The sequence below is a fragment of the Ammospiza caudacuta genome, chromosome 22, assembly GCF_027887145.1.
Source record: "Ammospiza caudacuta isolate bAmmCau1 chromosome 22, bAmmCau1.pri, whole genome shotgun sequence".
Classification (NCBI taxonomy): Eukaryota; Metazoa; Chordata; class Aves; order Passeriformes; family Passerellidae; genus Ammospiza; species Ammospiza caudacuta.
This window is the reverse complement of record NC_080614.1, coordinates 10,074,066-10,194,196: the sequence shown is the minus strand read 5'-3', so window position 1 is coordinate 10,194,196 and position 120,131 is coordinate 10,074,066. Positions and strand designations below refer to the sequence as shown.

Below are 120,131 nucleotides of genomic sequence, written 5' to 3'. Positions count from 1 at the left end.
ATTCCCAAAACTGGGAGATCCTCCCTTAAATCAAAATATTCTAAAATCCAGGAATATTGTAAGAACCCCTTTCAATTCCATGCTCGTTTCCTATAGATTTTATTGGGATTTTGATCAGATTTTCCAAATATTCTTTTTTTTTTTTCCAGACCCAGCACTAAGCTTGGGTTTTGAATCCTCACTTTCAGTCCAAAACTGGGAAATCCTCCCTTAAATCCAAATATTCCAAAATCCAAAAATATTGGAAGAACCCTTTTCAATTCCACGCTCATTTTGTATGGATTTTATTGGGATTTTGATCAGATTTTCCCAATATTCCTTTTTTCTTTCAGACCCAGCAGCAAACCCGGATTTGGAATCCTCCCTCTTAGTCGAAAACGGAGAGATCCTCTCTTAAATCCAAATATTCCAAAATCCAGGAATATTGGAATAACTTCCTTCAATTCCATGCTGGTTTCCTATAGATTTTATTGGGATTTTAATGGAATTTCATCAGATTTTCCAATATTCTTTTTCTTTCAAAGCCAGCAGTAAACTCAAATAGTGACTTTGCTCCCAAAACTGGAAATCCTCCCTTAAATCCAAATATTCCAAAATCCAGGAATATTGGAAGAACCTCCTTCAACTCCATGCTCGTTCCTATGGATTTTATTGGGTTTTTTTGGGATTTTGATGGGATTTCCCAGACATTCCCTTTTCTCCCCACCTTTCCGTGACACCTGGCTGCGAGCAGCCTTCCCCCCTCGTCTCCCTCCTTCTCGCAGCCCTGGATCTGCTCGGAGCTGCCCTGACTGGTTGGACTGGTTGTAAAATGAACGTTTGGATTCATGCGCTGCCCTCCCCTCCCCCAGCGCACACAAAACCTGATCTGTCCAACAAAAACCCTCTCGAATCCACCTGGGGGGAGAAGGAGGAAGAGAAAAGAGGGCGGAATCGCGGAGAAAGTGAAGTGGGGAGAGGGAAGATCCATGGAAAAGTAGGAAAAGCCCTCCAAGAAGTTGTTCTTGCGCTCCGTAAATCCCATTTTTTTCCCTTCCCGCTCTGCCTGGATATTTTGGATCTTACCAGGACCAGCACAAAATCCAGGGAAAAGCTTCAGTGCTGGGAGCTTCTCCCACAGCCAGGTTGGCCTCCAGATGGGGAAGGAATTTTGGGAGGATGAGGAGCCAGGAGAGTTTTCCTCTTCCGCGTCCCAGAAAAGGCGACCTTGGATTTCGCGGGGAAATCGGCACCGGAGCGAACGGTGGCAAAGCCACAGCCAGACCTGGAAAAACAACACCTCTACACCTCGTTAGGCTGCTGAAACCGAGCTTAAAAAAACAAAACCCAGCTTAAAAGGGGCAAAAAAGCAAGCCGGGAAGGGCCAGGCCGAGCGCGGCGGCTCGGAGGAGCTGCGTGTTGGAGCTGGAATTGAGGAGGATGGTTGGGGAGCGAGGCCAAGGCTCGTCTTACATGGAGCCCTCACCCCTCCCTGCGCAGGTGCACGCCCGGCCCAGCCAATCCCGCGGCCCCGTGGCCAACAGGTGTGTCCTGGCCTTGGGGAGCGGCCGCGGAGCCGCTGGGGCTGGGCCCGGCCTAACAAAGGCTGGGTTATTCCTGGAGCTCTGGGGGGGTGGTGTGTGCTGGAAGGGACGTTGGAGATCCAGGGTCACACCGGGATGTGGGCAGAGACCTTCCATGATCCCACAAGCTGGACTTGGACGCTTCCAGATTCTCAGGCCGAGGCCTCGCTGCCCTCACAGGAACAATTCTCTCCCAGTTTCCCATTTAGTTCTGCCCTCATTCCACACAAAGCTGAGGATTATCCTCCTGGAAGGGACGTTGGAGATCCAGGGTCATCCCAGGCTATGGGCAGGGACCTTCCATGATCCTGGAGTGCTCCAAGCTGGCCTTGGCCACTTCCAGGAACGGATTCTCAGGCTGAGGCCTCGCTGCCCTCAATTTCCTCCCTATTTCCTACCTAAACCTGCCCTCATTCCACACAAAGCTGTGCCCTGGAAGGGATGTTGAAGATTCAGGGTCACACCAGGCTGTGGGCAGGGACATTCCACCATCCCAGGGTGCCCCAAGCTGGCCTTGGACACTTGCAGGGATGGGGCAGCCATGGTGCCTCAGGCCAAGGCCTCACTGCCCTCAATTTCCTCCCAATTTCCCACCTAAACCTGCCCTCATTCCACACCAAACCATTCCCACTGCCTTATTCCTTATACCAAATCCCTCTCTGGAGCCCCTTTAGGCCCTGAAGGGCTCTGAGCTCTCCCCATTTAAAATAAAAACATTAAAAATAGGAGCATTTAAAAGAAAAACATTTTAAACAAAAGCATTTAAAAGAAAAGAATTGTTAAAAATGAGGAGTATGGCCTTCTAAATATCCTTTAAAAATGGGGAATCATCCCCTTTCAAGGACGGTGTCGGAGAATTCCCCTCGGTGCCCTGAAAATCAAACAAAAACACCAAATGTTTTCTCCTTGTTATGAAGGCAGCAGGCTCGGGTTTCCCAGTGAAGCTGCACTCCTGACTCCAATTACCCCCTTAATTGGCCCCAAATCCCCACGGAGCCAAGTTCTGCTCCCCAGATGCCTTGGGAAGCTCGGGGTGGGTGGGAGGGGTTTGAGCAGCCCCAGCTGAGCTCCTGAGCTGCTCCTTCCCCAGCTCCGCTTCCCAACACAAACCCGGAACGGGTTGGGTGTGTGGGACTGGGGAATGGGGCCTGGAATCTGTGGGGTTGGGTTTGGGCTGGGGCCTGCCTGGGGCCCTTGGGTGCCATGGGCAGGACATTGCCACAGAACGCTCCCATTTGGTGATAATCCTAAATATTGCCTACTCGATAAATCCCAGATAACAACCCCACAGAGCATTCCCATTGGAGGATAATCCTAAATATTCCCTACCCCATCAATCCCAGATAACATTCCCACAGAACATTCCCATTGGAGGATAATCCTAAATATTCCCTACCCCATCAATCCTGGAGAATGTTCCCATTTGTTGATAATCCTAAATATTGTCTATCCCATCAATCCTGAAGAACATCCCCACAGAACATTCCCATTGGACAATAATCCTAAATATTCCCTACCCCATCAACCCTGGAAAACATCCCCACAGAAAGTTCCCACAGAACATTCCCATTGGAGGATAATCCTAAATATTCTCTACCCCATCAACCCTGGAGGACACTGGGAAAAAAAACCACAAAAGCTTTGAAAGAACCTTAAAATCATTTAAAACACAAACCTTAAAATCTTTTAAAGCAACCTCAAAAGTTTTGGAAAAAACCTTAAAATCGTTGGGGAAAATAACCCTCAAAAGCTTGGGGAAAAACCTCAAAATCTTTGAAACAACCCTAAATACTCCATATATTTTCAGTTTCAGCCCTGGTCGCTCACTGCGGGCCCTCAGCTGTGTTTGCACAGGGCACAAGTGAAAGGGGAGATGGATCCCAAACCTGGGGAAGCATGGAGGGCTCCCAGGAGGGAATCAGGGTCCCATTAATCAGCCCCAGGGGATTTGTACCCTGTTCCAACCAAAGCAAACATGGGGAAATCAGAGCCCTTAAGCTGAGCTTAATTCCTGTTCTGAATGAAACCCAGATCAGACAAATAATGATTGCTCAGGGCCTTTTATCCAGCTTTTAAATCAGCTTGGGCTCAGCACAGGATTTGGAGAATCCAGCTTCAAAACCGTCCATAAGACCTCAGACTCAGTTTTAAAACCATTCCTTGAGACCTCAGACTCAGAATTTTGAGAATCCAATTTAAAAACCCTTCCTTGAATTCTTGGGCTCAGAACTTTGAGAAGCCAGCTTAAAAATCCTTGAGATCAACCAACACAGAATTTTGAGAATCCAGTTTAAAAACCTTCCTTGGGACCTTGGCCTCAGAATTTTGAGAATTCAAGGTAAACTCTTGGGCTCAGCGCAGAATTTTGAGATTCCAGTTTAAAAACCCCTCCTTGAGACCTTGGGCTCAGAATTTTGAGAATCAAGCTTAAAACCCCTTGGGATCAAGCACACAGAATTTTGAGAATCTGATTTCAAAACCTTCCTTGGGCTCAGAATTTTGAGAATCCAGTTTAAAAACCCTTGGAATAACAGCACAGAATTTTGATAATCTGGTTTAAACCCTTGGATTCAGCACAGAATTTTGATAAATGGGTTTAGAACTGTCCTCGGCACCCTGGGCTGAGCAGAGAACGGCTGAAAGCTCCCCATCTCCTCCTTCCCAGGAATTCCAGCCGTTCCTGCCCTTTCCTCCTGCCACTCCTCCCTGCCTGATCGCTGATCCCGGCAGGACAAAGGGGACTGAAAAGAAAGAGGGAAAAAGGATGAAAGAAAAAAAATTAAAAGGAACAAAGGCTTTCATCTGCAGAGCAGGAAGATTTCACATCTAAAGCCTGGGGCTGCCAAGAGCCAGGCTGAGCCTAGGGATTGGTTTTCCAGATTGGTTTTCAGCCCATCCCGGGGGTTTTGGGCCATCCTTTCCCTGCTTTTGTTTGTCCTGGAGCAGCTGAGGGGAGCAAAAATCCAAATTTAATCCCAGATTGGTTTTCAGCCCATCCTTTCCCTGCCTTTGTTTCCTTCGGGAGCAATTGAGTGGAGCAAAAAACCCAATTTAATCCCAGATTTGTTTTCAGGCCATCCTGGATTTTCCAGGCCATCCTTTCCCTGCCTTTGTTTCCTCCTGGAGCAGCTGAGTGGAGCAGAAATCCAAATTAAATCTCAGGGCCTCTCATGGTTTCTCTGGGAAATCCATCCCAAGGAAGGATTTTTCCCGAATTTCTGATCCCAGGGAAGAATTTCTCCCAAATTTCTGACCCAAAGAGTCACAAGGGCAGGGACAGCCATGGTTCCTCTGGACTCCCATCCCAGGGCAGGATTTATTCTGAATTTCTGATCCCAGCCATGGTTCCTCTGGACTCCCATCCCAGGGCAGGATTTCTCCTGAATTTCTGATCCCAGCCATGGTTCCTCTGGACTCCCATCCCAGGGCAGGATTTATTCTGAATTTCTGATCCCAGCCATGGTTCCTCTGGACTCCCATCCCAGGGCAGGATTTCTCCCCCAGCCCTGCCCCTGTCCTCGCGTGCCAGATCCCGGGGCCGGGCCGGCGGCGGGCGCGGTGCCCGAGGAGCAGGAAGCGCAGCGGGCACTCAGGTGTGCCAGGTGTGCCAGCTCTGAGTCACCTGCACAGGGAGAGCTCCCGGCACCTGCCCTGCCCCCCCGGCGTGCCCCGACAGCTCCGGCCCTTCCTACCCCTACCCCGCACCCAGCACGGCTGAAACCCCACGGCCCCACAGCCAAAATCCCAAATACCCCCTGGGATACCCCAAATCGGGCAGGAAATGGTTAAAAATTCAATTTCTTGCAGCCCAATTGCACAGGTTCTGGATTAAATAAAAAAGAAAGTATAATTCATACTGAGCATTTTTCTCTCACAAAGGGTGAAAAATCCACAACCCCACAGCCAAAATCCCCAATGTCCCCTGGAAAACCCTGAATCAGGAAGGAAATGGTTAAAAATTCAATTTCTTGCAGGCCAGTGTGGGTGGTTCTGGATTAAGACAATAAAAGGAACATAAAATTCACAGCAAGCACCTTCCCTTCCTCTCCCAAGGGCAAAAAAGCCACGATCCCACAGTGAAATCATCCCAAATCCAACCCCAAACCCTGTGGAAAACCCCAAAAGAGGCTGGAAACGGTTAAAAACTCGACTTTCCCCAGCGATTGCAGCTGGAGTCAATAAAAGGAAGATAAAGGGGCCGGGAGCTCTTTGTTGGGGTCAGGCCTCGCCTTGGGGTCGCTCTTCCCAACGGGAATTCTGCGGGAACGGCCCCAAAGCCCCAACAACGGGGTGGGGCTGCACTCGGCTTGGGTTACAGCAGGTGCAGGGCAGGTGCAGAACGGGGACAAATCCCCAAAAAAAGGGAAAATTGGATTAGTGGGTGGGGACAGGTATGGGTTTAGTCCTTCAATTGGGATTTTAGTCATAAAATCATTGTTTTTAATCCTAAAATCATCATTTTAGACATAAAATCACGTGGTAGTTTTGATCCTAAAATCATCATCATTTTAATCCCAAATCCATCATTTTAATCCTAAAGCTATGGGATGGTGTTAATCCTAAAATCATCCTTTTAAAACCACGGGATGGTTTTGATCCTAAAACTGTAATTTGAATCCTGAAATCGTAATTTTTAGTCATAAACCCATAATTTTAATAATAAAATAATGGGGGAGTTTTGATCCTAATGTCATCATTTTAATCATAAACCCATCATTTTAATCCTAAAGCCAATCACCCTTTAATCCTAAAATCATCCTTCTAATCCCAATTCCTTCCCAGTCCCGGAGGTTTTAAACTGGGAATTCTCAGGGATATTTTTGGGGCAGGAGCGAAAAATTCCCAAGAGTTTTTCCAGGGAGTTTGATCTGAATTTGCCTTTAACAAAACCCCCAAAATCTGGGATGAATTCTCCTTCCTTATCAATCCCTCCCCAGTGGCACAGATCCCATAAATCTGCTGGAACAGGGAATTTTCCTGAGGGATTAAGGTCCTTCCCCTGCATTTCCATCCCTATTTAAATATGGGATTAAAGGGGATCAGAGCCACCTGCCTGGAAACAAATATGGGAATGATCCATGCAAATCCCAAGGGATGGGATTTGGGATTGCAGGGAAAAGAGGGGCCTGGGCCACATCTCACCCCATTAAATTCAGAATTGATGCAAATTCCCAGATTTCCTGGGGGCAGCCAATTCCAGCTGCAGCTCCGAGCTCTGGGTTGGGGTTTTTTGGGATTTTTATCCTGATTTATCCCTGAGTCCTCCTGGATTTGGGTGGGAAAGGCTCAACCCCCAAATTTATCCCTGAATTCTCTCAGATTTGGGGTGGGAAAGGCTCAAACCCCAATTTATCTCTGAATTATCTCAGAATTGGGATGGGAAAGGCTCAAACCCCAATTTACCCCTGAATCCTCTCAGACCCAGGATGGGAAAGGCTGAAACCCCAATTTCCCCCAAAACCTCCTGGATTTGGGGTGGCACAGCCCCATTCCAGGCGGGGCCCTTTGCAGGAGGAAGTATCAGGTGACAATCTGGTGACATTTTGGTGACTCAGCTGTTAAAAAAAACCGCCCAAAAACAACACAAGGGAGGTCACGGCCCCGGAAAACGTCCCCAGAATCCTTTTTGGGGTTAGGGACTGGTGGGCAGGATGTCCCCGCAGCGGTCGGTAACTGAGGGGCCGCGGGCGGTGCTGTCCCCTCCCCGGACAGCGATGTCCCCTCCCGGTGGCGCTGGCACTCCTGAAACCCGGGTTATCGGGGCGGGGCGGGAGTGCCAGGGCGGTGGCACCGGGGTGACACCGGGGTGACACCGGCCAGCAGCCCTGCAGAGAGAGACACGGCTCTGACACTGCTGGGACACCGCGGTGACACTGATGTGACACCGATGTGACACCAGGGTGACACTGACCAGCAGGTCCCCAGGCTGTGACATCACTATGACGCTGATATGACGTCATCGCGACATTGATGTGACATCATTGTGGCACTGCTGTGACACTGTGACATCGTTACGATGTCACTGTGACACCCACCAGAACTCCACAGCACTTTTCATTCCCCTCTTTTTTAAAAATCTCTTTTTCCTTAAACGCCTCAAGGATTTATCCCATTGTTTTCCCTGGATTGCTTGAAAATGCCAAATAAAAATCTGGGAATTTGAAGGATCGGGAAAAAGGAAAAACACAGGGAAAGGAAGGGAAAACTGCCCAGAATTCCAGACGGATTTCCCAATTTCTTCATTCTTTTACCCTTAAAACCCCTCAAGGATTTACCCCATTATTTTCCCTGGATGTTTTGAATATCCCAAATAAATTTCCCTGAGCTCGTTTCACTTGCAAAGGAAATCAGGGAAGCTTTAAATCCCAGCAGGAAGATGGAATTCCAGGCAAAATTATTCAAATCCACATTTTTCCCTGCCAAAATGCTCATCCCTGGCACCTGCCACACTTTCTTTTTGCCACGTGCTGCCCTAATTAATATTTAATTATGCAAAATCTGATGTTAATTAGGAGAGCCGATGATTGCTTCTGCTGCTTCCCAAAGGTGAGTTCAAAAATCCCAGGAAAAGGAAGAAAATGTGGAAATAAAATGGAATTTCTCTGCACTGGGAGTTTTAAGGCAGATGAAATTCATTATTAAATTTCAAATAATGGAATTAGGGTGGGGTTTGGGAATTATTTCTTCTTCCATCCTTTCAAACTCTATCCTGTGCCAGGAATTACCAGGAATTTCCAGGAAGGATTTGGAATGATCAGGAATTACCAGGAATTCTCATCCCAGGCCCCAAAACCACTCCCAAATTTTCTCTTCCATCCTTTTAAATTCCTGTGGCAGGAATTTCCAAGAAGAATCAGGAATTCCCAGGAATGATCAGGAATTCTCACCCCACAGCTCCTGACCTGGCACAAGGCTTTGGGATGGATCCCAAAACCCCCCAACCCTCCAGCCCCATCCCAAAAAAGCATTCCCAGAAAAGCCTGGGAAGCAGGTGCTGCCCAACCCCAGCAGCGTTTAAAAGAAAAAAATTGGGAATTTTCAGCTCCCATCAGTCTGAACAGGGACCCAACCCCAAAAAAAGGGGAAAAGGCCAGGTCCCAAAAACTGGGAGGGATTTTTGGCTCCTTCCCCATCCCGAAATTCCAGAAATTCAGGAGTTAACTCCGTGCCTGCACCTTTTATTTGCCTTGGATTTGCCCCAAGTTTGAGTCACTGAGTTCAAACAAAGGAAAAAAAAAAACCAACAAAAAACCCCAACCCTTTGTGTTTCATATCCCAAATATCCCTGGGAAAGGAGAATTTGGGGAATAATGAGGGCACATCTTTGTTTTATCCCAAAAAACCCCCTCAGGACGTGTTCAGAGCATTAAATAATCCAAATTTTCAGGGGCTGGAATTAATAAATGATGACAAAATTCTGGATTTTCAGCAGCTCCATGGAAGTGCTGGAGGTGGGAGCCGGTTTTTTATAGGATCAGGCTCCCAAAGGAACGTCAGGAATGTGGGGTGGAAACAGTGCAGAAAAATAGAGAAAAATCTGGATTTTTTTTTTCCTCTGAAAAAGAGCAGAAAAATACGGATTTTTTTTTTTCTTTTCCCCATGAAATAGAGCAGAAAACCAGAGAAAAATCTGGATTTTTTTTGCTCTTCTCCCCCTAAAACAGGGCAGAAAAATAGAGAAAAACTTGGATTTTCCCCCTGGAAGCAAGCAGAAAAATAGAAAAAAATCGGATTTCCCCCCCTTTTTTCCTCTGAAAGAGACCGGAAAACCAGAGAAAAATGCGGATTTTTTTTTTTTTTTCTCTTTCCCTCCTAAAACAGAGTAGAGAATCGAGAAAAATCTGGATTTTCCCCCCTACAACAGAGCAGAAAAATAGAGAAAAGCCCGTATTTTCCTTCCTGAAAGAGAGCGGAAAAACAGAGAAAAACACGGATTTTTTTTTTTCTCTCTTTTCCTCTTGAAAAAGAGCAGAAAATAAGGACTTTTCCCTCTGAAACAGTGCAGAAAACCAGAGAAAAATCCGGATTTTTTTGCCCTTTCCCCCCTGAAACAGCAGGAAAGCGATAAAAGCGCGGGCTTCCCCTTCCCCTCAGGGATCCCATGGAAACCGGGCCCGGCTCCGGAGCCCGCGGCCTTTTCCGGCTCCCTCAGGAGCTCCGGGAGCGGCCCCGGCGCTTGGGCTTGGGCTGAGGGGAAAAAAAACCCCAAAGAGCCTTGAAACCTGCAGGGTTTTATCTTTATTTATCCTGCAGAGCCCAAAGAAACCCGGCTGGCCTGGGGAATAACCGGGACAGCCTTGGGGCTGCACCCCGGCTGCGAATTCAGGGGTCCAGGGGGATCTGAGGGATTTTTGAAAGGATTTGAGGGAACCTCTGGATTACCTGAGGGACTTTTTTAGGATTTTAAGAATTTTTGGAGGATTTAAGGGAGCCTCTGGATGATTTGAGGAATTTTAGGGAATATCTGGATGATTTCAGGGATTTTTAAAAAGTATTTTAGGGATCTTTGGAGGATTTTAGTGATTTTTGGAGGATTGTAGGGATTTTTAGATGACTTTAAGGATTTTTAAAATTATTTTAAGGATTTTTAGAGGATTTTAGTAATCTTTGGATGATTTTAGGGACCTCTGGATTGCTTTAGGAACCTCTGGAGGATTTTAAGGAACCTCTGGATAATTTTAGGAACCTTTGGATGAATTTAGGGATATTCAATGGTGCCAGACCTTACAATAATAATTATTATTATTTTTCATCCCTGGGCTTTCAGCCCTTTCAGCAAATCCCCAAAATCCAAAATTTCAATAAAATTCCCTCTCTCCAGCCACATTTTAAGAAAGATTCCCACTTTTTTTTGGCTCTACAGGAAGAGCAGGGGTTTGAGATTGTTCCAGGTTCCCACCAAGGTGGAAATCCCTGATTTTCCACCAGCTCCGGGATCCCTCAGAGTACTAAAATCCAGGAATATTCCAACATTCCAAGTTCCCTACAAACCACCCAAGATGTGATCCCAGACAACACCAACCACAACACATCCCCGGGATTCCAGAAAATTGGGAAATAAATGATATATCCTTATATTTTCCAATGGGAATTTCCTCTCAAACAGCTGCATCCATGGCTGGGAATTTCTAGGAATCACCAGAAAACTGGGAAATACATCTTTTAACCATTTTGTCCCTCAAGAAGTTTCCCTGTTACAATTCACCCCAAGCACCTCAAAATCCAGGATTTTTCACCCATTTTGCTCCTGAATGCCCTAAAAAAAAAATCCCGATCCAAGAATCCCTCAGGAAAAAAAAATAAAAATATCCTTCCTTAGGAGAGGATAAAGTCCAACACTTACTTGTGGCGCCCAGATTTCTTTGTCCTTGAAACTCCAACAAAACCCAGGAGAAGCGGCCAAATCCTGATCCCAAAAGGGAAAAAAGGAGGGAAAACGAGGTGGGAATGGGAGCTGCCGATGGAATTTGGGATTTCTTCCTGCTCTGTTATCTCCAGGGAACGCTGGTGGAAATCTTTGCCTGGTACAGTCGGAGCCTCTGCTTCACAGGCCAGGAATTTTTACTTTGAATAATTTTTAACTTCGGCTCCCAGCAAGGAAAATGCTCCAAGGCTCTGCTTGGTTGGGTTTGTTATTTATTTCATGGGAGAGGATTTTTTATTGAGCGGGAAAATGGGGGAAGTTCTCCTTTTTTCCCCATCGTTTCCCAGCTTCCAGGGGTGGAAGGGATGAGGGGAAAGGATTGGAACAATTTTCCTGGAAAAATGAGGAGATAACAGAGCTGGGAGAGAGGATCTTCAGGCACTTTAATCCTCTGAGCTCTGTTTGTTTTCTGCTTTGTTTTAAAATATAAATCATTTTCCTGGCCTGTGGCTGAAGCAGCGCAATCTCCTCAGAGGTGCTGAAGCAAAAGTAATTCACAGTTGTGATACTGAAATTGGTAAAAACACCGATTTATTGTTATTTTTATTCTTTTTACCTTTTTGAGGGTTGAAATTCAGACACGTTCCCCTCACAAACTGGGAGAAATCACCTTAAAACACAAAGGAAATAGAAAAAAATCAGGCCAACGAAAACACCCAAATCTCCTCAGAAGGGCTGAGACAAAACTCATTAATAAATGTGATAATTGAAATTGGTAAAAACAACAACTTACTGTTATTTTTAGCTCTCTGAGGGTTGAAATTCAGACATATTCCCCTCACAAACTGGGAGAACTCACCTTAAAACAAAAAGGAAGTTCTAAAAACTCAAGACCAAGAAAAAGGGCCAAAATCGCCTCAGAGGTGCTGAAATGAAACTAATCAACAATTCCGATCACTGAAATTGTTAAAAGCTACAATTTATTGCTATTTCCACTATTTTTATCTCTTTGAGGGTTGAAATTCAGGCACATTCCCCACATAAACTGGGAGAATTCACCTTAAAACACAAATGAAAAAAGCCAAATCGCCTCAGAAGCGCTGAAAGGAAACGAATTAAACAATTATGATCACTGAAATTGGTAAAAACACGAATTTATTGTTATTTTTGTACTTTTTACCTCTTTGAGGGTTGAAATTCAGGCACATTCCCCTCACAAATGGGGAGAATAAAACACAAAGGAAATTTTAAAAACTCCAGGTCAAGGAAATGGCCCAAATTCCCTCAAAAGGGCTGAAACAAAACTAATTAACAAATATGACCATTGAAATTGGAAAAAAAAAATTACTGTTATTTTTAATATTTTTACCTCTCTGAGGTTTGAAATTCAGGCACATTCCCCTCACAAATTGGGAGAATTCACTTTAAAGCACAAAGGAAATTTAAAAAATTCCAGGCCAAGGAAAAAGGCCCAAATCCCCTCAGCTCCCTGAGGAAGTCAAAAAGAAGTTGAAAAATTTGTATTGGCCCAAAACTGTACCCAGACACCTCAAAAAAAACAACTTTTAAACCAACAGAAGTGGAAATAACTCAGTGTAAAAGGAATTTTTCCAGTATTTTCCCGCATGGCAACAGGAAAATGAGGAAGGACCTGGAACAAAGCTCAGCAGGAAAATTGAACTGGGTGATTTTTGTGGGGATTTTCCAGGATTCTGTGAGGAATTCCATGAAAAAATTGGATTTCTAAGGGATGTTTTCCTCCAGGGTGAGGAACTCTCAGCAAATCCCCCCAAAAATTAAAATATCCCATCCAAAACTTGAAGAATTTGTGCCCCATCCCCGTTTTTTACCCTCACGCTCTCTCCCAGATAAGAAATTGATTTATTTTGTTTATTCCTACCCAAATCCCAGTAGAAAAACTCCTTTTTTTTTTTTTTTTGCTGGCAGTGCCAGCTGAGCCCCACCACAAATATCCTGGTGTTTTTATGGTGTTTGTCCTTGTTAAAGTCAAATTTAGCCCTTTTTTTTTTCCTCTCAGCACCTGCCCTTTTCCACTCTGGGAGCTGCTGAGCACCTGCACAATTAAAGCTTCATTAAACCCAACTTTTTTAATTGCCTCTGGGTCGTTGGAGCAGGAAAAACAGCTGGAAAAAAGCCTTGGACATGGTGAGGAAGCAGCAAAAATTCCTTGTTTTCCTGTCAGTTTTACTGTTTTGTTATTTTTATTTTACATACTCGCCATGGTGAATGTGGAATTCACCAAATTGGAAGTGTCCATCCTCAATAGTGAACTGGAAATAGAGAATAAGTAAGGCTATTCCAGAAAAAAAGGGAAGACTAATAATGATAAATAAGGATTAATAATAAATAAATAAAATTCAATAACAATAGTAGTAATAATAATAGTAATAATAATCATCATCGTCATCATCATCAGGATATTCCAGAGAAAAAGGGAAGAATACTACTAATAAATAAGGAATAAAAATAAATAAAATGTAATAATAATAATAATGGGATAATAAATAAAATTTAATAATAATAGGATATTTCAGAGAAAAATGGAATATTGATAATGGAGTAATAAAAGTTTAATAATAACAGAAATAATAATCAGGATATTCCGAGAAAAAGGGAACTGTTCCCTCAAAATACAAATTATCACTGCTCTTAACATTTACTCAGAGTTTTGTGATAAATGAAAGATATTTTTAAAGGTTTTTCTAAGCCTTGGAGAAACTTTTTTCTTCTGCCAGGAATTTTTTTGGAGCTGGATTTGTCCTGGCCGAGCAAACAGCCCCAGCAGAGCGCAGCTTTTCATCAGGACCCATAAAACTGAATATTTTTTATTGGATTTCTGGCAACGCCCGGGAACGTTTGGTGCTTATCAGGCCCAGATAAGATAGCAGAGCTTGGGCTCGGCTCATTAAAGCCCGGCCTGGCAGCCACAATTAACGAACTGGTTTTTTCCAGGGATGAGCAGATCCAGAGAATTCCCGGGAAAAGCGCGGGAAAAGCTCCATGCCCTGGGCCAAAATCCCGGGATTTACTGAGCCAGAGGCAATTAGTGACCTGTTTTTTCCCACGGATTCAGGAGGATTCACCTGTTCCTGGGAATTACTGGAAAATTGAGCTCCCTGTTCAACTCCTCTGGACTCTCTTTGCCTTCTACTCCCCCCAGTGGCCACAGCTCCAGGGATTTCCAGGGATGGAATGAAAAGAAATCGATGAAATTAACAAGAAATCCATGACATAAAATTTTAAAAAATACATGGAATGAAAGGAAATCTATGGAATTAAAAAGAAATCCAAAAGAAATCCATGGAATCGAAAGGAAATCTGTAGAATGAAAAAGAAATCAGTGAAACTAAAAAGAAATACATGAAATTAAAAGGAAATCCATGGAATTAAAGGAAATGTGTGAAATTCAAGGACATCCAAAAGAAATCCATGAAATTGAAAAGAAATTCCAAAGAAATCCATGAATTCAAAGGAAATCCAAAAGAAATCCATAGAATTCAAAGGAAATCCCTGGAATTCAAAGAAATCAGCCAAAAATCAACAGTGGGAATGACATCACCGGGAAGGGGAGTTGGGAATTGCAGTGGGAATTTCCCCAATCCCAACCCCAAAACCCTGAATCCAGTCCCAGTGGGGAATTGGGAGGGAAAAAGGGAATTAAAGCCCAGCTTTACCTGCTCGATGTAAACATCTTAATTAAGCCCGTGCTAATTGCTCACTCCTAATTAAAGCTCTCCCAATTCCAGAGCCTCTGGAATTGCAGCTCCTGGAATTTTGGGATTTAAGGAGATTTCCCTGCTCAGCTTTCCCTGAGAGCCAGCACAGGCTTGGAATTTGATTTTCCCAACATTTTTTCCCTGTTTGATTTTCTAATCAACTCCCAAAAAAGCTGAAAAGCCAAAAAATAAAAGTTTAAATCTCTTTATTTTGGCACTGTTTACAAAGGTACAAATGCAGGAAATATTGGGGGGTTAAAACCGAGTTTTAAAGCACAATTTTATTGTTTTCAACCCAAAGCAGCACTTTGGAAAAGGAATTTGATGGTGGAAAGGAAGGAGAAACCCAGAAAACTCAAAATGAAACCCACAGAACCAAAGCTGAAACCCAAACCCAAACTAACCCCACAAAGCTCAACCCCAAACTAAACCCATAAAGCCAAACTAAACCCACAAAATTGAACCACAAAGCCCCAAATTAAACCCAAACCTTAACCTCAAACCCAAATCTAAACCCACCAAACTCAAGCACAAACCCAAACCCACAAAACCCAAACCCCACAAAATTCAACCCCCAACCAAACCTAAACTCAAAAAATCAAACCACAATACCCAAAATTAAACCCACAAAACCCAAACTTAAACCCAAAGCTCAACCCCAAACCCAGACTAAACCCAAAACCCAACCCCAAAACCCCACAAACTCAACCAGGAGTTCACAGCAATGACAAAGCTGAACCACACCCCAAAAATGAGTAAAAATTTGGGGATTTCAACATTTTCTGGGTAAAAATTTCAGGATTTTGGGTAAAAATCACTGAGAAAAACTTGATTTTAATCACACACAGAATTAGATTTTTAGATGTTTACACAAATCCCACTTTTAATGTCACAAATCCCATTATTAGACAACAATTAAAGCAAATCCCACACGAGAAGAGACAGAAAAAGGAGCTGATCCTTCAATAAATTAAAATTCAGAAATTAAGCAGGACAGGAATTAACACACAGGAATTCCCAGCTCCAGAGGTGCAATTCCTTGGAATTATTTGCATAGTTCCTCCTTTTTTTTCCCCCTTTGGAATCCAGAAAATCCTCAGGAATTTGGAAAATCCTCAGGAATTCTGAATTCCAGGATAAAACCTTCCTACTTGGGAAGGGAAAAAAATCTCAGCAGCACAAAAAAAAATGGAAATTATCAAAATTCCAAGTTGGAATTTCCCAAATACTCAAAAAAAAAAGGGAATTTCAACTGGAATTCCTTGGCCAGGAGGAAAAGAATTTTATTTCTCATAATAAAGAGGAAAAATTTGGAATTTTTTGGCACAGGAGCCTCTCCATGATTTGGGTTTTATCCCTAAAAATTCCACCAAAACCTCATTGTTTTTTAAGGAGATAAAAGCAAATCCAGCTGCCCCAAAATTCCCAGAAAAAATGGGATTATTCCATGGGATAAATGGATTTCTTCCCATCCCAAATTCTCCTCTTGGAAGGCTGGAACCCCAGGGAAATGTGGATTCTCCAGGTGGGCGGCAGATGCAAGAGTTCTGGTCTCATTCTCCCATTAAAAAATTTGGGAAAAAAGGGGAGAAGCAAAGTTCCCATTCCCATGCCTGGCAGGGAATGCTGAGGAGCCAAGGGATTTCTGTGGGAATGCTCAGAGCTGCAATCCAGGGATTTGGGATGGGTTTGGGATGGATCCCAGAACCAGGAGGAAAAGAGTTGTAATTCAGGGGTGACAGAGAAATTCCAGATATTTGGGATAGATTTGGGATGGATCCCAGAACCAGCCCAGCCAGGGGGAAAATAGTTGGAATTCCAGGGGGTGACAGTGAAATTCTATGGATTTAGGACGGATTTAGGACTTCTCCATGGATTTAGGACCCTCAGGCCTGGATGGAAAAGCTGCAGGAGAGAGACCCAGCCAGGAGAAAAAAATCCTTTTCCAGCTCTTTGAGCTTCCCAAAATTCCTCAGGCAGGAATGAGATCCATGGGAGAAGCTGAGGCTGCCTGGAATTGGGGAATGCCTCTGGAGCTCAAATTCCAGGCATTTCCCACACCAAAATCCCATTTTTCCACTGGCAGGAGTTGTCCCAACCCCTGTGGCTCATCCCAAAAATCCCTGAGTGCCCCAAAAGCAGGAATTCCCAATTCCAGGAATGGATTATCCCTTGGAGAACATTTAATCCAAGGACTGAGCTGGAAAAATTCCCCAAAAAATCCCAAGATTTGGGGTCAGGCCTGGATTGAGCACCAGGAGAGCTCCCAGTGGGATCTGGGATTTGCTTCCAAAGGATTCTGCATCTTAATTATTGTCATAATTAGTTAGCATAATTAATTAGCATAATTAATTGCTGTCCCAGGTTAAAGCAGTGGCACTTGAGAGGATCCCTTTGCCAAGTGTCCAGCCCAGGATGGATCCACATCCCAAATCCCAGCTCCAGTTTTGGGGTCACATCCCAAGGAAAATTCCCCAAATTCCTGAAGGATTCTCTCCACAAGTCCCCAAATCCCTCAGGAATTCTCTCCCAACAGGAAAAACACCCTAAATTCCTTAAGGATTTGTTCCAAATAGTGAAACCCCCCAAATTCCTTAAGGATTCTCTCCACAGGTCCCCAAATCCCTCAGGAATTCTCCCCAAGCAGGAAAACTCCCCCAAATTCCTGAAGGATTCTCTCCAAACACCAAAAATCCCCCAAATCCCTCAGGAATTCTCTCCAAACAGGAAAATACCCTAAATTCCTTAAGGATTCTCTCTACAAGTCCCCAAATCCCTCAGGAATTCCCCCATCCTAGGACAGGAACCCCCGGAGCAGCACCAGGACTCTCCAAAGCCCCCAAATGTCCCTGGGCCAGCGCTGCTGAGAGTGAGAGCTGGGGGTGAGATGTGGCACAAACCCTCTGGGGTTCCTGTGGGATCAGCAGCTCCCAGGGCTTCAGCACAAACCCTCTGGGGTTCCTGTGGGATCAGCAGCTCCCTGGGGACGCTCCGGGCTCGGGCTCACACGTTGCTGACCCGGCTGTCGGCGGCGCCGGGCGGGACCAGGGCGCGCTCGCGGCGGACGTAGCGCGGCTTCCGCACTGCCGGGACAAAACAGCCCAAAAACACCCCTGGGAAGGGGGTCCCACGGGGAATTCCCAAAGGGGGACAGGGTGGGATGTGGGGATTGAGGCACAGCAGGGTTAGGGATTGGGTTCTGGTTTGGGATTTGGGTTGGGGTTTGTAGGTTTGCGTTTTAGCGCGGCTTCTGCACTGCCGGGACAAAACAGCCCAAAAACACCCCTGGGAATGGGGTCCCACGGGGAATTCCCAAAGGGGGACAGGGTGGGATGTGGGGATTGAGGCACAGGAAGGGTTGGGGTTGGGTTTTGGGCGTTTAGGGTTGGGATTTGGGATGGCGGCTGGGTTTCGGGTTTGAGCGCAGCTTCCACGCTGCCGGAGACAAAATATCCCAAAAAAATCCCCGGGAATGGGATTGGGGAGGGAAATCCCAAAGGGAGGAGGGGGTGGGATGTGGGGATTGAGTTGCAGGAGGGTTTGGGGTTGTGTTTTGTGGTTTTTAACCCCACAAAACCCAACCACAAAACCAAGCCTAAATCCCCAAAACCCAATCTCCAAACTAAGCCCACAAAACTCAACTCCAAACCCAAAGCTAAACCCACAAAACCCAATCCCAACCCCACAAAACCCAACCAGAACCCCAAAAATTCCCCACCAGAAATCCCATCAATATTTTGCCCTGCATGAATTAAAGCAACAAATCCCATTAAAAAAATCAAATCCCACTGATTTCTGTTCCTTATCCCGGGAATTTCTGGGATTTTCCCTTTATTTTTAGCACATTCCAGGGGAAACTTCCTCACCTGAAGAAGCTGGAGGAGAGATCATGGATGCCTGTGGAACAGAAGGACAGTGTCAAAAACCCCCACATTTTAACAGTTCTTCTTTAAAAAAATATAGGCATTTTTTAGGATTCCAATAATTTTCACTGTGTACAGAGTTTTTTCTTGGAAAAATAACTATGGTTTTCCATTTTTGTCCCAGTTTGGATCCAAAGAACGCCAAAATATCTTTAATTTTATTTCAGCCTCATTCATCAATTAAGGAGTTGCTTAATAAAGTCCCAATTTAGGTAATTAAAATGGAAATTATCATTTGTTTAATGTTCTTATAAAAGCAGAATTCACTCACTGTTTCACTGGGCTGGAGAACAGATGCTAAAAAAAAAGGAAAAAAAAGATTAATTAACATTATTTTAATTAATGTGAAGGCTGGAATTGTTCATTTTCCAAAAATACAGCCATGAAGGGAATAATTTCATGTTAAAAAAAGGAATTTTGTCTCAAAATCCAACCAAAATATTCAAAAATCCCATTTGGAGAATTTATTTGGTATAGGACTCTCAAGACTGGAGAATTTATTGGCACAAAATGGGGATTTTCTCCACAGAATGGGGAATTTTCAAGGAAAAATCTCCATTTCGGTCAATTAACAGAGCGAAATTCATTAATTAATGGACAATTAAAGAGATTTTTTTTACCTTTGTTCCTTCTGTAGAAAATCTTTGGGAGTTTGTTGGCTCGTTTGAGGTAGAAGAAAGAAGCCACAGAAAGGATCAGGAACAAACTGAGGAAAAACGTCCCCAGAATCAGAGAGGCAGCGACTTCGGGGCCCCCTGGAAATAAAGAATTATCAAAAAAGAGAGAAAATCTGGTTTTAAACAAAAATCTCTTTTTATCAAAGTATTAAATCCAAATAAAGAGCAAATCCTGACTTTTTGGGGGCTGCTGGATCATCCCAGTGCCTGAAATTGAGTTTCAGTTTCAATGGCAGTTGCCAGGGATTCAATCAGTTTGAACAAATTTTAATCAATTAAATCAGTTTTGACATTAAATCACTTTTAAAACTAATTTTAACAAATTCAAACACTTTTAACTCATAAAATCCCTTTAGAAACTCATTTTAACAAATTTAGTCCTTTTTAATTCATTAAATCCCTTTTTAAACTCAATAAATTACTTTTTAAAATAATTTTAAGAAATCCAATTGCTTTTAGACTCATTAAATTCCCTTTTAAACTCCTTAAATCCCCTTTTAAACTAATGTTAACATATTTAACTCATCAAATCCCTTCTTTCGGACCCCAAATCCTCCCAAAATTCCAGGTTCTCACCAAAGTTCTGGATGAAAGGAGAGCTCATGTTCACGTGGGAGTTCATCCCTCTGCTCCCAGCTGGGGAAAAAAACCAGAAAATTTACACCAAAAATTAAAATAAATTAAATTAAATTCAAATTAATTCCAGGATGTGGAATAAAAATCTCCTTTTTGTGCTGCCTTTTGCTAGAATTTTTGCAGTAATCGATAGCAATTGATTGAGAAAAATTATTACAATTAATTAAAATTAATTGAATTTAAATTAATTAATAAAAATGGGTTAAAAACTCACAGCTCCTGCACTCGCTGAGGTTGTGCCCAGAGGGGCTGGGCAGGGTCTCGTTCCTGCATTTGATGCAGCTGCTGCTCCCATCCTCATTCCACCTCCTGTAGCATCCTGCCAAAAACCACGGAAAATGGATAAACCAACAAAATTCCCATCTTCTGGCAATTCCCAGGGTTTAGAGGGGAAAAAAAGCAGAAATTCCCTTTTTTGGGCCTTACAAACAGCACCTGATTCCCCTTTTCCCACAATAAAGAGGTTTTATCCTCAAATTTTATTCCCAGTTTTTATCCCAGGAAAAACAAAAATCTCCCAAAGGGAAAAAGGAGAAGGAGTTATGAGGAAATAATACTACTTAATTAATGAATTAATTAGCACTCCCCAGCTGCTGGATTTTGGTGTTCAAGTCCAGAAAAATCTGAAAATTTTTATCCCTGCAATTCTCCAATGCGCCAGTGATTATCCCAGAAAAATAAAATTTCCAAGGGGAAAAAAGGAGCAAAATGAAAAGGGAATAACAAAAGTCTGGGAAATTTTGATCCCTGGAATTCTCCCAGTGTTTACCCCAGAAAAATAAAATTTCCAAGGGGATAAAAGGAGGAGGAATTAGAAGGGAACAATATTAATTAATGAATGAATTTTCACTCCCCAGCTGCTGGATTTTGGTATTAAAGTGCAGAAAATCGGGGAATTTTTGTTCCCTGGAGCTCCCCAAGGCCAGCTGGGTCTCTGCCCATGGGATAAATGATCTTTGAGGGCTTTTCCAACCCAAATTCCTTGGACTGATCCCAAATAATTCCTACCTGGGCTGCACTGGTGGGTGACTGGGCAGGAGCTGTTGGAATCCAACATTTCCACACAACATTCTGGGTCTGGCACCTGAGGAGAGAAACTCCCAAGGAATTCCCACTTTTCCATCGAGGAAATGATAATAAATATTAAAAAAAATTTAAAATCTCCACAGAAATTAAGGGATAATACACTTAAAACCCACTGGAATTTTTTTTTTTCCAGCAAGAAGGAGAAAACTTGGTTTATTTTTAATTTTTTTATTTTATGAATCCATTTTATTTTTCTAAATCCATTTTATTTTTATTTTAGACAAATTTTATTTTTAAAAATCTATTTTATTTTGCTGTTAGAGACCAATTTTATTTTTCTTTTCTAAATCCATTTGATTTTTAGTTTCTAAATAAAAATATAGAAAATTTGGGATAAAAAAATAAAACAAAATAAAATAAAATAAAATAATTTAATAATTATATTAAATTCCTGGAGCACCCACTGAGTTTTCTGTGGATTTTCCTGCAACTTCTGCCACAAGCCTGGTCAGGAGCAGTACGAAGGGCACCTCCATTCCCAGGGAAAACACAGATCTGGAGAAAATTTGGGAAAAAATTCAAATTATTTATTAATGACACTGGAAGTCTGCTTCCCTTTAAAGACGTTTAGGGAAAAAAGGGGAGAAAAAAAGGGGGTGGGAAGAGTAAAAAAACACAGGTGAAAAAAGGATTGTTTATTATAAAATATAATGAAATTAAACTATTTAGATTTTTGTCAATATCTGAATATTCAAAGAATAAGAAAACACAGATGAAAAAGGATTATTGATTACAAAACCATAATAAAATTAAATTATTATTTAGATTTTTGTCAATACCTGCTTATTCAAAGAGTAAGAAAATACAGTTGACGAAGGACTATTCATTTTAAAAACCATACTAAAATGAAGTTATTATTTAAAAATCGATTGTTCTTACCTAGAAGAACACCCTTGAGGAACAGGTCATAATAAAGGGGAAGTTTGGGTGGAAAAGCCACTTGGAAGTGCTGGATCCTCGTGCTGAAGGCCGCAGCTCCCTCAGCTCAGTCCTGCCTGGATTCCCATCCCTGGAACACACCAGGACACCGAGGACTTCCGACCCCAGCCCTGCAGCCATCCCAGACTCTGATTGATAATTTTTATTTCCATCAGCCAATAATTTTTATTTCCATCAGCCAGAGAGAATTTGGAAACATTTGATGGATCTGGAGCTGCCGGGCTTTTTTATTGAACAGGTTTGGAAGGAAAGCTGAGCTCAAAATCTGCTTTAGAGCTTCTAAACACTTAAAATATTTGGTATTTTTAACCTGATTTTCACTTAATTTTAAAAATGACTTTATTCCTACTTAATTCCTTCCAAGCCATCCCAAAATTGACAAATTTCCTCAGGATCAAACACCCACAGCAAAATAAATTTGCCCAAAAACCTGTTCCATGTTTGGCAGCATTTTCTATGTGGATTTGGAAAAAAAATAAATTATATATATATATAAGTATAAATATGAAGCCTGTGCCTGAATTAGAAGATCTTTTTCCCTCAGGACTTCCCTGCCAGCTCAGTTTGGGGCAGGCAGATTTCAGGATTCCAACACGGATTTCACAGCCCGGGTGTGAGGTCTGGAACAAATCCCAAATCTCTGCCAGCTCGGATCCATGGGAATGAATCCCACAGGGAATTCTGCCTCTTGCTGTGCCTCAAAAGCAACACAAACAACTCAGGAACACCGAGGGCCTCCCTCCCACTCCTGCAAGCAAAATGTTTGCATTATCTCCACACTTTCCATTTTTTCTGCTGCATTATCAGCATTTTTCTTGCTGGAGCAGCTGGGAAAGGATGGAAGTGCAGAGAACGTGTGCCTGAAATCCAGGTGGTTTCACAATTCCCTGGGGTTGAAACCACATCACACCCAAAAGCTGCTTAATTCTGAAGGGATAATAAAGCTAGAGCAAGACCAGAGAGGGCTGGAAAAGCTGAAATGGTAAAACTGAGGAGAAAAGCTGAAATTATAAAACTGAGAGAAGAATTAATGGGTTTTAAACGCTGAAATTATAAAACTGAGAAGAATGAAAGGTTTTAAAAGCTAAAATGACAAAACTGAGAACAAAACCAGAGAGGTTTTAAAAGTTGAAATTATAAAGCTGAGAGAGGAACTAGGGTTGGAAAAGCAGGTTTTAAACACTGAAATTATAAAACTGAGAGAAAAAGAAAAGGGTTTTAGGCATTGAAATTGTAAAATTGAGGGAAGAATGGAAGAGTTTTAAAAGTTGAAAGTAAAAAACTGAGGAGAAAAGTTGGCCATGATAAAATGCCAATGAAATTATAAAACTGAGAGAAGAACGGAAGGGTTTTAAATATTGAAATGATAAACCAGAGAAGAACGGAAGGGTTATAAACATTGAAATGATAAACCAGAAAGGAATGGAAGAGTTTTAAAAGATGAAATTATAAAACTGAGGGAAGAATGGAAGGGTTTTAAACACTGAAATGATAAACCAGAGAAGAACGGAAGGGCTATAAACATTGAAATGACAAACCAGAGAAGCATGGAAGGGCTATAAACATTGAAATGATGAACAGAAGGGAATGGAAGGTTTCAAGAGCTGCAAGTGCCACTCACCTGCAGGCTCCCGGGAGCCCCGTGCACCTTGCCCAGCTGCCAGCAAAGCCCCGAGGCTGCTGCCGTGCTGCTCATCGCACCACGAGCCTGCAGAGGTTTCACAAAACCATCTTTTATCAATCCCAGCTGGAGCAGGACTCGTTTTTCCAGCTCGGGGCTGAGCTCAGTCCTGCCCTTTCCACGGCTGCGGTTTTGTAACAGCGCTCGGCAATTAAAGGCTGGGTTTAATCAGAGCCACCTTAAGCCAGGCCTTGCTGCAAAAGCTGCTCCACGCCTGCCTTGAGCAAACATTAATTCATATTCACTGCCGGGACACCTTCTGCTCTTACAGCACTCGCTGCAGCACGAAAAATCAGGAGGAGAGATGAATATTCCACGGGGAAAAGCGAATATTCCACAGGAAAAAGGGGTTTGGGGAAGGAGAAATTCATATTCCACAGGAAAAAGGGGTTTTGGGAAGGAAAAATTCATATTCCACAGGGAAAAGTAGTTTGGGAAGGAGAAATTAATACTCTGCAGGGGAAAGTGGTTTTGGGAAGGAGAAATTCATATTCCACAGGGAAAAGTGAATATTATACAGGGAAAAGTGGCTTGGGAAGGAGAAGTGAATATTATACAAGGAAAAGTGGTTTGGGAAGAAGAAGTGAAAATTCCACAGGGAAAAGTGAATATTCCACAGGGAAAAGTGGCTTGGGAAGGAGAAATTCATATTATACAAGGAAAAGTGGTTTGGGAAGGAGAAATTAATATTCCACAGAGAAAAGTGGCTTGGGAAGATGTGAAAACTCCACAGGGAAAAGTGTTTTAGGAATGGGATAAGGGAATGGGCTGGGAGGGATTTAAAGGGCTTTCAGTGTCACCTTGCTGTGCCCCGGTGGCTCCAAGCCCTGTCCAGCCTGGCTTGGGGCATCCCAGGGATGGGATATCCTTGGGATAACCAGTGCCAGGGTCCCAGCAGCCTCTCAGGGAGGGAATTCTGCCCCAAACCCAACCTAAACCCGCTCCTTGTCCCTTGGAATTAATCCCCCTTTGTCCTGTTACTCCATCCCTTGGACATTCCCCTTCCTGCAGCTCGGGAAGGTCACAGCGAGGTCGCCCCAAAGCTTCCCCTCTCCAGGCTCAGCAATCCCAATGTTTCTATGATAAATTTGGGGTTTTTCATCCCTAAACGGTGCACCAACACCCGTATTATTGGGATGTGCATTTCGGGAAGCTCAGCCAGGCAAAACACACCAAAATAATATCACCAAACACCCATCACCCCAACAAGCTCAGACCGGCAAAAAATCCTCTTCAACCGAGTTAAATTATTAGGAAATAAAAGTTTCGGGGGGAAGATAAGTAGAGAATTCCTTTCCAAACGCAGCTGGCCCCAAAAGCGCTAGACAAGGAGCAGGAACAAGGGGCGACTTTTAATCCCAAAGCCTTTTAATCCTAAAGCTTTTTAATCCCAAAGCCAAACCCCTCCGACCCGCTGGTGCCGATCTCCCTGCAGAACTCGGTGACTCCATGAGGAACCGCTGCCCACCGCGAACAATGGGGCCCCACCCAGGGCTCGCCGCTTACCCCGGCGCTCGCCGCCCATTCTCTCTCCCGCTTCCTCCTCCTCCTCCTCCTCACCTGCGGGCTCCCCCGAGCATCCCCCCGCCACCGCCGAGGTTCCCGTTCGTACCCCCCGCCCTCCACCGGCGCCCAGCCCGCTGCGCCCCGCGCCACCCTGGGAGCTGTAGTCCCGCGGCCACGCCCGCCTCGCGGCTTCGCCTAGCGGCCGCTCCGCCAAAAACTACAAATCCCAACAGCACCCGCGGCGCGCCCCACCTGTACCCCACTCCCCGCAGGTAAATACGCTCTCTCAGCTTTTTCCCGCGGCGCCGCGGTGCCTGCTGGGAAAGCGAGTCCCTCCTGGTCGGCGGGGCGCGGGGGCGGTGAGATATCCGCACTACAACTCCCGGCGTGCCCCGCGCGCCCCCCGCCATTTTAGGTGTTGCCTGGCAACGCTGACGCGGCGGGAGGGAGGAGGCGGCGGGGTTGAGGCCTGCGCGCCCCAAAATCCCGGGAATTCGGGAAAATCGGGAAAATCGGGAAAAACAGCTGTGCCGGATGTGGCTGCCCCATCCCTGGCAGTGCCCGAGCCCAGCCCGGAGCAACCTGGACAGGGGGAGGTGTCCCTTCCCAGGGAAAGGGGTGGGACTGGATGGGATTTAATATCCCACCCAAACCATTCCATAATTCCATAAAGGAAACCGTGGGGTTTATTCTCCCTAAAAATTGCCTTCTTCTGTGGTTCATTTCCCCTAAAAATCTCCTTCTTCTGTGGTTTATTTCCCCCTACAAATCTCCTTTAATGTGATTTATTTCCCCTAAAAATCTCTTTTTAATGTGGTTTATTTCCCCTAAAAATCACCTTTCATGTGGTTTATTTCCCCTTTTAACCCCTTGTTATTTTGCATACGGATGAGGAGCAGCTCCTTCCGCAATCCCAGAATTTTCCTCATTCCTTGGAGCACAAATCCATTTAAATTTGGCATTTCCAAGCCAGCTCCTGAATTCCCTCGGGGTTTTTTTCTGACAAAAGCGTAAATAAACGTCAAAGGCCTCATTTAGACAAATTTGGAGCTGCTCCTCACCTTCATTTTGAGGAAAATATGGTTTTCTGCTTAAATTATCATGGAAAACATTCCTGGGGTTTTAGATGTCTTCACTAAACTTTTTTAGTACCGGAAGTTGCAAATTATACACAAAATATGGATTGGTTTTATTGGATTTTTCTTTATTTTAAATCAAGACTGCCTCAAAATGCAAATATTTGTAAAGGTAGGAGGTGAAAGTGTCATGAATATTCATAAAATATTATAATTATCCCAATTACAGCTAACGAGGTAATATTGCTTCATTTCCATGGCTTTGTAAATATTATTTTTTAAAATAAAAGGGAAGGAGGGAGAAAAGGAGATGGGGAATCACCCCTGAAGCTCCAAAATTAAATCTAAAAAAAAATTATAAATATAAAAATAAAAAATCCATGGAGGATTTTCCGACTTACTTCCCTGAATAAAGGGAGAAAAAATCCCTGGAAGTGGGATCTCCTGGATCCAGGCTGGAAAAGCAGGAACGGGAATCCTTTTGCCATGAGGATCCCCTGGATCCAGGCTGGAAAATCAGGAATTCTGCCGGCAGAGGGCCGGAGGTTTGGCTGGGGCAGGAAAAGCGGGAGGGGAGCAGCGGGAGGGCCCTGCAGGCTGTGCCGGCACATTCCCCATCCCGGAGTCACCCCCGAGCCATTCCCGGCGGAGGGAAGTGACTCAGGGCCGCCGCACCGCACCGGGACAGGCACGGGACAGGCGCGGGACAGCGAGAGGGCTCCCAGCCCCTGCTGGGAAAAGCGGGAGACGCAGGAGTTGGGAGGAGTTAAAGCATCATCCATACGTCCTGTTAATAAACAACAGTGTCGTAAATACTTTGCACTAATTCTATAGTTAATGTTTCTGATTGATTTCTGATTGATTCCTGATTTGTTTCAGATTTATTTCTGATTTTCCTGCATCCGCGCTCCCCGGCTCCTGGAATCCAGGGAGACCACACAGGAAATGTCCAGGGAAAACACACGGGAAATGTCCAGGAAAAACACACGGGAAATATCCAGGGAGACCACGCAGGAAATGTCCAGGGAAAACACACGGGAAATATCCAGGGAGACCACGCAGGAAATATCCAGGGAGACCACGCAGGAAATATCCAGGGAAAACACACGGGAAATGTCCAGGAAAAACACACGGGAAATATCCAGGGAGACCACGCAGGAAATGTCCAGGGAAAACACACGGGAAATGTCCAGGAAAAACACACGGGAAATGTCCAGGGAGACCACGCAGGAAATGTCCAGGGAAAACACACGGGAAATGTCCAGGAAAAACACACGGGAAATATCCAGGGAGACCACGCAGGAAATGTCCAGGGAAAACACGCAGGAAATGTCCAGGGAGAACACACGGGAAATGTCCAGGGAAAACACACGGGAAATGTCCAGGGAAAACACTCTGAGCTCTCCTCCTCCCTCGTGGCAGCTTTTCCTGAAAAAATTCCCAGCTCTGTCCCTGCAGCATTCCCAGGAATCCAAGGCCGGGAATTCCCACTCCAGAAGCGGTTCCCAGACTTTTCTCCTCCTGCTCCCAGATCAACAATTCCCAGCTCTTTGTCCCTGCAGCATTCCCGGGATTCCCGGTGCCCCAGCAGGGAACGGTTCCCAGGCTTTCCCTCCTGGCTGGGGTTGGCTCTGCAGTTCCCAGGATGACAAATTCCAGTGGGAATTCCAGAGGCTGTGCTGGCTCCTGGCAGGAAGGAGCTGGTGAGTCACAGAGCAACCTGGAGCTGACCCTGGCATGGATTTTATTGTTTTATTTTATTTTATTTTATTTTATTTTATTTTATTTTATTTTATTTTATTTTTCTATTTTATTCTATTTTAATGCTATATTTTATTTTATTCTATTTTAATCTTATATTTTATTTTATTTTTACATTTACTTAAAAATTTATATTATTTTCTATTTTACTTTATTTTAGATTTTATATTATATTCTATATATTTTTAAATTGTATTGTTTATTATATTGTATATTGTATTGTATTGTATATTTTATTTTATTTTCCCCTGCTCTGTTCCTGCCAGACAATCTCAAGAGGGATCAATGATGGAAATTGATGGAAAACAACTGAAAATTTGGAACACTCCTGGAAACTAGAATAACCCAGCATTGGACACTTCCAGGGACCCTAGAAAAAAAAGGGATAAATTATGGAAAATTTTTAAAAAACCTCAAAAATCGAATTTCCTAGGCTGGAAAAGAGGGACCACAGACGGAATGGATGGAGAAGGAAAGGAAATGTTGCGAACATCTCAAAACTCGGATTTCCCGGCGCAGCCAGGGCTCGCTGGGTGTTTTCCCCGCGGCCCCGAGCATTCCAGGCCGGCCGGGGGTGACTCCGGGCGCGATCCCAGCAGCGATCCCGGCCGTGATTCAGCGGATGGGGCCGGGCAGGCGGAGCAGGAAAAGTCACCTGGGCAGGAAGGGATAAAGCTCACCTGGGCAGGAAGGGATAAAGCTCACCGGGGCTGGCAGCGCTGCGGTTTCCTGCTCGGGAAACCCAGGCACAGCACAGCCCGGCTCGGCGTTGGGAGCCCAGGAGCTCCCGGGGCTCCTGCCGGATTCCTGGAGGATTCCCGGGGAGCGGGAGATGCTTTGGTTCCTCTAACAGCACCTGGACAGGTATTCGTGGGCTGGGGGCGAAATGCCACTGAGCCGTCTCTGGGACTGGGGACCTGGAACTGGGATCGGTGGGACGGGGATCAGCGGAACCGGGGAACTGGAATTGGGGTTTTTAGAACCGGGGTCAGTGGGACAGGGGTTGTTGGGACTGGGATCACTGGAACTGAGACCACTGGGATCAGCGGCTCTGGGGAACTGGGACTGGAGAACTGGCATAGGGATTGTTGGAACTGGGATCAGTGGGACGGGGATTTTTGGAGCTGGGATCTCTGGGATGGGGATTGTTGGAGCTGGGGAACTGGAATAAGGATTGTTGGAACTGTACTGGGATCACTGGGACAGGGATTGTTGGAGCTGGGATCACTGGGACTGTTGGACTGGGATCGGTGGAACTGGGATTGTTGGATCTGGAATCACTAGAACGGGGATTGTTGGAACTGGAATTGTAGGAGTGGGATCAGTGGAACAGGGATCACTGGTACAGGAATTGTTGGAAGTGAACTGGGATTGTTGGAATTGGGATCAGTGGGACTGGGATCACTGGGACAGGACAAATCCTACTCCTAAATCCCAAACCCCATCCTAAACGTGACCCCTCTCTCTCTGCTTTTATGGTGCAAAAAGATTCCTAGAATTTACAAAAATCATGGAATTCCTCCCTTTGTGTCCCTCTCCTGGATGGTTTCTTTATTTCCTGAAGCTTCTGGAAAATCCCAGTAAATACTTGGCAAAAGGAGAGGCTCTGAATTGAAAAAAAATCAGAAAATCAAATAGTTCTGTTAAAAAGGTGTAGGAGGGGAAAGTTAAGGAATTTAAAATGTCTCATCCTGAGCTTGATCCAAATCTCTGCATTCCAACTCATCCACAAACCCCAAAAATCAAAATATCAAACAAAATATAAGCAGAATAAAAGGATAAAAATAATTTCAATTTCTATAATAAAAATTTCAATTTAATCAAACCAAGAAACTTCTGTAATGCCACAATTGTATTTAGCAAATGGGAAAGTTTAAATTTTTATTTAAAAGCAAATTTTGGGGTAAATTTGAGTTTAATTCAGGATTTTTGCTGTGCTGGAGCTGATGTAGGCCAGACCAATAAAAAGCTCCTGAGAGCAGCTGAAATTTCCTAATTCATCATTAATAATTAATAATTTCATAATTCATAATTGTGCAATAAGAACTTGGGCAAGCCAAGGCTTCTCCCTTTCTCAGCTGCTCAGAATTCCTGAAAATCTCTGAAAAACACCCGGGAACTGCAAAAATCTGCATTTAGGGGATGGGAAAAAAGGGAATATTTAGCAAAAAAATAAAGATTGAAAGGAAAAAACTGCCTCAGGTTTTCCTCATCTTCGGGCCAGTTTGGGCTTGGATATGTGATTTATCTGTAAGCAGGAAAAAATTTAAAAAATACATTAAAACCCATTAAAATTAGTTGGAAATGCACAAAATTTAACCTCAGGAGAAGCTGCACCCTAAAAAAAATAAATTCATATTTAAATGAAGAGAAGCACAAAAAAAGAGAAGTTCTGAAGGGTAGTTATGAGCGGAATTACGTAATAAATAAATATATATGTTTATTATTATAAATATATAAATACTTAGGTATTTAAATATATGAATCCATAAATAAATATATAAATAGAAATATCTTTAATATAAATATATAAATAAATAAATATATGCACACTATATAAAGATATAAATAATTTAGATAAATAGATATTGAGATAAAAATAGAAATAATGAGAAAATAATATAATTATTATAAATTAAAAATTATAAATTGTAATAATTATAAATAATACACCATAAATAATGGAGATTTTTTTGTTTTTTCCTTGTGGAATGTCAGGAATATTTGGTGTTTCCTAATTTAAATTCAGATTTAATTGCTGGGGCGAGCTGTAATTACAGGAACCAGCTGAGCATTGCAAATCTCGGTGACACATCCCAGAGAAATGTTCTGGGAAATCCAGCCCGGAGCTGTCACCAGGAATTTCCTGCAGCTTTCGGGGACAGGAGATGGAATTCGGGGCTGAGTGCAGGTGGGCCCTAAAATAATCTGAATTTTGGGGGATTTCAGGAAGGATGATGCTCAAAATTTGGGTATGGATGCAGGTGGAGCTAAAACAATCCACATTTTGGGGGATTCCAGGAAGGATGAAGTGACAGGAGATGGAATTTGGGTCTGGGTGCAGGTGATCCCTAAAATATCCCAAATGTTGGGGGGTTCCAGGAAAGATGAAGGGACAGGAGCTGAAATGTTGCGTCTGGGTGCAGGTGGAGCTAAAATAATCTGAATTTTGGGGGATTCTGAGAAGGATAAAGGAACAGGAGCTGAAATTTGGCTCTGGATGCTGATGTTGCCTAAACTACCCCAAATTTTGGGGAATTTTGAGGGGGATGAAGGGACAGGAGCCGTTTCCTCCTCGCTGTCACAGCTGCAGCTCCAGGCTGAGAATTCCACACTTTTAACAGGAAAATCCTGGATTTCCTCCCTTCCCTCGTTTTTTCCCCAAATTCCAGCTCCCAGGAGCCAGGATCATGGCCCAAATCTCCCAAAAAACCTTTTTTCCCCATTATCTCCCCACTGAAAATGTTGTCTGTCTCTTAGGCCGGGCTCAGCTCCATAAGCCCAGGATTTAGAGATTCCCCCATGGAATCCTCTGCTCTCCTCCCAGCTCCCAGCGCCCGGGGTAGGTCCAGTTCTGGTTTTTCTGCCCCAAAAGGAGGAATTTGGTGGGAATTTGGCTCCTGTCCCTGCAATTCCAGCGGATTTCCTGCTGGGAAAGGTCTGGGGGGATCTCTGAGGGCTGCTGGCTTTTCTTAATGGGTTTTTTGGGGCTACACAAGGGTAAGGCCAGACAAAACTAGGAGAATAAGAGAAAAAAAAAAAAGTAAATTAAAATAAATTAAAAGTGGGTGATTCTGAATAAATAATAAAATAAAATAACGTAAAATAAATAAAATAGTAAGTGGGTGATGCTGAATAAATAAGGGAATAAAATAAAATAATATAGAATAAATAAAATAAAAAGTGGGTGATTCTGAATAGATAAATAGAATAGAATAAAATAGAATAAAATAAATAAAAGGAAATAAAAAGTGGGTGATTCTGAATAGATAAATAGAATAAAAGAAAGAGAATGAAATAAATGAAACAAAATTAAAAGTGGATTATTCTGAGTAAATAAATAGATAAATTAAATAAAAAGGAGGTGATTCTGAATAAATAAATAAAATTAATTTTAATAAAATAAAAATAAATAAAATGAAATAAAAAGTGGGTGATTCTGAATAAATAAATAGAATAGAAGAATAAAATAAATAATAAAATAATGTAAAATAAAATAATAAAATAAATACAAATAAAATAGAATAAAATAAAATAAAATAAAATAATGAGATAAAATTTAAAAAAATGAAATGAAATGAAATGAAATGAAATTAAATGAGTCCCGTGCTGTTGTTCTCTCGCAGAGTCTCCCCGGACTCAGTTCCCCTCGGGGGGCTCCATCATGTCCTGCTTCCCGCAGCTGTGGCACTCGAGCACGCCGGAGTCCCCGTCCAGCCCGGTGCCCGCCTCGCCGGGCTCGGTGCCGGTGCCGCTGAGCCCCATCGTGCTGCCGTCGCCGGGCGATGCCCGCAGGAAGGGCCGCTCGCCCGCGGGCTCCCCGAGCTGCGCCAGCCCCGGCTCGCCCAAGCCGGCCTCGCCCGTCGAGTGCTCCATCTGCTTCAACACCTACGACAACACCTTCAAGACGCCCAAGCTGCTGCAGTGCTCGCACGTGTTCTGCCTGGAGTGCGTGGCGCGGCTGAGCGCGGCGCTGGGCGCGGGCCAGGAGCTGCTGCCGTGCCCCTTCTGCCGCCAGCCCACCAACCTGCCCAGCCAGGGCGCGCCCGGCCTGCGCACCAGCAAGGAGCTGCTGGCCACGCTGCCGCCCGAGCTGCAGCGCGAGCGCGAGCTCTGGATGGACGGCACCAAGCTCTGCTGCCGCCGCGCCTCCGACGGCGACCCCGAGGACCCCGAGTCGTGCGTGTCCATCGACGTGGCCCTGAGCAAGGCCGAGAGCGCCGAGGCGGCCCCGGGAGGGCTGGCGGGGCGGCTGTCGCGCTGCGAGCTGTGCGACGACTGGAAGCGCATCGTGCTGCTCTCGGCGCTGCTCATCATCCTCTTCTGCATCATCCTGTGGCCCGTGCAGTGCGCGCTCAAGACGGGAAACCTGCGCTGCTTCACGCGGACTGCGGCCGTCAGCCGGCCCGAGCTGCTGCCCCCCAAAGCCACCGCGGCTGCTGCGGCCGTGACACGGCCACCGTTCCACTAGGGACAGGGCCTGCTGTCCTGGCCACTGCGGTGACACGGCCACCGTTCCACTAGGGACATTCTGTCCTGACAACTGCGGTGACACGGCCACCGTTCCAATAGGGACAGGACATTCTGTACTGACCATTGCGGTGACACGGCCACCGTTCCAATAGGGACAGGGCTCTGGGGCTGCTCAGGGATGGGACATTCTGTCCTGACCACTGCGGTGACACGGCCACCGTTCCAATAGGGACAGGGCCCTGGGACTGCTCAGGGATGGGGACAAGAATGGGACCTGATGTCCTGAAAGAATTTGGGACCAAATCCCCATTCCAGTAGTGCCAGAGCCTCTGGATCTGCTCAGGGATGAGGAACAGGAACAGAACCTGTTGTCCTCACAGAATCTGGGGCAAAATCCCCATTCCAGTACAATCAGAGCTTCTGGATCTGCTCAGCTCCATGGGGACAAGGGACAGGACAAAGCCTTTCCTGGTTCTGCTCAGGGAAAAGGGACAGGACAAAGCCTTTCCTGGTTCTGCTCAGGGACAAGGGACAGGACAAAGCCTTTCCTGGATCTCGGCTCCATCCGGTGCCAAGCAGGACCTGCTGCATTCCTGGGATTGTGGCAGATCCCACATCCCGCTCACCGCACTCCATGCCTCTGGAATGTCCTTCCCGTGCCTCTGGAATGTCCCCGTGCATCCATCCTGCTGCCGGGCTCTCCATGGACTCCAGGGCTGGGAATGCACCCAGAGCTCCCCAGGCTCCCCCTTCCTCCAGCTCCTGAGGGAATAAAGGGATTTTTTTTTTTTCTGGAGTAGCTCCGTGATTATTTCTGTGAGGAGCTGGGATGGGGAGGGCTGGATGAACAGATGGGAAACACCAGAATTCCAGAGGCTGGGAAGGGTAAACACCAGAATTCCAGAGGCTGGGAGGGTTCTCTGGTGCTGAGGGGGATAAAAGAGACAAAGAAGGAAAAGTGCCCCCACGAGCTGAAACCACAGAGGGGAAGGAAAGACACAAAAATCCTGCAAACCCCTGGGATTGGGGTTGGAATTCCTGGAACAACTGAATTGAGGAGACGCAGGAGCTTCCCCTTCCTCTGCCCAGCAAACAGCACCGAGAAAAGCAGGATTCTCCTTTATCCTAGGAAAAAAAAGAAGCAGCAGGCCCCTTAAAAACCTCTTTAATTGTTTCCAAACTTTATTTCTGGGTGATTTGACAAAAGACACGAGTTAGTAATGGTTACATCATGCTGCTCCTCTACTGCGCATCGCCCGCCACAGCTCAGCCAGCAGCTCCCCAGGTCAGGAATTCACCCTCTCCATGGACACCTCAGGGGTTTAAATAAAAAAAAAGCCAAAAAAATATCAAATCCAGAAAAAAAAGCCCAACCTCGATGTTCTTTTTTTTTTTTGTTGGTTTTTTTTTGGCACGTTCTGTGGTAGAAATGTTGTTAAAAATAAAGCCCAGGTGAATGCGCTGCTGGAAATTCCCAATGCTCACCCATGAGGACACAAATCCTGGTTTAAGGCATTTCCAAGCCCCAGCGAAAGCAGAATGAGATTTTATATTTATTTTTGTTCAATTCTTGGGGCTTTTTTTTTGCTCTTTGACTTTATCCTGAAAATCAGCAGCTTCCCCATCCCTCTGGATTTAGCTGGAACACCAGCCCAGCTGGGAATGCCATTCCAAATTCCCAAATTTGGGACTGGGGAATCTCCCATACACCTCCCTCCCAGCCCAGCCCAGCCCAGCATTTCCCACCAGGAATCCCAATTTGGACCCAGCAGCCCCCAAAAATGGGAATTTTGGCACTCACAGAACCCCCAGGCACAGCAGAGCCCCCATCCCACACAGGGCACAGCCCCCATGGAATGTTCAACCCTGCATTTTCCACAGGAATCTCACAGGTTGGAAATATTTATTTTTTAAAAAAAATCAAATAAACAAAATCAAAGCAGATCCAAGTGGTTTTTCCATTGGTTTTCCCTCTTGGTTCCACCTTTGTTCAGAGCTCACCCTGAGAGAAGAAATTTGACCTTTCCTGGCTCAAAAGTTGGTGCCAAAACTCCCATTTCAAAGGGTGCCCTGCAAGGTGGGGTAGAAATTTAGGGGAAAAAAAGCCAAATTCTGGCACCTTGGGCAGGAACTCCCACCCAGGACCTGGTGGGATCCTGCAGATGAATCCCCAAAGTTGTTTTTCCACAGAGAATTCCAGCTGAGGGTGGGAAAGGGACACAGAGGCCACAAACAGCAGGAAATCCTTCCATGGAGAAGGAATCCCAATGGAAGACGGGATTTCTTCCAGGGCTGGGATCCCTCTGTTCTTCTCCACATCCAGAGGACCCTGAGCTGCAGCCAGAGGTGCAGCCACACCCCAGAAACTTCACAACTGGCCCCAAAACTTTCCTTTCCTGGAAGAAAATGCTTCAAATTCCCCCCAAATACTCCCCAGCCCCGCTCCTGCTCCCGTTGGAGCCGTTTCTGCAGGGCTGGCAGCATCCAGAGGATGTGGAAGACCCAAAAACTCCAAGTCCAAGGTGAAAAATTCCCAATTTTCTTGGTGGGAGAGGCTCCAGTGGCAGCTCTGCGTTGCCAGGCTGGGAGCCAGAGGATGGAGAAGGCTGTGGGGCGTGGAAGGACACGTCCAGGAGATCTCTGAGGAGGAGCAGGGAATCTCCTGGTCCTCTTGGGAGAGGGAGAGAATTCCCAGCTCTTGGAGAGGAGCTCCAAGTGATCCCCAGCACGAGGGAGGCCAAGGCTCAGTGGCCGGGGAGGGGTCAGGACACGTCTGGATGAACACAAAATGTGGCAATGAGGTTTCACAGCTGCTCCTGCACGTGTCCGAGAGGAGGAGGAGAACCGCTGGAAAAATCCACATTTTTGCCTCCCCAGCACCTCTGAGTCCAGCAAAGAGTCCCGAGGAGAGCGCAGAGCGAAGCTTGGGCCCAGCTCTCTCCCTTCCAGTGCGTGGCATCCCTGATTTGAGCAGAGCTCGGAGGAGAAAAGCACTTGAGATCCTTACACACATAAATTACAGTGAGAGGAACGGGGGCAGCAGGAATCAGGTGAACACGGGGCCAGAGAAGGTTTGGAAGAGCCAGAGCCCAGAGCAGGGCGGGAATTCCCACCCCGCCAATCCGTGAAGGCCTCGCCAGCACCAGCAGCGTTTCCCCCATGGGAAAACAGGGTTGTTTTTGGGAACAAACCCCCCAAAAACAGCAGGAAAAAAGGGGGAAAACAACCCCAAAACAAAAGAAGCTTCAAGTATGAAGAAGATCGACGCTGCAGTGGGAGAGTTCTGGTGTCACTTCTCGAGCTTTGCTCCGCTGCTCGGGCCCAGAGCCCGAAAGCAAAAAGGGTTTCCTGCCCTCCCTGTCCCCCCCAAAAATATAAAAAGCAATAAGTTTACAAAAATAGAAAATAATTACAGCAATAGGCAGGAGGGAGGGAGGCGGGAGGGAGGTCCCTGGGCTCTATTTGGCCGAGCAGTGCAATATCCGCGGCTGGTTCAGGGCGTCCTCCAGCAGGTGCAGCTCCCGCCGGTCCACGAGCACGTCCCGCATGCAGCCCACGAAACCCGTGCTGAAGGCCTTGGGCAGGCGCTGGGGCACGCTCAGCTTGTCCAGCCCACCTGGGAACAGAGCAGGGGTCAGCTGGGACAGGGACAGAGCAGGGGACAGCACAAGGGACAGCACCCCTGGGAATGGCACAGGGTCAGCTGGGACTGAGGACAAATCAGGGGACTGCACAGGGCACAAGAGACAGAGCAGGGGATGGCACAGGGGACAGGACAAAACCTCGTTCCAGCTGACCCTCTGGAACGGAACAGGGTCAGCTGGGACTGGGGACAGCACAGGGGACAGCCCCCCTGAAATGGCACAGCATCAGCTGTGGAACAGGGCAGGGGACAGGGGACAGACAGACGTGACACAGGGGGACAGGGGACAGGGCATTTTTCAGCCACCTGAGGGTGTTGAAGGGAGGAAGGGAGGGACACCCCCAACATCCCCAGCCCGCTGCAGCCCTGAGCCCCCTCAGGGGACACGGGGATGTCCCTCCCCAGACTCACCCAGCCACAGCGCCCCGTCCGTGTCCAGCTGGGTGGCCCCGAGGGGAGAGGAGCCGGCGATGGGGGCCTCGTTCCCAACCTGCAGGGAGCCTTCCCTCTGCACCCTGCTCCCGAGGGGAACAACAGGAGTTCAGCAACAGCAGGAGTTCAGGAGCAGCCCCAGAGCCAGCCCAGAGCTGCTCCCTGCAAGTCCTGACCCTGGGAACCACTGGGGGCAGGTTTTGGGATAATCCCCACCCCATTCCTGGGATATCCCCACCAGTGCTTTTCCAGCTACAGGGCTGTAGTTACTTTATTTTTTCTATATCTTAAACTCTAAAACTTTCCTTTACTTAACGTGTCTCTGCTTTAAACTCTAAATCCACATCCTCACTTCTGGCACCTAAGTCTGGAAGCCTTTTCCAAGATCTCAGATCAAATCCTGGGTTTAATTCCATGCTTTGGCTTCCAGACCCAAAGCTCTGAGAGTTCTTTTCCAAAGAGAGTTCCTTGGGGATCACGGGGCTCAGCTGCCTCATTCCCAGCTTTTCCAACCTGATCCCAATCCAGATCCAGATCCCGATCCCAATCCCCATCCAGATCCCAATCCAGAGCAAGATCCCAATCCTGATCCAGAGCCTGATCCCAATCCCAATGCAGATCCCAATCTCGATCTCAATCTAGATCTCGATCCAAATCCTCATCCTGACCCCAATCCAGATCCCAATCCCAATTCTGATCGTGACCCCAGTCCAGATCCAAGATCCAGACCCTGATCCCGATCCTCAGTCCCGCCGTGTCTGACCTGGAGGCCCTGATGTGCACCCACTGGTTGGTGTTGACGGGCACGCTGGAGCGCAGGGTGACGGCCTTGGAGCCCAGGTCGTAGCTGAGCTGCACGCGCCCGTCCACGATGGCCAGGGCGATGTAGTCCGAGCGCTCCAGCCCCTTCCCGCTCCACAGCAGCAGCCCCTGCGTCGCCTCCGTCTTGATGCTCAGCTCAAAGTGGTTGGACTGCACGGCCTTCTCACTGTGGGGAAACGCCACGGGCAGCTCCTCATCCTCCTCCTCCTCCCCCGGGGATGAACTCCCCGCCTGTCCCCACCTGCTGGCCTGGAGGGTCATGGGGTTTGGGATAATCTACACCCTACTGAGCAGCTCAGAGCTGGGACAGCCTCCATCCCACTCCTGGGATATACAGGAAAGGTCTGTGCCCACCTGCTGCCCTAAAGGTGGCAGATTTTGGGATAATCTCCATCCCACCAAACAGCTCGGAGCTGGGACAGCCTCCATCCCACTCCTGGGATACACAGGAAGGGTCTGTGCCCACCTGCTGCCCTAAAGGTGGCAGCTTTTGGGACAATCTCCATCCCACAAACCAGCTGGGATAGCCTCCGTCCCACTCCTAGGTTGGGATACATAGGAAGGAGATTCTTTGGAGATCCCTTGCTTTTCTCCTCATGGGACAAAAGGATCAATCCCTGCCAGCTGTAACACAGCAGCAGTGGCACCCTGGGGACGGTCACAGGAAGGGCATGGAGGCAACAAAAAGATGGGATTTTGCCCAGGTTGAAATCCTGATTTTTGCCTCTGGAACAGGCACGAGGCTCCTGGCAACAGCTGGAGTGGGACACAGAGAGACACCACAGAGAGCCTTTTATTCCTGAGGGATACTGCATCCAGAGGGTGGGACACAGCCCAGCTGTCCCTGCAGAGTCCCTCAGCTTGGTGGCACTTTGCCGTCCCCCCTGTGCAGAGCTCATCCCTCATGGATAAAAAGCCAGGACAGGGACACAGAGGACACACACAGGGACACAGGGACATGCTGGGGCACGGGCAGAGCAGGGGACAGGCACACCTGGGCACTCACCTGGGCTCCGAGGGGAAATCCAGCGCCTCGGGACTCGGATGGGAGAAAAGGGGAGCGAGCCATAAGCGAGGGACAGCGAGGAGACCCTGCCTGCCTTTCTTTCCTCTTTTTCTTTTCCTTTTCCTTTCCTATCCCCTAGAGCTTCCCTGGAGGAGGAAAGCTCCACTTTTATGGGCATTCAAACCCAGCAGGGGATGTGGGAGAAGCACAGTCCAAACTGGCTGGGGAAAGGCTGGGAATGGTGACATTCCCTCTGCAGGGACACAAGGCAGCAAGGATGTGGCTCGGGGAGGGGACACAGGGACAATTCTGAGCTCACACTGCTGGAGGGCACTGCCCAGCCTAGGAGGATGCTCAGGATAATCCTGAAATTCCTAAAAATCCCTTTGCAGCCCCTCCCAACAGTGTGGACATGCAGGTGGCGGCTCTGCAGCCCCCCATGCACAGGCACAGCTCAGCCCCCACACAATGAGGTGGGATGGGATGGGATGGGGTGGGATGGGACAGGCAGGGATCCCCCCAAATCCCCCCCTTCCCACAGCAGGGAACGCTCCCGCACAGAGCAGAGAATTTTAGGAACCCTTTTAGGGCTTCCCTTCCATGCAGGACAGACCCACAGCAAACCTCAGCTGTCCAGGGATTGGGATTTGTCCCCATCCTCCTGCCCTGACCCTTTTTCTGACCCCTCATCCACACTGGAGATGTTCTGAGGGGTTCCACATCCACACTGGAAAAATCAAGGATCAGCACCCCCAGTTTCCATCTCCAACACCTCAGGCTGCTGCTGGAGCAGGAAGCCACAGGAATTTTCCTTCCCTGTGCTCATCCTTATTAAAATCATGCTTAAAAATTCCCTTGAGGCATGCTGGGGGGTGGCAGGGCGGGGACAACACCTGGATGTGACACAGGTGAGGCAGCTCCTGCTCAGCCCCACGAGCTGCTGGCAGCACCTGGGCCCTCCTCTCCCTGGAATGGGGGGGTTTTCCACCAAAACCCTGGGAGAGGCCCCAGATTCCTCCCCCCAGCCCTGCCCTGAGCTGCCCGGGGTTTGGGGTGACAATGGGGACATGGGGTGAGGGTGGCAGGGCCGTACTTACGCTGGGATCTCATTGCTCAGGTGGCTTGGAAACAGAGAAACAGTGACATTGAGAGGGGACAGAGACAGAGAGGGACAGACAGACACCCAGAGAGGGACAGACAGCAGCTCCACATGGACACACCCCCCAGCAGGGCTGGGACACTGGGACTGGGACAGGCAGAAGGACACGGGAGTCTCCTGAAGGAGGAATTTCCAGCCTGGAGGAGCCCAAATGGAGCTCTGCTCATTCCCAGAGGGAATTCCAGAATTCCAGAGAGAATTCCCAAGGATGAGGAGGAATTTCCAGCCTGGAGCAGCTCTGCTCATTCCCAGAGAGAATTCCCAAGGAGCAGCACATCCGTGGACACCCCAGGGTCCTCGCCAGCATGGGGTTGGGACAATCCCACGTGTTCCATCCCCGAGGGACAGTCAGGATCCACCTCCACCCCATTGCCAGCCCCCACAGCCAGGCCTGGAGCTGGGAATTTGGGGGAAACCAAGAGGGGAGTGCCAGGAATATCCAGCCCTGTTTGGAGCTCCTGGATCCCAGCTTTTCCTCCCTGGTGGGGCAGGTACCTCTTGGTGATGCTGTTGTGGTACTCCAGGTATGTGCGGCCATCGAAGGCCACGGCCTCGGCGTCCCCTGCTGCCTTCTCAATGATCACTGGGGAGAAACAGGGAAAAGAATGGCCAGGAAAGGCAGGGGATTCCTGGGAAAAGAATGGCAGGAAAGCCAGGGAATTCCTGGGAAAGGAACGGTCAGGAAACCCCTGCAGGGTGTGCTGAACTTCTGGTGGAGGTTTTCCATCCAGCCTCCCATGGCCACCTCCAAGCCCCTGGGCCATCTCCACCTTTCCATGGCCACTCCCAGCCCCTTGTGACCACCTCCACATTCCCTGTGCCATCCCCAGCTCCCCACGGCCACCCCCAGCCCCCTGGCACCCACCTTTCTCGCAGTGTGCCCCCGAGAAGCCCCTGTGGCAGGAGCACTGGTAGCTGCCCAGGCTGGGGCTGCAGATGCCCCCGTGCTGGCACGGGTTGGGTTTCTGGGTGCAGGGGTGCCCCTGGAACGGGGACACCTCCCTGGCACTGCGGATGTTCTCCTCCTTCAGCACGGACACGCCACCCACGGAGATCTGCAGGGGCAGGAAGGGTCAGCCAGGAGCTGCTCAGGGCCAAAAACCCAAAAACGCGGAATTCCCATCCCTGGCAGCGTTCCAGGCTGGGCTGGATGGGGCTGGGATGGTGGAAGGTGTCCCTGCCCATGGCACACGGGAAGATTGAAGGTTCCTCCAACCCAAACCAGGCTGGGATCTTCTGAAGGTCCATGTCCACCCACCTCTGGTGATCTAGGGACACCAGGCAGTGTCCGTGGGGACAAGAGATGGGAACCCATCCCAAGGGTAGGAACCCATCCCTAAGATTATGAGAATCCATCCCTAAGATGATGGGAACCCATCCAAGTGTTCCCAAACTCCCCTTCTGTTCCCCACTGGTGCCACTTTTCCACCACCAGGACAGCTCCCAGGTCCATCCCAGGACAGGTGGGACACTGGAATGACCAGCTGGACACTGGGCTGTCCCAGCAGGACAGGGGGCTGTCCCAGAGTACACCAGGCTGTCCCAGCAGGACCTGACCTTCTGCACAGCTCCCTCGAAGCCGCTGGAGATGGCAGCTGCTCGAGCCAGCTTGGAGAAGTCGGGGGCTCCCCCCACGTAGAAGGGCTCCTTCAGGTTCAGCACCATGTGAGGCACCTGGGGGGAACAGGGACAGCAAGGACAAGGGGTCAGCTCATCCCTGGTGTCCCAAGCAGGGCCAGGAGCTGGCCTTGATGGTCCCCGTGGGCTCTCTCCGTTTGGGAGACTGGATGGTAATTGATTGATGATATTTTATTTATGATTCCATGGATGGAGCCTCCAGGAAACCTCCTCATGCCAAGGACTGCAGGTCCCACCCCAGCAGGCACCTGGGAAAGGCTTCCCCTGGATTGAGTTTTTTGGGCAGGGGGCTCTGCTTTGGTGTGCCCCCCAAATCGGGGTCCCCAGACATCACTCAGAGCCCTGCAGGGCTGCTGCTCAATCCCAGCCCCTTCCAGAGGGATCCAGCCTGGCCGCCCCAAGGTTTGGGGAGCAGCTTCAGGTTTTCTCCTGCACCCCATGGCTTGAGGAGGTTCTCCTGCAGCCCACGTGGTGGTTCTGGAGGAGAAAATCCCCTCCTTGCTGTCACCAGCCCCAGATTGCTGGGAATTCTCTGGGATGGGCTACGGCCACAGCAAGGACAGGGTGACATGGAGCACTAACTAATGCTGTGTGGGATTAACGACAAAATAAATGACCAGATTAATTGATTGAAATGGTCCCAACAACAAAAGGCGACAACTGGCTGGGATGAAAGAACTAAACTACAGGGATCCTAAACCAGATGGGGAAGATGAAAAACACAAAAAATAGGAAGGAAGGAAGGAAGGAAGGAAGGAAGGAAGGAAGGAAGGAAGGAAGGAAGAAGGAAGGAAGGAAGGAAGGAAGGAAGGAAGGAAGGAAGGAAGGAAGGAAGGAAGGGAAGGAAGGAAGGAAGGAAAGGAAGGAAGGAAGAAGGAAGGAAGGAAGGAAGGAAGGAAGGAAGGAAGGAAGGAAGGAAGGAAAGGAAGAAGGAAGGAAGGAAGGAAGGAAGGAAGGAAGGAAGGAAGGAAGGAAGGAAGAAGGAAGGAAGGAAGGGAAGGAAGAAGGAAGGAAGGAAGGAAGGAAGGAAGGAGAAGGAAGGAAGGAAGAAGGAAGGAAGGAAGGAAGGAAGGAAGGAAGGAAGGAAGGAAGGAAGGAAGGAGAAGGAAGGAAGGAAGGAAGGAAGGAAGGAAGGAAGGAAGGAAGGAAGGAAGGAAGGAAGGAAGGAAGGAAGGAAGGAAGGAAGGAAGAAGGAAGGAAGGAAGGAAGGAAGGAAGGAAGGAAGGAAGGAAGGAAGGAGAAGGAAGGAAGAAGGAAGGAAGGAAGGAAGGAAGGAGGAAGGAAGGAAGGAGGAAGGAAGGAAGGAAGGAAGGAAGGAAGGAAGGAAGGAGGTGCCAATGGCAGATGAGATGGAGGCGCGGGGGGTCATACTTATCTGTACCTTACGGGATTTCTGGGATCCAGACAGCAGGGGAGGGGAGAATACAAAGGAAAATCAAAGGGAGAGAGAAGAAAAAAACAAAAAAGAGAGAAAAGGGCCATCAGTGGGGTACCATTGCAACGGGCAGGGCTGCCACAGCCCCACTGCCACTAGCGCTGGGTGGCTCTGGGGGCGGCAGGAGGGTCACTGCCACCCAGGGCCCTGCTCTGCTCAGAGGAGCTTGGAGAGAGGAGAGGGAGGGCAGGGAAATGCCAGGCTGGGCTCTGTGGGGTTGGGGATGAGCTCAGCAGCCAGCAGGGATTTTCCTGCCTTCTCCTGGAGAGGGAGGGAAGGGACCCCAGGAATGCAGGCACAGCACAGGGACCCCAGGGATGCAGGAAAGGGACCCCAGGAATGCAGGGAAGGGAGAGACCCCAGGGATGAAGGAAGGGAGAGACCCCAGGAACGCAGGCACAGCACAGGGAGGGACAGGGAGAGGCTGGAACTGCAGAATTCCCAGCTGGGAGGAGAGCAGAGCAAGCACCAAGGGATGCAGCAGCAGCAGCAGGGCCTGGGCTTTCCTGCCCCCTGAGCTCCTCTCACTGCTGGGGGGCTCTTAATTAACCCTTAATTACTGACCCAGGGGTGCCTCATGGAGCTGTTCCAACAGGGGACAGGGGAGGACCTGGAATAAGGGATGGGGCTCCAGGAGAGGCTGGGGGGCTCATCCAAGGCATCCCTGAAACCTGGCTGAGATCCTGGGCAGGGACAGGGGGGGACAGGTGCTTCTCCACCCTCAAATCAATGATCTAAAGCCCAGAACCAGAGAAATTCCACTTTTCCACCTTCATTCCAGTTTTCCACCTTCAAATTCATGGTTTAAAGCCAGGAGCCTGAGAATTCCACTCTTCCACCCTCAAATCCAGAATTTAAAACCCAAGACCTGAGAAATTCCACTTCGCCACCTTCAAATCCACAAATTAAAGCTCAGGAACCCGAGCCATGATTTAAAGCCCAAGAGCCTGAGAAATTCCACTCAAATCCAGAATTTTAAAGCCCAGGAACCTGAGAAATCCCACTTCCCCACCCTCAAACTCACGATTTAAAGCCCAGGAGCCTGAGGAATTCCACTCAAATCCACAATGTAAAGCCCAGGAGCCTCAGAAACTCCTCCCCAGGTGAGCAGGGCAGGGCTGGGGTCCCCCCACTCACCGGGGACTCCCCTGTGACCCTCTGGCCGTTGTTGACCCTCAGGACGCCCTTGCGGCCACTCCTCTCCAGCAGGACACTGACCCACGTGTCCAGGGGCACGGGCTCCTTGCTCCTGGGGAAAAAAGGGAAAAAAAGCTTAAAAAACTTCTAAAATCAGGCCTTGCTCAGCTGAATGTGTGAACATGTGAAGTTCCATGAGAAAGAATCGCAAGAATGAAAATCAGTTTGCAGAACAATCTGTTCTGGTAAGAAAAGCAGGCTTGCAACTGTGGCAAATTAAAAAGTCTGTGAGAATCTGTGAAGAAAATATTAAAAACATAGAAAAATAGTATTAAAAATATAAAAATAATATGAAAATAATATAAAAATATAATATATCTCTGTGTAAAGAAGTCTCAGCACATACACAAACAAGCACCTCCTAAATAATGAACGGAGCAGCAAGCAAGTTGAAATTAGAAAAAACACAATAACTGAAATTAGAAATTAAACATAAGAACTTGGAAAACTGGATACAAACAGGCTGTAACAACAAAGTGAGGCTTTTGCTGCTGAAACTTTGAATTATGTCATTATTTGCTGCCAAAGTTATAAACTCTGCCCTCAGAACCTACAAAACCAGCCTAGAAAGGTGCCCTGAGCAGGTGATGCTCAGGTTTTGGCTTTTCTATTTTTCACGTGCTGTGCTGCTTTAGTGTGGTGAGTCTGGGTTCACATCATGGATGGTGAGCTCTGTGCACAGAGCAGGGAGACAAAACAATTCCTGCTCCAGCTGGGCACCAAGGACAAATGATCCAAATCTCAGCCCAGGAGCACAAACACCGTGGGCTGGAGAGAGAAAAACAAGGATGGGACTGCATGGGCTAAAGCAGGAATTGGACGACTAATTGCAATAAGCAAACGGAGGACAACTGATCAAAGTGAGAGACCCCGTGCCCGGCTGTGCATTTTGGGACCATTTTGGTTCATCTTGGTGCAGCCCTGGCTGGGCTCCTGTGCTGCCCGAGGTGGATTCCTTGAGGAGAAACTTGTCATAAATCCCTGCTTTATTCTTTAGCTCTGCTCTAAGGCAGCCTCTCAAGGCATCAGCCAGGGCTCACCTGGGCAGGGCACAGTGCCCCCAGTGCCCTCACCTGAGCAGGGCTGGCCCTTTGCCCAGGTCGTATCTGTACTCCAGGTGGCCCTCGTGCAGTGCCAGGGACACAAAGTCCCCCTTGCCATCGGTCTTCTGGCCGTTGTAGAAGATCATCCCACTGGGCTTCTTGGCCAGGAACACCACCTCCATGGACATCTTGTCCCTGGAGAGCGGGGGGGGGGGGGGTTTATTGATTATTGATTGTGGGTTATTGATTGTGGGTTAGGGATTGTGGACTGTGGGTTTTGGATTGTGGGTTATGGATTATTGATTATGGTTTATGGATAATTGATTATGGATTTTGGATTGTGGGTTATGGATTATGGATTGTAGACTGTGGGTTATGGATTATTGATTATGGGTTATAGATTATGGACTGTGGGTTATGGACTATAGGTTATTGATTAAGGATTATGGGTTATGGATTACATATAGTAGATTATGGATTCCCTCCCATCCAGCTGCTCAGGATAACCCCAAGGCTGTGGCAGCCATGCCAGCCCTGCCTGCTGTGGGGCAGGGGTTTGTCCCTCCCTGTCCCTGCACTCACTGCAGGTCGGGCACGAAGCTCTGCAGCCCGTTGAGCTCCAGGTAGGAGAAGCCGTTGAACTCAGGCAGGAAGGGCACGGACTGGTCCTGCTCTGTCACTGGGCACAAAGCGGGCAGTGTGAGGGACAGGGGCACGGCAGGTGTCCCAGGGGTCACACCGGGCTGGGGACAGCCCTGCCGTCCCACCTCGCTCGCACAGGTCCCCCTCACGGCCCATGGGACAGGCACACAGGGCCCCCCCGGCGGGCAGCACCAGGCAGGTGGCAGAGGCGTGGCACGGAGAGGGCTCGCACGGGTTCCTCTCGACGGCACACGTGGGGCCTGCGGGACAGGGACACTGTCACCAACCTCTGACACATGGCCCCAGTGTCCCCCATGTCCCCATTGTCCCCACAGTCTCTTGAAGGCACACGTGGGGCCTGCGGGACAGGGACATTGTCACCAATCCCCAGTGCCCCAGTGTCCCACATATCCCCAATATCCAAAGTCCCCAGTGTCCCTCATGTCCTCAATGTCCCTCATGGGCATGCAGACATCAAGGCACTGGCACAACAGCCCCAAAGACTCCCTCAGAACCCCCAGAAATGGTGAAAACCACAATACCCATCCCTGTACCCTAAAAACTCCCTCAGACCCTGCAGAGGAGTGAAAACCCCGCAATGCCCATCCCTGTACCCCCAAAACCCCCTCAGCACTCCCCTCAGTGCCCACTCCACACACAAACCCCCCTCAGACCCCACAATCCCCACACCCCAAACCCCCTCGGTGCCCACGCCGTACCCGTGTAGGCCTCGGGGCACTGGCAGTGGAACATGTCGGCCTCCCTGGTGTGGCAGGTGCCGCCGTGGTGGCAGGGGCTGGGCTGGCAGGGGTCGGTGCCACACTGGCCCACGGCCGTGGCGTACAGCACGTCGGCAGAGCCCGGGTGCAGCTCGTGCCCGCGGTTGTTGATGGCCAGGGCCCGCACGCAGCCCCGCAGGCCGCTGGTGACGCCCGTACGCTCCGCCACCCTGAGGGGACACGGTGACACAGGGTTTGTACCCAGGGGTGGCACAGGGGGTGGCAGGGGGTTCTAGAACAGCCCCCCTGCGCTCCACCACCCTGAGGGGACATGGGCACAGGGTTTGTAGCCAGGGGGTGGCAGGGCCCCACTCGGGGGCAGCGGCACATTCACAGGGCAGTGCCAGCCTTGCAGGCCCAATGCCACACTCACAGTGCCACCTGCCAGGCCCAGTGCCCCCCTCATGGGGCAGTGCCATCCTCCCAGCCCCAGTGTCACCCTCATAGTAGCAGTGCCACCCTTGCAGGCCCAGTGCCACCCTCCCTGTCCCCGTGCCACACTCACAGTGTCATGTGCTCGTGGGGCACTCCCCCGATGAAGAGCTCGGTGTCCAGGTTGAGCCCGTCGGTGCCCGGGGGGCTGTGCCCGCTCACCGGGGGCTCCCCGTCCACGGCCAGTGTGCCTGTGCGCCGGTTCCGCGTCACCAGCAGCCGGTGCCAGCGCCCTGGCTCCACTGGCACGCGGCTGGTGACCGTGCCCGTGCCAGAGCCCGTGTCAAACCTGACAAAACATGGCTTGGGGTTCTTCAAGGTGCCAGCTGGGCTGTGCCAGGCGCGACTGGCACTGGGAGCTCTTGGGGACCCTTCCCTTCCCTTCCCTTCCCTTCCCTTCCCTTCCCTTCCCTTCCCTTCCCTTCCCTTCCCTTCCCTTCCCTTCCCTTCCCTTCCCTTCCCTTCCCTTCCCTTCCCTTCCCTTCCCTTCCCTTCCCTTCCCTTCCCTTCCCTTCCCTTCCCTTCCCTGTTAGATTCTGGAATACAAAAAAAGCCACTCTGGCTCTTTCCTCCCTTCCCTTTTTTCCCCCCCTCTCCACATTTCTCATCCCAGTTAAAAAAAACTCTACCAAAAAAAGATCTCTCAAAAAAACCCAACCTGCCAAAAAAACCCCAAACCTGCCAAAAAACCAACCTGCCAAAAAACCCAACCTCCCACACTGCAGAGCTTTCTGAACTCACTCAAAGTTAGTTCACTTCACTGAAAAGAGGGAATGAGCTCCCTCAGTATTCCAGCCACACACACCCCAAAAAATCCGGATTTTTGTCCACTTAGAGGCCTTTTAGGATGCCAATTCCCCCGCTGGGATACAGATTCCCCCTTTGAGGACACCATCCCCATCCCAGGCTGACCTGAGCTCCACGAAGCCGCCGAGCAGCGCCAGGGAGATGAAGTCCTTGCCGTGGCGCTGGGCGTTGAAGAGCAGCAGCCCGCGGGGCTCGAGCGCGCGGAACTCCATGGAGATCCTGACGGTGTGGTACGCGCGCATGGTCCGGAACGCCAGCACCGAGCTGCCCCCGAAACTGGGGATGGACCCGCTCGGGGCTAGGGGGAAAACAGGGGGAAAGGGGGGGGAAAAATGGGGGAGAACGGGGGGAAAAGGGGAAAACAGGAGGGGGAAAAGGGGGGGAAGAATGGGGGAAATGGGGGGGGGGAAAAGAGGGCAAAGAATGGGGAGAAAGAACAGGGAGAAAATGGGGGAAGAACAGGAGGGGAAAGGGGGAAGGGGGGGGGGAAATGGGGGGAAAATGGAGGGAAAAGGGGAAAGAGGGGGGGAAATGGGGGGGGAAAGGGGGGGAAGGGGGGGGAAGGGTGAAGAACAGGAGAAGAAATGGGGGAAGAAAGAAAGGGAGAAGAAAGAAAGGAAGAAGAAAGAAAGTGGGGGAAAAAAGGGAGGGGAAAGCAGGGTAAAAAGGGGGAAAAAGGCAACTTTTACTGAGCTTGGGTTCATAAAAAGGGCAACTTGTTTGTGCCTCCCTTGAGGAGATCTGGGACTCCAAATCCCATAAAACCAACAGGGCTGGACACCCACTGTCATTTTCCATGGGATTTAGGAGGTCAAATCCCATTAAACCAGCAGGGCTGGACACCCACAACTTGGAGAGCTCCAGGTGAGTGGATTTTCAGCTGTTTTCCCATCTCTGGAAATGCCCAAATCCAGCCTGGCACAACCTGGCACAGGACGGGTGGCATCCTACCCACATCACAGGGTGAGAAGTGACTTTTAAGCCCCCAAATTTATGATTTCTCACATCACCACCTACCTTTCTCACAGAGATCCCCTCCTGTGCCCGCAGGGCAGCTGCAGGTGAAGCGGTGCCCGTCGTCCTGGCAGGTGCCACCGTGCAGGCAGGGCTGGGACTCACAGGGCCGTGCCAGGGGGGTGCCAGGGGGCAGCTGGGTGGGCTTCCCCCTCCTGCTGCTGCTGCCAGGGCTGCGGGTGGTGCCCGTGGGGTCGCGGGTGGTGCCCACGGGGCCGGGGCTGCCCGCGGGCTCCCCGTGCTGCCCCAGGGCCGCGGTGGCCGCGGGCACCCTGCGCGTGGTGCCAGGGGCCATGGTGGTGGCCGTGGTGGTGGTGACCGTGGTGGTGAAGAGCCGAGGGATCCAGTCTGGAACACAGCAGGGATGGGGTCAGCTGGGCTTGACTGGGGGCAGCTGAGGGTTGCTTTTAGGGTCAGATGTGGGTTTGGGTTGGGGTCAGGTATTGGTTAGTTTTAGGGTCAGGTGTGGGTTTGGAAGTGTCCAAGCACTCTCTGAAAGATCCCTGCCCATGCCCAGACCCCTCTAAGGTCCCTCCCCAAACCCAAACATTCTGGGGAAGCTTTTGAGGGGTTGGCAAGACCAGCAGAGCCCCCCAGGCATTCTGAAACCCCAAAGCAAGCGAGGGGCACTCACCAAAATCCATGAATTTGATGTGCTCCTGCTGGGGCCTCTTCACCAGGATGGTTTTCCTCTTGGCAGCCCGGAGCTGCTTCAGCAGGGCCCCCTGCACATCGGCGGCCGTGTAGGACGTGGCTGAGCCCAGCCAGGAGGGCAAAGGAGGGAGGCAACAGTGAGCATTCCAATGGGAATTTCCTTCCCTTGACTCCCCCAAATCCCTCCTTTCCCATGGAAATAACCCTCCTTTCCCAAGGAAATAATCCTCTTTTCCAAGGAAAATAATTCTCCTTCCCAAGGAAAATAATTCTTTCCCAATGAAACTAATTCTCCTTTCCCAAGGAAAATAATCCTCCATCCCAAAGAAAATAACCCTCCTTTCCAAAGAAAATAAACCTCTATTCTCAAGGAAAATAATCCTTCTTTCCAAGGAAAATAACCCTCCTTTCCCAAGGAAAATAATCTTCCTTTTCCAAGGAAAATAAACCCCCATTTTTAAGAAAAATAAACCACCTTTCCCAAGGAAAATAACTCTCCTTCCCAAGGAAAACAATCCTCCTTTCCACGGAAAATAATCCTCCATCCCAAAGAAAATAATCTCTCAATTCCCAAGGAAAATATCCCTCCTTTCCCATGGAAATAATCTTCCTTTTCCAAGGAAAATAATCCCTCCATTCCCAAGGAAAATAACCCTTCCTTCCCAAGGAAAGCCCTTCCAGTTTCCTTAGTGTGCATCTCCTCCCATCTCTGCTCACACAGAAATTTTGCAGGATAGAAGACCCAACCCCAGTGAATTTTAGGATGGTTATTTCCTTCTCCTCCCCATGCAGATTTCCCAGCCAGAATTCCCTCAGGGAATGGCCCCACCTGGGTCAAAGTGGGCCTCCACGATGACCCTGACGGCGCTGCTCTGGCCCAGGTCCCGCACTCGGATGCTCCTGAAATCCTTCCTGACATCAGAACCCCGGAACAGCTCGTCCAGCTGGGGAAGGAAAGGGTTAACGGGGAGATCCTGGCACGGGGATCCTGCCAGGGAAAGATCCAGGCTTGGATTTGCTTCCCAGCCTTTGCAAGGCAGCCCGGTGACACGGGGGGGACAGGGGACAATTCTTGCTGCTCTCTAGAGCCAAGGCAAGAACAGGATCCACAAAATGGAACAGGGATGTTTCGTGACAATTCCAGCCGTTCTTTATGGCCAAGGGAACAACAGGATCCATAAACAATTCCAGCTGTTCTTTAGAGACAAGAGATCCATAAATCCCATAAATCTTTAGAGACTTGATCCATAAATCAAGTGGGACAGGGAACCATTGTGGATTTTGTGACCATTTTGGGTTCATCTTGGGTGTGGGCCCAAGGGTATCCATTGAGGAGATCCTTTTAACAAACCCCTGCTTGTCTCTGTAACTCTGCTCTGGGGCAGCCTCTCGGGGCACCACAGGGTGTCCCTCCCCTCGGTGCCAGGTGCCAGCTGTGCCCCCACGAGGGGCACGGCGCTCACCGCGCTCTCGATGCTGCGCGCCGTCTCCCCGAAGAGCTCGGATTTGGGGTCGGCCATCTCCGGGGTGTAGAACAGCTCCTGGCCCTCCACCTCCTCCAGGATCAGCACTCCCTGGAACACCTTGGTGGCTGGGGGAGGAGGGAACACAAGACAAAGCCTTGAGCTGGGCAGGGGCGGCGAGGGAGGGTCCCTGGCAGGGGGGGATGGCAGTGTGAGGGTAGTGCCAGTGCCGGGTTAGTCGGGATGGGACGGGCACAGCCATGGAGGATTAGTGCTGGAGCAGATGGCAAGGACCAGGCTGGAGATGGCAGCTTTTACCAGACGGGTTCCTGCGAGCTCCGGCCCGGAGAGCAGCCCCCCTGCACCGCTGGGTGACAAGAGAGACACGTTAGAGGACAGAGGACACGCCAGGGCCCAGGGGCACCCACGGGGCACAGCGGGGCCACCCGGGGCTGGGGGCCAGGGGGACACCTGGCACAGGGCAGCCACAGCCCTGCCAAACCAGCCTGGAGCTGCAGCAGAGTGCCAGGGCTGCATCCTGCCCTGGGGATGCAGACGATGGAGAGATCCTGCTGTGGGAACCACTCAGGAGGTTCCTTTTCCTTTCCATTTTCCCTTTACCTTTTTCCTCTCCCTTTGCCTTTTCCTTTTCCCCTTCTCTCTCCCTTTCCATTTTCCCTTTCCCTTTCTCCTCTCCCTTTCCCTTTTCCCTTTCTCTCTCCCTTTCCATTTTCACTTTCCCTCTTCCTTTTCCCTCTCCCTTTCCCTTCACAGGACTTTTAACCCTTTATGGGTTAAAAGAGAAAGTGTTGTGTTTTTTTTTCCAGAGGCAAAGGGGATGTTCCACTGGAAACCCCAAGGAACAAGGAAGAACTTGAGTGAGGAAAAATCTGTGATGTGGCCCCTGATTCCTGACCCCAGAGTGATCCCAAACCTTTCCTTCAGCCCCAAATCCAGCTGGGCACTTCTGTGTCCTCCCACCCTGAGAGATCCCAAACTCCTGACCCCAAAGGGACCCCAAGGGACCCCACAGGAACCCCAATCCCCCATTCCCAGTCTCACCGGGGCAGTTGGTGCCCTCGGCGTCGGCGGCTGCGGTTTTGCCGTCGGAGCAGCAGCCCAGGGCACTGTTGTAGCACGTGGCCCTCTCGATGGCAGGCGTGGCTGTCACCTGGCCCTCGTCAGGCTCCTCCTCACCTGGGGGACACACAGGGGACACCCAGCAGTGACACCTCTGCATGGCACCCGCCCCGCTCATGGTGACACCCAAGGGGCAGCTGAAACTACCAGAGGACACTCAGTGGCATTACTCTGGGGACACCCAGTGCCCAGGGGACAGTCAGAGCCCCCCCAGAGCCCCGGGGGTGGCACTCACCAGCAGATCCCGCCCCGCTGGCCTCCTGGTCCCCGCTGGCGCCCATGTCCTGGTCCCCGCTGCCCTCGGCGCTGCCGGACTCGCCGTAGCCGGGCTGGCTGGTGGCCGCCACCACGGGCACGGTGGCCAGCGGGCGGACGGTGGCCTTGTGCACGCCGTGGGTGACCCAGGCCGTGGTGGTGGCCGGCCTGGCCGTTGTCACACGCCTGGTGGTGGGGTGGCCTCGCTCCGTGGGCCTGGCTGGCGGCGGTGACGGGCTGGTGGCCGCCCCGGTGGGCAGGGGGGAGCGCGGGGTGGCCCGAGGGGGCGCGGGCAGCTCCGGGGGCACCGTGGGCAGCGGCGTGGGGGACACCGGGGAGATCGTGTGCGTGATGGACTCTGCAGGGAAAAAGACACGGAAGTGAGGGGGTGGCACTGGGGAGGGGGGGGACAAAGCTTGGGAAGGGCAACTGCTGTGCCAGGGGATGTCCCATGGGGTGGCAGGGCCAGCCTGAGGACACAGGGCTGACACTGCCATGGGGACACTGAGTGTGGCACTGCCCAGGGGACACTCACCGTGGCACTGCCCCACGTGCTTGACCGTGATGTGCTGGCCCTGCCTGCAGGCGATGGTCCGTAGCTGGCACTGGTCCCCGTAGGTGACACCATCAGAGCCACACACCTGGGGACACAGGGGACACGGGAGCTGCACCTCTGCGCCCCTCCCAGTGACACCAACAGGTCACTGGGAACACTGGCAGCGTTTCTGGGGGCCTCCTTTGGGGCACAGAGGGACCCAGGGCAGCTCAGGGGTGCCAGGGGACATCTGTGACCCGTGTGTCCCCCTTGCCCAGCAGGGAACAGCTCCTGCAGGACTCTGAGTGCCACCCCAAAGCCCCCCAGAGGGGTGTCCCCAAACCTTGGTGGTGTTGGCCTCGGGGCACAGCGGGGACGGGCACTCGCAGTGGGCGAAGCCGTTGAGCTCCACGCACGAGGCCCCGAAGTCACAGCTCAGCTCCTCGCACGACCTGGGGGCTGAGGGATCTGGGCAGGGCGAGAGGGGAGCGGGGAAACATCCCAGTTAGTCAGGAGCCAAAATCCCAGATAGACAGGTGCCAAAATCCCAAATAGACGGGTGCCAAAATCCCAAATTGACAGAAGTGTAAATCCCAGTTATGCCGGACCCAAAACCCCAAATAAACAGGATCCCAAATTCCAGATAAACAGGACCCAAACCCCTAAATAAACAGGACAGAAACCCTCAGTGCTGCAGGACCCAAATCCCCAAATAACCAATACCCAAAACCCCAAATAAGCAGGACCCAAACCCCAAACCCTGAAGCCCCTCACCCTTGTGGCAGCCGGCGCTGCCCAGGGTGCTGCCGTCGGGGCACTGGGTGCACTTCATGCCCGTGATGCCCGTCCTGCAGGAGCACAGCCCCGACATCTGCTCGCAGTCATCTCGCACCGAGCCCACGGGGTCACAGTGGCACGCTGCAGCGGGGACAGGGCACGGCGTGGGACGGGGAGAACAGGTATGGGGTGGGAAAAACACAGGTATGGGGTGAGAAAGAGGAAAATGCAGTTATAGGGTGGGAAAGGGGGGCCTGGCAGCCATAGGGGAAGTGGGACAGTGATGTGACATCTCTGTCACTCAGGGAACTGTCCCACCCCTGTCAGGGCATTGTCCCACCCCTGTCCCACCCCCGTCCCACCCCTGGGCAGTGTCCCCTCACTGTCACTCAGGGGGTAACACCCTTGTCCCAGTCATGGGGTGCCTCATCCCTGTCACTCAGGGGTGTCTCCTCACTGTCACTCCCAGGTGCCACCCTGTCCCCCTTGGGCACTGTCCCTGTCCCGGTCACTCACGGGTGCCACCCTGTCCCCCAGCAGTGTCCCCTCGCTGTCCCTGTCCCTCACAGGTGCCACCCTGTCCCGGTCACTCCCAGGTGCCACCCTGACCCCCTTGGGCAGTGTCCCCTCGCTGTCCCTGTCCCGTCACTCACGGGTGCAGCCGCTGCGGCCGTCGGTGACGATGCCGCGGAAGTTCCAGAAGCCGGGCTCGCAGCGGTCGCACTTGAGGCCGCCCACGCCGGGCTTGCAGGAGCACTGCCCCGTGCCCGGGTCACAGGAGCCGCCGTAGGAGCCGTAGGGGTTGCACTGGCACGTGCCTGAGGGCAGGGACACAGGGACACCCGTGTCACCGCCCTGTGCCACCCTGTGCCACCAGCTGCTCTCGCCATCCATCGGCCCCCAGGCTGCCACCAGGAGCTCGATGCCATCAAGAGCTCGTCTCTCATTAACATCAAAGGGGAAGGAAGCTATTAGAGGGTGATTATTAATTCATTAACGAGCAGCTTGATGGAGGGGAGGCAGCCAAAGATAGACAGTCAGGCGCTGTCCTTGTCCCAGCGGGAAGGGGACAGAAAGGGACATTATCCAGCTGTGTTTTCCCCCCATCATCCAGCTGATTTTCCCCCATTATCCAGCTGTGTTTTCCCCCATCATCCAGCTGATTTTCCCCCATTATCCAGCTGTGTTTTCCCCCCATCATCCAGCTGATTTTCCCCCATTATCCAGCTGTGTTTTCCCCCTCATTTTCCAGCTGCTTTCCCCCCATTCTCCAGCTGGTTTTCCCCCCATTATCCAGCTGTTTTCCCCCATTTTTCAGCTGCCTTTCCCCCATTATCCAGCTGTGTTTTCCCCCCATTATCCAGCTGTTTCTCCCGCATTATCCAGCTCTGCCTGCTCAGCATTACCCCACCCTGGAGCTGTGTCTCCGGGTTGATGTTTCCCCCATCAGGCAGCCACAGCCTCAGCTGTTCAGAGCCTTTAAAACGCTCCTGCTGGCTCGGATAATTAGTGAATAAATATTAATGAGCCCCTGGCCAGCTCAGCTTCCTGCTCAGGGGGTAACCCAGCTGTCACTGGGCCTCTGGAAGGTCCCAGGTGACACGTTCCCCTCCATGGAATATTCTGTCACCCTGGCAGGTGGAAATGCCTGAGCCCAGTGGAAACAAGGCCCTGGAGGCACCTCTGGGGACACCCAAAGTGTCCCCTCCAGCATTCCCAAGGGATTGAGGCCTGGGAGGAGGCTCAGGATTGTTGGAGGATCACCAGCAGTGGCAGGTTGTGGGGCAGGAGGGGTCAGTCCCTTCTCTCAGGGACAAGGGACAGGACCAGAGGAAAAACTGCACCAGGGGAGGTTCAGGTTGGATATTTGGGAAGATTTGTTCACTGGAAGAGTGGTCAGGGTTAGGAATGGGCTGTTCAGGGAAGCACTGGAATCACCACCCCTGGAAATGCTCAAAACCCTGAGCATGTGGCTCAGGGGTGGCATGTGACACTTGGGGACAGGATTTTGTGGTGACCACAGCGGTGCTGCAGCTCATAAGGGCTTTTCCAACCTGAATACCCCACAATCCCACATCTGGGGAGGGTCCAGGCTCATCTCCTGGGGACACACCCCAGACCCTCCCTGCAGCCCCCCGAGGGTCCCCGGGGGTGGCACTCACTGGGACATCCAGCAGCTCCCACGCCCAGCGCCAGGGTGACGTTGTCGGGGCAGCAGCCGTAGACGCTCTGGCTGCAGTGCACGACCAGCAGGGGTGGCGGGGTGGTGGCCAGGGCTGCAGGGGGGGACAGGGACACAAGGGTCACCTCAGCATTCCCATAAATGCTCCTGGAGATGCTGGGAACTGTAGGGGAGGCCGAGACAGGGGACAGCAGAGCACGGGGACAGGGGATGGCCCCTGACAGCAATTCCTGCTTATGCACAGGGAAAGGACAGCAGGGACACAGGTGGGGACAGAGTTGGGGACAGAGCCAGCAGGGAGGGGTGCCTGCCTTGGAAGGACACACCCAGGGACACACCCAGTCAGGAGGGCATGGCTTCTCTCAAGGGACACACCAGGGGACACACCTGGGGACACACCCAGTCAGGAGGGCATGGCTTCTCTCAAGGGACACACCAGGGGACACACCTGGGGACACACCCAGTCAGGAGGGCATGGCTTCTCTCAAGGGACACACCAGGGGACACACCTGGGGACACACCCAGTCAGGAGAGCGTGGCTTCTCTCAAGGGACACACCAGGGGACACACCCAGAGGCAGGAGCGGCGTCCCCAGGGGAGGCACCCAGGAGCAGGAGGGGACTCACCCCGGCAGGCTCCCTGGCTGGTGACAAAGAGCTCCTGGCGCTTCTCACACCGCGTCTTCTTCAGCTCGCACTCGTTTGCGTAGGTGACGCCGTCAGAGCCACACACCTGCCAGCAGCAGGGCCAGGGCACGGCTCAGGGCAGCGCCTGGCAGGGCTGTGCCCCCCGGGGAGGGGACAAGAGGAGGGCAGGGCTCACCGGGCTGCGGGGCACGGCCACGCAGGTGAAGTCACAGACGCAGGGCTCGTCCTCGGCGTCCTCGTCCCACCAGCCCCCGAAGTGGCGGCAGCGCTCCTGCTCACACTCACTGCCATCCCCCGAGCCCGAGCCCCCTGAGCCACACTCTGGGTGCACACAGGGAGGGAAGGGTTAATCACTGCCATCCCCCGAGCCCGAGCCCCCTGAGCCACACTCTGGGTGCACACAGGGAGGGAAGGGTTAATCACTGCCATCCCCCGAGCCCGAGCCCCCCGAGCCACACTCTGGGTGCACACAGGGAGGGAAGGGTTAATCACTGCCATCCCTGAGCCCGAGCCCCCTGAGCCACACTCTGGGAACAGGGAGGGAAGGGTTAATCACTGCCATCCCTGAGCCCGAGCCCCCTGAGCCACACTCTGGGAACAGGGAGGGAAGGGTTAATCCCTGAGATTGGATCCTGCTCACAGTCACTGCCATCCCCTCGGCCACACTCTGGGAACACACAGAAGGAAAGGTTAATCCCTGAGCTTGGTTTATTGAGATTTAAGGTGAATTTGTTACACTGGAGACAGTACTGCTGCTTGGGATGCTGTAGAATTATTGGAGGTTGTGTTGGAAATGGGAAAAGGTTTAATAAAAGGTAAAGTAACAAAAATTTTACAGAGAAAAACGTGAGTTAGGGGGAAGAGGTTCTTCCTCTTGCTAAAACACTCTACAAAAGTAATTATTTCTTTTGTTCTACTCCATGCCTTGATCCAGGAACCTAAATCCCAACTGTGCAGGACCCAAAATCCCAGATAAACGGGAACTAAAACACCAAACAGACAGGAACCAAAATCCCAGTTATACAGGTACCTAAATCCCAGTTATTCAGAAACCTAAATCGCAAATAAACACCCCAAAGTGTGCACAGGGAGATTGTGGGTGACGTGGAGCTGGGGAAGGGCTGGGATTTGGGGCTGGGATTTGGGGTGGGAGGGGACTGAAGCCCCTGCAGCTCTGCAGGATGAGCAGCAGCAGCAGCAGAGATGTGGCTGATTTCAAAGGCTGCTGGAAGGGGAAAAGGGATGGGGGAAGGGGAACCTGGCCCTTTTTCTGGCGTGATCAAAGGCTGGGCTTTGGCATTACACACAGAATTATTCAGGCTCTGCCTGAGGAGGGACAGCAACCTGAAATCCCCCGAGCAGGGCTGTGATCAAACGCCCTGCTCTGACGTCCTCCCCACGTGTGCCAGGCACCCTCAGCTGCCTCCTGTGCCAGCAGAGCCCACAGCATCCCCTGAGTGGGAAAACTCGGCACATTTTTATTTTTAGGCTCACCAAGCCAACCCCAAAACCTTCCCTGGAGCTCTGCTGAGGCAACAGAGCTGTGGGATGGGATGGGATGGGATGGGATGGGATGGGATGGGATGGGATGGGATGGGATGGGATGGGATGGGATGGGATGGGATGGGATGGGATGGGATGGGAGCTTAAAAACCATCCAGGACCAAACCCCTGCCAGGGGCCAGGGATGGCACTGGAGAGGGAAAATTTACACAGGACAAGGGGGAATGGATTCCAACTGAAAACCCTGATGTTTGGGGGGGAAATAGGGAAAAAAGAGGGAAAATTCATATGAGATGCAGAGACAGGGCAGGGGAGAATGGCTTCAAACTGAAAACTGGGAAATTTAGCTGGGATATGAGGGGAAAAAAGAGGGAAAATTTACATGGGATGCAGAGACAGGACAAGGGGGAATGGATTCCAACTGAAAATTGGGAAATTTAGGTGGGAAATAGGGAAAAGATTCCTCCTTGTAGTTTGGCTAGAATTGGAAAAAACTGGGATAGTGGAATGGGGGTTGGAATTAAAAGGGGGCTGGCACAGGACTGGGGGTGCTGGGGGTCCTTTGGGCAGTGAGGGAAGCATGGCTGGCACAGGACCTGCTGCTCTGAGGGGTTTGGGGTCTCACAGTGCGCAGCAAGTGAAGCTCCCCTCCCTCCTCCCTCCCCTGCAGACCCAGCACCAACGTACCGTCCTCGCAGGGTCCCATCCTGGCCACCTCGATGCTCCTCTGCAGCTGGCACGAGGCCTCCTGCAGCTGGCAGGGGCTGCCGTAGGTGACGCCGTCGGTGCCGCAGACGGGCGCCGGGGGCTGGCGCTGGCAGCGCGGGCACAGGCACTGCCCGGCCACGCAGCGGCTGCCGAAGGAGCACACCGAGCTGCCACACGACTCTGGGGCACAGGGAGGGACACCCTCAGCCACCCCAAGCAGCTCCCGCGGCCACTGGGGCGTTGGCACAGAGCTGGCACCATTATCGTTATTAGCTTGTTATTAATTCATTATTAATTTAATTTGTTATTCCTAATTTAATCCCTGCAAACTGGGCGCCCACCCTGAGTATTTTGGATTCCCAGCAGCTCTTTCTGGAGGGAAATAAATCTCATTTCATCATTTACTCTGCCACCCTCAGCCGTCCTCCCCCGAATTGTTGGGGAATCTCAGCCCAGCTGAGGACAGGTTTGTGCGAGGCTGAAATCGTCATCGCAGCTTTTGTGATAACGAAGGAGCTGAGCAGGGCTTTTAATTCATTAAGAAATTAGCCCAGACAGCTCCCCGGGCTGGGGAGTGGGGAGGAAAGCAGCAACAAAGAGGAATTGACCCCAGGGGATGGAGGGGAGGGAGGCGATCAAACACAGCTCTGCTCTCACTTCTGCTGCTGGCTGTTAACACATTTTTATCCTAATTCCTACCCTGGCCCCACGGACATTAATCCAATTTCTCTGCTTGGCTGAGACAAATAACACGGAGGGCACTTCCAGTGATGGGGGGAAACCAAACCAAAGCTGCTGGAGAGCCTGGAAATATCAAATTATCCCCCAGGTAAAAGGGAAAATCATGCAGGCAAGGCGTGAGAGCGACCAAATCCGCACAGGGCCGAGCATCGGTGACACGGGGGACAAAGAGGGGACAAAGGGGACATGGCGACACTCACTGCAGGGGCCCTGGGCAGCCACCACGATGTCCTTCTGCTGGGTGCAGGCCCTGACGTGCAGCTCGCACTCGCTGCTGTAGGTGTTGCCGTCGGTGCCGCACACGGGCTGCGCCGAGGGCACGCACTCGGTGGGGCACACGCAGCGCCCCGTCTCCGCCTCGCAGATGGCACCAAACTGGCACTTCCCGCAGGGCTCTGGGCACGGCAGGGCAAAAACACAGTTAGAGCAGCTCCGGAGGCCGGGCTGGTCATTGTGGGGTGGAGGTAAAGCTCATTTTGAGTGCGATTCAACCCAGATGCTCCCAGGGATAAGGCAGGAATAGGGTCTCTGGCAACCTCCCCACAATCTGTTACTAAATACCTATTATTAGGAAATATTATTATATATTATTAGGAAATATTATTATATTTTTATATATTTATCTATTGTCTGGGCTGGAGATAAAGCTCATTTTTCAGTGCACTTCAACGTGGATGCTCCCAGGGATGAGGCAGGCACAGATTCTCTGGCAACGTCCCCACTTATCTGTTATTAAATACCTATCATTAGCTAGTATTAGGAAATATTGTATTTTTATATATTAATATTTATATAAAATTATTATATTTTTCCTATTTCTAGGAAATTTTTATAATAGAGACTCAACAAGGTAAAGGCCTTGTCGAGGTTCTAAAGCAGGGAAATGATGCCTCAGGTTTTGGCTTTTCTATTTTTCCGATTCTGCACAGATGCCTCAGGTTTCAGCTTTTCTAATTTTCAGATTCCGTGCTGCTTTTGTGTGTAGTTCTGAGCTTCACATTAAGGTTCACATTTGTTTTTTTTCTGGGGGCACAAAAAACCTTGATTTTGTATCAAAAAGAAAAACCCTCTCTGAGCAGCTCTCCCTCCTTGCAGGAGACAGCAGCAAGCACATCCCCTGACTCCTGGGGATTCACTGATTCATCCTCCCCTCCCAACACCTCCCTCCCTCCCTGCCAGTCATTTCACCAGGAATTTGGCTCCAAGGTGCTTTTCCTGCCTTTCTCCTGCACACAGCAGCTGCTGCCTTGGCATGGGGGAGGAGGAGGCACCAGCCCCCTGCTCAGCTCCTGCTGTTGGCCTGGAGGCTTTTATTCTGGTCTGGAGGTTTTTATTCTGGTTTTTATCCTGGAATGGGATTTTTTGTCCTGGTTTTTATCCTAGCCTGGTGGTTTTTATCCTGGCCTGGAGGTTTTTGTTCTGGTTTTTATCCTGGACTGGTGTTTTTTATCCCGGTCTAGAGGTTTTTATTCTGGCCTGAAGGTTTTTATCCCAACCAGGAGGTTTTCATCTTGGCCTGGACATTTTCATCCCAGCCTGGATATTTTCATCCTGGCCTGGAGGGTTTTATCCCGCCCTAGAGGCTTTTCTTTTAACAACCACAAAATAATCCCCCTGCCCAAATCTCATCACATCCTTTGTCCTTCACCCTGGTGTTCCTTTTGACGACACACACAGGCCAACAACAACAACAACACAACAATCCCAGCCCAAATCTCACCACAGGGACCCCTGTAACGGATGCTGATGTCCCTTTTGAGGGCACAGCCACCCCAATCCCAGCCCTGGCCGTGTCTCACCGCAGGGCCCCTTGTGCCTGACACCAATGTCCCCCCAGTCCCACCCGGCCGTGTCTCACCGCAGGGCCCCTTGTGCCTGACGCCGATGTCCCTCTGCAGCAGGCAGGCCATGGCCTGCAGCTCGCAGGCGCTGCCGTAGCTGCGCTGGTCGGTGCCGCACACGGGGTCGTAGCGGCCCTGGCACTGCTGCTGGCACTCGCACACGGCCTCCTGGTTCTTCACCACGCACGTGGCCCCGAAGGAGCACTCCACGCTCAAGCAGGGGCTGGGAGCGCCCAGGTCTGCAGGGAACAGGGATGGCACGGCTGGCACGGGCGGGATGTCACAGTGCCCCATGGGGCACCTGCCCACCCTAAGGCGTGGTGGGTGTCAGGGCTGCTGGGCTCTGTGCCCTCCTGCCACCCTGCCATGCCCGGCTCAGCACGGCCCCCGTGCCTGGCACAGGTGAGGTATGGGCACAGGGACAGGGACAGGGTGGGCACCGCGTCCCCTTGCCAGAAATGATAGCAGCAGCAGCACTGGCAGAACCTTCCAGAGAGCTCCCACAGGGAGGGCTCACTGCCGGGATCCACTGCTGCCTGAAAATCAGCTCCCTTCCCTGGGATCCGCTGCCCCCTGAAAAGCTCCCTTCCCTGAAAAGCTCCCATCCCCGGGATCCCACTGCTCCCAGCAAAGAGGAGCTGGCTGGGGAGGACACACCTGGTTCCACCCTGCTGCTCATCCCCACCCCATCCTCTTCCCAGGGAGCTCCTGTGGGGAAGGATGGGGACACCCTGTATCTTTCCCCCAGCCCAGATTCCCCCTGGATGCACAGCCCCAGCCCAGCAGTGCCACCTCCCCAGGGGATGCCCAGCAGTGACAAAGTGCCAGCAGAGGCCGTGTCCCGCTCCCTGCAGGCAGGACAGCCCAGGGGCTCACCCCAGCTCCCAGCCAGGAATCCCCCCAGCACCCAGAGCTGAGGAAGGGGTGGCCGTGCTGCTGGGGACAGAGCCAGCACTGCCCTGTGACCCTCTGGGACAAGGGAAGGACACCACGGGGTTCACCTGGGCTGGACAGTGACAAGGACACAGGACAAGGACACAGGTGGGGGCAGACAATGCAGCCTGGAGGAGATGGAGCGACAGCAGACACAGCACAGCCCTGGCAGCAGGCAGAGAGCTGGGCAAGGTCCCTCTGCATGCCCTGGGCACCTCCCCTGCACCAGCACGGCGGTGGCACCTCTGTGGCACCCTGTGCCAGGCAGCCAGGAAGGGCCTGGAGCAGGATCTGCCCACCTAACCCAGCCTAGGGCCAGGGTCTGCAAAGGAACAGGGACAGGGGACAGCTCAGGCACAGGGACACAGCTCAGTCCTCAAATTCAGGCACAAGGACACAGCTCTGTCCCCAAACTCAGCTCAGGCACAAGGACACAGCTCTGTCCGCAAATTCGGCTCAGGCACAAGGACACAGCTCCAGTTCTGTCCCCAAATTCAGCTCAGGCACAAGGACACATCTCTGTCCCCAACTGCAGGCACAAGGACACAGCTCTGTCCCCAACTGCAGCTCAGGCACAAGGACACATCTCTGTCCCCAACTGCAGCTCAGGCACAAGGACACAGCTCTGTGCCCAAATTCAGGCACAAGGACACAGCTCCAGCTCTGGCGCAAGGACACAGCTCCAGCTCTGTCCCCAACTTCCCTGCAGCTCTGAGCTCTTCCCAAGCACCAGGAATTGCTCCCTGGGCTGCTGCCCCCACGTTTGTGTCCCTTTTTTGTCCCCTAACCATGTCCCCCATACAGAGCTGCCAATTCCACAGGGAACATTCCTAGGGAGGAGCCAATTCCGAGCAGAACCAGCTCCTGTGAGCCTGGCAGAGGGAGCTGGGAGGGAGCCCTGGGCTGGGACAGGGGACAAGCAGGACACACGGGCGGCACAGCTGGGGCAGCACAGCTCCAGGCAGGAGGATCTGGGGAAGCCATGGGGTCATTTGGGAGCAGAAGGAGAGGGAAGATCAACCAGGAGCATCCAGGGTGATGCAGCAGCCCTGGGAGGGCTGGCTGAGGAGTGGGGGGCTCCCAGCACCCACCTCTGCTCCCACTCTCCTTTGCCTGGAGGGCACAGCGGGCATCGGGCAAGAGCAATTTCCACTCCAGCAGGGTTTGGGGCCAGGGGTGGGACAGAGCCCAGGGCAAGCTCTCCATCCTGGGGGCTCTCAGGCCCAGCTAGGGCCAGGTGGGAGCAGTGAGAGGGGCCACGGAGCAGGGGCAGCTCCCAGCTGAGGTGTCCGGGCAGGGAGCAGGAGGGTGGTGCCAGGACAGAACTCCTTCCTCCACACAGGCAACACTGTAAAACACAAGACACAGACAAAAGAGGAAAGAGAGAGAGAGAAAGAGAGGACAGCAGAGAGAGGAAAAGACAGATGCAGCTACAGACACTTTTCTTCCTTCTTTCCTTCACGCCTGGCCACACCAGCCTCACCCCATCCCTTCTTTCTGAGCTGCAGCACCCAGAGGGGTTCAAACCAATAAATTTGATGATGGATACTTATCAACAATTATTATTTTACCAATTGAAATTGCAATACTTGTTTTTGAATGAAGACCGGAGCTGAAAACAAACAAACAAGCGAGCTCTTAACAGCTAGCTACAAAATAGAAATTCCTGTGAAATGTGTTTTTCAATTGTTCTCCCAATCACTTTCCTCCCTTTTAATGGCTTGGATGGTTTTGTTTGGCTTTGCCTCCCTGGCCTGGCTGCTGGAAAAGGCGGGAGAGCTCAGGGTTTGTCAGGCAGGTGCTCGTTAAAGAGGGGTTAAAGTGCTGCCAAGCCCTTGCCCAGCTCTGCTTTCCCACAGCTCCCGGGCACGATGAGCTCCCCAGCCCTGAGCTCTGAGCTTCTCCTGTTCCTTTCCAGAGCTGACAGGGCTAAAAAAATCCGCCCACACCTCCTGGGGCTGGGCTCCAGGGCTGCCTGGGGCCGTCACAGGCACGCTGCAGCCCCAGCATGGCAGACAGAGCCCCGGGTTTGATCCATTCCCCCATTTTCTGCTCCTGCCCCACCAGGATGCAGCTCCTGGAAGCAGATGTGTGCTGGGCAGCAGGGAGGGGAGCTGAAATCAAGGAGAGGGAGGAATGGCAGGTGCATCAGGAGCTCACCCTGCCGCTCCTGGCCCTTTTCCACGGAACACGGTGGAAATGATGCGTGGCTGATGCTCAGAGCAGCATGAATTCCCTGCTCGTCCCAGAAATTTGGGAATTTTCAGCCTCTCAAGGAGGCACAGGGGAGGGGGAGGCTTCAGTGGAATATTTTTTAATATTTTCCAGGTTCTATATATTTGATTCATATAATATATTATATAATATAATTAATATATTGTATAACATGTATTTATATATTCTTATATTTATGTATTATAATACTATTATATTTTTCTATATATGTTATACATTATATAAAATGCATAATTTATAATAATATAATCTATATTAATGTATCTTTTCTATTGATATATTAAATAATCTATTAAAAAGAACATATTAATGTTCCAGATGTTAATATTAACATATTAATATTCTAGCCTCTAGAATACAACCCTCTAGCCAGGGCTGCAAAAAATCCCCCCTGATGGGGTCACAGCCCTTCCCACAGGGAAAACCTGGGGGATTGACTCCCAGCCATTCCCCCACCAGGAACACAGAGAAATGGAGGCTTAAAAATAACAGCTGTGATTATTCTGAGTGGGTTTTTGGGAGCCTGACAAATTCTTTTCCAGCAGCTGGGTCTGGCAGCCTCGAAATCCTCCAGCAGGAGCACAAAGCCAACAAAACACATCCCCAGCGTGGGATCCTGATTGCCAAGCACTTCAGGAGGCTCAGCCCAGCTGATACCTGATCAAACATCAGCTTAAAAGAACAGGACGCAGTTCCAGAGGTGGGAGAAACCCAAACTGAGCCGGAATGAACAACCTGTAACTCATCCAAACGAGTGCAGGGGCTGCTTCAACCTCCTGCACTTCCTGGGGGAGAACCTCACACCTGGACACTCCTAAGGATCCCATCCTATCCCATCCTGCTGAGAAAGGTCCATGGGGAGCTTCTCCTAGAGACGAGACAAAGACACGGTGAGAGCTGCACAGAGGGCACAGAGGGAAGAGCTCCTGGTGGAGAGAGGCAGGCAGGCATGGAAGGGAGAGCGTGGATGGAGTTTGGAGACTGGCACTACCCCGGGAGGAGCAATGGATGGCATGGATTGAGGGGAACAGAAACCAGCAGGAGGTCACAGACACGTGGCTCAGACACGGAGGGCTGTCGCCAGTGTCACACAGCACACAGAGACAGGAGACGTGCACACAGCAGGGCTGCTGGAAGGACAGAAACACGGGGCAGGGACGGGCCAGGCTGAGCCCAGGGACCGCTCAGTGGGCACCCACTGCAGCCCTGAGCGTGCCACCCTGCCTGGAGAGGGCTGGAAGGGCCAGGGGTGGGGGAGATCAGCATTCCCACAGGAGAGGGGGACCAGCATCCCCATGGGACAGCATCCCCATTGGACAATTTGGGGTCTGACACCCTACAGGACAACTTGGAGACCACCATCCCCACGGGACAACATGGGGCCCACCACCCCTACAGGACAATCTGGGGACCATCATGCCCACATGACATCACCCCTAGTGGACAACTTGGGGCCCACGATCCCTGTGGGACAACTTGGGGACCATCATCCCTGCAAGACAACTGGGGGCCCACCACGCCTACATGACATTACCCCTGTGGGACAACTCAGGGCCCGCATGAGCCCACGACCATGGGCCAGCTTGGTGCCCACCCTCCCCACTGCCCCCAGCCGCCGTGCCCGGTGCTCACCGCAGGGCCCGCTGTGCCGCGTGGGGATGTGCTGCTGCTGCAGGCACTCGGCGCGGCGCCGCTGGCAGTCGCTGCCGTAGGTGCGGCCGTCGCGCGCGCACAGGGGCCGGAAGGCGCCGTCGCAGGCGATGCGCTCGCAGGAGCAGCGCGCGGCCCCGCGCCGGTTCAGGCACACCGCGCCCAGCCGGCACGGCTCCGGGCACTGGTCTGCGCGACACGGCACAGCAGGAGTTAGTGGGGGTTTTAAAAATACTTTTCAGGTTCACTACTGATTTTTTTAATATATTTTTCAGGTTCCATACTGATGCTTTAGTTTTGTTTCTTCAATACTTTTAAAGTTCTGTACTGATGCTTTAAGTTTAAACTTTTATGTTTTTCTTATATTAATATAAAAGCCTTAAGTTTAGGCTTTTAGATTAATATACAGTGTGTTATGATAAATTATACTAATTATACATAATATATGTAACTGCATAATAATTATACATTATACAATTATGCATTATATTAAATATATGTAATATATATAATATATTTATTATGTGTATCTATATAATGTATTATATAATATATAATGTACCATATATCTTTTATTTCTATATTTTAATATTATATTATTATTTCTATATATATTTCTATATATTTGATTATTATATTATATTATATTATATTATATTATTAATATATTGTATAATGTGTATTTATATATTCTTATATTTATATATTATAACACAATTGTGCTTTTCTATATTTAATATTATATTTTATATAAAGTACATAATCTACAATAATATAATCTATATTAATATATATATTTATATTGATAAATTAAAGAATATATTAATACATTTAGCAAAGAACTATTACTATTTTAAACAGAACACAGCCTCTAGCCTCTGTTCTAGGCAGCCTCTTTGGGCACCCAGGGATGCTCCGAGCGAGGAGGATGAGGAGGATGAGGAGGGCGGGCACTCACCCTGTGGCTGGCACTGCCCCGAGCGCACCTTCTGGATGTCCATGCCGCGGATGGCGCCCGAGCGGGCCATGGCGCACTCGCTCTCGTAGGTGACGCCGTCGTCGCCGCACACGGGGTCCCTGCCCGGGGGACAGCCCTCGGGCCGGGGCAGCAGCTCCGCCCGCCGCGTCCGCGGGTTCACCCGGCACACGCGGCCCGGCTCGCTCGGCACGGCCTGGCACGGGTCTGGCACGGGCGGGAGGGGAGGGTCACTGCCTGCCCTCTGGCACCTTCACTCCCTGCCCAAACCCTGCCCAAACCGCGCTTCCCAGGCTCTGCTCCTTCCCCAGGAGCCCCCAAATCTTCCTTTGGGCCCCAAAGTCACTCCCTGCCCTCTGTCACCTTCACTCCCTGCCCAAACCGGGGCTTCTCAGGCTCTGCTGCATCCCTTCATTAACCTAAGAGCCCCCAAAATCTTCCTTTGTGCTGCTAAGGACTCAGTCCTTACTGAGCCCATTTCCAAAGGGAACAGCACTGGGATAAACTCCGACTTTTCCCCCATCCTGAGCTGCTTTTGGGGTGCTGCAACTCCAGGATGCTCTAATTCCAGAAGTTGTTCAGGATGCTTTAATTCCAGGATATTTTAGCTCCAGGAGCTGTTTGGGATGCTCCAATTCCAGGGTATTTTGATTCCAGGAGCTGTTTGGGATGTTTTGGCTCCAGGATCTCTTTGGGAAGCCGGGCAGCAGCAGCAGCAGCATTTCCCTGCCCAAAGCTGGGCCAGGGCAGCAGCAGGAGGAGCTGACCCCGGTGCTGGAGTCAGCCGGGCTGGAGCACAAACACCCGAGGGAAGGAAGCACTGCCTGGTTCTTGGCTCAGCAGCTGTCACCACAGTGACCTTTCACTGCCCACAGTGACCTTCTCCTGTCCAAACTGACCTTTCACTGTCCAGAGTGACCTTTCCCTGCCCAAACCACCCCTTTTTCTACCCAAACCACCCTTTTCTGCCCTTTCCCTGCCCAAACCACCCCTTTCCTACCCCCTGACCCTCCACCCCCCTCCTCCTCCACTCTCCCACCTCTCCTTCCCCCCACACCCTCACCCCAGAAGGGCATAATTTTTAACCCCCTCGTCCCCGAGACACTGGAGCCCCTGCTCACCACAGGGGCCATCGAACTTCTTGAAGACGTTCTCCTGCTTGTCGCAGGCGTGCTTGTTGAGGTGGCACTGGCTGCGGTAGTCGCGGCCGTCGCTGCCGCACACGGGGCTCTCGGGGACGCCGCTGCACGACGAGGGGCACACGCACTTGGCGCCCTGGCCGTCAGGGGAGGGGACACACGTGCTGCCAAAGCTGCACGTCACCTCGGCACAGGGGTCTTTGGAGCCTGGGGGACACGGGAAGGGACACGGGTGAGGGCATGGAACGGGTGAGAGCGCAGCACAGGATGTCCTGTTCTTCTTATGGAATAACCCCAATATATCCCAATATCCCCAAAATCCATCCCTCTAAATGTCGCCATCTAACAGTAATGGATAATTTTCCACAGCTTCAGTAGATCCTTGGAGCCTGAGGGACACAGGAGGGGACACGGTGAGGGCATGGAACGGGTGAGAGCACGGCACTGGTGAGAACGCAGCACAGGGGCATTTCTCTCATGGAATAACTCAAACATATCCCAATATCCCCAAAATCCATCCCTTCAAATGCCCTGATTCAGCAGCAATGGATAATTTCCCATCATTTTTCTATCACTTTTCCCCCTGATCACAGTCTGCTGACCTCCAAAGCAGAGCTGGTGATTCCTCAGCTTCCCTTCCCAGCCTTTGGCATCCCTGGCCCAGCCCATGGCCATCATTTCTCCATCATTTTCCCACCCTTTCTCCATCATTTCCCCACCATTTCTCCTCCTTACCACACTCTCCTGACACCCAAAGCGGCTCTGATGCCCCCAGCCCTGTGCCCACCCCGAAGTGTCCCTGCCCGCCCTGGGGACAGCCAGGGTCCCTCACTCACCGCAGGGTCCCTTGCTGACCACCTTGATCCTCCTCTGCTGGTTGCACTGGGCCCTGTCCAGCTCGCACTCGTTGCTGTAGGTGGAGTGGTCGGAGCCGCACACCGGGGCCACCACGGGGGCACAGGGACCCTTCCTGCACACGCACGAGGCCTGGCCCGGCTCTGAGGGGCTGCGCTCGCACACGGCCCCGAACCCGCACAGCATCCCCCGGCACCCTGAGGGCACAGGGACATCCCATGGGTACGGGGACACACACACAGGGCACACAGGGACACACAGAGCATCCCCTGGCACCCTGAGGGCACAGGGACATCCCATGGGCATGGGGACACATGAGGGGCACAGGGATACACACACACAGGGGACCCCAAACCTTTCCCTAAAATCCAATTTCCCCCTTCCCTGGGACAGCTCCGTGTTGGGAGAGCAGCTAAGAATGGGAAAAGTTCAAGGCCGTGGCTAATTCCAAGTCTTGCACCTGCAAGGACACTGTCCTTGAGCATAGCTGTGTTACCATAACAAAGTGCTGTGGTTGAGAGACTAGAGACATGAGAAAAGAGAGATGTAACTCTTAAGGAATGGGGAAGAGCTGATGTTGTGGTGTGGCCAATGGATGGTGTAAATTACAGAATATTCATGAGCTTATTACTTGCTGTATAAGTGTCTGATGGTCTCTTCAATAAACAGAGCTTGCTGATCTCATATTGAGAGTCCCAAGTCTTCCCTGCACCCAACAAATGGCTCATCTCTGACAAACAGCTCATTCTGCAACAGCTCCATCCATTCCTGGAGGTGTTCCCTGCCCCAGTGCCCCCCAGTTGCCCCAGTGCCCCCTCCCAGGGTACCCCAGTGCCCCCCAGACGTCAGAACCAGAGCCTGACCTACATAAAAGGGAAAGGAGGAATCCTAAAATCAAACTCCTCATTTACACTTCAATTCCCAGGCGTCTGCCTTTGACTGCCTGGAGATTCTGGAGCTGCAAATCCAGAGATAAATCCCAGGAAATCAAAAGGAAAAGGATTCTCCTCCTCTCCTGCCCCAGCACAAGATAAATCCCATAAATCCCGGGAAATCAAAAGGAAAAGGATTCTCCTCCTCTCCCAGTGGTATCTAAAGGGATTCATCATTTTCTGAAGAGTCTGAGTCTCTCCTGCACTTCCCAGAGCTGCTCTTTCCCTCGCTTTGGGGTTTTTAAAATGCAGATGAGATGTAAAAATTCCAGGGGATGGGAACTGTGGGATTCATCCCAAGGGAAGGGAATGGGGTGTGGGAATGGAGCTGGGGCTGGCTTGGCCATGGCCATGGCCATGCCCTGAGACACAGAGTTAATTCTTAATTTAAAGTAAAAATCTATTTCAGATTTAAATGGAGAATGGGATTATTCCCATTCATCTGAATGAATGGTTTAAATTATTTAGTTTGCAGTTTACTCACACAGATGAACTATGTTGTTTTAACCTGGTTGATCTGTTAAATTTACTGTGCTCAAAAAACCCCTTATATTGGCAAAAAAACCCTTGTGCCCAAAAGGGGCAGTGGGAATGGAAGGGCTGGGCATTAATTAATTTGGGCTGGGCATTAATTTGGGGTGAGCATTAATAATTCGGACTGGGCATTAATTAATTAATTTGGGGTGAGCATTAATTAATTTGGGCTGGGTGAGGTGCCCGTTGCCATGGAGAGCAGCTGGGCTGGTGCTCCTGTCCCCCACCCAGCCCTGCTCATCAATATTCAAATATTCAGCCCTGCCCAATCAATATTCAAATATTCAGCCCCGCCCCATTGAAATTCAAATATTCATCGCATCACCCAGGGTGGGGAGCGAGGAGGAGCCCCTTCCTTCACCCCAAACCTGAGCCCTGGCTTTGTTAGGCTGGACAGTGACCCTGCCCAGCTTTGGGAGGGGAAGGGACCTCCCCAAACCCCCAGGTTCATCCAACCCTTGATCCCCCAGCTCCTGAGCAAACCTCATCCAAATCCCAGCCTTCTCCCAGCCCAAACCTTGTCCCAAACCGCACCAAGCCCACCCCAGGCACACAACCAGCACAAACCCATCCCCTCCCTGTGTCCCCTGCACCCCCCAAACCCCTCCTACACCCTGGACCCCCCAGAACGGGCCCTTCTCCATCTCCTGTGGGATCTTCTGGAGGTCTGGCATCTGCCTGGGCCGGGCTGCTCATGTTTTGGAGCCCTGAGCAAGGAGTTCCACCCACGTGGGGGTTTATTTTTCGCTCGAGATGCCTTTCCCCGGGCCAATTATAGACTAATCACATTTTATCTCACATCCTTTTTTCCCCCACCCCCAGCAGGGGAGGCAAAAATGAGGGAAAAAATATAAAATAATAATTTTTAAAAGGCAACAAGCAGGTTATTAATTGGCTGCTGTTTTCTGTTTGCTGGGCTCTTATCTGCGCACGTGGAGGTGGGGGAAGAGCTGCCAGCAAAGGCAGGGGGTTTAAGCCTGGTTTTAAAAAGGGAACAAAGCTCCTGTGATGGTTTTATCTCAGCCTGGGCTTGCCTGCCCTGCATCCAGCAGCTCCTGAAGCTGATAAGAACCTCACAAAGAAAAAAATAAAAAAAAAACCAAAAAACCAAACCCAAAGTTCTCTGTGAAACCAGAGGAAAGGTGGGAGAAAATGCAAGGCTGCAGAAATTCACCTTTTGCAGCCCTTCCCTGCTTCCAGCCAGGAAAATATCTGGGAAAAGGGAGCACTAAGGGGCTCCTGCATCCCCTGCTCACCAAAATCCTGAATTCCCAGGAAAGCTCCTGGAAAAAGGGGGCAATGAGAGGCACCTGCTTTCCTTCCTCACACAAATCCTGCATCCCAAAAAATTCCCTGGAAAATGGGAGCACTGAGAGGTTTGGGGACACTCTGCGCTCAGCCCCAGGGCTTTGGGGACACTCAGCCCCAGGGCTTTGGGGACACTCAGCCCCAGGGGTTTCAGGGCTTTGGGGACACTGGGGACACTGCACTCACCATCCCGCGGCGGCGTCGGCGTCTGCGTGAAGTAACTGTTGGGTTTGTCTGCAAGGAAACAAAAACCAGGGAGCTGTCACGGGTTCCTCGGGCACAACCCTGCCCCAGCCCTTTTTGGGATGGAGTTTCACCCCTCCTTGAGGAGATTTGGCTCCCAGGAGCTCCTGGAAGCAGGAGGGAATGGCAGGAAGGGGAGGCAGGATCACCCAAACCCAGTTTGGGACAGCCCCAGGTACTGATGGAGCTGTCATGGGTTCCTCAGGCACAACCCTGCTCCCAGCCCTTTTTGGGATGGTGTTTACCCCTCCTTGAGCAGGTCTGGCTCCCAGGAGGTCCCAGGAGGTCCCAGGATCCCCCCAAAGCCAGTTTGGGGCAGCCCCAGGTCCCAATGGAGCTGTCATGGGTTCCTTGGGATGCTGCTTCACCCCTCCATGAGCAGATCTGGCTCCCAGGAGGTCCCAGGATCCCCCCAAAGCCAGTTTGGGGCAGCCCCAGGTACCAGGGGAGCCTCTCTGGGAGCAGCCCCCAGTCCTGGCAGGGCTGGACCTGCCCCAGCCTGCCCTGCCCCATCTCCTGGGGGCTCTGGGGCCAATCCTGCTGTGGATCACACCCCACACACACCTGGGCACGCAGCCAGCAGCTCAGCCCAGAGCAGGAATGCTGCAGCCCCCTGCATCACTCCTGCCCTTCCAAATCCTCACATCCCACAGTCATCATTTGCACCAGCCCTTCCAGATCCTCACATCTCCCAATCATCTCCAGCCCTTCCCAAATCCTCACATTCCCCAGATCATCACCAGCCCTTTCCAAATACTCACATCCCACAATCATCACCTGCACCAGCCCTTCCAAATCCTCAGATCCCCTGGATCATCACCAGCCCTTTTATAAACCCTGCCCTCCCCTGGATCATCTCCTGCCCTTTCCAAATCCTCACATCCCACAATCAACACTTGCACCAGCCTTTCCAAATCCTCACATCCCCCCAGTCATCTCTAGCCCTTCCCAAATTCTCACAACCCCCATATCATCATTTGCACCAGCCCTTCCAGATCCTCACATCTCCCAGTCATCACCAGCCCTTCCCAAACCCTCACATCCCCCAAATCATCACCTGCACCAGCCCTTCCCAAATCCTCACATCCCCTGGATCGTCACCAGCCCTTCCCAAATCCCCCATTCCCGGATCCCCACCCAGATTAGGGATGGAGCTGCCAGCAGCAGCAGCAGCAGCAGCAGCAGCAGGTGGGAGCTGTCCTGGCCCACGCAGAGCCACCCTCACAGCTCTGCTCCCTCTTCCCTGCCAGGGAAAAGTGGGACAGGGAGCTGCCAATCCGGGATTGTCCCCAAGGCAGCCCCAATGCTGGAATTGTCCCCAAGGCTGCCCCAATGCTGGGATTGTCCCCAGGGCACCCCCAATCCCAGGACTGTCCCCAGGGCAGCCAGGAGCTCCGGGAGGAGCCCAGCCTGGTGACCCTGGGATCCATCCTGCCCACTCAGGGACACCTACAGTTATTGAGGAAGAGCAGCACGGCGAATCCCAGCGTGGAGGTGGCCAGCAGGATGAGGCAGATGTTGCAGGGGATCATGAAATACCTCACCACCAGGGACACCTTGTGCTGGTAGAGCCGGTCCCGCTCCAGGGCCCCCGGCGCCATGGGGTACTGGCACGCTGTCATGCTGGGCACCCCCAGGCTCGCAGGGATCCCTGTCCTTGCCCCCGCGTGCTTTTGGCAGTTTAGGTTTTCCCAGAGGTTCCCATCTCGGCTGGCAGCAGGGTGGGGGCACCTTCAGGACTCTGTGCCCGGCGGTGCCATGGCAGAGGCGTGGCCTTGGGGACAGCTTGGGGACAGCTCCGGAGGCACAGGGACACTCAGCCAGCCCCGAGGTGTCAATCCATGGGTGCTCGCAGACAGCAAGCCAAAATGCCCAGAAAGGAAACCAAAATGCCCGGAAAGCAAACCAAAATCCTGGCGCCGAGGGCTCCAAATCCGTGGCTGAGCCCAGCAGGACAAGGACACGCCGGGCTGGGAACGGTGGGAATGTGACAGCAGGAGCAGAGCTGGGACAGGGACTGTGCCAGCACAGGAGTGCTCCCAGGCTTGGGAATATTGCTGTTCTCTGGGATAACGGCTGAGATCCTCCAGGATAACCTCTCAGATCCTCTGGGCTATCTTCTGGGATAACTGCTGAGATCCTCTGGGATATCTTCTAGGATCCTCAAGGATAACTGCTGAGATCCTCCACGATGTCCTCTCAGGTCCCCCAGGATCACCTCTTAGATTCTCTGGGATATCCTCTCAGATCCTTCAGGATAATCTCTGGGATCCCCCAGGATCACCTCTCAGATCCTCGCCAGTCTCACTCGGGGCACACGGAGCTCCCTCCGCTGTCCAGCGGCTCCTCCAGGACACGTCCGGCAGCCTCTGACCCTCTGCAGGTCCTCACAGCTGGGAGTGGCCAAAATTCCGGGAGAAACCCAAAATTCTGGGAGTGGCCAAATTTCCAGGAGCAGCCCAAAGGATTCCCAGAGAAAACCCAAAATTCCAGGAGCAGCCAAGATTCGAGAGCAGCCCAAGGATTCCAGGAGCATCACAAGGATTCTCAGAGAAGCCCAAAATTCCAGGAGCAGCCCAAGGATTGCAGGAACAGCCCAAGGATTCCGGGAGAATCTCAAAATTCCAGGATCAGTCCAAGGATTCTGGGAGCAGCCAAGATTCCGGGAGCAGCGCAAGGATTCGGGAGCAGCCTGAGAATTCCAGGATCAGCCCGAGGATTCCAGGATCAGCCCGAGGATTCCAGGATCAGCCCGAGGATTCCAGGAGCAGCCCAAGGATTCCAGGAGCAGCCCAAGGATTCGGGAGCAGCCCGAGCATTCAGGGCTGCGGCTCAGCCGCGCCGCGCTCAGCCCAAGGCAGACACTCCCTCTCTCCCTCCGAGGCTCCTCTCAGCTCCATCCCCGCTGCCTCCCCAGGCCAGCCCGGCTCTCCAGGACCCAGCCGAGGCTCGGCCCGGCGGGCGGGGGCCCGGCTCGGTTCGGCCCGGCTCAGTGCCCGCCTGGCGCCGCTCGGACATGCCGGTGCCTCCCGGGCGGAGCGCGGCTCGGCGGCATGGAGCGGCTGGGATGGATGAGATGGGATGGGTGGGTGGGATGGATGGGTGGGAGGTGGATCCTATTCCCGGTGGTCTCCGTGCGCCCCCCGCGCGGGGAAGGGGCCGCGCAGCATCAGACAAGGGAGCGGCAGCGCGGAGCGAGCCCGGAGCTGCCCCCGCCCCGCATCCCTCCCTCCTTCCCTCCCCACCCTCCTCTCCCTCCCTCCTCCCGACCCCGGCGAGCCAACAAAGGGGCGCGGGGGCGCAGGGGCGCGGCGCACACAAAGGGCGGGGGCGGCGGGGGTCGCGCAGGAACCGCTCCCCACCCGGGCGCGGCGAGGGAAGGGCGGGGGACCCTCCCCAGGACCCCCGGGATCAGCACGGAGGGGTGCGATAGGCGAGAGGGGGCTCAGCCCCTCCGGCTGCCCGCACCTCTGCCGGCATCGCCCCCCGAGAGACCCCCGGGGATGGCAGAGCAGCATGGAAAAACCCGGTTATTGTTTTTAGGGTGTTATCAGCACAGGCTCCCCAAAACCAGCCTGAAAGAGCAGCAGGAGAAAACCCGGTTATTTTTAGGGTGTTACCGGCACAGGCTCCCCAAAACCAGCCGGGAAAAAGGAGCAGGGATGGAACTGCTCCAACCCTGCGGGCTGTTCCTGCATCCCTCTCGGATGGGGAAGGTGCCACCAGCAGGGCTGCGTGGAAGCCAGAGGAAGGTGAAGGTCCAACAATGGGCTGGGAGCTGCTGCCCCAAACACAAACCCAGGAGCTCGCCCTGCCCTGCCTCGGGTGGAGGCTCTGCCAGGATGGCAGAACACAAACATTCCCTCCCCTTCTCCCTCTGGGGGTCTGGGGGCTGTGGCTCCATCGAGGCAGCTCTGGGGGCTGCTCACAGTTCCTGCTCCCCACTGGATTCCTGCTCCCTGCTCCTCCCAAAAGCAACAACTCGGGACAAAAACCTTCACCAGGGGCAGGTTCTGCTCCCAGCCCTCCCAAGAATCCTTCCCTCCTCACCCAGGCAATGCACCTGCAGCCCCAGGGACACAGAGATTAAAGAATCCTCCCCTCCCACGGGGACATGGGGGGACACTGGGTGGTCCCCAGCAGGGCAGGGCACCCCTGCAGGAGCTCCCTGTGGGATGGGCACAAATTACCCCCCAGCCACCCCACAAACGCCCCTGCTCCTCTCCGAGGGCTGGGAGCATCCTGAGCTGCAAATCCAAGGAAAAAATCAGAGAAAAAAGGGGGAAAAACCAAAGTCACATCCAGGAGATTGCTCCTCTTTAAACCTGCCGTGCTCCCTGCATCCTTCAGTGCCTTTTCCTGCATTCTTCTCCTGTTTGTTCTTGCATCCTTCCCAACCCAGCTCCTGCATCCTTCTGCTCCTCCTGCATCCTTCCCATGTTTTCCCCTTCCATCCTTCCCGTCCCAGCCCCTCCACCCTTCCTGTGCCACAGGTGCCCAATTCCTGCCCTGCTGTCACCACTCTGTGCCCATCCCTGTCCCCTCCACAGCCCCAGGGTAGGGCTCAGCCCCGGCTGTGAACAATTCCCAGAGGGAACCGAGCTTTGCCTCCTCCCCGAGCTGCTTTCACATGCAAATCAGCCACGTCCCTCCCTGTCCCCTGCGGGGCCACTTTGAGGGGCAGCTTTTGTGTCCCCAGCCCCAGCAGGGACACGCTGGCTCCTCACCCTCCTGGGAATCCCAAACACTGTGTCCCTCTGGGGTTTGGCATGGCATCTGACACTCTCGGGGTCCCGTTGCCCTGCTGTGACCCCAGTGGGGTCACTTTGGGGTCCATCAGTGTCCCTGTCCCAGAGGTGCCACCTCTCTGGTGACAATGAGAGTGACTTAGGGGTCCATCGGTGTCCCTGTCCCCAGAGCCACCCAGCTGCCACCTCTCTGGTGACACAGACAGCAGGCACAGGACAGTGTCACCTGCTCCCTCGGCCAGCCAGGGACACCCAGCCAGGTGTGTTCCTGGCCTGTCACCTCAGCCAGGAAGGAGAACCCAGCAAGAGATCGCCGAGCAAAAAAGGCCAGAAAGTAAAAAAAAAAAGTAAAGAGAGCAAAAAGGCAAAAAAGAAAAAAAAAAAACCAAAATGGCCATAAAAGCCTAAATGGCACCATAAAAGTCAAAATAACCATAGAAGCAAAAAGAGGCCATAAAAGCAAAAACAAAGGACGTAAGTCACCTTTGGCTCCAGAAGGCGCAGCTGGGAGAGCCAATTCAGGTGTCACAGCCGGGCCAGAGGGTGACAGGAGGGTGACAGGGGGGGCTAAGGACAGCAGGGAGGGGTTATCCCAAAATTCCTGAAATACCGATATATAGATTCTATACAGATTCTATATTGATCTATATATATAATAGAATATATAAATATATTTTCTATATATTCCTGGGCTGCCAGGAATATACATTATATATATTCTATTATATATAGAATATATAATAGAATATACAGAATATTATATATTCTATATAATATATAGAATATTATAGATATATTATTATATATCTATAATATTATATATGCAGTAATATATATCTATAATGTATATATTATCTATAAATATCTATTATATAATTGATATATATAATATATAATACTATATATTATATATATATATTCTATATATAATAGAATATATATAGTCTATTATATATAGAGAGAGAGACTATGTATATTATATATAGAATATATATGCTGCTCCATGGGAGCAGCAGCCTGAGCTTGAGCTTAAATTCCCTCCCGTTCCTCCCAGCTCCCAAAACCCCGATCTGCTGCTCGGGAGGATGATTGACAGCTGTCAGTCACGCCCTCCGAGGCGCGGCTCCTGCTGTTGCCAGGCTGATTCCCCACCTGGCTGCCTTCCCGCTAATCCTGTTTGGCAGGGAGCTAATTGGGATTTATCTGGCAGCGCCCAGGGCCTGCCGAGCGCTCCGCGCTTCCTCCCCGAGGCAGGAGCAGGAGCAGGAGGAGGAGGAGGAGGAGGAGGAGGAGGGAGCCTGCGAAAGGCGCTCGCTCCTTCTCCCTTTCCCCATCCCCGCCCGCAGTTTTTCCCGGCTAATTACCGGAGAGAGGAGCGGGGAAAGGGGGGGGAAAGCGGGGATTTTAATTATTTCATTTAACACTTGGCAGGACCCAGCTTGACTCCCCGCTGAGCAGCGCCTGGAAATAGAGAGCTTTTAAAGGAATAAAGAGCTTTTAGGGGAATAAAGAGCTTTTAGCGGCTCTCGGCGGGAGAGGAGGGAGCGAGGCTGGCGTGTGCGGGGAGGGGTGGGGATGGTAATTCACACCATTCCCAGGAAACATTCCCAAGACGCGCTCCCAATAAACGCTGCCCCTCCTGGAGGGCTGGATAAGCGCTGCCTCTTCAAAAAAAGGGTTTTTTCCCCATGAAACATTCCCAATAAACGCTGCCACTCCCAGAGCGCTGCCTCTGAAAAAGAGGATTTTTCCCCCACTGAAGAACTTTGGCCAAGCAGATCCAACACTGCGCCACAGCAGCCAGGACGCAGCAGAGCAGTGACCATGACACCCCCGGTGCTGTCCCCTGTCCCCAAGAGCAGCCAGGACGCAGCACAGCAGTGACCATGACACCCCCCCGAGGATGTCCCCTGTCCCCAAGAGCAGCCAGGACAGGGCAGTGACCGTGACACCCCCGGTGCTGTCCCCCGTCCCCAAGAGAGGCCGGGACAGAGCAGGGCGGTGCCGGTGACACCCCCGGTGCTGTCCCCCGTGCCCCCGCGACGCTCCGGGAGCGCAGCCCGGCGCCGCCCGGAGGGGAAGCTGCGCTGCTCGGCGGGCTCGCACCGCCACCTGCCGCCGTCACCGAGCCTCTCCCGCCGCCAGGAGCTCCAGAGGGAGCGGGGCAGAGCCCGGAGCAGTTCCACAGACCCGCGCAGAGGAGGGGACAACCGGGGGACGCACAGAGGGACACACAGGACCCTTCCAGCCCTTGCCCATCGCACCCAGAGGGGCTGCACGGGGCACAGCACGGCATTCCCAGCACTCCAGCTCCTTTTCTAGCGGCTCGGGAGAGCCACGAGCAGCCAGCCCCAGCTCGGGACAGCCAGCCCCGGCTGCTGCCCTGCTCCCGCCGCGGTGGCACCCCTGGCACCGGGAATGGCACGGGAAGCACCCGGGTTCCCGGTTCCGCGGGGATCGGGAAGCAGCAGCCAGCAGAGGATGCTGTGGGCTCGGGAAATGTCCCTGTGCTCCTCCCCGGGTCCCCGTGTCCCCCCTGGCAGCGGGGCTCATTCCCAGCCCATCCCTCGGGATCAGCGAGGAAATCCGGCTTTATCAGCTCCCTCCACAGCTGGGGCTGCTTCAATCCCCTCAGCTCCTCTGGAACGAGGGGCAGCTGGGCTGGCACAGCCTCGTCCCACCCCGCACCACCCCAAAAAGCTGCTTTGGGCTGGCAGTGAGCCCAAAGGTCCTGGGGTGAGCAGAGAAGGGAAGGGGAGCAGCTCCAGCCCCAAATTTGGGGCAGTCCTGGTTCAATCCCTTCTCCTCAGTTCCTCTGGCACCCAAGGGCAGAGCTGGCACTGCTTTGTCCCACACCACTCCAAAAAATGGTCCCAAAAGTCCTGGGGTGAGGAGAGAAGGGAAAGGGAGCAGCTCCAGCCCCAAATTTGTGGTACTCCTGGTTCAATCCCTTCTCCTCAGCTCCTTTGGCACCCAAACCTTGTCCAACCTGGCCCTGGGCACTTCCAGGGATGTGCCAGCTCCTCTGGGCACCAGTGCCAGTGTTTGCCACCCTAACTGTTAAAATTTATTCTATTTATATTTCTATTTATGCCAGCGTTTACCACCCTCACTGTTAAAATTTATTCTATTTATTCTATCAAGTCTTAACCCTCCCTCCTCCAGCTTAAACCCATCCCTGCCTCTCTTTGCTTTTCCCTGAAATTTCCCAAGGAATTCCTGCACACCTGGAGCTCCCCAGCGCAGCCAGGAGCAGGACAGGAATTCCCTGGATCTCAGCAATGCCCCAACCTTGCCCAGTGCTCCCAGTTTGCCCCAGTGCCCGCCCTCCCAGGCCGCTGGTGGAGGTGAGAGGCTGAGGATGGAGAGGAAGATGAGGGAATCACCAGGTGAGGATGGAGAGGAAGATGAGGGAAGCACCAGGTGAGGATGGAGAGGAAGATGAGGGAAGCACCAGGTGAGGATGGAGAGGAGGATGAGGCAAGCACGAGATGAGGAGCTCCCATTGCTCCAGCACATCCCGAGGGATGAGGATGACAGGGACGAGGCCAGCCAGGCTGATGGTGGATGGAGAAAATGGCAATTTTGGGTTTTTATTTTTTAGCCCCACCACTTACCGGCCAGAAGCTTCCTATGTTCTTTAGAAAGCAGAGGAGGAGAAAAAGGAGAGAAGAAATCAGGTTAGAAGCAGGAAAATCAGGAGCAGCCCCCAAGCTTTGCTCCTCCCCAAGCCCCCTCTGCCACCTGCCAGGGAGGAACTGCCCCAGGGGACACCAGGGCACAAGGAGGGGACAGCAGGGCTGGTTGCCGTGGTTTTGGGGACATTCCTGTTTGCTGGGGGGTGTCAGCTCTGACTGTCGCCCTGGGCACAGTGGCACAGTGCCCGGTGCCACATCAGGGCCACGCTCCCGGAGCTGTGCCTGGCACAGGAGCTGTTGTCACCACCCCTGGCACTCCCTGGTGTCCTCTGGCACGCCACCACACCCCGAGGGCAGCCCGGATGTGCCCGGGACAGGTGACACGGGACAGGTGACATGGGACAGGTGACACGGGCCAATGACACGGGACAAGTGACGGGACAATGACACGGCACAGGTGACACGTGCCCAAGGCCAGCAGGCAGGAGCAGTGCCAGGGCACACCGCCCCATTATTCCTGGGCATTCCCAACCTTCCCCACCAATGTCCCCCCGGGCTGTGGTGGCCCCAGGGCTCGGGGCTGGTGACAAAGTGACAGTGCCACCTCCAGGTGTGGACAGCTGGGAATGTTCCTCACCAGGATCCAGGGAAATCAGGGCAGGGAAATGATGGAGCTGCCTGGCCAGGAGCCCCCAGAATTCCCCCAGGGAATGGGAACAGCAGCTCTGAGCACCGGGAGGGGACAGGAGGGACAAACCCCAAACCTGCCCTCAGAGCCCATGGAGAGAGGGGGAAATGGGGAAAAGGGGCAGGGGGCTCTGGGAGGGCTGCTGAAGGGTGGGGAACGTGGTCCCACAAGGGTTAAAAGGGCCTTGGGGGCCCCTCGGCCACGCTGGGCATTGACCACGAGCTGAGGGTCACCATGGGGACACCAGACCATTCCTGTGCTCAGCCACATTGACCCAGAGCTGCAGATGGACACTCCAGCCCCATCCCACACAATTCCTGCCCTCTCCACAGGCCCCTGTCCTTCAGAGACCCCACAGCCACACTGGACACTTGACCACGAGCCAGACTGGACACTTGACCCCATGGAGCCACAGGACAAGCATGACTCCTGGATGACTCCAGACAATTCCTGTGCTCAGCCAAATCCACCCAGAGCTGCAGATGGACACTCCAGCCCCTTTCCAGACAATTCCTGCCCTCTCCACGGCCCCCTGTCCTTCAGAGACCCCACAGTCACACTGGACACTTGACCCCACGCAGCCACAGGACAAGGATGACTCCAGACAATTCCTGTGCTCAGCCACAGCTCCAGACAGACATCCCAGCCCCTTCCCACACAATTCCCATCCAGACCCCTCCCCAGCCCAGCAGGGCTCCCACATCCCCTCTGACTTCCAGAACAAAAGTGCCATTGAGCCCAGCCTGCCTCTCCTTCCAACCCCTGCAAAACTCCCCCGATTTATGATTTTCCCCTCGCTGGAGCTGCAGCTCCGTGGGGCAGCTGTGAGCATCGAGGAGAGGCAGAGAAGTTTGTTTTGGCCCAGGTTAAATAAATCCAAACCCGAAAGGAGGGCGGGAGGCTCCGTGCCAAGGTCAGGGGGAAGTTTCCTGTCACAGACATCTTTTATGGAAAATCTTTTCCTTAGGGTTTTTCCTCCTGAGGAGCTGAGAGGCCTCAGGAACAAAATGCAAACAATGGTTATCTGCTGCTGTGGGATGCAGCAGGTGCATCTGTGATTGGTCTCATGTGGTTGTTTCTAATTAATGGCCAATCACAGCCCAGCTGCCTCAGGCTCTCTGTCAGAGACAGAAGCTTTGTTATCATTCTTTGCTATTCTTGTTCTTAGCTTAGCTATCATTCTGAAACATTTTCTTCTATTCTTTTAGTATAGTTTTAATGTGACATATATCATAAAATAATAAATCAAGCCTTTGAAGCATGGAGTCAGATCCTCATCTCTTTCCCAATCTGAAAACCCTGTGATACGGTCACAGCCACCCTGGGCAGGATGGTGCTGGGCCATCCCCTGTGGCACCCAGCCCTTCCCTGCCCGTCCAGGCCGTGCCCGTGAGTCACTGGCACTGCTGGGAAGCCACGTGTGGCCTGGCCAAGCCGCCCTGGGGCTGCTCCTGAGTCACTGCCAGGGTTTAACCCAGACAGGGGCAAAGCTCAGCCGGGCACGCTGTGCCAGGCAAAGCCTGCACGGATCCCAGCTGGAAAGGAGGATCTGGAATGGATTTAACCCAAACGCGGGCAGGGCAGGGGTGACTGTCCCAGTTATCCCAGGAGGGGAGCTGCTCCTTGCAGGGATGGGATTGGGCAGCTGGGAACAGCCAGAGCCAGCACAAGGGGCTGGGAAAGCCAGGACACATCCAGGCACCACTCGCGATTTGAAGCAGCCGCCTGATGCTGACACTTTGTAGGGATCCTATGATTATTCCTCCACATTTCTATCCACTGATGAGGATCTTACTCTTCTAGTATATGAATTACAATCTACTTCCAATCCTTAGAATCTGGTTTAAATCCAGAGAACAGTGATAAACATAACCTTATTCATACTAACCCTATCGCTAACCCTAAGTATCCTCCTGACTGCACTGAACTTCTGACTCGCCCAAATAACCCCAGACTCAGAAAAAACATCCCCATACGAGCGTGGATTCGACCCCCTGGGATCTGCCCGACTCCCCTTCTCAATCCACTTCTTCTAGCAGCCATCCTCTTCCTCCTGTTCGACCTAGAAATGGCCCTGCTCCCAGTTATCCCAGGAGGGGAAGCTGCTCCTCGCAGGGACGGGATTGGGCACCTGGGAGTGCCCAGAGCCAGCACAAGGGGCTGGGAAAGCCAGGACAGGCACAAACAGCTCCAGCAATTTCATCATGCAATCCCTCTGAGAGTTTTCCTCGAGCCTGGCAAGGAACTAAGGATTTTCTGAAGTTTGGGGCACGCTTTTGTTAATTACAGACTAATTAGGCACGTTAGAGCACATCAGCACCAAACTCCGACCCTGCCTCCTTGTAGAGCTGGGATTGTGGGATTGGGAGAGGAGGTTCTGGGATTGGGAGCTGGAATGGGAGCTAAGAAGCATCCCCAGAGCCGGGATGGGAGCTCAGGAGCATCCCCAGAGCCCCATCAGGACAGAGGGAGAGGAAGAGGCCGGCACTGCCCCACCTTCCTCCCTTCCCCAGCTCTGCAAGTCCCCGAAAGGCTGCCAGGATTGGAACCAGATGTGTCGGAAGCGTCTCATTAGCTGTAATTGCTTCGGGAGGATTTGAGGTTTCCCCTCTCTGCCACCACCACCAAAACCCTTGGAAGGAGCGGGACAAGGGGAAAAAACCCCTTGAGGCAGAGCTTGTGCTGCACAAACGTTTGGGGAAAGTTTGTCCAGCCGGGGCTGGCGGCAGGCTGAGGGATCTGAAACCATCCCGGCAGATTAGGCTGGAAAAACTCCGCCTAAATCCCACTTTGGCTGGAAAAACTCGGCCTAAATCCCACTTTCCTGCCTCAGCAGGGCCAAATGAGCCATGAAATGGGCTCAGAGCTCAGGCCCTGGCACCCTCCTGGCTTTCAGAGGGGGAAAGCACGCACGGGACATGCCAGGAGCTCCTTCCCAAAGTTTGGGACACTCCAGCAGCTCCAGGCGTCCCTGACCCATCCCTGGTTTTCTCCTTGGCTCCCAGGGCTGATCCAAGCTCTCAGAGCAGGCAGGTCCTGGCAGGGAACAGAGTAGGGACCCCCAAACCCAGGCAGGGTTCAGGGTTTGTGGGTCTGGATGGGATCCAAGCCCTTCCAAGGCCCCGTGGCACCCAGGGCCAATCCCTCCCTGTGCTGCACAGGTTTCCCATGCCAGGTGTGACCTCCCACCTGCTCCCTAGATCACCTGTTTGTTCCTGGGCTGAATTCCCACTTCTCCCCATGAAACCACCAGAATTCCCAATTTATGGCATGGATCCCCATGAAACCACCAGAATTCCCAATTTATGGCACGGATCTCTCCACAGCTCTCCCCACCAGCGCTGGGTTTGATCCGTCCTCCCTCAGGGAGCAGAGCAGAGCCACCCTGCTGTCCCCAGCTCTGGCTCCATCCCTTCCATGGGGCTGAGCTGTGCCCAGCCCTGCTGAGGGGGGATCACGGAAAATCCAGGGAGCAGCTCCCTGAATCCCAAACCCCACCAGAAGTGTCCCCATCTGTGTGCAGGGCTGTCCCCATGTCCCCATCTGTGTGCAGGGCTGTGCCTGTCCCTGTGTCCCCTTTTGTCCCCATCTGTTGTCCCCTTTGCTGGGACCCCGTGCCTGTCACCAGCCCCGGGTGGGACAGAGCGATGGTGGCTCAGAGGAGGAGCTGCAGCCCCTGATTTTGGTGGGAGCAGCACAGGGGGGCCAGCAGCAGAGCCGTGGGGCTCCTCTGGGGTGTCGCTGTCCCCAGCACAAAGGGCGCCTGTGTTGCAGCCTGGCGCTGCTCCCTGGGCACGCAGCCAGGGCTGGCAGCTCCAGCAGAGCAATCAAAGCCCTGCTTGTGCTGCAGAGCCCCCCGAGCACGGCTGGGGCACCCACGCAGGGAGGCAAGGCCACAGCAGCCTGCCAGGACAGCCTGTGCACAGATGGGGACAAGGGGACAGCCTGCACACAGATGGGGACAGGATGGGGACAGCCCTGCACACAGATGGGGACAGGAGCCAGGCTGGGCTGAGGAAAGGCTGTGCCACGGGCATGGGCAGCTCCAGGATCCCTAAAAACCCTTCCCTTGCCAGGGCAGGAGCTGGGAATGGATCCAGGATGGATCCCTGTCCCCACCATTCCAGCACAGACACCCCAAATCCCTCCTGCTGCTGGCACGGATCTGGTGATGCCAAACCGGACAGGATCAGCTCCCATTGGCAATTCTGAGCCCACACTCCCTGCACAGAGCCAGCCCCTTTGCCCAGCCCAGGCAGCTCATCCCAGCTTCCCAAATCCCCCCTCCCCAGCAGCACAGCCTCTCCAGTGTCCCCATTTCCCTGCAGTGTCCCCAAATGCCAGCTCCCCCCAGGAATCCCACCGGCCTCTCCTTTTCCTTCGCTGCTTTAAAGTCGCTTTTCCACCGCCCTGAATAATTGACAGGAACATGAAAATTTAAACTCTTTCAAGATCCCATTAAAATTCATTCCCTTCCCCTCTGGAGAATTGCCACTGCCAGAGTCCCATGTAGGGCAGCTGCCTCCCTCCCCAGGACTTACCTCCAGAGCAAATTCCCTCAGAATTGTTCCATGGAGACCCCAAAACAGCATCTTGCATCCCTCCCCAAAACAGCATCCTGCATCCTTCTCCAAAACAGCATCCTGCATCCCATCAGCATCAGCCTGCTCCTCCCATCCCTCCTGATCCCAGCAGCAATCCTGCAGCTCTGCCTCCTCCTGCCCCCTGATGATCCTGCATTCCCCTGCCTTCCCAGGATAATGGATCCTGAATTTTCCTGCATTCCCAAGATAATGGGATCCTGAATTTCCCTGAATTCCCAGGATAATGGGATCCTGAATTTCCCTGAATTCCCAGGACAACGGGATCCTGCTCTGATCCAGGACTGCAGCCTCTCATCCCCGTCCTCACAAGAATTGTGGGCTGGGATTCCCAAAATCCCTCATCCCCAGTTAGTCCTGTTGTGCATCCCTTCTTCCCTGACCCTGAGGAATAACTGAGGAATAACCTCAGGAACAACTGAGGAATAATTTAAGGAATAATCTAAGGAATAATTGAGGAATAACGGAGGAATAACGGAGGAATAACCTCAGGAATAACCTCAGGAATAACCTCAGGAATAACCTCAGGAATAACCTCAGGAATAACCTCAGGAATAACCTCAGGAAACCATCATGCAGCATTAAAAAAAAACAGTAAAAAATAAAGGCCAGAGCTGCTTTCAGTGCTGTTAAAACGCCACCAAAGCCACCAATCCCTTTTCTGGGAGCACCCTGTGCCTCCCAGCTGCTTGCCAGCCCTCCAGAGGCTGCAGGGCAGCTCGGGTTTCCCAGGGAAGCTGGAGTTAATTAACTGTCACAGCCCTGGGCAAAGCCCTCCCAATTCACCCCACTTGACCAAGTGACCCCAAGGATTTGGAACAGGCTCCATAAATCCAGGGCCACGTGGGGTTTGTTTTCCTGGAGGGAATTGCCAGGGAGTTCACACCTCCCTTTCCAGCACAGGGACTCCATCCTCAGCATCCCTGAGATTCCCTTTGCCAGGGAATGTTTTATATCCATGCCCCTGTAATGGGGACAGAGGGGTTTCATCCTGTCCAAGGAACAGGGAAATCCATCTCACAGCCTCAGGAACCACACAAACCATCCCTGTGTGGCTTTCCTGCCCCACTTTCCATCCCAAAGAGAAGAGCAACGATGTTCTTACCTAATGAATAATCCACAATCCACCAGGGACGGGGCAGCACATGGAAAGAAAAACAAACACAGGGAAAAACAGCTGGATCAGAACAGGGGAAATCCTGCTCAGGAAAAGGGCCCAGCCCTGCTCCTGCCTGGGCATGGGCAGCAGCTGGACCCTCACCCCAACAATGCTGCAGCCCCCTCCTCCCTCTAGGGCAGAGATTGCCCTAAAAAAAGGTGCAGAACCTCAGGGAAGAGATCTCCCCCCAAATAGGCTCCAGCCCACCCTGCAGAAATTTCCCCCCCAAAAAAGCTGCACCCACAGAGATTCACCCCAAAAATCTGCAGTGTCGTAGATCAAGGGGTCACTCAATACATTTGCAGCCCCCCAGGGCAAAGATTCACCCCAAAAGCCCTGCATTTTCCCCTAAAAATTCACCCCAAAAATCCTGCATTTTCCCCCCAGAGATTCACCCCAAAAAGCTGCAGCTCCTTAGGGAAGAGATTCATCCCCAAAAGCTGCTTCCTCCAGATACTCACCCCCTAAAAAACTGCAATTCTCCCTAGAGATTCACCCCCAAAAACCTGCCATTCCCCCCAGAGATTCACCCCAAAAAGCTGCAATTCCTCACAGAGATTCACCATAAAAATCCTACATTTCCTCCAAGATTCACCCCCCGGAGCAGGGGTGACCCCAGAGGGGCAGGGCAGGGCTCCTGCGCTCCCGTCCCAGAGCAGGGAGGCCAAGGGGGCAGCAGCTGTGCCAGGGCCGTGCCAGGGTTGCCAAGGCTGCCGCGCTCTGTTATCCACCAACAGCCTTTGAAGTCAGGGCCCAGGAATGTCCCCATGCCAGGAGGGGGGGACGGGGACCCCAGGGCCAGCAGGGGCACCTGGTGCTCCCCAGAGCATCCCGAGCACAGCCCCTGGGCAGGGACACACAGCACGGCCGGCAGGAGTCACAGAGTTCACAGAACTCACAGAATCCACGGAGTTCATGAAACTCACAGAATTCATAGAATCAGAGAATTCACAGAATACACAGAATTTACAGAATGAATTCACAGCATCACAGAATTTACAGAATTCATAGAACTCACAGAATCCCAGAATTCCAGAATTCACAGAATTCATAGAACTCACAGAATCCACAGTATTCTCCAAATGAATTCACAGAATCACAGAATTCACGGAATGAATTCACAGACTCCACAGAATCACATAATCCAGAGAATTCACAGAATCCCCAGGTTGGAAGAGCCCTTCAAGACTATCAAGTCCAACCCAGCCCCAACACCTTAACTCAACCCTGGCACCCTGAGTGCCACATCCAGGGATGGTGACTGCACCACCTCCCTGGGAATTCCCAAAATTCCCCCAGATTCTCAGAATCCCCAGGTTGGAAGAGCCCTTCAAGACCATCGACCCAACACCTCAACTCAACCCTGGCACCCAGTGCCACATCCAGGCCTTGTTAAACACACCCAGGGATGGGGACTGCATCACCTCCCTGGGCAACCATTCCAGAATTTATCACCCTTCTGTGAAAAACTTCATCACCCTTTCTGTAAAAAACTTTAATCATCTTTCCATAGAAACCTTTATCACCTTTCTGTAAAACACTTTCCCCCAACATCCAACCCGAATTTCCCCACCGGAGGGAACGAGGAGCTCCCTGAGGAACTGAGGCCTGACCTCGTTATGGTGCAGCTGGAAGGACCCAGCAGAGCCAATTATCCATTTTTATCTATTTTTATCCATGTTTTACCCATTCTCCACCCATTCCAGAGCTGAGATGTGATTTCCCCCACCCACAGCCTGGCTCAGCACCCCGAGCTCCCCCAGGCCATCATTGCCAGGTCACAGCTCCTGGGGCCACATTCCAGCCCTTTCCTGGCAGGGCCACCCCATGGACTGACGGACAGACAGACAGCTGGGAAGCGTCTGTCCTGCAGATCCCAGGGCACGGGGTCAGCCTTCTGAGCTCTCAGGGAAAAAATCCCTGCTGGAAAACGGAGCAAAAGGCACTGGCTCTGTGTGAGTGTGCATGGAACGCAGGATTCTGGATCTGCAGCTGGGCCCTGCTCTTATCAGGACAGATGCAGTGGCCAGAGGGTCCCCAAAGAGCAGCTCCAGCCCCCTCTGCTCCTTCCTTCCACCCTCTGCCTGCTCTGGGATGGATTCCAGAGCTCCTCCAAAGGGTTCCCACGGCTGGGATGGCCAAAACCCTGCCCCTGGGGATGGAGCAGGGCTGTCAGCACCGCACAGGCCGCGGAAACACCAGGGCCCAGTGCTCCCAGTGCCCGGGGAGGAGGATGAGGAGGGATAATGCACAGAATGCAGCAGCAGGAATGTCCCCCACCCTCCTAAAGGCTTCCTCCTCTCCTCCTTTGCCCATGGTGGAAAAGCCCAGCCTGAAGGACCAGACCTCCTTGGAAAAGGAGGGCCTGGGGTGGGAACGTCCCCACCATGCACATCCCAGAGCCTGAACCCCCAAACCACAGCAGGGACGCGGCTGGGGCAGCCTGGCACTGCCAGGAAAGGCTGGAAAAGGCTCCCTTGGGCACAGAAAGGACAAATGCAGGGCCTGAGCAGGGCTGGGAGAAACGGAACAACAATTCCAGCTGGGATTTCAGTGCCTGGGAACTGGGGCTTCCATGGGCCACAGCAGCATGGAAGGAGAAGCTTTGGGATGCAGAGTTTAAAGGGAATTTGGCAGGGATGCTCAGTCTGAAGCAGAGCAAAATTCATAGAACAATTCCCAAACCTCTCCCAAGTTGTAGAGTTTAAAGGGAATTTGGCAGGGATGCCCAATGTGAAGCACACCAAAACCCCTCCCAAACCTCCCAGCAGTTTTTATCCATCACTCCCAAGCGGAACAATCCTGTTGTGTCCATTTGGACACGACAGCCTGACAGGTTCCTGGTGCTGCATCCCAAAAAAGGCTCCATCCCACTCCAGCAGCAGGGAAGTTCCAGCTCCTGCTCCCTTCCCTGAGCAAATCGTGGGGAAGCAGAGCAGGATCAGGGTCTGTCTGTCCAAGGCAGGAAAAAGAAGGCAGCAGGACCGGGATGTGAGCTGGATTAAAGCAGCTCTGGACTGAAAAATAGCCCTGCACCAAAAAAAGTATATCTGGACCCAAAAAACAGCCCTGGACACAAAAAACAGCCCTGGACCCACAAAAAACAGCCCAGGACCGAAATAAAAAAAGCCCTGGACCCAAAAAACCAGCTCTGCATCCACAAAAACAGCATTGGACCCCCAAAAAACAGCATTGGACCCCCAAAAAACCAGCCCAGCCTGCAGTGTTTTCCCAAGTGAGTGGGTGGGAAATGCAGCCTTTGATGTTCCACTGAGCGGCTCCAGAACAAAGCTGGGCCACGGGAGATAAAAACACCAAACAAACCTCGCCACGGGACACGTCCGGGACATGGGCTGGGAAAAATTCCGTGGCCAGGGAGGGCACGGCTGCGCCAGCGCCCTGGAAAAACCACAGCACAGCTGCTCTCCTCTCCCAGCAGGGCACCAGGGCCCCAAACCCAGCGTGGTGGGAAAAACCAGCTGGGAAAGCTGCTCTGGGCAGGCAGGTGCCTCCACAATATATAATATATATAATATAATATAATATAATATAATATAATATAATATAATATAATATAATATAATATAATATAATATAATATAATATAATATAATATAATATAATATAATATAATATAATATATATTGTATAGAATATATAATATATATAATATATAATATATTATATATAATACATAATACATTATATATTATATATTATGCATAATATGTTATGTATTATATATTATATATTGGGAGGCATAACATTATTATTATTATTATTATTATTATTATTATTATTATTATTATTATTATTGTTATTGTTATTGTTATTATTGTTATTATTGTTATTATTGTTATTATTGTTATTACTTTCCCTGTGTATCCCTTGGTGAGCTCTGGCATTGCCCAAATTCCCTGGAATTGAGAATCCTGATATTCCCCTGACATCCCTGGAAAGTGCCCAAATTCCCTGCAGCAGGCAACAGTGGCACCTCCCCAAAATTGCTCTCGCTTCCCTTGAAACTGCCCCAAATTCCCTGGAAATGAGTTACCAATGGTGCCTGCCCAATATCCCGCTCACACCCCTGGAAGTTCCCCAAATTTCCTGGAAGAGGCACCAGTGGTGCTCCCCAATATTCCCCTCACATCCCTGGAAACTCCCCAAATTCCCTGGAATCGAGGCACCAGTGATAATCCTATTAATCCTCTCACACCCCTGGAAATTGCCCAAATTCCCTGCAGCAGGCAGCAGTGGCACCTCCCCAAAATTCCCTTTGCACCCCTTGAAATTCCCCGAATTCCCTGGAACCGAGGCGCCCGTGGGGCTCCCCAGTTTTCCCTTCTCACCCCTGGAAAGTGCCCAGGTTCCCTGGAGCTTCTCCCAGCCCTGGCAGTGCCCAGATTCCCGGGAAGCGCCCGGAGCTGCTGGCAGGGCCCCAAGGGGAGGCATTGCTGGAATTCCAGGCTGGCAGGGCAGGAGCCGTGCCAGGACAGGGCATGGGGACACAGCTCGGGCAGGGGGAGCTGGGCAGGGGCTGGGCAGTCCAGGGATGCTGGACAGGGAGAAAGTGGTTAGGCCAGAGCTACTGGGCAGAGACTGGTCAAGGCTACTGGAAAAAGAGTGACCAGTCCAGGGCTACTGGACAGAGAGAAAGTGGGCACTCCAGGGCTACTGGGCAGGAGGAAACCGGACAGAGACTGGTCAGGGCTACTGGGAAAAGAACTGACCAGTCCAGGGATGCTGGGCAGAGAGAAACTTGTCAGGGCCACTGGGCAAAAACTGGTCAGGGCCACTGGGAAAAGAGAAGCTGGTCAGGCCAGGGCTACTGGGCAGGGACTGACCACAGCAGGGCTCCTGGGCAGGAGGAACGGCCTGGCAGCCTCGGGAGCCGATCCTGCAGGAAGTGCTGCAGGATGTCCCAGCCTCCCACTCCAGATTAAAATTCCGCAGGAACAAACGGAGCCTCTCAGCTCCTGCCACCAGCCCGGGGCCGTTTCACATTTCTGCCACAGGGAGGGAGGGAAGGGACCCTGGGGCTTGATGGGGACGGGGCAGGGCAGGGATCCTAAATCATCACCTGCCCATCATCCACTGACCCCAAAATCAGTGCTACCACCCCAAACACACACAAACCAGCACGACACCCCTCAATCACCACCCCTGCCCATTCAGGGGCTGGGAATCCCACAAAACCTCTACATAAACCTCACAAAAAAAAAAACCTCAAAAAACCCCAAGAAAAACCCCAGAACGTCCTCACCTTCCACGCAGTGCTCCACCTCCTCCAGGTTGCGCAGGGTGATGCGCATCAGGCTGGAGTTGAGCATGAGCTCGTTGCGGTGCGCCGGCCACAGCGCCTGCGGCGCGGGGTTGACGAAGAAGATGCGCGTGTCCCCCGTGGCCACCTGGTTGTCACAGATCAGGGGGTCCCCGAAGCCCCCGATCACCACCTTGTTGCCCCCGTCCAGCAGGATCTCGTGGGTGACGATGTCCTTGCCCTTCAGGTAGCGCCAGACCCGCACCTGCCACGGGGAGGGGACAGGTCACCACCTTGGTGGCTTTGGGGGATCCTGTTCTGCTCCCTGGGCTCTTCTTTCCCCTCCCTGGGCTCTCATTTTCCCTTCCTGAGCTGTTTTCCCCCTCTCTGGGCTCCTGGCAGACAGATTTTATCCCCCTGCAAAAGGAACCATTCCCAATTTTCTGCCTGTGCTCCTTTGGCCCTTCAGGTGTCACCCCGGATCCAAGGGAATGTTCAGAGACAAAGATTTCTCCCCAGTGCCAAATTCCTCCCGGATCTGAGGCTGCAGAGTTCAAACCAGGGGCTGAAACCTCGCTGGGGGCCCCGGGGAACACAAATCCTGTGATCCCTGATCAACCTCAGAAATATTTTGTTTTGGTTTTTGGGGGTTTTTTGGTTGGTTTTGTTTGGTTTTTTTGTTGTTTTGGTTTGTTTGGGGTTTTATTGTTTGTTTGGTTTTGGTTTTTTTGGGGGGGTTGTTTGTTTGTTTGGAGGGGTTTTTTTGGTTTTTTTTTTTTTTTTTGCAGTCTGAGCTGCAGAATTTCAGCCCTGATGGAAAAAGGCCTCAAAGCTCACGCAGAGCTGGAGCCAAACTCCCCCAGAGTGTCCCTGGCAGGCTGGGAGGACGGGACTGGGGCCATTCTCACATTCCCCGTGGCCACGAGGCAGCGCCTCCTGCTCGGCCTCACCTGCCAAGCAGGAAAAGGAATAAATCCAGCACGAACTCAGCGCTGCCTGCAGGCACAAATCAAGGTGAGGAACCCAGTCTAGGAGTTTATCTCTCCCTGCTCTCCTCACACTTTCTCCCGCTGGTGAAATATTCGGAGCAGGACCCCGGGCCTGGGGGGTCTGAAATCCCTCCCAGGCGGCGCAGCCATCCAAAAAAAGCAATAAATGACCCCAATTATCCTCCCAAGCGCCGCAGCCTCCCTGCCCTGCCGCATACCTGAGCCGCGGGAGCAGCCCAGGTGCGCGCGGGGCTGTGACAGCTCCTCGGCAGCCGCACATGCCCCGGCTGCTCCCAGGCATGGAGCTCAGCCAGCGCTCCAGCAGGAAAGGTGGGGGTAACCCGGGGGCTGAGCCACCCCAAGGCCCCGAAATCAAAAATATGGGAAAATACAGAATGGCAAAAATAGAATTATAAAAGTAGAATTGAAAAATAGAATTTTAAACTAGTATTTTAAATATAGAATTTTAAAAAGAGGTATAAAAATATAATTTAAAAATAGAATTATAAGTGTAGAATTTTAAAATAGGACTTTAAAATAGAATTTTAAACATAAAATTTAAAATATATTTTAAAATATATTTTAAATCTATTTTAATTAAATATATTTGAAATCTATTTTAAAATATTAAATTTAGAATTTAAAAATAGAAGTATAAAAATATAACTTTAAAATACAATGATAAATATAATTATAAATATAGAAGTATAAATATAGAATTAAAATAGAATTATAAAAAATAGAATTATATAAAAATATAATTATATAAAAATAGAACTATTATAAAAATTGAATTATAAATATAGAATTGTAAATATAGACTTTAAAACCAGAATTATGAAAATATAATTATAAAAATAGAATTATTATTAAAATAGAATTATTAAAATATGTTTTTATGAAAATTTATTTTTATAAAAATAAATTATAATGGAAAAATTCCCACGTGGGATGTGTCCCTCCCTGCACAGCCCAGATCCAAGCTGATGGGAAAGAACAGGGACGGGGACAAAGTTTTGCTGCTCCGAGGTCTCCACGGGATTTTCTCTCCTCTTTGGTTCCCCAGCACAAACCCAGCTCCCAGCAGGGTGAAAGGAGTGGTGAAACCCCAAATCCCACCAGGGAGGGCAGAAATCCCCCCGAAATTTGCTGAGGTTTAACCCCAACAAAGCCCCACTCGCACTCATCCTCCTCCTCCTCCTCGGAGCGAGGAAGGAGCAGAACCTGCATTTCCACGGCTGTTTGGGAATGAGAGGGGCCTGAAAGGCTCCAGCTCCCCCAGGAGGGACAGCTCTGGTTTCTGCTGGCTGGGAGCAGGGACAGCACCCGGGGGAACACCTGGAGGAACGTGCCAGGAGAGGCTTGGATGGAAAGAGGTTCAGGACGGAGAGATTTAGGTTTAGGTTTAGGATGGAGTTCAGGTTTGGGGTGGAGAGGTTTAGGATGAAGACCAGGACATTTCCTTCCCCCAGAGGCTGCTGGGACACTGGAATTTCCCCTGTTGCTCCCAGGGATGCCCAGGTGAGATTTTTGCATGGATAAGAGTCAGACTCTCCTCCTTGCGGGTTCCCCCCGACCCCAAAACCATTCCAGGACCCCCTGCAGGAGCCTGGAGGAGGGACCCCACAGGAACCACGGCACCCCCAGCCCCACGGGCCAGCCCAGGTGAGCGTGGGGAAGGTGTGCAGGGCCCAGCCCCGGTTCTCAGCCAGCCCAGGTGAGCTCTAGAGAAGGTGTGCAGGGCACAGCCCGGTTCTCAGCCAGCCCAGGTGAGCTCTAGGGAAGGTGTGCAGGGCACAGCCCGGTTCTCAGCCAGCCCAGGTGAGCTCTAGGGAAGGTGTGCAGGGCACAGCCCGGTTCTCAGCCAGCCCAGGTGAGCTCTAGGGAAGGTGTGCAGGGCACAGCCCGGTTCTCAGCCAGCCCAGGTGAGCTCTAGGGAAGGTGTGCAGGGCCCAGCCCCGGTTCTCAGCCAGCCCAGGTGAGCTCTAGGGAAGGTGTGCAGGGCACAGCCCGGTTCTCAGCCAGCCCAGGTGAGCTCTAGGGAAGGTGTGCAGGGCACAGCCCGGTTCTCAGCCAGCCCAGGTGAGCTCTAGGGAAGGTGTGCAGGGCACAGCCCCGCTCCCAGCTCTGGGGAAGGTGTGCAGGGCACAGCCCGGTTCTCAGCCAGCCCAGGTGAGCTCTGGGGAAGGTGTGCAGGGCACAGCCCGGTTCTCAGCCGGCCCTGGGAAGGTGTGCAGGGCCCGGCCCCCTCCCAGCCAGCCCCGCTCCCTCCCCAGCCGCTCCTCCTGCCTCTCTCCCCGCAGTCAAGCCCAGACACCTTCCCCAGCCGCACCTCCCGCAGCCCCGGGGCAGGTGAGCAGCAAAGCAGGGCAAAACCCCAGCCAGACAAAGCAGGGAAAATAGGGGGAAAAAAAACCAACCCACCCCTCCTCCAGCAGCAGAAAACACAGCCCGGGGCTGGCTCCGGCGAGCGGGGCATTTTCACAGCTCGGGGTCTGGGTTTTTGTGTTTTTTGGGTGGGGAAAAGCTGAATTCTGCCCAGCTCCGCAGCAGATGGGGATTGGCGATAATTGGCGTGGCTGGGGCGCTCGGAGCCGGGCACAGCAACATCAGAGTCCGGCGGCCTCCTCCCACCCTAATGAATGGATGTGCGAGGCGCGGAGCCCGGCAATCACCTGCGGGGCATCATCCCATTCATCAGCGCCGCAATTAAGACTTTGTCACCGCTGACTCACCGGCGACAGCGAGGAAAGGAAGGGAGACGGGGAAAATGGGGCTGGGACCTGTTTGCAGGAGGACCCTGCCCTGGGGAGCGCTGTTTGCCCAGGGAGAGCACAAAACGCTGGGTTTAAGGGGGTTTTAAAGCTCCGCGGAGGCACAACTTTATCCAGGCACGGGGGTGTTTTAAAGGCGGGGGAAAAAGTAAAAAAAAAACAAAATAAAAGGGGTTTCCAACATGCCAGGAGGGTGCGTGCTGTAATATGGAAGGGGACCACCTGTACAGAACATTCCTGGCAGGAAAAGGCCGCGGGAAATGCCAGGATTGGCTGTGTAAAGCCAGGTGGGAAGTTGGAGCAAAGTCCCCTCTGGAGGAGCTGTCACTCGGGATGGGAAACACCGAAAGGGGTCACCCGGAAATTTGGGGGGATAAAAGCCAGAATCAGCTCTGCTTCCATGAAATTTGGGGAGATAAAAGCCAGAATCAGCTCTGCTTCCATGAAATTTGGGGAGATAAAAGCCAGGATCAGCTCTGCTTCCACGAGATTTTGGTTGATGATAAAAGCCAGTTTCAGCTCTGCTTCCAATGCTTCCCCTTTTTTCTCTTCCCTGTGCCTTTCCCCTGCCCCTTCCCCAGCAATTCCCACAAAACCCCCCCAAAACCTGCCCTCCATTGTCCCGGACAGGATCCACATCCTCTTCCACACTTCCTAGGGCACTCACAGAACCTGGATTTGCCCTATAAATAGCAGTGCCTGGCTGACCATGGGGACAGCCCAGAAAAAGGCACTTCAGGGGGCAGGAAGGGACAATGCCAGCAGCAGCTTTGGGCAGAAGTCACAAACTGCACCCAGGAGTGCCAAACCCCTTGGGAAAAGGGCCCAGCAGCGCTTTTTGGGAATTCTGTCAGGCTGTTCCTCCACTCCCCTGGCAGCCCGGGCACGGCTGGCAGCTATTTCGGGCTGTTTATCTAACATTAATTCACATTTCTCCTCCCGGTGCTTATCTGCCTCTATCGGAGCGCTCAGCTGGGAGGGTTTGGGAAGAACAATGCCCCGAGCACGGAATTCACGGATCCCCACGTGCCCGGACCACCCAGATCCAGAAAAACTCGGGATTTTGGGTGTGGGAGCTCCAGCAAAACTCGGGATTTTTGGCTGTGGGAGCTCCAGCAAAACTCGGGATTTTGGGTGTGAGAGCTCCCTTTCCTCTGCAGATAAGGAAGAGGCTGACAGGAGATAACGGCGCGGGGGTCCGAGGGCAGGACAGGAGGAATTGGGGCAGGAATTTCCTCAGCACAGGATCCTGGATTTTCTCCCAGCTCCCCCGAGGGCAGTGCAAGGACAGCAGGAGCCAGGGGTCAGGCTTAATCCCGAGCTTGCTGCTGGAATTTAGGTTAAAAACAAACCAAAACAAAATAAACAAAAACTGCAGGCACGGCAAATGCACACAGTTCCACTTCCAAGACTTGGGAAGATGTGAGGAGGGCAGCGAGCCAAGAGCTGCTGCAAAGCTGCACATCCCCAAGTCACTGCAGTGACAGGAGATTCATCAGCTCCCAGCTCCTTGGGACGCCCCAAATCCCAGCCCAGAGCTGCTTTTCCCTGCAAAGACACCGTGGAATGCACTAAAAACGACACAGGAAGGACTGATGGGCAGGGAAAGGGACAGGGAACTGCTGTCCTGTGACATTCCCGAATGCCCCAGCACTGCCACAACGGGATGGGATGGGATGGGATGGGAGCTTTCCTGCTTTCACTTTCACACCACTCCAAGGCTGGAAGGATCTCTCAGGAGCCTGTCCTGGCCCTTCTGTGCTCTTTGGAGACCAGGAACGGGCAGGAGCAAAACCCCAAACTCCAGAGCCGGCAGCACAAACCTCACCCGGGCACTGCTCAGGGAAAGGCAGGGAGGAGATTCCCCTCCCAGTGTGAGGAATTCAGACTGTGCTTCCCAGAAAGGCACCACGGGCAGCCCCATCCCACTGCTGGCTGCTCCAGCTGGGGCTGGATTGCACCTTGCAAAGACAGAGCTGCTTCTCTCAGCCCTGCTTTTCCTTATCCTGGCTTTTCCCCATCCCAGCTTTTCCCCCCTCCCAGCCTCCTGCCCTGCTGCTGCAGGATGATTTTCCTGCCAGGCCCACACCTCGCTGCGAGAAAATGCATTCATTTATTTCTCACCCTGGCGTTTCTGCGTGGCCACCAGAGCCACTGGGCCGCCTCCCGTGGCCACCTCGCCGCGGCCCCAGGTGGCCACATCCAATCCATCTGTGCCCCACCACGGGCACGGCTCATTAATGCTCGGCCGAGCACCCAGGATGTGCCAGACACTCCGCAAACAGACGGAGCCGGGGGGGCTGCGAGCTGCAGATGGGTCGGGGGCGCTGGCAGCGGGCAGGGGCTGGGGGATGCTCGGGGGATGCTCCAGAGCCCCGCAGGGAGAGTTCCCCAAAGGGAAAGTTCCAATTCTTCTCTGCCACCAAAGCATCGCCCCCGGCCCCGCTCAGCACTAAGCAAAATCAGGGTTTTGAGGAGGAAAAGGGGAACGGGGAGAAGAGGCAAAGGCGAGGGAGGAGCGTGTCCTTGCAAGCGAGATTCCTGCCCCGGCAAGGGTTAAGGCATCCGGCACGTTTTCTGTCAAGCGGGCGGATGGGATTTCAGGTTGCTCGGGACTCTGTGCGCTTCGGGGGGAGATAAAAACCCCGGAGCCCGAGGCCAGGTTGGTGGTTAAACAATAGCCCGGGCTGCGGGAGAACTCGAGATGCTGCTCCAGTCAACAGGAGAGGCTCGCGGAAAGTTGGGAGGCAGCTCCGCATCTCGCCACAGCCAAAGAGGGAAATGCCCATAAAAAGCAACCTCTGGAGATCCCCCCCGCACCCCCCCGGCCACAGAACAGCCGGAACCTCTCCACAGCTTTAAAAAACCCCCGATCCCAGCCCAAGCCGCGCACGGGGCGAAAGTTCTACCTTGCACGAGTAGGTGTGGTGCACCGGGTCCACGTTCATGATCTCCTCCACCGTGCCCGTCAGCACCACGTTGGCCTCCTCCTCGCGGCGCTCCAGCTCCCGCTCGGGGCAGCTGGCCCGGGCGGGCAGCGCCAGCGGTGCCAGCAGCGCCAGCAGCGCCAGCAGCGCCCGTGCCAGCCGCGTCCCCATGGCCGCCCGCCGCCGCTGCCGCCCGCCGTGCCCCGAGCCCCGCAGACAAAGCGGCCCCGCTCGCAGGCAGCGCTGGCGCCGCAGCCGAGAGGGCCACTTTTGTTCCAGGGAGGTGAAAAGGAGGAAAGAAAGAGGAGGGAGGGAGGGAAAGGCAGGCGGCGAGGGGAGGGGAGAAGGAGGAAAATCCCAGGAGGAGGAGGAGGAGGAGGAGGAGGAGGAGGAGGAGGAGGAGGAGGAGGAGATCTGGAAGGCGCTCGGCGCTCGCTGCCGTGGCCCTGGAAGAAAGCGCGCAGATTTGCATGCAATCTGAATTGCTGATAAGGAGGGAGCGGGGCTTGGGGGGGAGAGAGGAGGAGGGAGGAAGGGAGGAAGGCAGCGCGGCCGCCCGCCCGCCCTGCTGGCAGCGCTCGGTGCGAACGCCGCCCCCAGGAAAGGGAGCCGCGGTTAATGGATAATCAGCGCCGCAACGTGAGGAGACTTTTAAAGGTGTAGGGACCGCAGCCGGCCCCGCCACCCCCTCGCCGTGAGTGGCAGCTGTCCCCAGCTCTGGCACGGGGTGTTCTTCACTCCATCCTGCACCCCCGAGATGCCCAAAGTGGGGTTTGTCCCTCCCTGTCACCCCCACTCTGTGTGGCAGCTGTCCCCAGCCCTGTTCTGGGCTGTCCCCGCTCCATCCCGCACCCCCGAGATGCTCAGAGATGGGTGGCATTTCCCTCCTTGTCACCCTCAGCCCGAGCAGTGGCTGTCCCAGCCCTGTCCCCTCCATCCCGCACCGCCGAGATGCTCAGAGATGGGTGACACCCCGGCATGTCCCTCCCTGTCACCCCCAATTCCGCCCCAAAGATGCTCCCGTGTTTCCCCCACAGGGAAACTGAGGCAGGGCTGGTCCCGCTCCGCTGGGACCCCACAGATCCATCCCTGTGCCCAGGGGTGACCCGCACTGGGGGCGTCACTGTCACCGCACTGTGCCCCAGCTGTGAGCCGCCCGCGGAGCCGAGGAATGGCTGGAAAATAACTTTAAAATTATCTCATCCCACCCTTTCCCGTCCCAGGCTGTCCCAGCCCCCTGGCCCCGTGGCCCGGCTCCCCGGGGGCTGCAGGGCGATTTCCCCACCTGTCCCAGCAATTAGGGCACATAGAAAATGAAAAGTTAAGTGGCACCGGGGGAGGGATGTTGTTTGTGCCCTCCATAAATCAGCCGGCCCCCAGGGGCGTTTTACGAGACCGTTTCGCTTGATGGCCCTAAAAAATCCCCTCGTTTCACTTGATGGCCCTAAAAAAATCTCCTGGTGTGGCCCAGGCGAGCTCCTGGTCCCAGGGTGAAGTTTAACCACCTGCCAGTGAGGATGTGACAAGCGAGGTGTCCTCTGTCCTCCTGCGATGAACAAATTTCAGACCACGTAAGCATCCTCCCCTGTGTGCTCCTGTCCTTCCCGAAATTCTCAAATAATTTATTCCCTAAATCCCGAGCGCTCTGTGCTGTTTGCCCCTGTGGGTGCCACACTCCTTTCCCCCCCCTTCTCTCATTTGTTTAATATGTAGAAATAAATTAATCTTGCTGAGTGTTCCATAGTTTGTCCCTGAAGAGGATGGAGCAGCAGAGATCCCATAAATCTGACTGGAAATATCCCAAATCCTGTGGGATTGGCAGGGAAAGCACCTTGGGTGTTCAATATCTTAACCCATTCCCACAGTGTAACTCCACTGCTTCTCCCAGCTCTCTTTCCACTCAAAACTTCAATTTCTCCCCTGAAAATCTGAATTTCCCAGCTCAGCACTGAGGGAAGGCTGCCTGATCAAAAGCAGGCAGGGTTTTATCACCTCAGGGATAAAATCCTTATCAAAAAGGACTTCAGGGAGATAATTCTCACCAAGAAAATAGCCCAGAGCCTGTTCAGGCCTGCAGGAAACCTCTTAGTAAATAATTTCCAAATCCACCAGACTTCCCTACGCTGTAAAACACCAAAAAGCTGCAGGATGAATAACCTGAAGAAAGTTCTTGTTTTCTCTCCAAAAACTTCCCCAAAACCTCTGGATTTTTGCTGAGGGGTACTGGGAGACCTCTGTCCCTCAAAGCCAAGGCCAGGCCCCACAGGCCTCACATCCCAGAGCTCTTTCCACTCAAAAATTCCCCCAAAAAGTTCCAGGATGAAGTGACCTGAAAAAATCCACATAATTCAATTTTCTCACCCCAAAACTTCCCCCAAAACCCTGGATTTTTTTGGCCGAGGGGCACTGGGAAGCCTCCATCCCTCAAAGCCAACCACAACTCCTGACAGAGGAGCTCCATTACTCCGTTTCTGTGGTTGTTCTAAACTCCAGCAATCACCTAAAAATATTTCAGTGCCCTGGCAGCTGATTTTTTTTTTCTTATCCTGCTGTTTTAATAATTAATTTTTATTGTATTCCTCGAGCACTGCTGGAGTGGAAATCCCAGGAAGAAGCTGAGCTCGAGGTGGAAGGAACCAGCTGGGACTCCCTGCTCCAGAACCTGGCAGGGGAGGAAAGGACAGGAATTATTTCTGCTGAATTTTGACAATTTTCTGGGTTTGACTTGTCTCCTTTTAGCCCCACCCCTCCATCTGTTTTCAGAGCTGGGATGTGAGGAGAAAAATGGATTTCACAGCTTTTTTTTTTTGATGTTTTTGCCCCAGTCTGGTGTGGTTTGAGTGGAATTGCTTGGCCTTGAGGGGTTTTATGGTGGAGGTGAGATGTGAGGATCTCAATCTGCTTGTGGGGGTTTCATGGCATTCAGAAGGACAAGGATTTTCCAAAAGGCAGGAAAATAATAAAATCACCTTTTTTAGGGCCAGTGTGCAGGGAGCAGCACGTTCCCACAGGGAATTGCTGAGCCTCAAGCTGATAAAAGGAGAAACAGGAGAAAAAAACCTGGGATGTTTCTGTGGGAAAACTGAGGCAAATTCCTCGGCAAATCAGCGCCCAAAACAAACAAACAGCAGCTCCCAAAAATACACAAAACACCGGGGTTTGTCCCAGCTTTCCCTTGTGAACCTGGGGCTCGGGAAAACTTCTGGAAACGCCTTTGGAGGTGGCTGGGTCTGCCCCTGGAAAATCAAAATACCTCGGAAAAACCGCGAGGAATTGGGCAGGGTTTGCTCCTCGCGCTGCTGCCTGATTTGGGGTGGGAATTCCAAGGGTGTTTTTGGAGGGAGTGGGGAATAAACGGAGGAGGGAAGGGGAGGAGAGAAGAGAGAAGGGAAGGGAGGGCCTGGCACTGCCCACATGTCCGGGCAGGAACCCCTCAGGGTTTGGAGCCAAATATTTGCCTGGAAAGCAAATAAAGGCCCTGGTGAGGAAAACCCAGCCCCAGAGGTGACAGCAGCGTCCCCATCCCTGCTTCCATCCCTGCTCCATCTCTACAAGCTCTAAAATGATTTAATGTGATTTTCCCCCCTTATTTCTCTTTCAAGTTTAATCCCTCCCAGTGCTTTCCTGCCACTGTCAAATTCCTTTTGTGTGCTGTTAGAAACCCTCTGCATGTCACTGAGGAGCAGCTGGAACAAGCTGCCCCTGGGATGCTGCGGAATAATGAGACCCAAATTAGTAAATCTGTTAATTAGAGTGGGGCTGAGGGCTGGGAGCAGCCCCACACTCAAGGAAGTCACAGGAAAATTTGGGCCTTTCCCAAAAAATCGAGGAGGAGCTCACAGGAAAACTTGGGCCTTTCCCCCCAAAAAATCAAGGAGCTCACAGGGAGCTGTCACATCCTGGAGAAAAAAAAAATCAAGAAATTGGCTTTTTCCTCCCCAAATTCCCAAGGAATTCCTGTGTTCAGTGTAAAGGTCACTGGGAATTTTGTCCAGGTGGAAATGGACATCCTCAGCTGCTCCTCTCATCCCACCTCAAAATTCACAGGATTTGATGTGGGATGGATGCAGAGATGAAGAATATCTGGAGTGGAGCACCAAAAACCTTTCCTGGTTTAAATTCACATCCGGGAGAATAAAAAAATAAAGAATTTGGTGTTTTCCTCCCCAAATCAGGCTGGCAGCCCTGAACTGGGTTAAAAACTGGGTGAAAACAGGGTTAAACATTCCCAGCTGATCTCCTGGAGCCTCTGGGATCCCCACAGGCAGGAAAAGCAGGGAATTGTGCTGAATGTGCCCAAATTCCTGGGACTCCAAGAGAAAACCCCAAAGCAGGGCGGGTTCTGAGCTCTAATGACAGGGTGGCAGGAATTCAGCCTGGAATGGGATTTCTGGGATTTTTACCCCAAATCCTGGGGATCAGAGCCCCCCACACCCCTACAGGTGTGTTAGGGCTGGGTTTAGCAGCCCTGAGTCTCCAGCAGGGTTTAACTCAACCCCAGCTCAGGGGCAAAAGCACCCAGTGAACCACAAGGAGCCAAAATCAAAAGGGAAAAAGGGAGGGGTTCTTTGAACCACAATCAAAAGGGGAAAAGGGAGAGGAGCAGAAGGAAAGCCCAGCGTGAACCTGAGGGCAAAGGATCCCCCAGGACCAAACCCCATCCTCAGGAACGCCCGGGGGGCTGCTGGAATTCAATTCCTCCTGCTGGAATTCTGTGTGGCCAGGAGCCTCCCTAATGTGGATTGATGGCCTCAATCTGCTCCCCCTGCGGGGAAAACAGAGCCCCGGCCCCTGATATCCATTATTTCCCTCCAGAAATCCCAACCTAAGTGGATTTCCCCGCGCTGCATCCAGGAGAAAACGTCTCCATCCATCCCCCCACGGCAGGGAAGCGTTCCCACCTGACTCCTCCCGCCCCTGGATTGATTACAGCCGCGCCAGGATTAATTGGGGAGAGTGGAAATGCTTCTCTGGGCGATCAATCTTCCCCCGGCTCCCTCACCTTGTCATCCTCTAATAAGTGGGAAATCAAAATTCCCCTCCTGGCTGCCTCGTGCCTGCAAATGGATTTCTCTGCTGCATTGCTGGGAACCCTTAAAAGGCGTTTTGGGAGCAGCCAGGAGACAAATGGGATTAGCTGGGCAGGGAAAGTGCAGCCGCAGCGTTTCTGCGCTGCCAGCGAGGGGACATTCAGCCCTGGCAGGCTCAGGGGATGTGGAGCGGGAATTGGGGTGGGAACGTGGGTGCATCAGGGGGGCTGAGGAATATTGGAGTGGAACACAAAAATCCTTTCCTGGTTTGAATTCCAGAGGGATTCATGTGTTCAGTGTAAGGGAATTTTGTCCAGGGATTCGGACATCACTCCTCTTACCCCACCCACCGGATTCGGTGTGGGAGCTGTGGATGCAGAGATGAAGAATATTTGGAATCAAACACCAAAAACCTTTCCTGCTTTAAATTCCAGAGAATTTCTGAGCCCATTTTCTGTGGAACGGGGCATTGGGAATTCTGTCCAGCTGGAACTGGACATCCCCAGTCACTCCTGTCGTCCCACTCCAGAATTCCCAGGATTTATGTGGGAGCTGTGGACGCAGAGATTGGGAATATTTGGAGTCAAACACCAAAAACCTTTCTGCTTTAAATTCCAGGATTCCCTGCCTTGTCCCAGGGTGTCCCCAGCTGTTTGGATCTGGATTTCCCAGCTGGGCACGCCATGCCAAGGACATCTGGGGGATGTCACCATCTCTGGAACGTCAAATTTGGCTCAGATTTTTGCCAAGGAGTGAGAACCCGGCCCTGTCCTGGGGAAATGGGGAATCCTGGAATGGTTTGAGGGGGGAAGGGACCTAAAGCCGATCCCATCCCTCCCCCTGCGTTCCAGGGACATCTCCCACCATCCCAGGCTGCTCCTTGGACAATTCCAGGGGTGAACCCACAGCTCCTCCTGGCAAACCCCACTTATTTCCTTCTGCCATGAATTGTAACCCACAGGAATCTGTGAAATCCCACATCCAGGGCAGTCCCCGCTCCCTCCAGTGACATTCCCTGTGCTCTGGGGGGATCCCAGGGGTCCCTGGGTGCCCAGAGCTGGCACTGCCCCATCCCACAAAGGCTCCCAAAGCTTCCAGGGCTTTCCCTGGTGGAAACACGGATGGTGCTGGGAAGCAGAGCAACCTGAAAGAGCGAAGATTAACATTCAGAGCATGCAGGGATCCAGCTTTTCCCTTTCTCCCTCTTGTGTTTTTGGAGGATTGAAGGAGCCAAGGTTTTCCCCGTCCCTCCGAGGGCCCTTGGCAACCCTGGGGAGCTGCTGGAGCCTCTCCCAGCAGGGCTGGAGTGCCCAGGGCTGGGCACAGAGGGACCCAAACCGTGCTTTCACATTGCCACGACCCCGTCGCATCCTCCAGGCAGGATTTATTGGCCCGGGCTCTCCAGGAGATGGAGGCTTTTGTGTGGAATTTTATCCCAAACCCTTCCTGCAGCTGCTGCGTGGGCAAAAGAAAAATAAAAAAAATAAAAGAGAGAGAAGGGTGTGGGGGGGAAAGAATAAAAAAGACATTGAAAGTGTGAGGTTTGAAAAGCTTTCTCCTCTCCGGAATCAGTTTGTGAGTCACACAGAGGGGATGACCGGGGAATATTTCATCCTGCGGGGCCACGCTGAGAGGAGGCAGCGCTGCTGAGATGTGAATGTGCCCGAAGCTGGCTCTGCATTCTTCATTCTGCACACACACACACACACACACACACACACACACACCGAGCTAAACGGGCAGCGGGTTTAACCTCTTCCTGCCCGCGGCACTGAGCTCTCCCCTCCCGCTTTGGCCTGGTTTGGAACCGGGATAACCCCGGGGATGCGGTCCCAGAGAGGCTGAAACACCAAACCCACGGGAATCACTCCCTGCCTCACTCCTGGCTCAGCCCAGGGACAGGGGAGCAGGGAAAGGGGAGCTGAGGGTGCTCTGCACCTGCTGGCCTGGCAGGGAGCGGGGCTGGGGAGGAAAAGAGGGAACAGCCCCAGGGAGAGCCAAGGGATGGATGGATGGATGGATGGATGGATGGATGGATGGATGGATGGATGGATGGATGGATGGATGGATGGAGAGATGGATAGAAGGATCCATGGAGAGATGGATCCATGGATCCACGGATGGGTGGAGAGCAGCCTGCTCCTTTCCCTGGATCTGCCTCTTGGATCCCCTGCAAACCCTGAATCCGAATTTTAGAGCCCCAACAAAACAGGGCAGGAGAGGAAGGGAAAATCCAGGGGAAATCTCAGTGCAGGGCAGTGGGGCTGGCTGACCTTAAAGGGCCCTTCCAACCCAACCCCTTCCATGATTCTCTGCTCCTTTCCCCCCCAAATCTCCTTTGCTGGGCTGTGGGGAGAAGGGAAGCCAAGGGAAGCTCCCTGAGCCCTGGCAGGCCCCAGAGCTGCCCTAAGCCTTTATCTAAGCTGAACCCACCTGGGTCCAGCCTGTCCCTCCAAGGCCACCGCGTTTGCTGCAGGGAGCGGGAGGGGAGCCAAGGAGCCTCCGGCTCCTGTGTCAGCTGCTCGGAGCTGCCGGGCCGCGCACCCTGGCACGGCCTCGCAATCACCCAAAGTGCTCTCCAGGAGCCGCAGCCTCATCCATTAGCGCGGCTCTGACTCAGGCGCTCCGGAGCAGCTCTCCGTGGGCGAGCAGGGGCAGAGGGGGAAAACCTGAGCCCACCAGGAAAACCCCAATTTTCAGCCCCAGGCTGGCTGGGCTGGGTTTCAGCAGCACGAGTGGGGCTGGTGCAGCGTCCAGCCAAGCTTGGGGGTGTTTTGGGGCAGGCAGGGAGGGCAGTGCCAGGGGCACAGAGCCCCTGGGTGCCCCCCCGAGTGCCCACACCCCCTTTGGGAGCGTTCCTGAGCCCCTGCGCGCTTGGCTCAGCTGCAAACCCCGCTGCTGCTCCTTCCCCGGAGCCATCAAAGTGCTCTTTGTTAGGCAAGAGCTGCAAACAGCTGCCGAGGGCCTGTCCAGACACATAATCCCGGCTGGAGAGCGGGGCTGGAGCGCAGCGGCCGCAGCCCCGCCCGTGTGCCCTGCGGGCAGCGACGGTGGCACCGCCGGCCGCGGGGCTGGGGGCACCCTGGCAGTGCCCTGTCAATGCTCTGGCAGTGCCCTGGCACAGGGGGAGTTCGGGCAGCCACGGTGGCACCGCCGGCCGCGGGGCTGGGGGCACCCTGGCAGTGCCCTGGCACAGGGGGCATTGGGGCAGTGACAGTGGCACGGCTGACCCCGGGGGCTGGGGGCACCCTGGCAGTGCCCTGGCAGTGCCCTGGCACCTGGCACAGTGGCACTCGGGCAGCAGGGAGGCTCTGGGGCTGCAGGAGCTGATTGCAGCCCGGCTCCCACTCCAAGCAATGCTCCTGGCTGGTTTCCCCCATTCCAGGAGCTGTAGGTGAGGGTGGAGCAGATTTCCTGATAAGCTGTGGCCGCCCCATCGCTGGGAATGCCCACGGCCGGGCTGGAGCGCCCTGGGGTGCTGGGGGTGTCCCTGCCATGGCAATGGGGTGATCTTCAAAGCCCCCTCCACCCCAAACCGCTCTGGGGTCAGGAACAGGATCCTGCCCTGCAGAGCTTTGGATCCCATCCCCTCCACGGGAACCAAACAAAGGAGAGTATCCCGAAATGGAAAAGGCAGGAGTTTGAATGCAGAGGCTTTGATGAAAGGGAAGGAAAGCTGCTCAAATCAAAGCTCAGCCTGGGACCAGAGCCTTGCCCAGGGCTGGCTCCCCGTCCAGTCAGGCAGGATTTGCTGCAAGCAGCTCCCTCTCTCCTCTGGTTTGTAATTGAGTCAATCAAGCCCTGCTGGAGACCAGGAGTGCCCCGGGAATCTCCACGGGAAGGGGCAGGCAGCTCCTGCGAGGATGCTGGGCCTGGGAAAGGCTGGCAGGGCGCAAACATTCATTAAATTGCTGCTTTTTATGGCAAACGTGGCCAAACCAGGCTGGCTGGTGCTGGAACCCTCTCCTCCTCTGATATCCTGCTCTACCCCAGTGAGAAACCAGTTTAAAGCTGGGCTCATCCTTCCTGCACTGGTTTTGCCCCAGTTTGGGGGGTCCAGGCCCCCAGCCCAGAGCAGGAGCTGGGCAGGGGGGTGGGAGCAGCACCTCTGCCCCTTCCCCTTCTCCCAGAACTCTGCCAGAGCCCGGGAGATGCTCCAGGACGGGCCCAGTCCCAGCGCTGGGCTGGTTTGGGATCAGAGGGGATCAAGCCTGACGTGCCCAAGGGGTCTGAGGGAAGAGCCCCCAGAGCAGGGTGGGCAGAGCTCTCTGCAGGTGAAACCCCTCCCTCGTTTTCATGGAATCATGAAACAACCCCTCCCTCGTTTTCATGGAATCATGAAACAACCCCTTCCCTCGTTTTCATGGGATCTGGGGATGGTTTGGGCTGTGGAAGAGCTTCAGGATCGTCCCAGTCCAGCCCTGCCTGCCAGGGACACCTCCCACTGTCCCAGGGTGCTCCAGCCTGCCCTGCCCTGGGGACATCCAGGGGCAGCCACAGCATTTGTGGGAAACCTGTCCAGTGCCATCGGGAACTGTCACCTGATCCCGTTTTCCTCAGGACCTTCCCCTTCATCCCCCCCTTCAGCCAGGAGGATATCCATTTTCCCTCATTTACTATTATTATTATTATTATTATTATTATTATTATTATTATTATTATTCCTCTCATGTTTGGGAAACCTGTCCAGTGCCATCAGGAGCTGACACCTGATCCCTTTTCCCCAGGACTTTCCCCTTCACTCCCCTCCTCCAGCCAGGAAGATTTCCATTTTAATCCCATCCAAGTGGATTTCCCCGTGCCACATCCAGGAGCAAACGCCTCCATCCATCCCCTGGAGATGCAGCAGCAGAGGGAAAGTTCCCACCTGATTCCTCACCCCACTGAGGCCGGGCCCCCCTGCCAGTGCCACCTCCATCCTTCCCTTCCCTCCCTGCAGCCCTGGAAGGCTCCCAAGGCTGGATGAGCAGCAGGCAGGGAACGTTCAATTAGAGATCAGCGCAGGAGATTTAATGGAAGGGCTGGCTGGAGCCCCTGGCAGCAGCAGGGCTGAGCGCAGTGAAATCCCATAAAGTGGGGAACAGCCAGGATGGGAGTGGGTGTCCCTCCCGGTGACCGGAAAATCAATGGATCCCGCAGCGCAGAGGGAAATGGGGGATTGGGGATGAGAGAGGAAGGTGCTGGCACGGGGAGAGGAGGGGAGAAGGAACCAGGAGGGTGAGAGCAGCCCAGCCTCCCTCTGCTGCCCTGCAGGATCCACAGAATCCCGGCAGGGACCCCAGAGCCCATCTCAGCAGGGCCCAAGGAAAAACTCCAGAGAAGTTTATCACCAATTCCTCTCTTCCTGGCGAGAAGAAGTGAGGAAAAATTGGGAAGGAGCTGGGCGGGAAATCCCCAAAAGCCACGAACTGGGAGAAACATCCACAGGAACCGGGAGAAACATCCAGGTTCCTCTTCCAGCCTTTCCTGGCGCCGCAGCAGCAAACGCGAGAGGAAAGTGGCCTCTCGTGGATGGGAACTGCGCTGCAGCTCCAGGAAAAGGGCAGGAGAAATGGGGGGAAAAGCTGTGGAGCAGCAGAGAGGCGGCTGGGGACAGCAGAGAAAGGAAACCCTGCTCTGTGAGGGCGGTGGGACACAGGAAGGGGCTGCCCAGAAATGTCCCATGCCTGGGAGTGTCCGAGGGCAGCGTTTGGAGCGCCCTGGGGTGGTGGGAGGAGTCCCTGCCCAGGGAATGGGGTGGGATTGAAGGTGCCTTCCATCCAAACCATTCCGCTCTCCCAGGCTGCTGCATCCCTGCATCCCAACCGAGCCCGGACCGGGATGGACCATCCCTGCCCTCCTGCATGCCAACCCATCCCTGCCCTCCCGAGCTCTCCCAGGCTGCTGCAGGGATTTCCCAGCCGGGCTCCATCCGGGCAGGGACCGGCAGAGGGCACGAGCGGCGCGGGGGAGCCGCGGGGAGGGACCGGGAGGCGACACCGACGGGGCGGTGACACCGACGGGGCGCCCCCGGCCCCCTGAGGGACCCCACCCTCCCCTCGGAGCCCGGCCCATGGCTTGGAATTCCTGAGCTTCGTGGCATTCCCAGTGCCATTCCTGGGCCATTCCCAATGGCATTCCCGTGCCATTCCCAGGGCCATTCCCAATGGCATTCCCGTGCCATTCCCACCGCCATTCCCAATGGCATTCCCGTGCCATTCCCGTGCCATTCCCAATGGCATTCCCGTGCCATTCACGGGCCATTCCCAGGGCCATTCCCAATGGCATTCCAGTGACATCCCCATGTCCCAGGGACACGTCGTTGCCGGGGAGTTTCCTGTTTCCTGTTCCCCCAGCTGCCAGCCGTGTGTTCCCACAAAAAGCGGGATTGTTCCCAGAGCTGGAGCAGCCCCTGGCTACCGGATGTCAGCCGTGTGTTCCCACAAAAAGCGGGATTGTTCCCGATCCCGGGAGCCTTCCCGGAGCTGCAGCAACCCCTGGCTCCAGCTGTGGGCGTGTGTTCCCATTAAAAGTGGGATTGTTCCCCGGAATTGCAGCAGCCCGTGTTCCCCCACATGTCAGCCGTGTGTTCCCATTAAAAGTGGGATTGTTCCCCGGAATTGCAGCAGCCCGTGTTCCCCCAGATGTCAGCCATTGACAGGGGTTGGATTGATCCCTGTGGATCCCTGTCTCACCTGCAGACCCCTGAGGGTGCCACAGCGCCCTGGGATGGAGACTCCAGGGTTTCCCCATCCTTCCCAACTCCCCCCACAGCAGGATCCAGAATTTCCAATTCCACAAAACCTCCCTGGGATGCTCCAAACCCCATCCCTCAAAACTCCAAAGGCCGAGGGAAGCATCAAAGCCTGGCGGAGGGAGGGCTGATTAAAACTTTTCCAACACGGGCATGAATTCAATTCAATCCATTTCTCTTTCCATTTGCGTCCCCTGCCTTTGGAATCCCCCCCTGCACGTGCTGCAGCCATCTGCGGAGCACATGGAGCAGGGAATTCCACATGGATGCTCCCCAGGCCTGCAGAGCTCTGCCAGGGCTTCTGTTGGACCCCCTGAGCAGGGATCCCAGCCTGACATTGTGCCTGGCTCCCATCCCCAGCTCCTGTTTGGCTCCTTCATCCCAGCTGTGTGTGGGCAAAGGGTTGGAAGGGACCTCGAACACCCCTTGAACCTGCAGGGATGGGGAATCCATGGAATGACCTGTGCCAGGGCCTCCCCTCCCTCCGAGGGAAGAATTCCTTCCCCAAACCCACCTAAACCTCTCCTCTTTTAGTTCAAACCCCTTCCCCACGTCCTGTCTCCCCCAGCCCATGGAAAAAGGGGCTCCCTCTGGCTTGAAGCCCCCTTTAAGCACAAGGAGAGGCTCCAAAATCCCCCTGGAGCCCCCCCAGTTATCCCAGCCCGGTTCTGGGTGGGAACAGATCTGGTCTGGCTCTGCTCCCCAACTCCACACTGACATTCCTCCTTCCCAGCCGATTCCCAGGTTCTCCCACATCCGTGGGGCCACAGCGGGATCAGCGCGGGGCTGGGGAGAGGCGGCTGATCGTCCCTACAGGAGCAGCCTGGTGCAGGAACGCGCTCCCACTTTCCTGCTCCTTCTGCCCCACAGGATGTGGCTTTGCCAGCGCCCAGCACGGCCCTGGAGGCAAATCCAGGGAGCACTGGGTGGCTCTGAGACCCCTCCTCACCCCTGAGAGCAAGCACAAATTCCAGCTGGGAAAGGTCCCACATTCCCCAAAGAGGGGCAGGAGAAAAGCAGTGCACAAAACAAAAACAAAATAGAGAAAATCATAAAATCATGGGAAAATTCAGTTCCCACATTCCCCAAAGGCGGGCAGGAGAAAAGCAGTGCACAAAACAAAAACAAAAAGAAAAAAATAGAGAAAATCATAAAATCATGGGAAAATTCAGTTTCCACATTTCCCAAAAGAGGGCAGGTGAAAAGCAGTGCACAAAAAAAAAAAAATAGAGAAAATCATAAAATCACGGGAAAATTCAGTCCCCACATTCCCCAAAAGAGGGCAGAAGAAAAGCAGTGCACAAAAAAAATAGAGAAAATAATAAAATAATGGGGAAATTCGGGTTGGAATGGATGCTAGAGATCTGCCACCCACCGCAGAGACACCTCAGGCATGTCAGGCAGCAGCTGCTGCTCCTGCCCTTCATTCCCTGCCTTTCTCCAGGGATTTCTGCAGGAAATTCTCTCCCCAGAGCCCTTGGGAGAAGCTCTTCCCTTTCCACTTCACGCTCCAGCTGCCAAGGCCGGTGCCGAGCTCGTGGAGTGATGCCCCTGTGGAATAGAGGGAAGGTTCTCAGAGCAAGGCAAAAATGAAACAAAAATTAAATAGGACTTCCTTACCTTGCTTTGCTCTGACCCTGATTTGTGCCTGAATTGCCTGGGATTTTTCCGGGAACAGATTAAACTCCAAATTTCATCCAGGGCACACCTCCTGCACCCCTCACTCTGTGGGGGCAGAGGCTTGTCTGGGGGGAAATTCAGGGTTATTCCCATCCTAGGAGGGAAATCCAGGCTTATTCCCATCCTAGGCCTGGAATCAAGGAGTTATTCCCATCCTAGGAGGGAAATCCAGGGGTTATAACCCTGGTTTGCAGCCTCAGACTGGGCTGGATGGCAATAACTCCATGATTTTCCTCCTAGGATAGGAATAACTCCTTGATTTCCCTCCTAGGATGGGCATAACCCCTGGATTCTCCTCTTAGGGTGGGAAAAACTCCTTTATTTCCCACCTAGGATGGGCACAACCCCTGAGCGCCCTCAGCTCCCTCCTCCATCCCTCCCGTCCCCCTGGAGCAGCGTCCCAAGAGCGGGAGCAGCTCCTCCCGTGGCTCCCCGCACCCCCCGTCCCGCTTTTAATGAGATTAAACCGAATAAATTATGCAGGGCCCGCCCCCGGCAGCCCGCTAATTAGCATGGCTAATGAGGCCGTGACAATCAGAGCTGTCAGCCGGGCCCTGGGCCGTGCTGAAGCGTCCCGGGGGCTTTTTGTCCCCGAATTGAGCCCCCTTTGTGAGGGCAGGAGTGGAAGGGGAGGCTCTGCTTTCCCTGGGGCCACCAAAGCGCCACCAAAGCGCCACCAAAGCGCCACCAAAGCCTTTCCCCGACCCAGGGGTTCGCCCTGGGGTGGCGCTGAGCTCCTCTCGCTCCCCAAAATTCAATTTTCCCATGGAATTCCCAGCTCGGCGCGATCATCCCGAGGCGGTGGCACCGCTGTCCCCGCTGTCCCCAACGAGCGGATGTGTTCAAGGTTTCTGGCTCAGCGGAGGGAAAAATCCCCACAAAGGAAGGTGTACAAACATCGTGGGAAATCCATCGGCCCCTCAACACTCTCCGAGGGCCGGGGCCATTGAGGCGCGGAGAATTCCCCAGCGCGCTCTCATTGAGGCGGCGTCAATGGGAAACTTTTAATTGAGAGGCTCCTCATTCAGGGGTCGTTCAGAGCCGGCGCCTTTCCGAGCTGGAATTAAAAAATAAAAGAAAAAGAAAATTAAAATAAAACCCCCTCTGTTTCCTGCTCTGAATGGTGAGGGGGTTAATCCCGCCAGAAGAGAGAAGTGATTCCGGGTTTTAAAATTAATTTCTCGAATAACTAAAAAAAAAAAAAAAAGGAAAAAAAATAAAAACAAGAAAAAAAAAGAAAAAAAGAGAGAAAAATAGAGAGGAGGGAAGGATAAAAAGGGAGCAGGGAAAGGATGGGGCTGCATGGAGCTCCAGGGGTGCTTCCATTACTGGGGAAAAGCCTGGATGCCCTTCCTTCAGAGGAATTCCCACTTCTTGGAGGGGTTGGGTGGGGTCTTTGTTTTTTTTTTTTTTTTTTTTTTTTTTTTTTTTTTTTGTTGTTGTTGTTGTTGTTGGTTGGGGTTTTTTTTGGAAGAACCAAGGAGGAGGAAATGGGATGCAAGGCCTTTTACCCACTCTGCTTTTTCCGAGGTTCCCTTTTCCATGACCTCCGTCCCTCCCTCCCCTCGGCTCCCCCGCAGGTTCCAGCTGAGTTAAACCCGAGCTTTGCTAAGCCGCAAACCCATAAAAGGCCGCGCTCTGGGGCGGGAGGCGAGGCGGGAATTCCAAAACAGCCGGATACAGGGACAGCGATGAGGGAGGAATTCCAAAACAGCCGGATACAGGGACAGGGACAGGGACAGGGCAGGGACGGGGATGAAGGAGGAATTCCAGGGCAGCCAAAGGGAAGGAGGCAGGGCCAGAGGCCGGGCCAGGCCCGCGCTCCCCGCGGCTCCCACGCTGCGCTCTCCAGGGAGGCGCTCCCGGCCCCGCATCCCTCTCCCGTCCCGCTGCGCCTCTGCCGGGCCCGGGGGCTGCTCCAGCTCTGTTCCCTCTGTTCCCCCTCTGTTCTCTCTCTGTTCCCCCTCTGTTCCCCCTCTGCTCCCCCTCTGTTCCCTGTGTTCCCTCTGTTCCCCTCTGTTCCCGCTCTGTTCCCTCTCTGTCCCCCTCTGTTCCCCCTCTGTTCCCCCTCTGTTCCCTCTGTTCCCCTCTGTTCCCCTCTGTTCCCTCTGTTCCCCTCTGTTCCCCCTCTGTTCCCCCTCTGTTCCCCCTCTGTTCCCCTCTGTTCCCCCTCTGTTCCCCCTCTGTTCCCTCTGTTCCCCTCTGTTCCCCTCTGTTCCCTCTGTTCCCCTCTGTTCCCCCCTGTTCCCTCTGTTCCCCTCTGTCCCCCTCTGTTCCCTCTGTTCCCCTCTGTTCCCCCTCTGTCCCCCTCTGTTCCCCCTCTGTTCCCCTCTGTTCCCCCTCTGTTCCCCCTCTGTTCCCCTCTGTTCCCCCTCTGTTCCCTCTGTTCCCCTCTGTTCCCCCCTGTTCCCTCTGTTCCCCTCTGTCCCCCTCTGTTCCCTCTGTTCCCCTCTGTCCCCCTCTGTTCCCTCTGTCCCCCTCTGTTCCCTCTGTTCCCCCTCTGTTCCCCTCTGTTCCCCGCTGTCCCCCTCTGTTCCCCCTCTGTTCCCCCTCTGTTCCCCCTCTGTTCCCTCTGTTCCCTCTGTTCCCCTCTGTTCCCTCTGTTCCCTCTGTTCCCCCTCTGTTCCCTCTGTTCCCCCTCTGTTCCCCCTCTGTTCCCTCTGTTCCCCCTCTGTTCCCCTCTGTGCCCCTCTGTTCCCCTCTGTTCCCCTCTGTTCCCTCTGTTCCCCTCTGTTCCCCTCTGTTCCCTCTGTTCCCCCTCTGTTCCCCCTCTGTTCCCCTCTGTCCCCCTCTGTTCCCTCTGTTCCCTCTGTTCCCCCTCTGTTCCCTCTGTTCCCTCTCTGTTCCCCTCTGTTCCCCTCTGTTCCCCTCTGTTCCCCCTCTGTCCCCCTCTGTTCCCCTCTGTTCCCCCTCTGTTCCCCTCTGTTCCCCTCTGTTCCCCTCTGTCCCCCTCTGTTCCCTCTGTTCCCCTCTGTTCCCCTCTGTTCCCCCTCTGTTCCCCTCTGTTCCCCCTCTGTTCCCCTCTGTTCCCCCTCTGTTCCCCTCTGTTCCCCTCTGTTCCCCCTCTGTTCCCCTCTGTTCCCCTCTGTTCCCCCTCTGTTCCCCTCTGTTCCCCTCTGTTCCCTCTGTTCCCCCTCTGTTCCCCCTCTGTTCCCCTCTGTCCCCCTCTGTTCCCCTCTGTTCCCTCTGTCCCCCTCTGTTCCCCTCTGTTCCCTCTGTTCCCCTCTGTTCCCTCTGTTCCCCCTCTGTTCCCCTCTGTTCCCCTCTGTTCCCCTCTGTTCCCCTCTGTTCCCCCTCTGTTCCCCCTCTGTTCCCTCTGTTCCCCCTCTGTTCCCTCTGTTCCCCTCTGTTCCCCCTCTGTTCCCCTCTGTTCCCCCTCTGTTCCCCTCTGTTCCCCTCTGTCCCCCTCTGTTCCCTCTGTTCCCCTCTGTTCCCCTCTGTTCCCCCTCTGTTCCCCTCTGTTCCCCTCTGTTCCCCCTCTGTTCCCCCTCTGTTCCCCTCTGTTCCCCCTCTGTTCCCCCTCTGTTCCCCTCTGTTCCCCTCTGTTCCCCCTCTGTTCCCCTCTGTTCCCTCTGTTCCCTCTGTTCCCCCTCTGTTCCCTCTGTTCCCCCTCTGTTCCCTCTGTTCCCCTCTGTTCCCTCTGTTCCCCTCTGTTCCCCTCTGTTCCCCTCTGTTCCCTCTGTTCCCTCTGTTCCCCCTCTGTTCCCTCTGTTCCCCCTCTGTTCCCTCTGTTCCCCCTCTGTTCCCCTCTGTTCCCCTCTGTTCCCTCTGTTCCCCTCTGTTCCCCCTCTGTTCCCCTCTGTTCCCTCTGTTCCCCCTCTGTTCCCTCTGTTCCCCTCTGTTCCCCTCTGTTCCCTCTGTTCCCCTCTGTTCCCCCCTGTTCCCTCTGTTCCCCTCTGTTCCCCCTCTGTCCCCCTCTGTTCCCCCCTGTTCCCTCTGTTCCCCTCTGTTCCCCCTCTGTTCCCCCTCTGTTCCCCTCTGTTCCCCCTCTGTTCCCCTCTGTTCCCCTCTGTTCCCTCTGTTCCCCTCTGTTCCCCCTCTGTCCCCCTCTGTTCCCTCTGTTCCCCTCTGTTCCCCCTCTGTCCCCCTCTGTTCCCCTCTGTTCCCCTCTGTTCCCCCTCTGTTCCCCTCTGTTCCCCCTCTGTCCCCCTCTGTTCCCCTCTGTTCCCTCTGTTCCCCCTCTGTTCCCCCTCTGTTCCCTCTGTTCCCTCTGTTCCCCTCTGTTCCCCCTCTGTTCCCCTCTGTCCCCCTCTGTTCCCCTCTGTTCCCCTCTGTTCCCTCTGTTCCCCTCTGTTCCCCTCTGTTCCCTCTGTTCCCCCTCTGTTCCCCCTCTGTTCCCCTCTGTCCCCCTCTGTTCCCCTCTGTTCCCTCTGTTCCCCTCTGTTCCCCTCTGTTCCCCCTCTGTTCCCTCTGTTCCCTCTCTGTTCCCCTCTGTTCCCCTCTGTTCCCCTCTGTTCCCCCTCTGTCCCCCTCTGTTCCCCTCTGTTCCCCCTCTGTTCCCCTCTGTTCCCCTCTGTTCCCCTCTGTCCCCCTCTGTTCCCTCTGTTCCCCTCTGTTCCCCCTCTGTTCCCCTCTGTTCCCCTCTGTTCCCCCTCTGTTCCCCTCTGTTCCCCTCTGTTCCCCCTCTGTTCCCCTCTGTTCCCCCTCTGTTCCTCTCTGTTCCCCCTCTGTTCCCCTCTGTTCCCCTCTGTTCCCCTCTGTTCCCCTCTGTTCCCTCTGTTCCCCTCTGTTCCCCTCTGTTCCCCTCTGTTCCCCTCTGTTCCCTCTGTTCCCCCTCTGTTCCCCTCTGTTCCCCTCTGTTCCCCTCTGTTCCCCTCTGTTCCCTCTGTTCCCCTCTGTTCCCTCTGTTCCCCTCTGTTCCCTCTGTTCCCCTCTGTTCCCCTCTGTTCCCCTCTGTTCCCCCTCTGTTCCCCCTCTGTTCCCCTCTGTTCCCTCTGTTCCCTCTGTTCCCCTCTGTTCCCCTCTGTTCCCCCTCTGTTCCCCCTCTGTTCCCCCTCTGTTCCCTCTGTTCCCCTCTGTTCCCCTCTGTTCCCTCTGTTCCCTCTGTTCCCTCTGTTCCCCCCTGTTCCCTCTGTTCCCCTCTGTTCCCCCCTGTTCCCTCTGTTCCCCTCTGTTCCCCCTCTGTCCCCCTCTGTTCCCCCCTGTTCCCTCTGTTCCCCTCTGTTCCCCCTCTGTTCCCCCTCTGTTCCCCTCTGTTCCCCCTCTGTTCCCCTCTGTTCCCCTCTGTTCCCTCTGTTCCCCTCTGTTCCCCCTCTGTCCCCCTCTGTTCCCTCTGTTCCCCTCTGTTCCCCCTCTGTCCCCCTCTGTTCCCCCTCTGTCCCCCTCTGTTCCCCTCTGTTCCCCTCTGTTCCCCCTCTGTTCCCCTCTGTTCCCCCTCTGTCCCCCTCTGTTCCCCTCTGTTCCCTCTGTTCCCCCTCTGTTCCCCCTCTGTTCCCTCTGTTCCCTCTGTTCCCCTCTGTTCCCCCTCTGTTCCCCTCTGTCCCCCTCTGTTCCCCTCTGTTCCCCTCTGTTCCCTCTGTTCCCCTCTGTTCCCCTCTGTTCCCTCTGTTCCCCCTCTGTTCCCCCTCTGTTCCCCTCTGTCCCCCTCTGTTCCCCTCTGTTCCCTCTGTTCCCCTCTGTTCCCCTCTGTTCCCCCTCTGTTCCCTCTGTTCCCTCTCTGTTCCCCTCTGTTCCCCTCTGTTCCCCTCTGTTCCCCCTCTGTCCCCCTCTGTTCCCCTCTGTTCCCCCTCTGTTCCCCTCTGTTCCCCTCTGTTCCCCTCTGTCCCCCTCTGTTCCCTCTGTTCCCCTCTGTTCCCCCTCTGTTCCCCTCTGTTCCCCTCTGTTCCCCCTCTGTTCCCCTCTGTTCCCCTCTGTTCCCCCTCTGTTCCCCTCTGTTCCCCCTCTGTTCCTCTCTGTTCCCCCTCTGTTCCCCTCTGTTCCCCTCTGTTCCCCTCTGTTCCCCTCTGTTCCCTCTGTTCCCCTCTGTTCCCCTCTGTTCCCCTCTGTTCCCTCTGTTCCCCCTCTGTTCCCCTCTGTTCCCCTCTGTTCCCCTCTGTTCCCCTCTGTTCCCTCTGTTCCCCTCTGTTCCCTCTGTTCCCCTCTGTTCCCTCTGTTCCCCTCTGTTCCCCTCTGTTCCCCTCTGTTCCCCCTCTGTTCCCCCTCTGTTCCCCTCTGTTCCCTCTGTTCCCTCTGTTCCCCTCTGTTCCCCTCTGTCCCCCTCTGTCCCCCTCTGTTCCCCTCTGTTCCCCTCTGTTCCCCTCTGTTCCCCCTCTGTTCCCCTCTGTTCCCCTCTGTTCCCCCTCTGTTCCCCTCTGTTCCCCCTCTGTTCCCCCTCTGTTCCCCTCTGTTCCCCCTCTGTTCCCCTCTGTTCCCCTCTGTTCCCCTCTGTTCCCTCTGTTCCCCTCTCTTCTCCCTCCGTTCCCCCTCTGCTCCCAGCTGGCTGCAGCCCGGACCGGCCCGAGGCGGGCCGGGCACCATATGGAAAAGGGGACAAAAAAATTAAATAAAAGCGGCGGTCGTGAGCTGTTTGGTGAGAGAGGATGGAGGGTCTGGGGTGGAATCCCGGGCTCCCACAGGAATGTTTTATAAATTCTATCAGGATTTGATTTATAAACTTTAAACGAATTTTATTTGTAAATTATTTTATAGATTTTACAAGAAGTTTATTTAGAAATTATTTTATAAATTCTATTTTTAAATTGTTGTTTATATTTTAAAAATAAGATTTATAAAAATTTTATTTATAAATTATGTTACAAATTCTCTCAGATTTTTATTTATAAATTCTTTTATAAATTTTATTTAAGAATTTTATTTAAAAATTATGTTATAAATTTTATACTAATTTTGTTTATAAATTTTTTATAAATTCTATCCGAATTTTATTTATAAATTATTTTATAAATTATACAAGATGTTTATTTATAAATTATAAATTTCATTTTAATAATTTTATTTATAAATTATTTTATAAATGTATAAGAATTTTAAATAAATTATTTTATAAATTATATCGTAATTTTATTCATAATTTATTTGCGGGACAGCCGCCGCCATCCCGGGACTCCCAGCCCATGGCAAAGGTGGAAAAGGGACCCAACCCCCTGGAAAACACAGAAATGTTCCAAATTTCCACCTCCACAATTTCTGGAGCCTCTCCTGCAGGCCGATCCAGGGCACTGCGTGGAAACACAGGAAGCCATCAAACGCATTAATTAAATGTTAATTAAGTGTAATTTACTGAGCTTTTCCCTCCCCAAGTGCCGCTGAGTTGATTTGAAGGCCTGGGTGGGTTTTTCTCAGATTCCTGAAAACAGGGGAGGCTCCAGGGGCTGCGGATGAGCCCTGAAATGAGAATTATGGATTGATTAATGAAGACTCCCAAATTTCCAGCTGAGCCCTGACCTCTCCATCACAGACAGCTCAGGAATGCACCTGGAGAAGGGAATGCTTGGGAACTCCTGCTGCCCAAACCCCAAAATGGG

At 52.7% G+C, this 120,131-nt stretch overlaps 3 protein-coding genes across 3 annotated transcripts; 1 reads left to right on the top strand and 2 right to left on the bottom strand.

The window, feature by feature from the left end:
- Positions 1–17,604: 17,604 nt before the first annotated feature.
- On the bottom strand, positions 17,605–23,656 carry C22H1orf159 (chromosome 22 C1orf159 homolog). The gene is made up of 10 exons (XM_058818905.1): positions 23,546–23,656; positions 21,865–21,994; positions 21,390–21,480; positions 20,908–20,983; positions 20,114–20,218; positions 19,840–19,899; positions 19,207–19,341; positions 18,858–18,883; positions 18,530–18,560; positions 17,605–17,746 (listed from the first exon to the last, which is right to left on the bottom strand). The coding sequence occupies exons 3-10, from the start codon at positions 21,459–21,461 to the stop codon at positions 17,667–17,669; spliced, it is 585 nt and encodes a 194-aa protein (XP_058674888.1). The 5' UTR covers positions 21,462–21,480; positions 21,865–21,994; positions 23,546–23,656; the 3' UTR covers positions 17,605–17,666.
- Positions 23,657–31,470: 7,814 nt separating this feature from the next.
- Positions 31,471–33,139, top strand: RNF223 (ring finger protein 223). Its single transcript, XM_058818568.1, has 2 exons — positions 31,471–31,525; positions 32,295–33,139. The coding sequence occupies exons 1-2, from the start codon at positions 31,471–31,473 to the stop codon at positions 33,137–33,139; spliced, it is 900 nt and encodes a 299-aa protein (XP_058674551.1).
- Positions 33,140–34,310: 1,171 nt separating this feature from the next.
- Positions 34,311–99,496, bottom strand: AGRN (agrin). Its single transcript, XM_058818636.1, has 36 exons — positions 99,208–99,496; positions 92,539–92,800; positions 72,385–72,432; positions 69,406–69,621; positions 68,552–68,776; positions 67,413–67,637; positions 66,437–66,643; positions 61,654–61,875; positions 59,996–60,190; positions 59,034–59,234; positions 57,019–57,164; positions 56,823–56,928; positions 56,177–56,290; positions 54,668–54,832; positions 54,012–54,155; positions 53,581–53,705; positions 53,238–53,343; positions 52,683–53,060; positions 52,370–52,504; positions 51,308–51,435; positions 50,674–50,788; positions 49,825–49,944; positions 49,194–49,538; positions 48,282–48,474; positions 47,443–47,658; positions 46,878–47,107; positions 46,284–46,418; positions 46,099–46,195; positions 45,547–45,711; positions 44,414–44,525; positions 41,761–41,877; positions 41,069–41,258; positions 40,699–40,786; positions 37,980–38,204; positions 37,196–37,299; positions 34,311–36,757 (listed from the first exon to the last, which is right to left on the bottom strand). Exons 1-36 carry the CDS (start codon positions 99,394–99,396, stop codon positions 36,600–36,602), a joined length of 6,147 nt encoding a protein of 2,048 aa, XP_058674619.1. The 5' UTR covers positions 99,397–99,496; the 3' UTR covers positions 34,311–36,599.
- Positions 99,497–120,131: the final 20,635 nt, after the last annotated feature.

Bases quoted from the DNA above. Each gene is read 5' to 3' on its own strand.
- AGRN (XM_058818636.1), bottom strand. From the start codon at position 99,396: ATGGGGACGCGGCTGGCACGGGCGCTGCTGGCGCTGCTGGCGCTGCTG. The intron at 56,929-57,018 runs GTGAGCCCTGCC...TGCTGCTGGCAG, and splicing joins TGGCCGTGCCCCGCAGCCCG to GTGTGTGGCTCTGACGGCGT. The intron at 41,878-44,413 runs GTGAGTGGGGGG...TGTTCCCCCCAG, and splicing joins GGGTCACAGGGGAGTCCCCG to GTGCCTCACATGGTGCTGAA.
- RNF223 (XM_058818568.1), top strand. From the start codon at position 31,471: ATGGAATCCTCTGCTCTCCTCCCAGCTCCCAGCGCCCGGGGTAGGTCC. The intron at 31,526-32,294 runs GTTTTTCTGCCC...GTTCTCTCGCAG, and splicing joins CCGGGGTAGGTCCAGTTCTG to AGTCTCCCCGGACTCAGTTC.
- C22H1orf159 (XM_058818905.1), bottom strand. From the start codon at position 21,461: ATGGAGGTGCCCTTCGTACTGCTCCTGACCAGGCTTGTGGCAGAAGTT. The intron at 18,561-18,857 runs GTGAGTGAATTC...TCTGTTCCACAG, and splicing joins TTCTCCAGCCCAGTGAAACA to GCATCCATGATCTCTCCTCC. The intron at 17,747-18,529 runs GTGAGGAAGTTT...TTGTCCCGGCAG, and splicing joins CTCTCCTCCAGCTTCTTCAG to TGCGGAAGCCGCGCTACGTC.